Raw genomic sequence first — 144179 nt, 5'->3', positions numbered from 1 at the left:
GACGTATCCTGTACAGTATCTATAGACTTCTATGGAGCAGACGTCTCCTATACTGTATCTATAGACTTCTATGGAGCAGACGTATCCTGTACTGTATCTATAGACTTCTATGGAGCAGACGTCTCCTGTACTGTATCTATAGACTTCTATGGGGCAGACGTATCCTGTACTGTATCTATAGACTTCTATGGAGCAGACGTATCCTGTACTGTATCTATAGACTTCTATGGGGCAGACGTCTCCTGTACAGTATCTATAGACTTCTATGGAGCAGACGTCTCCTATACTGTATCTATAGACTTCTATGGAGCAGACGTATCCTGTACTGTATCTATAGACTTCTATGGAGCAGACGTCTCCTGTACTGTATCTATAGACTTCTATGGAGCAGACGTATCCTGTACTGTATCTATAGACTTCTATGGAGCAGACGTATCCTGTACAGTATCTATAGACTTCTATGGAGCAGACGTCTCCTGTACAGTATCTATAGACTTCTATGGAGCAGACGTCTCCTGTACAGTATCTATAGACTTCTATGGAGCAGACGTCTCCTGTACTGTATCTATAGACTTCTATGGAGCAGACGTCTCCTGTACAGTATCTATAGACTTCTATGGAGCAGACGTATCCTGTACTGTATCTATAGACTTCTATGGAGCAGACGTATCCTGTACTGTATCTATAGACTTCTATGGAGCAGACGTATCCTGTACTGTATCTATAGACTTCTATGGGGCAGACGTCTCCTGTACAGTATCTATAGACTTCTATGGAGCAGACGTATCCTGTACAGTATCTATAGACTTCTATGGAGCAGACGTCTCCTGTACTGTATCTATAGACTTCTATGGAGCAGACGTCTCCTGTACAGTATCTATAGACTTCTATGGAGCAGACGTATCCTGTACTGTATCTATAGACTTCTATGGAGCAGACGTCTCCTGTACTGTATCTATAGACTTCTATGGAGCAGACGTCTCCTGTACTGTATCTATAGACTTCTATGGAGCAGACGTATCCTGTACTGTATCTATAGACTTCTATGGAGCAGACGTCTCCTGTACAGTATCTATAGACTTCTATGGAGCAGACGTATCCTGTACAGTATCTATAGACTTCTATGGAGCAGACGTCTCCTGTACAGTATCTATAGACTTCTATGGAGCAGACGTATCCTGTACTGTATCTATAGACTTCTATGGAGCAGACGTATCCTGTACAGTATCTATAGACTTCTATGGAGCAGACGTATCCTGTACTGTATCTATAGACTTCTATGGAGCAGACGTATCCTGTACTGTATCTATAGACTTCTATGGAGCAGACGTATCCTGTACTGTATCTATAGACTTCTATGGAGCAGACGTCTCCTGTACTGTATCTATAGGCTTCTATGGAGCAGACGTCTCCTGTACAGTATCTATAGACTTCTATGGAGCAGACGTCTCCTGTACAGTATCTATAGACTTCTATGGAGCAGACGTCTCCTGTACTGTATCTATAGGCTTCTATGGAGCAGACGTATCCTGTACTGTATCTATAGACTTCTATGGAGCAGACGTATCCTGTACTGTATCTATAGACTTCTATGGAGCAGACGTATCCTGTACTGTATCTATAGACTTCTATGGAGCAGACGTATCCTGTACTGTATCTATAGACTTCTATGGAGCAGACGTCTCCTGTACTGTATCTATAGACTTCTATGGAGCAGACGTATCCTGTACAGTATCTATAGACTTCTATGGAGCAGACGTCTCCTATACTGTATCTATAGACTTCTATGGAGCAGACGTATCCTGTACTGTATCTATAGACTTCTATGGAGCAGACGTCTCCTGTACTGTATCTATAGACTTCTATGGGGCAGACGTATCCTGTACTGTATCTATAGACTTCTATGGAGCAGACGTATCCTGTACTGTATCTATAGACTTCTATGGGGCAGACGTCTCCTGTACAGTATCTATAGACTTCTATGGAGCAGACGTCTCCTATACTGTATCTATAGACTTCTATGGAGCAGACGTATCCTGTACTGTATCTATAGACTTCTATGGAGCAGACGTCTCCTGTACTGTATCTATAGACTTCTATGGAGCAGACGTATCCTGTACTGTATCTATAGACTTCTATGGAGCAGACGTATCCTGTACTGTATCTATAGACTTCTATGGAGCAGACGTATCCTGTACAGTATCTATAGACTTCTATGGAGCAGACGTCTCCTATACTGTATCTATAGACTTCTATGGAGCAGACGTATCCTGTACTGTATCTATAGACTTCTATGGAGCAGACGTCTCCTGTACTGTATCTATAGACTTCTATGGGGCAGACGTATTCTGTACAGTATCTATAGGCTTCTATGGAGCAGACGTATCCTGTACTGTATCTATAGACTTCTATGGAGCAGACGTATCCTGTACTGTATCTATAGACTTCTATGGGGCAGACGTCTCCTGTACAGTATCTATAGACTTCTATGGAGCAGACGTCTCCTATACTGTATCTATAGACTTCTATGGAGCAGACGTATCCTGTACTGTATCTATAGACTTCTATGGAGCAGACGTCTCCTGTACTGTATCTATAGACTTCTATGGAGCAGACGTCTCCTGTACTGTATCTATAGACTTCTATGGAGCAGACGTCTCCTGTACTGTATCTATAGACTTCTATGGAGCAGACGTATCCTGTACAGTATCTATAGACTTCTATGGAGCAGACGTATCCTGTACTGTATCTATAGTCTTCTATGGAGCAGACGTATCCTGTACAGTATCTATAGACTTCTATGGAGCAGACGTCTCCTGTACTGTATCTATAGACTTCTATGGAGCAGACGTATCCTGTACTGTATCTATAGACTTCTATGGAGCAGACGTATCCTGTACAGTATCTATAGACTTCTATGGAGCAGACGTATCCTGTACAGTATCTATAGACTTCTATGGAGCAGACGTCTCCTGTACAGTATCTATAGGCTTCTATGGAGCAGACGTCTCCTGTACTGTATCTATAGACTTCTATGGAGCAGACGTATCCTGTACTGTATCTATAGACTTCTATGGAGCAGACGTATCCTGTACTGTATCTATAGACTTCTATGGAGCAGACGTATCCTGTACAGTATCTATAGACTTCTATGGAGCAGACGTCTCCTGTACTGTATCTATAGACTTCTATGGAGCAGACGTATCCTGTACAGTATCTATAGACTTCTATGGAGCAGACGTATCCTGGACTGTATCTATAGACTTCTATGGAGCAGACGTATCCTGTACAGTATCTATAGACTTCTATGGAGCAGACGTCTCCTGTACTGTATCTATAGACTTCTATGGAGCAGACGTATCCTGTACGGTATCTATAGACTTCTATGGAGCAGACGTATCCTGTACAGTATCTATAGACTTCTATGGAGCAGACGTATCCTGTACAGTATCTATAGACTTCTATGGAGCAGACGTATCCTGTACTGTATCTATAGACTTCTATGGAGCAGACGTATCCTGTACTGTATCTATAGACTTCTATGGGGCAGACGTCTCCTGTACTGTATCTATAGACTTCAATGGAGCAGACGTATCCTGTACTGTATCTATAGACTTCTATGGAGCAGACGTCTCCTGTACTGTATCTATAGACTTCTATGGAGCAGACGTCTCCTGTACTGTATCTATAGGCTTCTATGGAGCAGACGTATCCTGTACTGTATCTATAGACTTCTATGGAGCAGACGTATCCTGTACAGTATCTATAAACTTCTATGGAGCAGACGTATCCTGTACTGTATCTATAGACTTCTATGGAGCAGACGTATCCTGTACAGTATCTATAGACTTCTATGGAGCAGACGTATCCTGTACTGTATCTATAGACTTCTATGGAGCAGACGTCTCCTGTACTGTATCTATAGACTTCTATGGAGCAGACGTATCCTGTACTGTATCTATAGACTTCTATGGAGCAGACGTATCCTGTACAGTATCTATAGACTTCTATGGAGCAGACGTATCCTGTACAGTATCTATAGACTTCTATGGAGCAGACGTATCCTGTACAGTATCTATAGGCTTCTATGGAGCAGACGTCTCCTGTACTGTATCTATAGGCTTCTATGGAGCAGACGTCTCCTGTACTGTATCTATAGACTTCTATGGGGCAGACGTATCCTGTACTGTATCTATAGACTTCTATAGAGCAGACGTATCCTGTACTGTATCTATAGGCTTCTATGGGGCAGACGTATCCTGTACTGTATCTATAGACTTCTATGGAGCAGACGTATCCTGTACTGTATCTATAGGCTTCTATGGAGCAGACGTCTCCTGTACAGTATCTATAGACATCTATGGAGCAGACGTATCCTGTACAGTATCTATAGACTTCTATGGAGCAGACGTATCCTGTACTGTATCTATAGACTTCTATGGAGCAGACGTATCCTGTACTGTATCTATAGACTTCTATGGAGCAGACGTATCCTGTACTGTATCTATAAACTTATATGGAGCAGACGTATCCTGTACTGTATCTATAGACTTCTATGGAGCAGACGTCTCCTGTACTGTATCTATAGACTTCTATGGAGCAGACGTATCCTGTACTGTATCTATAGACTTCTATGGAGCAGACGTATCCTGTACTGTATCTATAGGCTTCTATGGAGCAGACGTCTCCTGTACAGTATCTATAGACATCTATGGAGCAGACGTATCCTGTACTGTATCTATAGACTTCTATGGAGCAGACGTATCCTGTTCAGTATCTATAGACTTCTATGGAGCAGACGTATCCTGTACAGTATCTATAGACTTCTATGGAGCAGACGTATCCTGTACAGTATCTATAGACTTCTATGGAGCAGACGTATCCTGTACTGTATCTATAGGCTTCTATGGAGCAGACGTCTCCTGTACAGTATCTATAGTCTTCTATGGAGCAGACGTCTCCTGTACAGTATCTATAGACTTCTATGGAGCAGACGTATCCTGTACTGTATCTATAGACTTCTATGGAGCAGACGTATCCTGTACTGTATCTATAGACTTCTATGGAGCAGACGTCTCCTGTACTGTATCTATAGACTTCTATGGAGCAGACGTATCCTGTACTGTATCTATAGACTTCTATGGAGCAGACGTCTCCTGTACAGTATCTATAGACTTCTATGGAGCAGACGTCTCCTGTACAGTATCTATAGACTTCTATGGAGCAGACGTCTCCTGTACTGTATCTATAGACTTCTATGGAGCAGACGTATCCTGTACAGTATCTATAGACTTCTATGGAGCAGACGTATCCTGTACAGTATCTATAGGCTTCTATGGAGCAGACGTATCCTGTACTATATCTATAGACTTCTATGGAGCAGACGTATCGTGTACAGTATCTATAGACTTCTATGGAGCAGACGTATCGTGTACAGTATCTATAGACTTCTATGGAGCAGACGTATCCTGTACTGTATCTATAGACTTCTATGGAGCAGACGTATCCTGTACTGTATCTATAGACTTCTATGGAGCAGACGTATCGTGTACAGTATCTATAGACTTCTATGGAGCAGACGTATCGTGTACAGTATCTATAGACTTCTATGGAGCAGACGTATCCTGTACTGTATCTATAGACTTCTATGGAGCAGACGTATCCTGTACTGTATCTATAGACTTCTATGGAGCAGACGTATCCTGTACTGTATCTATAGGCTTCTATGGAGCAGACGTATCCTGTACAGTATCTATAGACTTCTATGGAGCAGACGTCTCCTGTACAGTATCTATAGACTTCTATGGAGCAGACGTATCCTGTACTGTATCTATAGACTTCTATGGAGCAGACGTATCCTGTACTGTATCTATAGACTTCTATGGAGCAGACGTCTCCTGTACAGTATCTATAGACTTCTATGGAGCAGACGTCTCCTGTACTGTATCTATAGACTTCTATGGGGCAGACGTATCCTGTACAGTAGAATGAAATTTTGGGATTACCTCCACACAAACCGAGCACCCCTCAACCAGTACGCTGTGCCGCCTGACTTCATTACACAGTATCCTGTACAGTATCTATAGACTTCTATGGAGCAGACGTATCCTGTACTGTATCTATAGACTTCTATGGAGCAGACGTCTCCTGTACAGTATCTATAGGCTTCTATGGAGCAGACGTATCCTGTACTGTATCTATAGACTTCTATGGAGCAGACATATCCTGTACTGTATCTATAGACTTCTATGGAGCAGACGTCTCCTGTACTGTATCTATAGACTTCTATGGAGCAGACGTATCCTGTACAGTATCTATAGACTTCTATGGAGCAGACGTCTCCTGTACAGTATCTATAGACTTCTATGGAGCAGACGTATCCTGTACTGTATCTATAGGCTTCTTTGGGGCAGACGTCTCCTGTACTGTATCTATAGACTTCTATGGAGCAGACGTATCCTGTACTGTATCTATAGACTTCTATGGAGCAGACGTATCCTGTACTGTATCTATAGGCTTCTATGGAGCAGACGTATCCTGTACAGTATCTATAGACTTCTATGGAGCAGACGTATCCTGTACTGTATCTATAGACTTCTATGGAGCAGACGTCTCCTGTACAGTATCTATAGACTTCTATGGAGCAGACGTCTCCTGTACAGTATCTATAGGCTTCTATGGAGCAGACGTATCCTGTACAGTATCTATAGACTTCTATGGAGCAGACGTATCCTGTACAGTATCTATAGACTTCTATGGAGCAGACGTCTCCTGTACTGTATCTATAGACTTCTATGGAGCAGACGTCTCCTGTACAGTATCTATAGACTTCTATGGAGCAGACGTATCCTGTACAGTATCTATAGACTTCTATGGAGCAGACGAATCCTGTACTGTATCTATAGACTTCTATGGAGCAGACGTATCCTGTACAGTATCTATAGACTTCTATGGAGCAGACGTCTCCTGTACAGTATCTATAGACTTCTATGGAGCAGACGTATCCTGTACTGTATCTATAGGCTTCTATGGGGCAGACGTCTCCTGTACTGTATCTATAGGCTTCTATGGAGCAGACGTATCCTGTACAGTATCTATAGACTTCTATGGAGCAGACGTCTCCTGTACTGTATCTATAGACTTCTATGGAGCAGACGTATCCTGTACTGTATCTATAGACTTCTATGGAGCAGACGTATCCTGTACTGTATCTATAGACTTCTATGGAGCAGACGTATCCTGTACTGTATCTATAGGCTTCTATGGAGCAGACGTCTCCTGTACTGTATCTATAGGCTTCTATGGAGCAGACGTATCCTGTACTGTATCTATAGACTTCTATGGAGCAGACGTATCCTGTACTGTATCTATAGACTTCTATGGAGCAGACGTAAACTGTACAGTATCTATAGAATTCTATGGAGCAGACGTCTCCTGTACTGTATCTATAGACTTCTATGGAGCAGACGTCTCCTGTACTGTATCTATAGGCTTCTATGGAGCAGACGTATCCTGTACTGTATCTATAGACTTCTATGGAGCAGACGTATCCTGTACTGTATCTATAGACTTCTATGGAGCAGACGTATCCTGTACTGTATCTATAGACTTCTATGGAGCAGACGTATCCTGTACTGTATCTATAGACTTCTATGGAGCAGACGTATCCTGTACTGTATCTATAGACTTCTAAGGAGCAGACGTATCCTGTACTGTATCTATAGACTTCTATGGAGCAGACGTATCCTGTACAGTATCTATAGACTTCTATGGAGCAGACGTATCCTGTACTGTATCTATAGACTTCTATGGAGCAGACGTATCCTGTACTGTATCTATAGACTTCTATGGAGCAGACGTATCCTGTACAGTATCTATAGACTTCTATGGAGCAGACGTATCCTGTACAGTATCTATAGACTTCTATGGAGCAGACGTATCCTGTACAGTATCTATAGACTTCTATGGAGCAGACGTATCCTGTACTGTATCTATAGACTTCTATGGAGCAGACGTATCCTGTACTGTATCTATAGACTTCTATGGAGCAGACGTCTCCTGTACTGTATCTATAGACTTCTATGGAGCAGACGTATCCTGTACTGTATCTATAGACTTCTATGGAGCAGACGTATCCTGTACTGTATCTATAGACTTCTATGGAGCAGACGTATCCTGTACTGTATCTATAGACTTCTATGGAGCAGACGTATCCTGTACAGTATCTATAGACTTCTATGGAGCAGACGTATCCTGTACTGTATCTATAGACTTCTATGGAGCAGACGTATCCTGTACTGTATCTATAGACTTCTATGGAGCAGACGTATCCTGTACTGTATCTATAGACTTCTATGGAGCAGACGTATCCTGTACTGTATCTATCGACTTCTATGGAGCAGACGTCTCCTGTACTGTATCTATAGACTTCTATGGAGCAGACGTATCCTGTACTGTATCTATAGACTTCTATGGAGCAGACGTATCCTGTACTGTATCTATAGACTTCTATGGAGCAGACGTATCCTGTACTGTATCTATAGACTTCTATGGAGCAGACGTATCCTGTACTGTATCTATAGACTTCTATGGAGCAGACGTCTCCTGTACAGTATCTATAGACTTCTATGGAGCAGACGTCTCCTGTACAGTATCTATAGACTTCTATGGAGCAGACGTATCCTGTACAGTATCTATAGACTTCTATGGAGCAGACGTCTCCTGTACAGTATCTATAGGCTTCTATGGAGCAGACGTATCCTGTACAGTATCTATAGACTTCTATGGAGCAGACGTATCCTGTACTGTATCTATAGGCTTCTATGGAGCAGACGTCTCCTGTACTGTATCTATAGACTTCTATGGAGCAGACGTATCCTGTACTGTATCTATAGACTTCTATGGAGCAGACGTATCCTATACTGTATCTATAGACTTCTATGGAGCAGACGTATCCTGTACAGTATCTATAGACTTCTATGGAGCAGACGTCTCCTGTACAGTATCTATAGGCTTCTATGGAGCAGACGTATCCTGTACAGTATCTATAGACTTCTATGGAGCAGACGTATCCTGTACTGTATCTATAGGCTTCTATGGAGCAGACGTCTCCTGTACTGTATCTATAGACTTCTATGGAGCAGACGTATCCTGTACTGTATCTATAGACTTCTATGGAGCAGACGTATCCTATACTGTATCTATAGACTTCTATGGAGCAGACGTCTCCTGTACAGTATCTATAGGCTTCTATGGAGCAGACGTATCCTGTACTGTATCTATAGACTTCTATGGAGCAGACGTCTCCTGTACAGTATCTATAGGCTTCTATGGAGCAGACGTCTCCTGTACTGTATCTATAGACTTCTATGGAGCAGACGTATCCTGTACAGTATCTATAGGCTTCTATGGAGCAGACGTATCCTGTACTGTATCTATAGACTTCTATGGAGCAGACGTATCCTGTACAGTATCTATAGACTTCTATGGAGCAGACGTATCCTGTACAGTATCTATAGACTTCTATGGAGCAGACGTATCCTGTACTGTATCTATAGGCTTCTATGGAGCAGACGTCTCCTGTACAGTATCTATAGACATCTATGGAGCAGACGTATCCTGTACTGTATCTATAGACTTCTATGGAGCAGACGTATCCTGTACTGTATCTATAGACTTCTATGGAGCAGACGTATCCTGTACTGTATCTATAGACTTATATGGAGCAGACGTATCCTGTACTGTATCTATAGACTTCTATGGAGCAGACGTCTCCTGTACTGTATCTATAGACTTCTATGGAGCAGACGTATCCTGTACTGTATCTATAGACTTCTATGGAGCAGACGTATCCTGTACTGTATCTATAGACTTCTATGGAGCAGACGTATCCTGTACTGTATCTATAGACTTCTATGGAGCAGACGTATCCTGTACTGTATCTATAGACTTCTATGGAGCAGACGTCTCCTGTACAGTATCTATAGACTTCTATGGAGCAGACGTCTCCTGTACAGTATCTATAGACTTCTATGGAGCAGACGTATCCTGTACAGTATCTATAGACTTCTATGGAGCAGACGTCTCCTGTACAGTATCTATAGGCTTCTATGGAGCAGACGTATCCTGTACAGTATCTATAGACTTCTATGGAGCAGACGTATCCTGTACTGTATCTATAGGCTTCTATGGAGCAGACGTCTCCTGTACTGTATCTATAGGCTTCTATGGAGCAGACGTCTCCTGTACTGTATCTATAGACTTCTATGGAGCAGACGTATCCTGTACTGTATCTATAGACTTCTATGGAGCAGACGTATCCTATACTGTATCTATAGACTTCTATGGAGCAGACGTATCCTGTACAGTATCTATAGACTTCTATGGAGCAGACGTCTCCTGTACAGTATCTATAGGCTTCTATGGAGCAGACGTATCCTGTACAGTATCTATAGACTTCTATGGAGCAGACGTATCCTGTACTGTATCTATAGGCTTCTATGGAGCAGACGTCTCCTGTACTGTATCTATAGACTTCTATGGAGCAGACGTATCCTGTACTGTATCTATAGACTTCTATGGAGCAGACGTATCCTATACTGTATCTATAGACTTCTATGGAGCAGACGTCTCCTGTACAGTATCTATAGGCTTCTATGGAGCAGACGTATCCTGTACTGTATCTATAGACTTCTATGGAGCAGACGTATCCTGTACAGTATCTATAGGCTTCTATGGAGCAGACGTCTCCTGTACTGTATCTATAGACTTCTATGGAGCAGACGTATCCTGTACAGTATCTATAGGCTTCTATGGAGCAGACGTATCCTGTACTGTATCTATAGACTTCTATGGAGCAGACGTATCCTGTACAGTATCTATAGACTTCTATGGAGCAGACGTATCCTGTACAGTATCTATAGACTTCTATGGAGCAGACGTATCCTGTACTGTATCTATAGGCTTCTATGGAGCAGACGTCTCCTGTACAGTATCTATAGACATCTATGGAGCAGACGTATCCTGTACTGTATCTATAGACTTCTATGGAGCAGACGTATCCTGTACTGTATCTATAGACTTCTATGGAGCAGACGTATCCTGTACTTTATCTATAGACTTATATGGAGCAGACGTATCCTGTACTGTATCTATAGACTTCTATGGAGCAGACGTCTCCTGTACTGTATCTATAGACTTCTATGGAGCAGACGTATCCTGTACTGTATCTATAGACTTCTATGGAGCAGACGTATCCTGTACTGTATCTATAGGCTTCTATGGAGCAGACGTCTCCTGTACAGTATCTATAGACATCTATGGAGCAGACGTATCCTGTACTGTATCTATAGACTTCTATGGAGCAGACGTATCCTGTACAGTATCTATAGACTTCCATGGAGCAGACGTATCCTGTACAGTATCTATAGACTTCTATGGAGCAGACGTATCCTGTACAGTATCTATAGACTTCTATGGAGCAGACGTATCCTGTACTGTATCTATAGACTTCTATGGAGCAGACGTATCCTGTACTGTATCTATAGACTTCTATGGAGCAGACGTCTCCTGTACTGTATCTATAGGCTTCTATGGAGCAGACGTATCCTGTACAGTATCTATAGACTTCTATGGAGCAGACGTCTCCTGTACAGTATCTATAGACTTCTATGGAGCAGACGTATCCTGTACTGTATCTATAGACTTCTATGGAGCAGACGTATCCTGTACTGTATCTATAGACTTCTATGGAGCAGACGTATCCTGTACAGTATCTATAGACTTCTATGGAGCAGACGTATCCTGTACAGTATCTATAGGCTTCTATGGAGCAGACGTATCCTGTACTATATCTATAGACTTCTATGGAGCAGACGTATCGTGTACAGTATCTATAGACTTCTATGGAGCAGACGTATCGTGTACAGTATCTATAGACTTCTATGGAGCAGACGTATCCTGTACTGTATCTATAGACTTCTATGGAGCAGACGTATCCTGTACTGTATCTATAGACTTCTATGGAGCAGACGTATCGTGTACAGTATCTATAGACTTCTATGGAGCAGACGTATCGTGTACAGTATCTATAGACTTCTATGGAGCAGACGTATCCTGTACTGTATCTATAGACTTCTATGGAGCAGACGTATCCTGTACTGTATCTATAGACTTCTATGGAGCAGACGTATCCTGTACTGTATCTATAGGCTTCTATGGAGCAGACGTATCCTGTACAGTATCTATAGACTTCTATGGAGCAGACGTCTCCTGTACAGTATCTATAGACTTCTATGGAGCAGACGTATCCTGTACTGTATCTATAGACTTCTATGGAGCAGACGTATCCTGTACTGTATCTATAGACTTCTATGGAGCAGACGTATCCTGTACTGTATCTATAGACTTCTATGGAGCAGACGTCTCCTGTACAGTATCTATAGACTTCTATGGAGCAGACGTCTCCTGTACTGTATCTATAGACTTCTATGGGGCAGACGTATCCTGTACAGTAGAATGAAATTTTGGGATTACCTCCACACAAACCGAGCACCCCTCAACCAGTACGCTGTGCCGCCTGACTTCATTACACAGTATCCTGTACAGTATCTATAGACTTCTATGGAGCAGACGTATCCTGTACTGTATCTATAGACTTCTATGGGGCAGACGTCTCCTGTACAGTATCTATAGGCTTCTATGGAGCAGACGTATCCTGTACTGTATCTATAGACTTCTATGGAGCAGACGTATCCTGTACTGTATCTATAGACTTCTATGGAGCAGACGTCTCCTGTACTGTATCTATAGACTTCTATGGAGCAGACGTATCCTGTACAGTATCTATAGACTTCTATGGAGCAGACGTCTCCTGTACAGTATCTATAGACTTCTATGGAGCAGACGTATCCTGTACTGTATCTATAGGCTTCTTTGGGGCAGACGTCTCCTGTACTGTATCTATAGACTTCTATGGAGCAGACGTATCCTGTACTGTATCTATAGACTTCTATGGAGCAGACGTATCCTGTACTGTATCTATAGGCTTCTATGGAGCAGATGTATCCTGTACAGTATCTATAGACTTCTATGGAGCAGACGTATCCTGTACTGTATCTATAGACTTCTATGGAGCAGACGTCTCCTGTACAGTATCTATAGACTTCTATGGAGCAGACGTCTCCTGTACAGTATCTATAGGCTTCTATGGAGCAGACGTATCCTGTACAGTATCTATAGACTTCTATGGAGCAGACGTATCCTGTACAGTATCTATAGACTTCTATGGAGCAGACGTCTCCTGTACTGTATCTATAGACTTCTATGGAGCAGACGTCTCCTGTACAGTATCTATAGACTTCTATGGAGCAGACGTATCCTGTACAGTATCTATAGACTTCTATGGAGCAGACTTATCCTGTACAGTATCTATAGACTTCTATGGAGCAGACGTCTCCTGTACTGTATCTATAGACTTCTATGGAGCAGACGTATCCTGTACTGTATCTATAGACTTCTATGGAGCAGACGTATCCTGTACTGTATCTATAGACTTCTATGGAGCAGACGTATCCTGTACTGTATCTATAGACTTCTATGGAGCAGACGTCTCCTGTACTGTATCTATAGACTTCTATGGAGCAGACGTCTCCTGTACTGTATCTATAGGCTTCTATGGAGCAGACGTCTCCTGTACTGTATCTATAGGCTTCTATGGAGCAGACGTATCCTGTACTGTATCTATAGACTTCTATGGAGCAGACGTATCCTGTACTGTATCTATAGACTTCTATGGAGCAGACGTAAACTGTACAGTATCTATAGAATTCTATGGAGCAGACGTCTCCTGTACTGTATCTATAGACTTCTATGGAGCAGACGTCTCCTGTACTGTATCTATAGGCTTCTATGGAGCAGACGTATCCTGTACTGTATCTATAGACTTCTATGGAGCAGACGTATCCTGTACTGTATCTATAGACTTCTATGGAGCAGACGTATCCTGTACTGTATCTATAGACTTCTATGGAGCAGACGTATCCTGTACTGTATCTATAGACTTCTATGGAGCAGACGTATCCTGTACTGTATCTATAGACTTCTATGGAGCAGACGTATCCTGTACTGTATCTATAGACTTCTATGGAGCAGACGTATCCTGTACAGTATCTATAGACTTCTATGGAGCAGACGTATCCTGTACTGTATCTATAGACTTCTATGGAGCAGACGTATCCTGTACTGTATCTATAGACTTCTATGGAGCAGACGTATCCTGTACAGTATCTATAGACTTCTATGGAGCAGACGTATCCTGTACAGTATCTATAGACTTCTATGGAGCAGACGTATCCTGTACAGTATCTATAGACTTCTATGGAGCAGACGTATCCTGTACTGTATCTATAGACTTCTATGGAGCAGACGTATCCTGTACTGTATCTATAGACTTCTATGGAGCAGACGTCTCCTGTACTGTATCTATAGACTTCTATGGAGCAGACGTCTCCTGTACTGTATCTATAGACTTCTATGGAGCAGACGTATCCTGTACTGTATCTATAGACTTCTATGGAGCAGACGTATCCTGTACAGTATCTATAGACTTCTATGGAGCAGACGTATCCTGTACAGTATCTATAGACTTCTATGGAGCAGACGTATCCTGTACTGTATCTATAGACTTCTATGGAGCAGACGTATCCTGTACAGTATCTATAGACTTCTATGGAGCAGACGTATCCTGTACTGTATCTATAGGCTTCTATGGAGCAGACGTATCCTGTACTGTATCTATAGACTTCTATGGAGCAGACGTATCCTGTACTGTATCTATAGACTTCTATGGAGCAGACGTATCCTGTACTGTATCTATAGACTTCTATGGAGCAGACGTATCCTGTACTGTATCTATAGACTTCTATGGAGCAGACGTCTCCTGTACTGTATCTATAGACTTCTATGGAGCAGACGTCTCCTGTACTGTATCTATAGACTTCTATGGAGCAGACGTATCCTGTACTGTATCTATAGACTTCTATGGAGCAGACGTATCCTGTACTGTATCTATAGACTTCTATGGAGCAGACGTATCCTGTACTGTATCTATAGACTTCTATGGAGCAGACGTATCCTGTACAGTATCTATAGACTTCTATGGAGCAGACGTATCCTGTACTGTATCTATAGACTTCTATGGAGCAGACGTATCCTGTACTGTATCTATAGACTTCTATGGAGCAGACGTATCCTGTACTGTATCTATAGACTTCTATGGAGCAGACGTATCCTGTACTGTATCTATCGACTTCTATGGAGCAGACGTCTCCTGTACTGTATCTATAGGCTTCTATGGAGCAGACGTATCCTGTACTGTATCTATAGACTTCTATGGAGCAGACGTCTCCTGTACTGTATCTATAGACTTCTATGGAGCAGACGTATCCTGTACTGTATCTATAGACTTCTATGGAGCAGACGTATCCTGTACTGCATCTATAGACTTCTATGGAGCAGACGTATCATGTACTGTATCTATAGACTTCTATGGAGCAGACGTATCCTGTACTGTATCTATAGACTTCTATGGAGCAGACGTCTCCTGTACAGTATCTATAGACTTCTATGGAGCAGACGTCTCCTGTACAGTATCTATAGACTTCTATGGAGCAGACGTATCCTGTACAGTATCTATAGACTTCTATGGAGCAGACGTCTCCTGTACAGTATCTATAGGCTTCTATGGAGCAGACGTATCCTGTACAGTATCTATAGACTTCTATGGAGCAGACGTATCCTGTACTGTATCTATAGGCTTCTATGGAGCAGACGTCTCCTGTACTGTATCTATAGACTTCTATGGAGCAGACGTATCCTGTACTGTATCTATAGACTTCTATGGAGCAGACGTATCATGTACTGTATCTATAGACTTCTATGGAGCAGACGTCTCCTGTACAGTATCTATAGGCTTCTATGGAGCAGACGTATCCTGTACTGTATCTATAGACTTCTATGGAGCAGACGTATCCTGTACAGTATCTATAGGCTTCTATGGAGCAGACGTCTCCTGTACTGTATCTATAGACTTCTATGGAGCAGACGTATCCTGTACAGTATCTATAGGCTTCTATGGAGCAGACGTATCCTGTACTGTATCTATAGACTTCTATGGAGCAGACGTATCCTGTACAGTATCTATAGACTTCTATGGAGCAGACGTATCCTGTACAGTATCTATAGACTTCTATGGAGCAGACGTATCCTGTACAGTATCTATAGACTTCTATGGAGCAGACGTCTCCTGTACTGTATCTATAGACTTCTATGGAGCAGACGTCTCCTGTACTGTATCTATAGACTTCTATGGAGCAGACGTATCCTGTACTGTATCTATAGACTTCTATGGAGCAGACGTCTCCTGTACTGTATCTATAGGCTTCTATGGAGCAGACGTATCCTGTACTGTATCTATAGACTTCTATGGAGCAGACGTATCCTGTACTGTATCTATAGACTTCTATGGAGCAGACGTATCCTGTACTGTATCTATAAACTTCTATGGAGCAGACGTCTCCTGTACTGTATCTATAGACTTCTATGGAGCAGACGTCTCCTGTACTGTATCTATAGACTTCTATGGAGCAGACGTCTCCTGTACTGTATCTATAGACTTCTATGGAGCAGACGTCTCCTGTACTATATCTATAGACTTCTATGGAGCAGACGTCTCCTATACAGTATCTATAGACTTCTATGGAGCAGACGTCTCCTGTACTGTATCTATAGGCTTCTATGGAGCAGACGTATCCTGTACTGTATCTATAGACTTCTATGGAGCAGACGTCTCCTGTACTGTATCTATAGACTTCTATGGAGCAGTCGTCTCCTGTACTGTATCTATAGACTTCTATGGAGCAGACGTATCCTGTACTGTATCTATAGACTTCTATGGAGCAGACGTCTCCTGTACTGTATCTATAGGCTTCTATGGAGCAGACGTATCCTGTACTGTATCTATAGACTTCTATGGAGCAGACGTATCCTGTACTGTATCTATAGACTTCTATGGAGCAGACGTATCCTGTACTGTATCTATAAACTTCTATGGAGCAGACGTCTCCTGTACTGTATCTATAGACTTCTATGGAGCAGACGTCTCCTGTACTGTATCTATAGACTTCTATGGAGCAGACGTCTCCTGTACTGTATCTATAGACTTCTATGGAGCAGACGTCTCCTGTACTGTATCTATAGACTTCTATGGAGCAGACGTCTCCTGTACAGTATCTATAGACTTCTATGGAGCAGACGTCTCCTGTACTGTATCTATAGGCTTCTATGGAGCAGACGTATCCTGTACTGTATCTATAGACTTCTATGGAGCAGACGTCTCCTGTACTGTATCTATAGACTTCTATGGAGCAGACGTCTCCTGTACTGTATCTATAGACTTCTATGGAGCAGACGTATCCTGGACAGTATCTATAGACTTCTATGGAGCAGACGTCTCCTGTACTGTATCTATAGACTTCTATGGAGCAGACGTATCCTGTACTGTATCTATAGACTTCTATGGAGCAGACGTATCCTGTACTGTATCTATAGACTTCTATGGAGCAGACGTATCCTGTACAGTATCTATAGACTTCTATGGAGCAGACGTCTCCTGTACAGTATCTATAGACTTCTATGGAGCAGACGTATCCTGTACTGTATCTATAGGCTTCTATGGGGCAGACGTCTCCTGTACTGTATCTATAGGCTTCTATGGAGCAGACGTATCCTGTACAGTATCTATAGACTTCTATGGAGCAGACGTCTCCTGTACTGTATCTATAGACTTCTATGGAGCAGACGTATCCTGTACTGTATCTATAGACTTCTATGGAGCAGACGTATCCTGTACTGTATCTATAGACTTCTATGGAGCAGACGTATCCTGTACTGTATCTATAGGCTTCTATGGAGCAGACGTCTCCTGTACTGTATCTATAGGCTTCTATGGAGCAGACGTATCCTGTACTGTATCTATAGACTTCTATGGAGCAGACGTATCCTGTACTGTATCTATAGACTTCTATGGAGCAGACGTAAACTGTACAGTATCTATAGACTTCTATGGAGCAGACGTCTCCTGTACTGTATCTATAGACTTCTATGGAGCAGACGTCTCCTGTACTGTATCTATAGGCTTCTATGGAGCAGACGTATCCTGTACTGTATCTATAGACTTCTATGGAGCAGACGTATCCTGTACTGTATCTATAGACTTCTATGGAGCTGACGTATCCTGTACTGTATCTATAGACTTCTATGGAGCAGACGTATCCTGTACTGTATCTATAGACTTCTATGGAGCAGACGTATCCTGTACTGTATCTATAGACTTCTATGGAGCAGACGTATCCTGTACTGTATCTATAGACTTCTATGGAGCAGACGTATCCTGTACAGTATCTATAGACTTCTATGGAGCAGACGTATCCTGTACTGTATCTATAGACTTCTATGGAGCAGACGTATCCTATACTGTATCTATAGACTTCTATGGAGCAGACGTATCCTGTACTGTATCTATAGACTTCTATGGAGCAGACGTATCCTGTACAGTATCTATAGACTTCTATGGAGCAGACGTATCCTGTACAGTATCTATAGACTTCTATGGAGCAGACGTATCCTGTACAGTATCTATAGACTTCTATGGAGCAGACGTATCCTGTACTGTATCTATAGACTTCTATGGAGCAGACGTATCCTGTACTGTATCTATAGACTTCTATGGAGCAGACGTCTCCTGTACTGTATCTATAGACTTCTATGGAGCAGACGTCTCCTGTACTGTATCTATAGACTTCTATGGAGCAGACGTATCCTGTACTGTATCTATAGACTTCTATGGAGCAGACGTATCCTGTACAGTATCTATAGACTTCTATGGAGCAGACGTATCCTGTACAGTATCTATAGACTTCTATGGAGCAGACGTATCCTGTACTGTATCTATAGACTTCTATGGAGCAGACGTATCCTGTACAGTATCTATAGACTTCTATGGAGCAGACGTATCCTGTACTGTATCTATAGGCTTCTATGGAGCAGACGTATCCTGTACTGTATCTATAGACTTCTATGGAGCAGACGTATCCTGTACTGTATCTATAGACTTCTATGGAGCAGACGTATCCTGTACTGTATCTATAGACTTCTATGGAGCAGACGTATCCTGTACAGTATCTATAGACTTCTATGGAGCAGACGTATCCTGTACTGTATCTATAGACTTCTATGGAGCAGACGTATCCTGTACAGTATCTTTAGACTTCTATGGAGCAGACGTCTCCTGTACAGTATCTATAGACTTCTATGGAGCAGACGTATCCTGTACAGTATCTATAGACTTCTATGGAGCAGACGTCTCCTGTACTGTATCTATAGACTTCTATGGAGCAGACGTATCCTGTACTGTATCTATAGACTTCTATGGAGCAGACGTATCCTGTACTGTATCTATAGACTTCTATGGAGCAGACGTATCCTGTACAGTATCTATAGACTTCTATGGAGCAGACGTATCCTGTACTGTATCTATAGACTTCTATGGAGCAGACGTATCCTGTACTGTATCTATAGACTTCTATGGAGCAGACGTATCCTGTACTGTATCTATAGACTTCTATGGAGCAGACGTATCCTGTACTGTATCTATAGACTTCTATGGAGCAGACGTCTCCTGTACTGTATCTATAGGCTTCTATGGAGCAGACGTATCCTGTACTGTATCTATAGACTTCTATGGAGCAGACGTCTCCTGTACTGTATCTATAGACTTCTATGGAGCAGACGTATCCTGTACTGTATCTATAGACTTCTATGGAGCAGACGTATCCTGTACTGTATCTATAGACTTCTATGGAGCAGACGTATCATGTACTGTATCTATAGACTTCTATGGAGCAGACGTATCCTGTACAGTATCTATAGACTTCTATGGAGCAGACGTATCCTGTACAGTATCTATAGACTTCTATGGAGCAGACGTCTCCTGTACAGTATCTATAGGCTTCTATGGAGCAGACGTATCCTGTACAGTATCTATAGACTTCTATGGAGCAGACGTATCCTGTACAGTATCTATAGACTTCTATGGAGCAGACGTATCCTGTACTGTATCTATAGGCTTCTATGGAGCAGACGTCTCCTGTACTGTATCTATAGACTTCTATGGAGCAGACGTATCCTGTACTGTATCTATAGACTTCTATGGAGCAGACGTATCCTATACTGTATCTATAGACTTCTATGGAGCAGACGTCTCCGGTACAGTATCTATAGGCTTCTATGGAGCAGACGTATCCTGTACTGTATCTATAGGCTTCTATGGAGCAGACGTCTCCTGTACTGTATCTATAGACTTCTATGGAGCAGACGTATCCTGTACAGTATCTATAGGCTTCTATGGAGCAGACGTATCCTGTACAGTATCTATAGACTTCTATGGAGCAGACGTATCCTGTACAGTATCTATAGACTTCTATGGAGCAGACGTATCCTGTACAGTATCTATAGACTTCTATGGAGCAGACGTATCCTGTACAGTATCTATAGACTTCTATGGAGCAGACGTCTCCTGTACTGTATCTATAGACTTCTATGGAGCAGACGTCTCCTGTACTGTATCTATAGACTTCTATGGAGCAGACGTATCCTGTACTGTATCTATAGACTTCTATGGAGCAGACGTCTCCTGTACTGTATCTATAGGCTTCTATGGAGCAGACGTATCCTGTACTGTATCTATAGACTTCTATGGAGCAGACGTATCCTGTACTGTATCTATAGACTTCTATGGAGCAGACGTATCCTGTACTGTATCTATAGACTTCTATGGAGCAGACGTCTCCTGTACTGTATCTATAGGCTTCTATGGAGCAGACGTATCCTGTACTGTATCTATAGACTTCTATGGAGCAGACGTATCCTGTACTGTATCTATAGGCTTCTATGGAGCAGACGTATCCTGTACTGTATCTATAGACTTCTATGGAGCAGACGTCTCCTGTACTGTATCTATAGACTTCTATGGAGCAGACGTCTCCTGTACTGTATCTATAGACTTCTATGGAGCAGACGTCTCCTGTACTGTATCTATAGACTTCTATGGAGCAGACGTCTCCTGTACAGTATCTATAGACTTCTATGGAGCAGACGTCTCCTGTACTGTATCTATAGGCTTCTATGGAGCAGACGTATCCTGTACTGTATCTATAGACTTCTATGGAGCAGACGTCTCCTGTACTGTATCTATAGACTTCTATGGAGCAGACGTCTCCTGTACTGTATCTATAGACTTCTATGGAGCAGACGTATCCTGTACTGTATCTATTGACTTCTATGGAACAGACGTCTCCTGTACAGTATCTATAGACTTCTATGGAGCAGACGTATCCTGTACTGTATCTATAGACTTCTATGGAGCAGACGTCTCCGGTACAGTATCTATAGACTTCTATGGAGCAGACGTATCCTGTACTGTATCTATAGGCTTCTATGGAGCAGACGTATCCTGTACAGTATCTATAGACTTCTATGGAGCAGACGTATCCTGTACTGTATCTATAGACTTCTATGGAGCAGACGTATCCTGTACTGTAACTATAGACTTCTATGGAGCAGACGTCTCCTGTACAGTATCTATAGACTTCTATGGAGCAGACGTATCCTGTACTGTATCTATAGACTTCTATGGAGCAGACGTCTCCGGTACAGTATCTATAGACTTCTATGGAGCAGACGTATCCTGTACTGTATCTATAGACTTCTATGGAGCAGACGTCTCCGGTACAGTATCTATAGACTTCTATGGAGCAGACGTATCCTGTACTGTATCTATAGACTTCTATGGAGCAGACGTATCCTGTACTGTATCTATAGACTTCTATGGAGCAGACGTATCCTGTACTGTATCTATAGGCTTCTATGGAGCAGACGTATCCTGTACAGTATCTATAGACTTCTATGGAGCAGACGTCTCCTGTACAGTATCTATAGACTTCTATGGAGCAGACGTATCCTGTACTGTATCTATAGACTTCTATGGAGCAGACGTATCCTGTACTGTGTCTATAGACTTCTATGGAGCAGACGTATCCTGTACTGTATCTATAGGCTTCTATGGAGCAGACGTCTCCTGTACTGTATCTATAGACTTCTATGGAGCAGACGTATCCTGTACTGTGTCTATAGACTTCTATGGAGCAGACGTCTCCTGTACAGTATCTATAGACTTCTATGGAGCAGACGTATCCTGTACAGTATCTATAGACTTCTATGGAGCAGACGTATCCCGTACTGTATCTATAGACTTCTATGGAGCAGACGTATCCCGTACAGTATCTATAGACTTCTATGGAGCAGACGTCTCCTGTACTGTATCTATAGACTTCTATGGAGCAGACGTATCCTGTACAGTATCTATAGACTTCTATGGAGCAGACGTATCCTGTACTGTATCTATAGACTTCTATGGAGCAGACGTCTCCTGTACAGTATCTATAGACTTCTATGGAGCAGACGTATCCTGTACTGTATCTATAGACTTCTATGGAGCAGACGTCTCCGGTACAGTATCTATAGACTTCTATGGAGCAGACGTATCCTGTACAGTATCTATAGACTTCTATGGAGCAGACGTCTCCGGTACAGTATCTATAGACTTCTATGGAGCAGACGTATCCTGTACTGTATCTATAGACTTCTATGGAGCAGACGTCTCCTGTACAGTATCTATAGACTTCTATGGAGCAGACGTATCCTGTACAGTATCTATAGACTTCTATGGAGCAGACGTATCCTGTACAGTATCTATAGACTTCTATGGAGCAGACGTATCCTGTACTGTATCTATAGACTTCTATGGAGCAGACGTATCCTGTACTGTATCTATAGACTTCTATGGAGCAGACGTATCCTGTACTGTATCTATAGACTTCTATGGAGCAGACGTATCCTGTACTGTATCTATAGACTTCTATGGAGCAGACGTCTCCTGTACAGTATCTATAGACTTCTATGGAGCAGACGTATCCTGTACAGTATCTATCGACTTCTATGGAGCAGACGTCTCCTGTACAGTATCTATAGACTTCTATGGAGCAGACGTATCCTGTACTGTATCTATAGACTTCTATGGAGCAGACGTCTCCTGTACTGTATCTATAGACTTCTATGGAGCAGACGTATCCTGTACTGTATCTATAGACTTCTATGGAGCAGACGTATCCTGTACTGTATCTATAGACTTCTATGGAGCAGACGTCTCCTGTACAGTATCTATAGACTTCTATGGAGCAGACGTCTCCTGTACTGTATCTATAGGCTTCTATGGAGCAGACGTATCCTGTACTGTATCTATAGACTTCTATGGAGCAGACGTATCCTGTACTGTATCTATAGACTTCTATGGAGCAGACGTATCCTGTACAGTATCTATAGACTTCTATGGAGCAGACGTATCCTGTACTGTATCTATAGACTTCTATGGAGCAGACGTATCCTGTACTGTATCTATAGACTTCTATGGAGCAGACGTCTCCTGTACAGTATCTATAGACTTCTATGGAGCAGACGTCTCCTGTACTGTATCTATAGACTTCTATGGAGCAGACGTATCCTGTACAGTATCTATAGGCTTCTATGGAGCAGACGTATCCTGTACAGTATCTATAGACTTCTATGGAGCAGACGTATCCTGTACTGTATCTATAGACTTCTATGGAGCAGACGTCTCCTGTACTGTATCTATAGACTTCTATGGAGCAGACGTATCCTGTACTGTATCTATAGACTTCTATGGAGCAGACGTCTCCTGTACTGTATCTATAGGCTTCTATGGGGCAGACGTCTCCGGTACAGTATCTATAGACTTCTATGGAGCAGACGTATCCTGTACTGTATCTATAGACTTCTATGGGGCAGACGTCTCCTGTACTGTATCTATAGACTTCTATGGAGCAGACGTCTCCTGTACAGTATCTATAGACTTCTATGGAGCAGACGTATCCTGTACTGTATCTATAGACTTCTATGGAGCAGACGTCTCCTGTACTGTATCTATAGACTTCTATGGAGCAGACGTATCCTGTACTGTATCTATAGACTTCTATGGAGCAGACGTATCCTGTACTGTATCTATAGACTTCTATGGAGCAGACGTATCCTGTACAGTATCTATAGACTTCTATGGGGCAGACGTATCCTGTACTGTATCTATAGACTTCTATGGAGCAGACGTATCCTGTACTGTATCTATAGACTTCTATGGAGCAGACGTATCCTGTACTGTATCTATAGACTTCTATGGAGCAGACGTCTCCTGTACAGTATCTATAGACTTCTATGGAGCAGACGTATCCTGTACTGTATCTATAGACTTCTATGGAGCAGACGTCTCCGGTACAGTATCTATAGACTTCTATGGAGCAGACGTATCCTGTACAGTATCTATAGACTTCTATGGAGCAGACGTCTCCGGTACAGTATCTATAGACTTCTATGGAGCAGACGTATCCTGTACTGTATCTATAGACTTCTATGGAGCAGACGTATCCTGTACTGTATCTATAGACTTCTATGGAGCAGACGTCTCCTGTACAGTATCTATAGACTTCTATGGAGCAGACGTATCCTGTACTGTATCTATAGGCTTCTATGGAGCAGACGTATCCTGTACAGTATCTATAGACTTCTATGGAGCAGACGTCTCCTGTACAGTATCTATAGACTTCTATGGAGCAGACGTCTCCTGTACAGTATCTATAGACTTCTATGGAGCAGACGTATCCTGTACAGTATCTATAGGCTTCTATGGAGCAGACGTATCCTGTACAGTATCTATAGACTTCTATGGAGCAGACGTATCCTGTACAGTATCTATAGACTTCTATGGAGCAGACGTATCCTGTACAGTATCTATAGACTTCTATGGAGCAGACGTCTCCTGTACTGTATCTATAGGCTTCTATGGAGCAGACGTATCCTGTACTGTATCTATAGGCTTCTATGGAGAAGACGTATCCTGTACAGTATCTATAGACTTCTATGGAGCAGACGTCTCCGGTACAGTATCTATAGACTTCTATGGAGCAGACGTATCCTGTACTGTATCTATAGACTTCTATGGAGCAGACGTATCCTGTACAGTATCTATAGACTTCTATGGAGCAGACGTCTCCGGTACAGTATCTATAGACTTCTATGGAGCAGACGTCTCCGGTACAGTATCTATAGACTTCTATGGAGCAGACGTATCCTGTACTGTATCTATAGGCTTCTATGGAGCAGACGTCTCCTGTACTGTATCTATAGACTTCTATGGAGCAGACGTATCCTGTACAGTATCTATAGACTTCTATGGAGCAGACGTATCCTGTACTGTATCTATAGACTTCTATGGAGCAGACGTATCCTGTACAGTATCTATAGACTTCTATGGAGCAGACGTCTCCTGTACTGTATCTATAGACTTCTATGGAGCAGACGTCTCCTGTACTGTATCTATAGACTTCTATGGAGCAGACGTATCCTGTACTGTATCTATAGACTTCTATGGAGCAGACGTCTCCTGTACAGTATCTATAGACTTCTATGGAGCAGACGTATCCTGTACAGTATCTATAGACTTCTATGGAGCAGACGTATCCTGTACAGTATCTATAGACTTCTATGGAGCAGACGTATCCTGTACTGTATCTATAGACTTCTATGGAGCAGACGTATCCTGTACTGTATCTATAGACTTCTATGGAGCAGACGTATCCTGTACTGTATCTATAGACTTCTATGGAGCAGACGTATCCTGTACAGTATCTATAGACTTCTATGGAGCAGACGTATCCTGTACTGTATCTATAGACTTCTATGGAGCAGACGTCTCCTGTACTGTATCTATAGGCTTCTATGGAGCAGACGTATCCTGTACTGTATCTATAGACTTCTATGGAGCAGACGTCTCCTGTACAGTATCTATAGACTTCTATGGAGCAGACGTCTCCTGTACAGTATCTATAGACTTCTATGGAGCAGACGTATCCTGTACTGTATCTATAGACTTCTATGGAGCAGACGTATCCTGTACTGTATCTATAGACTTCTATGGAGCAGACGTATCCTGTACTGTATCTATAGGCTTCTATGGAGCAGACGTATCCTGTACTGTATCTATAGACTTCTATGGAGCAGACGTATCCTGTACAGTATCTATAGACTTCTATGGAGCAGACGTCTCCTGTACTGTATCTATAGACTTCTATGGAGCAGACGTCTCCTGTACTGTATCTATAGGCTTCTATGGAGCAGACGTATCCTGTACTGTATCTATAGACTTCTATGGAGCAGACGTATCCTGTACTGTATCTATAGACTTCTATGGAGCAGACGTATCCTGTACAGTATCTATAGACTTCTATGGAGCAGACGTATCCTGTACAGTATCTATAGACTTCTATGGAGCAGACGTATCCTGTACAGTATCTATAGACTTCTATGGAGCAGACGTCTCCTGTACAGTATCTATAGGCTTCTATGGAGCAGACGTATTCTGTACAGTATCTATAGACTTCTATGGAGCAGACGTATCCTGTACTGTATCTATAGACTTCTATGGAGCAGACGTATCCTGTACAGTATCTATAGACTTCTATGGAGCAGACGTATCCTGTACTGTATCTATAGACTTCTATGGAGCAGACGTATCCTGTACTGTATCTATAGACTTCTATGGAGCAGACGTATCCTGTACAGTATCTATAGACTTCTATGGGGCAGACGTATCCTGTACTGTATCTATAGACTTCTATGGAGCAGACGTATCCTGTACTGTATCTATAGACTTCTATGGAGCAGACGTCTCCTGTACTGTATCTATAGACTTCTATGGAGCAGACGTATCCTGTACTGTATCTATAGGCTTCTATGGAGCAGACGTATCCTGTACAGTATCTATAGACTTCTATGGAGCAGACGTATCCTGTACTGTATCTATAGACTTCTATGGAGCAGACGTATCCTGTACTGTATCTATAGACTTCTATGGAGCAGACGTCTCCTGTACAGTATCTATAGACTTCTATGGAGCAGACGTATCCTGTACTGTATCTATAGACTTCTATGGAGCAGACGTCTCCGGTACAGTATCTATAGACTTCTATGGAGCAGACGTATCCTGTACTGTATCTATAGACTTCTATGGAGCAGACGTCTCCGGTACAGTATCTATAGACTTCTATGGAGCAGACGTATCCTGTACTGTATCTATAGACTTCTATGGAGCAGACGTATCCTGTACTGTATCTATAGACTTCTATGGAGCAGACGTATCCTGTACTGTATCTATAGACTTCTATGGAGCAGACGTATCCTGTACTGTATCTATAGACTTCTATGGAGCAGACGTATCCTGTAAAGTATCTATAGACTTCTATAGAGCAGACGTCTCCTGTACAGTATCTATAGACTTCTATGGAGCAGACGTATCCTGTACTGTATCTATAGACTTCTATGGAGCAGACGTATCCTGTACTGTGTCTATAGACTTCTATGGAGCAGACGTATCCTGTACTGTATCTATAGGCTTCTATGGAGCAGACGTCTCCTGTACTGTATCTATAGACTTCTATGGAGCAGACGTATCCTGTACTGTGTCTATAGACTTCTATGGAGCAGACGTCTCCTGTACAGTATCTATAGACTTCTATGGAGCAGACGTATCCTGTACTGTATCTATAGACTTCTATGGAGCAGACGTATCCTGTACTGTGTCTATAGACTTCTATGGAGCAGACGTATCCTGTACTGTATCTATAGGCTTCTATGGAGCAGACGTCTCCTGTACTGTATCTATAGACTTCTATGGAGCAGACGTATCCTGTACTGTATCTATAGACTTCTATGGAGCAGACGTATCCTGTACTGTATCTATAGACTTCTATGGAGCAGACGTATCCTGTACAGTATCTATAGGCTTCTATGGAGCAGACGTATCCCGTACTGTATCTATAGACTTCTATGGAGCAGACGTATCCCGTACAGTATCTATAGACTTCTATGGAGCAGACGTCTCCTGTACTGTATCTATAGACTTCTATGGAGCAGACGTATCCTGTACAGTATCTATAGACTTCTATGGAGCAGACGTATCCTGTACTGTATCTATAGACTTCTATGGAGCAGACGTCTCCTGTACAGTATCTATAGACTTCTATGGAGCAGACGTATCCTGTACTGTATCTATAGACTTCTATGGAGCAGACGTCTCCGGTACAGTATCTATAGACTTCTATGGAGCAGACGTATCCTGTACAGTATCTATAGACTTCTATGGAGCAGACGTCTCCGGTACAGTATCTATAGACTTCTATGGAGCAGACGTATCCTGTACTGTATCTATAGACTTCTATGGAGCAGACGTCTCCTGTACAGTATCTATAGACTTCTATGGAGCAGACGTATCCTGTACAGTATCTATAGACTTCTATGGAGCAGACGTATCCTGTACAGTATCTATAGACTTCTATGGAGCAGACGTATCCTGTACTGTATCTATAGACTTCTATGGAGCAGACGTATCCTGTACTGTATCTATAGACTTCTATGGAGCAGACGTATCCTGTACTGTATCTATAGACTTCTATGGAGCAGACGTATCCTGTACTGTATCTATAGACTTCTATGGAGCAGACGTCTCCTGTACAGTATCTATAGACTTCTATGGAGCAGACGTATCCTGTACAGTATCTATAGACTTCTATGGAGCAGACGTCTCCTGTACAGTATCTATAGACTTCTATGGAGCAGACGTATCCTGTACTGTATCTATAGACTTCTATGGAGCAGACGTCTCCTGTACTGTATCTATAGACTTCTATGGAGCAGACGTATCCTGTACTGTATCTATAGACTTCTATGGAGCAGACGTATCCTGTACTGTATCTATAGACTTCTATGGAGCAGACGTCTCCTGTACAGTATCTATAGACTTCTATGGAGCAGACGTCTCCTGTACTGTATCTATAGGCTTCTATGGAGCAGACGTATCCTGTACTGTATCTATAGACTTCTATGGAGCAGACGTATCCTGTACTGTATCTATAGACTTCTATGGAGCAGACGTATCCTGTACAGTATCTATAGACTTCTATGGAGCAGACGTATCCTGTACTGTATCTATAGACTTCTATGGAGCAGACGTCTCCTGTACAGTATCTATAGACTTCTATGGAGCAGACGTATCCTGTACAGTATCTATAGACTTCTATGGAGCAGACGTATCCTGTACAGTATCTATAGACTTCTATGGAGCAGACGTATCCTGTACAGTATCTATAGACTTCTATGGAGCAGACGTATCCTGTACAGTATCTATAGGCTTCTATGGAGCAGACGTATCCTGTACAGTATCTATAGACTTCTATGGAGCAGACGTATCCTGTACTGTATCTATAGACTTCTATGGAGCAGACGTATCCTGTACAGTATCTATAGACTTCTATGGAGCAGACGTATCCTGTACAGTATCTATAGACTTCTATGGAGCAGACGTATCCTGTACAGTATCTATAGACTTCTATGGAGCAGACGTATCCTGTACTGTATCTATAGACTTCTATGGAGCAGACGTATCCTGTACAGTATCTATAGACTTCTATGGAGCAGACGTATCCTGTACAATATCTATAGACTTCTATGGAGCAGACGTATCCTGTACTGTATCTATAGACTTCTATGGAGCAGACGTATCCTGTACAGTATCTATAGACTTCTATGGAGCAGACGTATCCTGTACTGTATCTATAGACTTCTATGGAGCAGACGTCTCCTGTACTGTATCTATAGGCTTCTATGGAGCAGACGTATCCTGTACTGTATCTATAGACTTCTATGGAGCAGACGTCTCCTGTACAGTATCTATAGACTTCTATGGAGCAGACGTCTCCTGTACAGTATCTATAGACTTCTATGGAGCAGACGTATCCTGTACTGTATCTATAGACTTCTATGGAGCAGACGTATCCTGTACTGTATCTATAGACTTCTATGGAGCAGACGTATCCTGTACTGTATCTATAGGCTTCTATGGAGCAGACGTATCCTGTACTGTATCTATAGACTTCTATGGAGCAGACGTATCCTGTACAGTATCTATAGACTTCTATGGAGCAGACGTCTCCTGTACTGTATCTATAGACTTCTATGGAGCAGACGTCTCCTGTACTGTATCTATAGGCTTCTATGGAGCAGACGTATCCTGTACTGTATCTATAGACTTCTATGGAGCAGACGTATCCTGTACTGTATCTATAGACTTCTATGGAGCAGACGTATCCTGTACAGTATCTATAGACTTCTATGGAGCAGACGTATCCTGTACAGTATCTATAGACTTCTATGGAGCAGACGTATCCTGTACAGTATCTATAGACTTCTATGGAGCAGACGTCTCCTGTACAGTATCTATAGGCTTCTATGGAGCAGACGTATTCTGTACAGTATCTATAGACTTCTATGGAGCAGACGTATCCTGTACTGTATCTATAGACTTCTATGGAGCAGACGTATCCTGTACAGTATCTATAGACTTCTATGGAGCAGACGTATCCTGTACTGTATCTATAGACTTCTATGGAGCAGACGTATCCTGTACTGTATCTATAGACTTCTATGGAGCAGACGTATCCTGTACAGTATCTATAGACTTCTATGGGGCAGACGTATCCTGTACTGTATCTATAGACTTCTATGGAGCAGACGTATCCTGTACTGTATCTATAGACTTCTATGGAGCAGACGTCTCCTGTACTGTATCTATAGACTTCTATGGAGCAGACGTATCCTGTACTGTATCTATAGGCTTCTATGGAGCAGACGTATCCTGTACAGTATCTATAGACTTCTATGGAGCAGACGTATCCTGTACTGTATCTATAGACTTCTATGGAGCAGACGTATCCTGTACTGTATCTATAGACTTCTATGGAGCAGACGTCTCCTGTACAGTATCTATAGACTTCTATGGAGCAGACGTATCCTGTACTGTATCTATAGACTTCTATGGAGCAGACGTCTCCGGTACAGTATCTATAGACTTCTATGGAGCAGACGTATCCTGTACTGTATCTATAGACTTCTATGGAGCAGACGTCTCCGGTACAGTATCTATAGACTTCTATGGAGCAGACGTATCCTGTACTGTATCTATAGACTTCTATGGAGCAGACGTATCCTGTACTGTATCTATAGACTTCTATGGAGCAGACGTATCCTGTACTGTATCTATAGACTTCTATGGAGCAGACGTATCCTGTACTGTATCTATAGACTTCTATGGAGCAGACGTATCCTGTAAAGTATCTATAGACTTCTATAGAGCAGACGTCTCCTGTACAGTATCTATAGACTTCTATGGAGCAGACGTATCCTGTACTGTATCTATAGACTTCTATGGAGCAGACGTATCCTGTACTGTGTCTATAGACTTCTATGGAGCAGACGTATCCTGTACTGTATCTATAGGCTTCTATGGAGCAGACGTCTCCTGTACTGTATCTATAGACTTCTATGGAGCAGACGTATCCTGTACTGTGTCTATAGACTTCTATGGAGCAGACGTCTCCTGTACAGTATCTATAGACTTCTATGGAGCAGACGTATCCTGTACTGTATCTATAGACTTCTATGGAGCAGACGTATCCTGTACTGTGTCTATAGACTTCTATGGAGCAGACATATCCTGTACTGTATCTATAGGCTTCTATGGAGCAGACGTCTCCTGTACTGTATCTATAGACTTCTATGGAGCAGACGTATCCTGTACTGTATCTATAGACTTCTATGGAGCAGACGTATCCTGTACTGTATCTATAGACTTCTATGGAGCAGACGTATCCTGTACAGTATCTATAGGCTTCTATGGAGCAGACGTATCCCGTACTGTATCTATAGACTTCTATGGAGCAGACGTATCCCGTACAGTATCTATAGACTTCTATGGAGCAGACGTCTCCTGTACTGTATCTATAGACTTCTATGGAGCAGACGTATCCTGTACAGTATCTATAGACTTCTATGGAGCAGACGTATCCTGTACTGTATCTATAGACTTCTATGGAGCAGACGTCTCCTGTACAGTATCTATAGACTTCTATGGAGCAGACGTATCCTGTACTGTATCTATAGACTTCTATGGAGCAGACGTCTCCGGTACAGTATCTATAGACTTCTATGGAGCAGACGTATCCTGTACAGTATCTATAGACTTCTATGGAGCAGACGTCTCCGGTACAGTATCTATAGACTTCTATGGAGCAGACGTATCCTGTACTGTATCTATAGACTTCTATGGAGCAGACGTCTCCTGTACAGTATCTATAGACTTCTATGGAGCAGACGTATCCTGTACAGTATCTATAGACTTCTATGGAGCAGACGTATCCTGTACAGTATCTATAGACTTCTATGGAGCAGACGTATCCTGTACTGTATCTATAGACTTCTATGGAGCAGACGTATCCTGTACTGTATCTATAGACTTCTATGGAGCAGACGTATCCTGTACTGTATCTATAGACTTCTATGGAGCAGACGTATCCTGTACTGTATCTATAGACTTCTATGGAGCAGACGTCTCCTGTACAGTATCTATAGACTTCTATGGAGCAGACGTATCCTGTACAGTATCTATAGACTTCTATGGAGCAGACGTCTCCTGTACAGTATCTATAGACTTCTATGGAGCAGACGTATCCTGTACTGTATCTATAGACTTCTATGGAGCAGACGTCTCCTGTACTGTATCTATAGACTTCTATGGAGCAGACGTATCCTGTACTGTATCTATAGACTTCTATGGAGCAGACGTATCCTGTACTGTATCTATAGACTTCTATGGAGCAGACGTCTCCTGTACAGTATCTATAGACTTCTATGGAGCAGACGTCTCCTGTACTGTATCTATAGGCTTCTATGGAGCAGACGTATCCTGTACTGTATCTATAGACTTCTATGGAGCAGACGTATCCTGTACTGTATCTATAGACTTCTATGGAGCAGACGTATCCTGTACAGTATCTATAGACTTCTATGGAGCAGACGTATCCTGTACTGTATCTATAGACTTCTATGGAGCAGACGTCTCCTGTACAGTATCTATAGACTTCTATGGAGCAGACGTATCCTGTACAGTATCTATAGACTTCTATGGAGCAGACGTATCCTGTACAGTATCTATAGACTTCTATGGAGCAGACGTATCCTGTACAGTATCTATAGACTTCTATGGAGCAGACGTATCCTGTACAGTATCTATAGGCTTCTATGGAGCAGACGTATCCTGTACAGTATCTATAGACTTCTATGGAGCAGACGTATCCTGTACTGTATCTATAGACTTCTATGGAGCAGACGTATCCTGTACAGTATCTATAGACTTCTATGGAGCAGACGTATCCTGTACAGTATCTATAGACTTCTATGGAGCAGACGTATCCTGTACAGTATCTATAGACTTCTATGGAGCAGACGTATCCTGTACTGTATCTATAGACTTCTATGGAGCAGACGTATCCTGTACAGTATCTATAGACTTCTATGGAGCAGACGTATCCTGTACAATATCTATAGACTTCTATGGAGCAGACGTATCCTGTACTGTATCTATAGGCTTCTATGGAGCAGACGTCTCCTGTACAGTATCTATAGACTTCTATGGAGCAGACGTATCCTGTACAGTATCTATAGACTTCTATGGAGCAGACGTATCCTGTACTGTATCTATAGGCTTCTATGGAGCAGACGTATCCTGTACTGTATCTATAGGCTTCTATGGAGCAGACGTATCCTGTACTGTATCTATAGACTTCTATGGAGCAGACGTCTCCTGTACTGTATCTATAGACTTCTATGGAGCAGACGTATCCTGTACTGTATCTATAGACTTCTATGGAGCAGACGTATCCTGTACAGTATCTATAGACTTCTATGGAGCAGACGTCTCCTGTACTGTATCTATAGACTTCTATGGAGCAGACGTCTCCTGTACTGTATCTATAGACTTCTATGGAGCAGACGTATCCTGTACTGTATCTATAGACTTCTATGGAGCAGACGTATCCTGTACTGTATCTATAGACTTCTATGGGGCAGACGTCTCCTGTACTGTATCTATAGACTTCTATGGAGCAGACGTATCCTGTACTGTATCTATAGACTTCTATGGAGCAGACGTCTCCGGTACAGTATCTATAGACTTCTATGGAGCAGACGTATCCTGTACAGTATCTATAGACTTCTATGGAGCAGACGTCTCCGGTACAGTATCTATAGACTTCTATGGAGCAGACGTATCCTGTACTGTATCTATAGACTTCTATGGAGCAGACGTATCCTGTACAGTATCTATAGACTTCTATGGAGCAGACGTCTCCTGTACTGTATCTATAGGCTTCTATGGAGCAGACGTCTCCTGTACTGTATCTATAGACTTCTATGGAGCAGACGTATTCTGTACTGTATCTATAGACTTCTATGGAGCAGACGTATCCTGTAATGTATCTATAGACTTCTATGGAGCAGACGTCTCCTGTACAGTATCTATAGACTTCTATGGAGCAGACGTATCCTGTACTGTATCTATAGACTTCTATGGAGCAGACGTCTCCTGTACAGTATCTATAGACTTCTATGGAGCAGACGTATCCTGTACAGTATCTATAGACTTCTATGGAGCAGACGTATCCTGTACAGTATCTATAGACTTCTATGGAGCAGACGTCTCCTGTACAGTATCTATAGACTTCTATGGAGCAGACGTATCCTGTACTGTATCTATAGACTTCTATGGAGCAGACGTATCCTGTACTGTATCTATAGACTTCTATGGAGCAGACGTCTCCTGTACTGTATCTATAGACTTCTATGGAGCAGACGTATCCTGTACAGTATCTATAGACTTCTATGGAGCAGACGTATCCTGTACAGTATCTATAGACTTCTATGGAGCAGACGTATCCTGTACTGTATCTATAGGCTTCTATGGAGCAGACGTATCCTGTACTGTATCTATAGACTTCTATGGAGCAGACGTATCCTGTACAGTATCTATAGACTTCTATGGAGCAGACGTATCCTGTACTGTATCTATAGGCTTCTATGGAGCAGACGTATCCTGTACAGTATCTATAGGCTTCTATGGAGCAGACGTATCCTGTACTGTATCTATAGACTTCTATGGAGCAGACGTATCCTGTACAGTATCTATAGACTTCTATGGAGCAGACGTATCCTGTACAGTATCTATAGACTTCTATGGAGCAGACGTATCCTGTACAGTATCTATAGACTTCTATGGAGCAGACGTCTCCGGTACAGTATCTATAGGCTTCTATGGAGCAGACGTATCCTGTACAGTATCTATAGACTTCTAAGGAGCAGACGTATCCTGTACTGTATCTATAGACTTCTATGGAGCAGACGTATCCTGTACACTATCTATAGACTTCTATGGGGCAGACGTATCCTGTACTGTATCTATAGACTTCTATGGAGCAGACGTATCCTGTACAGTATCTATAGACTTCTATGGAGCAGACGTATCCTGTACTGTATCTATAGACTTCTATGGAGCAGACGTATCCTGTACAGTATCTATAGACTTCTATGGAGCAGACGTATCCTGTACAGTATCTATAGACTTCTATGGAGCAGACGTCTCCTGTATAGTATCTATAGACTTCTATGGAGCAGACGTATCCTGTACTGTATCTATAGACTTCTATGGAGCAGACGTATCCTGTACTGTATCTATAGACTTCTATGGAGCAGACATATCCTGTACTGTATCTATAGACTTCTATGGAGCAGACGTATCCTGTACTGTATCTATAGACTTCTATGGAGCAGACGTCTCCTGTACTGTATCTATAGACTTCTATGGAGCAGACGTATCCTGTACAGTATCTATAGACTTCTATGGAGCAGACGTATCCTGTACAGTATCTATAGACTTCTATGGAGCAGACGTATCCTGTACAGTATCTATAGACTTCTATGGAGCAGACGTATCCTGTACTGTATCTATAGACTTCTATGGAGCAGACGTCTCCTGTACAGTATCTATAGACTTCTATGGAGCAGACGTATCCTGTACAGTATCTATAGACTTCTATGGAGCAGACGTATCCTGTACTGTATCTATAGACTTCTATGGAGCAGACGTATCCTGTACAGTATCTATAGGCTTCTATGGAGCAGACGTATCCTGTACTGTATCTATAGACTTCTATGGAGCAGACGTATCCTGTACTGTATCTATAGACTTCTATGGAGCAGACGTATCCTGTACTGTATCTATAGACTTCTATGGAGCAGACGTCTCCTGTACAGTATCTATAGACTTCTATGGAGCAGACGTATCCTGTACTGTATCTATAGACTTCTATGGAGCAGACGTATCCTGTACTGTATCTATAGACTTCTATGGAGCAGACGTATCCTGTACTGTATCTATAGACTTCTATGGAGCAGACGTCTCCTGTACAGTATCTATAGACTTCTATGGAGCAGACGTATCCTGTACTGTATCTATAGGCTTCTATGGAGCAGACGTATCCTGTACAGTATCTATAGGCTTCTATGGAGCAGACGTCTCCTGTACTGTATCTATAGGCTTCTATGGAGCAGACGTATCCTGTACTGTATCTATAGACTTCTATGGAGCAGACGTATCCCGTACAGTATCTATAGGCTTCTATGGAGCAGACGTATCCCGTACTGTATCTATAGACTTCTATGGAGCAGACGTATCCCGTACTGTATCTATAGACTTCTATGGAGCAGACGTCTCCTGTACTGTATCTATAGACTTCTATGGAGCAGACGTATCCTGTACTGTATCTATAGACTTCTATGGAGCAGACGTATTCTGTACTGTATCTATAGGTTTCTATGGAGCAGACGTATCCTGTACTGTATCTATAGGCTTCTATGGAGCAGACGTATCCTGTACTGTATCTATAGGCTTCTATGGAGCAGACGTCTCCTGTACTGTATCTATAGGCTTCTATGGAGCAGACGTATCCCGTACTGTATCTATAGACTTCTATGGAGCAGACGTATCCCGTACAGTATCTATAGGCTTCTATGGAGCAGACGTATCCCGTACTGTATCTATAGACTTCTATGGAGCAGACGTATCCTGTACAGTATCTATAGACTTCTATGGAGCAGACGTATCCTGTACTGTATCTATAGACTTCTATGGAGCAGACGTATCCTGTACTGTATCTATAGACTTCTATGGAGCAGACGTCTCCTGTACTGTATCTATAGACTTCTATGGAGCAGACGTATCCTGTACTGTATCTATAGACTTCTATGGAGCAGACGTATTCTGTACTGTATCTATAGGCTTCTATGGAGCAGACGTATCCTGTACTGTATCTATAGGCTTCTATGGAGCAGACGTATCCTGTACAGTATCTATAGGCTTCTATGGAGCAGACGTCTCCTGTACTGTATCTATAGGCTTCTATGGAGCAGACGTATCCCGTACTGTATCTATAGACTTCTATGGAGCAGACGTATCCCGTACAGTATCTATAGGCTTCTATGGAGCAGACGTATCCCGTACTGTATCTATAGACTTCTATGGAGCAGACGTATCCCGTACAGTATCTATAGGCTTCTATGGAGCAGACGTATCCTGTACTGTATCTATAGACTTCTATGGAGCAGACGTATCCTGTACTGTATCTATAGACTTCTATGGAGCAGACGTATCCTGTACAGTATCTATAGACTTCTATGGAGCAGACGTATCCTGTACTGTATCTATAGACTTCTATGGAGCAGACGTATCCTGTACTGTATCTATAGACTTCTATGGAGCAGACGTATCCTGTACTGTATCTATAGACTTCTATGGAGCAGACGTCTCCTGTACTGTATCTATAGACTTCTATGGAGCAGACGTATCCTGTACTGTATCTATAGACTTCTATGGAGCAGACGTCTCCTGTACTGTATCTATAGACTTCTATGGAGCAGACGTCTCCTGTACTGTATCTATAGACTTCTATGGAGCAGACGTATCCTGTACTGTATCTATAGACTTCTATGGAGCAGACGTCTCCTGTACTGTATCTATAGGCTTCTATGGAGCAGACGTATCCCGTACAGTATCTATAGGCTTCTATGGAGCAGACGTATCCTGTACTGTATCTATAGACTTCTATGGAGCAGACGTATCCTGTACTGTATCTATAGACTTCTATGGAGCAGACGTATCCCGTACAGTATCTATAGGCTTCTATGGAGCAGACGTATCCCGTACTGTATCTATAGACTTCTATGGAGCAGACGTATCCTGTACTGTATCTATAGACTTCTATGGAGCAGACGTATCCTGTACTGTATCTATAGACTTCTATGGAGCAGACGTATCCTGTACTGTATCTATAGACTTCTATGGAGCAGACGTATCCTGTACTGTATCTATAGACTTCTATGGAGCAGACGTATCCTGTACAGTATCTATAGGCTTCTATGGAGCAGACGTATCCTGTACTGTATCTATAGACTTCTATGGAGCAGACGTCTCCTGTACTGTATCTATAGACTTCTATGGAGCAGACGTATCCTGTACTGTATCTATAGGCTTCTATGGAGCAGACGTATCCTGTACTGTATCTATAGGCTTCTATGGAGCAGACGTATCCTGTACTGTATCTATAGACTTCTATGGAGCAGACGTATCCTGTACTGTATCTATAGACTTCTATGGAGCAGACGTATCCTGTACAGTATCTATAGACTTCTATGGAGCAGACGTATCCTGTACAGTATCTATAGGCTTCTATAGAGCAGACGTATCCTGTACAGTATCTATAGACTTCTATGGAGCAGACGTATCCTGTACTGTATCTATAGGCTTCTATGGAGCAGACGTATCCTGTACTGTATCTATAGGCTTCTATGGAGCAGACGTATCCTGTACTGTATCAGATCTGTTTTTGAGGAAACAATATGGCCGTCATTTGTGCTCTCAGACTCGGTTTCTTGGGCAGGGAACTAAGCTCCTGCCAATTCTGAGGAGTTATCTCCTCTGTTCTGGAAATCTTCCCAGCATATTCTTGGTTCTTCTATTTGTTTTCCAGAAGTTGCAGGAACAAATATGACCCAGAATCCTCCAGGATAAAGGAGGTCCCCGGCCAGCCAGACAAGGTGAAGAATGGCGGGACTCAGGACCTCGCCAGCAAGCGAAGATGGTTAGCTCTTGTGATCCCCGAACTTACTGTGTCCATTGTTAGTGGAAATTTCAGAACGGTCCATAAACTTTCAGGCTCCACTGTAGATAGATAGATATGAGATAGATGGTATTATATATAACAGTCAGGGCTCCCTCCTCACACATTCCAGTCACTGTCAGTAAGCAGTGGTATGTGTGACCTTGCTATGGGTGCATTTTCCGGCATCCTTTTACAGAGTGGACGATGGACGTCCCGTTGTCACCACTTGCTAATAACAGCAGATCAGAGCTATTTCTGCAGGTTTTCCTGTTCTGGATATAAATCGGCTGTCGGGGAAGAGTTGTCAGATTACACGACTGTGGACTAGAAATAAGACAAGGACAACCAAGACATGTGTGAGTGCAGCTCTGTATGTGAGCGGAGTAACATAACCCGGGATCGTAACACGATGAGGGTCCAAACCGGCTCCTCTCTCTACCGTCATCACTTACATATGGAGTTGTCCTGCAAGGACTGTGCTGTTCTATCTATGTTTCAGATCCGGACTGACTCCAGAACATTCATGTTGTGTCTCCTCACACATGTTCTGGATCAGACATCTGCATATCCTCACAGAATTTCATATTACAGCCACCACTAGAGGGAGCTCACTACATTAAGATTATACAGCCACCACTAGAGGGAGCTCACTACATACAGATTATACAGCCATCACTAGAGGGAGCTCACTACATACAGAATATACAGCCACCACTAGAGGGAGCTCACTACATACAGCCACCACTAGAGGGAGCTCACTACATACAGATTATACAGTCACCACTAGAGGGAGCTCACTACATACAGATTATACAGCCACCACTAGAGGGAGCTCACTACATACAGATTATACAGCCACCACCAGGGGGAGCTCACTACATACAGATTATACAGTCACCACTAGAGGGAGATCACTACATTAAGATTATACAGTCACCACTAGAGGGAGCTCACTACATACAGATTATACAGCCACCACTAGAGGGTGATCACTACATACAGGTTATATAGCCACCACTAGAGGGAGCTCACTACATACAGATTATACAGCCACCACTAGAGGGAGCTCACTACATACAGATTATACAGCCTCCACTAGAGGGAGCTCACTACATACAGATTATACAGTCACCACTAGAGGGAGCTCACTACATACAGATTATACAGCTACCACTTCAGGGAGCTCACTACATGCAGATTATACAGTCACCACTAGAGGGAGCTCACTACATAAATATTATACAGTCACCACTAGAGGGAGATCACTACATACAGATTATACAGCCACCACTAGAGGGAGCTCACTACATACAGATTATACAGCCACCACTAGAGGGAGCTCACTACATAAAGATTATACAGCCACCACTAGAGGGAGCTCTCTACATACAGATTATACAGTCACCACTAGAGGGAGCTCACTACATACAGATTATACAGCCACCACTAGAGGGAGCTCACTGCATACAGATTATACAGCCACCACCAGGGGGAGCTCACTACATACAGATTATACAGCCACCACTAGAGAAAGCTCACTACATACAGATTATACAGCCACCACTAGAGGGAGCTCTCTACATATAGATTATACAGCCACCACTAGAGGGAGCTCATTACATACAGATTATACAGCCACCACTAGAGGGACCGCACTACATACAGATTATACAGTCACCACTAGAGGGAGCTCACTACATACAGATTATACAGCCACCACTAGAGGGAGCTCACTGCATACAGATTATACAGCCACCACTAGAGGGAGCTCACTACATACAGATTATACAGCCACCACTAGAGGGAGCTCACTACATACAGATTATACAGCCACCACTAGAGGGAGCTCACTACATACAGATTATACAGCCACCACTAGGGGGAGCTCACTGCATACAGATTATACAGCTACCACTAGAGGGAGCTCACTACATACAGATTATACAGTCACCACTAGAGGGAACTCACTGCATACAGATTATACAGCTACCACTAGAGGGAGCTCACTACATACAGATTATACAGCCACCACTAGAGGGAGCCCTCTACATACAGATTATACAGCTACCACTAGAGGGAGCTCACTACATACAGATTATACAGTCACCACTAGAGGGAGCTCACTACATACAGATTATACAGCCACCACTAGAGGGAGCTCTCTACATACAGATTATACAGCCACCACTAGAGGGAGCTCACTACATACAGATTATACAGCCACCACTAGAGGGAGCTCACTACATACAGATTATACAGACACCACTAGAGGGAGCTCACTACATATAGATTATACAGCCACCACTAGGGGGAGCTCACTGCATACAGATTATACAGCTACCACTAGAGGGAGCTCACTACATACAGATTATACAGTCACCACTAGAGGGAGCTCACTGCATACAGATTATACAGCTACCACTAGAGGGAGCTCACTACATACAGATTATACAGCCACCACTAGAGGGAGCCCTCTACATACAGATTATACAGCTACCACTAGAGGGAGCTCACTACATACAGATTATACAGTCACCACTAGAGGGAGCTCACTACATACAGATTATACAGCCACCACTAGAGGGAGCTCTCTACATACAGATTATACAGCCACCACTAGAGGGAGCTCACTACATACAGATTATACAGCCACCACTAGAGGGAGCTCACTACATACAGATTATACAGACACCACTAGAGGGAGCTCACTACATACAGATTATACAGCCACCACTAGAGGGAGCTCACTACATACAGATTATACAGCCACCACTAGAGGGAGCTCACTACATACAGATTATACAGCCACCACTAGAGGGAGCTCACTACATACAGATTATACAGACACCACTAGAGGGAGCTCACTACATACAGATTATACAGCCACCACTAGAGGGAGCTCACTACATACAGATTATACAGTTACCACTAGAGGGAGCTCACTACATACAGATTATACAGTCACCACTAGAGGGAGCTCACTACATACAGATTATACAGCCACCACTAGAGGGAGCTCACTACATACAGATTATACAGCCACCACTAGAGGGAGCTCTCTACATACAGATTATACAGCATCCACTAGAGGGAGCTCACTACATACAGATTATACAGCCACCACTAGAGGGAGCTCACTACATACAGATTATACAGCCTCCACTAGAGGGAGCTCACTACATACAGATTATACAGCCACCACTAGAGGGAGCTCACTACATACAGATTTTATTCCAGACACGGAGGCTTCGTATTGCTTTCTCTTTCTTTACTAAAATTATAGCAGCAACAGACACAGGAAGAGAAAAAAACACCAGTGACCAAGGTAACCGGCCACTCCCCCGACCCAGCCAGTATAAGAACCAGCTCCACCTAACAGTCCTCCTCTTTCTTTTGCTGCTCACAGGAGGAGATGAGTATTTGTCTCTTGTGTATAGATGTATTAGGCGGTTAAATAATTGTGTTTTTCCCTTAGTATTATTTATCTATTGCTTGGTACACCTGCCGTTGACTTTGCCTTACCCTCTGTGCGTTTGTTCGCCAGATCGGGTTGCTCTGCGCCATTCTCCCCGCTTTTGCTACCTCTGCCTTCTCGCCATGGCTCCGGAAGTCTCGCGTGACTTCGGCATCCATCTTGTGAGTCACTCGCTGCCTCCCATGCCCTGCTGACCCAGCTCCCTGCGGCTTGCGATCATCCCTCTGTGGATTTTAGATATATTTTGGCAGGTCAGACCCCGATTTGCTCCATTTTAGTGGCGGTATCAGGTCTGATCCGTCCACTCCTCTTCCCCCTCCTGGGGACTGCGTTTCATCCCAAGCCCTTCATGCCCCTCTGTCTAGGGCGATCTTTGCACCATCCCCCCCCAGCTTAACCCCAGTCTCTGGGGACACATCGGATTTTCAGAAGGCAGTGGCTGACGCCATTGCTTCTGCTATGGGTTCGGTCTCTGCCACCATCTCCCATACGATATCACAAGCGCTTCTGGCACACTCCTCTGACGCTCAGTGTGCTGCGCAGGGGTCGCGCTCAGGTCATACCGTACGCCCTGCGATTACTGAATCCCTTCATGACGCTCAGGCCTCCAGAACCCTTATGACTGGTGACGTGTCTCACCCACAGTGCACGCAAAAGAGCCTTACCACGCCAGGCAGAACGGGCGCGGAAGTGGAAATGTGCCAGAGCACAATTTGAGAGTGTCTCCGACTCAGAAATCGGGTCTAGTGAGGAGGCTGAGGATGAGTACGCTCATGATTCAGAGGACGCCATGGAGATGGAGGACCCAGGTCCTTCTACCCCACAGCCACAAAATGCGCTACCCTCTAGCGCACCCGGTGAGCGCTCCGCTAATACGGAGGGTGGGCTCACGGATCCTTTTGGGGATCCTTTATTTCACCCGGATGCTTTGCACCATCTGTAACGGATCCAGTGCGGTGCTTGTGGTCCTCGGCGCAAGCTAGGAAGCGTCCATTAACGGAAGCGGATCCGTTACACCATCCTAGGTCTGCTGAATGGCTCCCTGCGGACCACGTGTCCAGCTATCTAGAAACCTGGGTCCGCCGCCCGCTTAGCAAGGCGGCACGTAATAAACTTAAAGCGGAATGCCCTAGACCAATTGTCCCCAATAAAGTGTGCGACACCCCTATGGTGGACCCAAAGATGACGCAATTTCTTGCCAAATTATCCTGGAATCCACGTAAGGGTCTGGATTCCGCGTTATAAGCTTGCCAGGACAAGCTGCTAGATATTTTCGGCCCGCTGGCAAAACTTTTCGACCTAGCGGAGTCCGCCACAGCTGACAATAAGCAAGTAGACCCGGAAGAACTCGGAGGTTGGGTGCAACGGGCGATTTGTATGGCGGGAAGCGTCAACACTTCTCTTTCAATCGAGATCCCAAACTGGCGAATCTCGCCCTCACCGAACCGGGTAAAGATGCCCAGGGCCTCTTTTTTGGGGACTCTTTTATTAAAGACCTTGGTCGCTATGTAGGTGCCTTCACGGCCCTGGACAAGGCACAATCCTCCATTAGAAGAGTTTTTCAGGGTCGGGTCTCTTCCAGGGCCGGCAGTGTCAGGGGCCGCCTGTCCAGCCGGTCATCCTACCAGGCCCGTACCGGGGGCCGAGGCTCCTTTTCTCAGTCATCTGGCTTCCAGGGATCCTCCTACCAGGAGTCGCGCCAGCAGAACCCGTTCTTCCCTTCCCGTGGAAGACCATGGCGTTCCCGAGGTTTCAGAGGCACTCCCGGATCTAGAAGTCTGTATGGTAAGATTGCCGCTTTCTCATGTTTCTTTCAATCCACCTGTAGGGGGCAGACTCCGGCATTTTTTCCCTGCCTGGCAGATCATCACCTCGGACAGTTGGGTCCTCTCCACGGTCAGGGGTTTTCAAATAGAACTGATAGATTCCCCAGACCGCATTCCACACCCCTACCCAATAGTTCTATTCTCTGCGGACCGCACTTTGGTCCAGGAGGAACTTTCCGCCCTGTGCCAAAAAGGGGCCATAGAGCGGGCTCCCTCCACTTCTCTGGGGGTACTAAGCAACATTTTTCTAGTAGAGAAAAAGGGAGGTCAGATGTGTCCGGTCATCAACCTCCGCGCTCTGAATACACTAGTGCGCTACCGGCACTTCAAAATGGAGGGCATTCATCTCCTGCGGGACCTGCTTCTTCCTGGGGATTGGATGGTAAAGTTAGACCTCCAGGATGCATATCTTACGGTCCCGGTTTCGGTTCCGTCCAGAGACCTTCTCAAGTTTCTCTGGAACGAGGAGACCTGGTGCTTTGCCTGTCTACCCTTTGGCCTCTCTTCGGCTCCTTGGTGTTTCACCAACCTCATGCGTCCAGTAGTGTCCTGGCTTCGGGGCAGGGGTGTCCGTCTTATCATCTACCTAGATGACATCCTTCTCATGGCCCAGAGCAGGGATAGGTTGCTGTCCCATCTTCAGTGGACTACGGACCTCCTCTCGCGGCTAGATTGCCCATCTTCGCGGGGGAGCCTCCTATGCAGACGTGGTCTCTTTGGATGTGGAGACGCGAGGCGAGCTGTCTTGGTGAATCCACAACCTGTCGGCCTGGAACGGCAGAGCCATCTTTGGCTCTCGCCCGGAATTCACGGTGGACTCCGCCAGCCTCCTCGGATGGGGAGCCCACTGCGACGGGGTATCCACTGGGGGCCTGTGGTCGCCGGAGGAATCCAACCTCCATATCAATGCCCTCGAGTTGCTGGCCGGATCATTCGCAATCAGGAGCTTTACGAGCGATACTGTGAATGCTTACATTCGCCTTCGCATGGACAATGTGTCCGCCGTGAGGTATGTCAACCACATGGGCGGCACTCGCTCCGCTGGCTCGGTTAGCGAAGGACTTTTGGAACTATTGTTTTTCCAAGAACCTATCTTCCAGCCTCCACAATACCGAGGCAGATTGGAACTCTCGCCACTGGTCGGACAGCAGCGATTGGAAGCTCAAGGTAGAAGTCTTCTCTGCTATCTGCTCTCTGTGGGGCCCGTTGTCTGTTGACCTTTTTGCTTCCCGGCTCATACCCCAACTTCCGCAGTTCTACAGCTGGCGGCCGGATCCGGCGGCGGAAGCAGTGGACGCGTTTCTCCAGGATTGGTCCAACTCGCTTCTCTACGCCTTCCCTCCGTTTGCCCTGATTCCCAGGGTGCTCCTTCAAGTCAGGCGCCAGTCGGCCGAGTTGGTTCTGTTAGCCCCGTTCTAATGGATATTCCCAGGCTGTTGCCAGCCCTGTTTCGGATCTTGTGTTGGGTCCCCACGGTCAGTCTCACCCCCTTCTGATGGAGGGCTCCTTGCCCCTCCTGGCGTGGAGGATTTCGGGGTCCCCTGGGACTTCCAGGGACTTCCGATCGCTACTAGACGCTTACTGGCCAACGCTTGGGCCCCCGGCACTCGACGCTCATATAGTTCCGCCTGGAAGGCTTGGGCTAGTTGGTGCGTGGGACGGGACCTGGATCCCGTATCTGCCCCTGTCTCAGCCATCCTTCGTTTCTTGACGTCTTTGTTTGAGGAGGGTCGAGCTTATCGTACCATTAACGTGTACAGGTCAGCCATTTCCTCAGCGCACCAGGGTTTTAATGGCTGCCCGGCTGGGATGTCTCCTGTGTTCTGTCACTTTTTTCTTCCTGGCCTGCCAACACGGACCTCTCCCTGCGCCAACTCTCGGCCAAGTTGGTTTCCCTCTTGTGTTTGGTATCCTGCAAACCGATTTCCGACGTTCATGCCTTGGACTTTGCCGCTAGGTCGTTCACTCCGGACCTTTCACGTCTCTAGACGCACTAAGACGTCGTCACGCTCGGTTTCTTATCCGGTCTTTCCGGCGAAGCCAGCCTGGTGTCCGGTCTCATGCCTTTGCGAATATGAATCCAGAACTCAGGTTCACCGCTCTCTCGCCTGTTCCAATCTTTTTCTCTTGTATCGCTCTCCCTTTGCTCCGGTGTCTAGTACCACGTTGGCACGTTGGGTCAAATGGATCCTTTCTCAGGCGGGCGTGGACACCTCCGTCTTTACGGCTCATTCCACTCGTAGCGCTTCCGTCCTCCCGGCGGCCGGGATTCTCGGGCGCCATCTTGGTACTCCCTTTTTCTGCGCCGGCTTCCTTGTTTGCCGCTATGGGGGCATGGTGACCGGGTTCCCGCGAGCGCCGGAGGCGGAGTCTCTACATCGACGGCCTACCCCTGCCCCTACAGGTACCATTTCCAGCCCCTCTCCTGCTCTGCCCCAATCTTCTGCCTTGAAACAATCCATCGCAGAGGCTATTAGTAATGCTATGGGCTCCATGTCTTCTATTATTTCTCAGTCGATTTCCCAAGCATTAAGGGTTCAGACCCCTGCCCCTATCCCTCCTGCCACTGATACCTCCAGAAATGCTAGATCCGATAGCTTAGTTCTATCACAGGATGGCGTGCTTAGCTCACGCAAAAGAGCCTGCCCGCGCCAGGTGGAAAAAGCGCGCCCCTGGAAATCCGCTCGGGCTCAGCCCGTCCCTAGTTCTGACTCAGAGTTGGAGTCCGAGGAGAAGGTTTTGAGTGACGGCCAGAGTGCCTCTGATGTTGACCTTGAGGGGGTCTTAGTAGAGGATGAGGATTTCGTATCCGAAACCCCTCTGTCACGCCCATCAACTAGTACGGCCCTGGAGGCCAATGGGTCAGCTCCTTCTTCCCTTACGGACCCTTTGGGCGAACCCTTATTCGACCCGGATAGTTTACATCACCCGAGGTCAGCGGAGTGGTTGCCCACCCCTCATGTGGCTCGTTATTTGGAAGACCGGGTTAGGAAGCCACTGTCTAAGGAGACACGCAACAAATTTAGGGCTGAGTGCCCACGCCCCCTTGTCCCAAACAGGGTTTGTGAAACCCCCAATGTGGACCCCAAGATGGTCCAATTTTTAGCCAAAACTGGCTTTAACCCCCGCAGGGGCCTGGATTCAGCGCTACGTGCCTGCCAGGAGAAGCTATTAGATAGCTAAGACAGCCAGATCGGAGGGCACTCCCATAGACCCAGATGAGCTTCGTGGCTGGACGCAGTGTGCCATCTGTATGGTAGGAAACGTGAATTCTTCACTTTCTATTGAACAGAGGAAGGCTATCCTCATTAAGATTGAGCCGAAATTATCCAACATGGCTCTTACAGAGTCTGGCAAGGAGGCACAGGGGCTCCTGTTTGGTGATACCTTTATCAAAGACTTGGGCAAATTTGTTGGTGCTTTTACAGCCTTGGATAAGGCGCAGAGTTCCATGCGGAAAGTATTTCATGGGAGAGTCTCTTCCAGGGCCGGCAGTTTCAGGGGCCGTCTGTCTGGCCGTGCCCACTTCCAGACCAGTAGCAAAGGTCGAGGCCCCTTCAATCAGCGCCCTGCATTCCAGGACCAAAGGCAACAGTCCTCGTTTTTCCCATCCAGAGGATCCGCCGGAAGATCCAGGTCCTTTAGAGGTTATTCAGGATCAAGACGCCCTCTCGGTAAGTCACCTGAATCCACCGTCTTTTTCAACCCATTGCATAGGAGGCAGACTCCATCATTTTTTTGAATGCTTGGTCCCGCATCATGTCCGATCCGTGGGTCCTCTCCACGGTCCGGGGTTTTCATATAGAGTTAATAGACACACCAGTGTCCCTCCCAAATCCACGCCCAAGGTTTCTTTCAATACAGGCCCAACTTTGTTTAGACACGGAGCTTCAATCTCTCCGAGTAAAGGGGGCTGTGGAACGTTCCCCAAACCCCGTTGGGGGAGTCATCAGCGACATTTTCTTGGTGGAGAAGAAAGGGGGTCAGTTTCGACCCGTGATAAATCTAAAAAACCTCAACCGTTTTGTTCGGTACCGCCATTTCAAAATGGAGGGCATCCACCTGCTCAGGGATCTTCTTATCCCAGACGACTGGATGGTGAAGTTAGACCTGAAGGATGCTTAACTGACGGTCCCTATTGCTCTGCCGTCCAGGGATCTACTGCAGTTCCTTTGGAACGGACAGATTTGGAGGTTCACTTGCCTCCCATTTGGCCTGTCCTCAGCTCCTTGGTGTTTTACCAAGCTGATGAAACCGGTGGTAGCGTGGCTCCGTCTCCAGGGTGTTCGTCTGGTAATTTACCTGGACGATATTCTTATATTGGCCCAGTGCCCCTCCATCCTCCTGTCTCAGCTGCAAATGTCAGTTTCCCTGCTTACGGACCTAGGTTTTATTATCAATACCGAGAAGTCATCTCTTCGACCCTCCAGATCCATGGAGTTCTTGGGCTTCGTGGTAGACTCCACCGCTCAGACGCTTTGTGTTCCAGGACTGAAGGTCAGGGCCATCCGTAAGGAGTTGCGGCATACGCTGAGGCTTCCCCGAATCTCCCTACGTCATTTGGCTCGGGTTATCGGCCTATTCTCTTCTTCCATCCAGGCGATTTTCCCGGCTCCGCTCCATTATCGGGCGTTACAGCGGCTCAAGATTGCCCACCTACAGGCAGGGGCATCGTATGCGGACGTGGTGGTCCTAGATCAGGAGACGAGGGACGAGCTGAAGTGGTGGATCTCCAACCTCGAGGCGTGGAACGGCAGGGCCATCGTAGGTCCTCAACCGGACCTCTTCATAGAGGCGGACGCCAGTCTGCACGGCTGGGGCGCCCATTGCAACGGGATTTCCACCGGAGGTCCTTGGTCGACGGATGAGTCCCGCCTCCACATAAATGCTCTGGAACTCTTAGCGGGATCCTTTGCCATCCGCAGTTTCACCAACGGCACGGTCCCGGCGTGCATCAGACTCAGGACAATGTGTCTGCTGTTCGGTACGTCAACGCCATGGGAGGCACTCACTCCGCGATGTTGACTCATCTGGCAAAGGAGTTCTGGTCGTTTTGTCTGGACAAGGGCTTCACGGTTGTCGCAGAGTACATCCTGGGCTTTCACAATACCTTCGCGGATTGGAGCTCACGGTACACTTCAGCGATTGGAGATTGGATCCGACGATATTCTCCTCCATCGAATCAATTTGGGGCCCTTTTACTGTAAACCTCTTCGCTTCACGATAGAATTCCCAACTTCCCAGGTTCTACAGCTGGAGACCGGACCCCCTTCTACAGGACTGGTCGGCAGTGGACGCCCTTCTACAGGACTGGTCGGGTCCACTCTCTTACGCTTTTCCCCCGTTCGCTCTGATTCCTTGCGTTCTATCACAGATTCGCCTCCAGTATGGGGAATTGGTCCTGGTGGTTCCCTTCTGGCAGACTCAGGTTTGGTTTCCTCAGCTCCTGGAACTCCTGATAGAAGATCCTCGACTCCTTCCTTTTTCCCTGGATCTCCTCCTGGGCCCGTTAGGCCAGCGTCATCCTCTACTAGTGGACGGGTCTCTCCGTCTCCTGGCGTGCAGAGTATCGGGGAACAGTGGGACGTCGCTGAAATATCGGGGACGACTAGATTCCTCTTGGAGAGCGCTTGGGCCCCAGGTACTAGAAGGGCATATGGATCAGCTTGGGGCATTTGGTCTCGCTGGTGCGTGGACCGGAGTCTGGATCCCCTTTCGGCCCCTGTGACTGATGTCCTACAGTTTTTGTCCTCTCTGTTTGAGGAAGGTAAGGCATATAGGACGATGAATGTCTTCAGGTCTGCAATCTTCTCTCGCCACCATGGTTTTGCTGGTTGCCCTGTCGGTCAGCATCCGTTGGTGTGCCGTCTCCTCAAGGGCTCTCGCCTTTCTCACCCTCCTAGACCTCGTTTCTCCACTTCTTGGGATGTTCGTTTGGTCCTGGACTTCTTTTCTCGATGGTCCCCCAATTTGGATCTTTCACTTCATCAATTGTCGGCTAAATTAGTGTCCTTGCTCTGCCTTATCTCTTGTAAAAGAGTTTCAGATGTTAGGGCTCTGGACTTTGATGCTCTTTCTTTTTCCCCGGAGGGGGTTTCCTTTAATATCTCCCGCCGCACCAATACCAGCATTAGATCTGTTTCTTATCCGGCGTTTCCCAACTCTCCGGCGCTTTGCCCGGTGGAGTGTCTGAGGGAGTACTTGTCTCGTACGACCGCTCTACGTTCTACTTCTTCACCTCAGTTATTCATTTCCTTTCGCAGGCCATTTCGTCCGGTCACTAGTGTCACCCTGTCCCGTTGGGTGAAATGGATCCTTTCCTTGGCGGGTGTTGACACTTCGGTGTTCATGGCCCATTCGATCAGAGGGGCCTCCACGACTTCCATGGCGGTCGCGGGTGCTCACCTGGAGGATATTCTGAGGTTGGCAGATTGGTCCAGTGCGTCTACATTCAAAGAGTTTTATTTTAGGCCTCCTCCGCATGCCTTCGCTTCCGTGATTTCTACGCTTTAAACTTGCAATATGAGCCTCCGGGTCGTGACATAAAATTGCATGATTTTCCTAGTTTATGACGTAAAGTCATGATTTTATGAACGACACTGAGGCGAGTACTGCCCCTCCCGTTTATTTATTTATTGTTTAATAAAGAATTTTATACCCTCCCTGGCTTTGTTGTTATTTTTTCTCTCTCTAGGACACTGTTATTACTGAGCTTCTTGCATTATTGCTATGTTTTTGTCATTTATTGCCATTAATCCGTCTGTTGTTATCCTTGAGATTTGGATCTGGTCGATTACCATGTACCTCTGTTTTCCCTTCCTTTTAGGCTGATGCACTGAGTTACTGATTCCAGGTGGTTTCGTGTTGCCATTCCGTCCTTCCGGCTGTTTTGGGTTCCGGTGGAGTTGCTGACGAGAATCTTCGTTCTGGTCTGTTCTTTAAAGTTTTTCCCATTGAGACGTTTCGGTGGGAGTCGTTCCAGCTTGGTTATGGCGTTTAAAAGGTTCTTCATCACAAAGAAAGAGGAAGAGTTTCCAGTGGGAGGTTCTATTTATGGACTGGACTGTAGGAGGGGTTACCCCTTTGGGAGGGTCTGTTGGTTTATTTCTGTGGGTTTTTTTCTTTGTTGCTGTGGATTTCAGTAAAGAATGAGAATGCAATACTCTCCTCCATATCGTTACGTCATAAACTAGGAAAATCATGCAATTATACAGTCACCACTAGAGGGAGCTCACTACATACAGATTATACAGCCACCACTAGGGGGAGCTCACTACATACAGATTATACAGCCACCACTAGAGGGAGCTCACTACATGCAGATTGTACAGCCACCACTAGAGGGAGCTCACTACATGCAGATTGTACAGCCACCACTAGAGGGAGCTCACTACATGCAGATTGTACAGTCACCACTAGAGGGAGCTCACTACATACAGATTATACAGCCACCACTAGAGGGAGCTCACTACATACAGATTATACAGCCACCACTAGAGGGAGCTCACTGCATACAGATTATACAGCCACCACTAGAGGGAGCTCATTACATACAGATTATACAGCCACCACTAGAGGGAGCTCACTACATGCAGATTGTACAGCCACCACTAGAGGGAGCGCACTACATGCAGATTGTACAGCCACCACTAGAGGGAGCTCACTACATGCAGATTTTATTACAAGACCCGGAGGCTTCGTATTGCTATTCTCCTTCTTTACTTCTGACCAATAGCAGCAAAGAAAATAGAAAAATATTGAAACATGTCATCAGCCCCTCCCCATAGTCTCTCTATAACAGGCCACACCGCCTGCAAAACTTCCTCTTTCTTTGCTGCTGACCGCAGAGATAAGTAGTGTGATTTGCTTTTTCGTGTCATTGTGATTCACATATATATATATACAGGGAGTGCAGAATTATTAGGCAAGTTGTATTTTTGAGGATTAATTTTTATTATTGAACAACAACCATGTTCTCAATGAACCCAAAAAACTCATTAATATCAAAGCTGAATATTTTTGGAAGTAGTTTTTAGTTTGTTTTTAGTTTTAGCTATTTTAGGGGGATATCTGTGTGTGCAGGTGACTATTACTGTGCATAATTATTAGGCAACTTAACAAAAAACAAATATATACCCATTTCAATTATTTATTTTTACCAGTGAAACCAATATAACATCTCAACATTCACAAATATACATTTCTGACATTCAAAGACAAAACAAAAACAAATCAGTGACCAATATAGCCACCTTTCTTTGCAAGGACACTCAAAAGCCTGCCATCCATGGATTCTGTCAGTGTTTTGATCTGTTCACCATCAACATTGCGTGCAGCAGCAACCACAGCCTCCCAGACACTGTTCAGAGAGGTGTACTGTTTTCCCTCCTTGTAAATCTCACATTTGATGATGGACCACAGGTTCTCAATGGGGTTCAGATCAGGTGAACAAGGAGGCCATGTCATTAGATTTTCTTCTTTTATACCCTTTCTTGCCAGCCACGCTGTGGAGTACTTGGACGCGTGTGATGGAGCATTGTCCTGCATGAAAATCATGTTTTTCTTGAAGGATGCAGACTTCTTCCTGTACCATTGCTTGAAGAAGGTGTCTTCCAGAAACTGGCAGTAGGACTGGGAGTTGAGTTTGACTCCATCCTCAACCCGAAAAGGCCCCACAAGCTCATCTTTGATGATACCAGCCCAAACCAGTACTCCACCTCCACCTTGCTGGCGTCTGAGTCGGACTGGAGCTCTCTGCCCTTTACCAATCCAGCCACGGGCCCATCCATCTGGCCCATCAAGACTCACTCTCATTTCATCAGTCCATAAAACCTTAGAAAAATCAGTCTTGAGATATTTCTTGGCCCAGTCTTGATGTTTCAGCTTGTGTGTTTTGTTCAGTGGTGGTCGTCTTTCAGCCTTTCTTACCTTGGCCATGTTTCTGAGTATTGCACACCTTGTGCTTTTGGGCACTCCAGTGATGTTGCAGCTCTGAAATATGGCCAAACTGGTGGCAAGTGGCATCTTGGCAGCTGCACGCTTGACTTTTCTCAGTTCATGGGCAGTTATTTTGCGCCTTGGTTTTTCCACACGCTTCTTGCGACCCTGTTGACTATTTTGAATGAAACGCTTGATTGTTCGATGATCACGCTTCAGAAGCTTTGCAATTTTAAGAGTGCTGCATCCCTCTGCAAGATATCTCACTATTTTTGACTTTTCTGAGCCTGTCAAGTCCTTCTTTTGACCCATTTTGCCAAAGGAAAGGAAGTTGCCTAATAATTATGCACACCTAATATAGGGTGTTGATGTCATTAGACCACACCCCTTCTCATTACAGAGATGCACATCACCTAATATGCTTAATTGGTAGTAGGCTTTCGAGCCTATACAGCTTGGAGTAAGACAACATGCATAAAGAGGATGATGTGGTCAAAATACTCATTTGCCTAATAATTCTGCATTCAGTGTACATAGATTTTGTTTGCTTTATCTGTGCCTTGGTTTTTTCCCCCCTTTTTGGGGCAAGTTGGGGGGGTTTATTGCTTTATTTATACTGTATTTGCTTGCCTGGGGCTATTTCATAGCTCCTCACCTGCTTGGCGTTCAGAAGGTTCTCTTTACACCCTTTTATGTATCCCGTCTCACCCCCCATTTGCGCTTAGCCCACCTTCCTGTGCCTTCCTTTTCTGCTCCCCCTCCCTTATCGGACGGCTCTTTTTCCCGCCGCTTACCTCAGTGCGGCTGCGGCAGCTCTCCTTGCCTTCCTTGCAAGTGCGGCCGAGATCTCGCGAGATCTCGGGCGCTTCCGCTTCCACCTGTGACGTCATCGCTTTTCGGAGCTCCGGCAGCATCGGCCCGTCCTCGGCTCTCTCTATCTCCCCTACAGGTTTTTCCACAGCGCTTTTTCTTCTTTTCTGGCCTGGGTCAAATCCCCTTGCCAGCTGATCAGCCCCACAATATATATATCTTAGTTTTTCCACATCAGCAGTGCGGCCAGCTATAATAAATACTTACAACATGCCCAAAAAAGTACTCAGTGCCCAGGGCCCTGCAGAGGAGGATTTTCCTCTTGTGGAATTAACCCCTTCGGGGGAAGATGATCATGCCCCGATCCCTGGTGATCAGGGATCGGATTTTCAGGCGTCCATATCTAACGCCATAGCTGCAGCCATGGGATCTATGACTTCGGTCATATCCCAAACTATCGCCCAGGCTCTTGCTGCTCATCCGGCTACCTCGAAAACCCCGCAGCCAGTCATGGTGTCCTCACCCACCGGGCCAGGGATTTCTGCCTCCAGAAAAAGAGCTAATAAAGGTGATGATGTTTCCACCAATGTTGGCGCGCTTGGTCCGCGCAAGAGAGCCTGTACGCGCCAGGCAGAACACACGTGAAATTGGAAAAGTGCTAGAGCACTGCAAGATTTGGATTCCGACTCTGAAGTCGGATCCGAGGAGGAGCCTATGGATGACGCCTTTGAGGAGGCAGAGGAGGACCCATTAGGGGTCATGGATGATAACCCCCTACCCGGGTGTAGCTCCCTAATGTCCGCTGCAGAAGGAATGCCTGCATCTTTAACGGACCCCTCTGGGGAACCCTTGTTCGACCCAGATTCGCTCCACCACCCCCGCTCGGCTGAGTGGTTACCGTTGGAGCACGTCTCCAAATATTTGGAGGCTAGAGTGCGCTGTCCTCTTTCCAAAGAGGCTCGCAATAAGCTTAGGGCGGAATGCCCCAGACCTGTCATCCCTAACAGGGTATGCGAGACTCCTACTGTCGATCCCAAGATGACGCAGTTCCTCGCAAAATCCGGCTGGAACCCGCGTAGGGGTCTGGAGTCGGCGTTAAGGTCCTGTCAGGATAAGCTCCTGGACATCTTTGGACCATTTGCAAAAATCTTTGACCTAGCGGAGGTAGCTAATGCAGACAATAAACAGGTTGACCCTCTTGAATTGCGTGAATGGGTACAACGTGCCATTTGCATAGCAGGTAACGTAAATACGTCCCTGGCTATAGAAAGGCGAAAAGCCATACTTTTCAAAATAGAGCCCAAGCTATCCAACTTAGCTCTTACGGAGGCCGGTAAGGAGGCCCAGGGCCTATTATTTGGAGAACCTTTTATTAAGGACCTTGGGAGATTTGTGGGGGCTTTCACTGCCCTAGACAAGGCCCAAAGCTCTATGAATAGAGTTTTTCACGGTAGGGTCTCTACCAGGGCCGGCAGCTTTAGGGGCCGCCTGTCCGGCCGTGCCCAGTTTCAGTCCCGTGGTTCGGGCCGAGGCTCCTTTTCTCAGAGAGCTACCTTCCAGGAGCATAGACGGGACTTGTCATCCTTCTTCCCTTCACGAGGAAGTTCCTGGCGTCCAAGAGGATATAGAGGAAATCCTAATTCCAGACGTCCCTACGGTGAGTCTACCAACTCATTCCAATTTTTTAAGTGTTTGTGTAGGGGGCAGATTACGCCTTTTTTCTCCAGCTTGGTCCCGTATCACCTCAGACCAATGGGTCCTATCCACGGTCAGGGGTTTCCACATCGAGCTGACGTCCTCCCCGCTGTCCATCCCACCTCCACATCCTGTGATGCTGTCAGCGGAAAGCCACATACTGGTCGACTCAGATCTGTCGGATCTTGTCCACAAAGGAGCCATAGAACCGGCTCCTGTATCCCCTTGCATGGTAATCAGCAATATATTTCTGGTGGCAAAGAAGGGGGGCCAACTTTGGCCTGTTATCAATTTATGCGCCCTCAACGCGTTTGTCAGATACCGCCATTTCAAAATGGAGGGCATCCATCTCCTGCGGGACCTTCTACAGATGGGCGATTGGATGGTCAAGTTGGACTTGAAGGACGCTTACCTTACTGTCCCGGTGGAGGACGCGTCCAGAAATCTTCTCTGTTTTTCTTGGCAGGACAGGATTTGGCGGTTCACGTGCCTCCCATTCGGCCTCTCTTCAGCTCCCTGGTGCTTCACCAAGCTGATGCGCCCGGCTATGGCATGGTTACGCAGTCGAGGAGTTCGTCTCATCGTATATCTGGACGACATTCTGATCATGGCCCAGGATCGATCGGTACTGCTGAATCATCTGCATTGGACCATGGATCTTCTGGCGGATCTGGGTTTCCTCATCAATCAGGAGAAATCTTGCCTCATCCCGTCTCGCGAGTTGGAGTTCTTGGGTTTTCTGGTGGATTCCACGGCGGGAACACTCAGCCTACCTCCGGCCAAGGTTCGATCAATACGGAAGGAATTGTACAAAGCCAGGTCATCTGCCCAGATCCCTTTACGCCAACTAGCCAGGATCATAGGTCTGCTGGCCTCTTCTATCCAGGCAGTTTTTCCGGCTCCACTTCATTATCGGGCCCTTCAGCGCCTGAATATTTCCCACCTACGGGCGGGAGTTTCCTACGCGGATTGGATCTCTCTGGACGAGGAAACCAAGGAGGAGCTTTCCTGGTGGATCCACAATCTGCAGGCTTGGAATGGCAAGGCTATCTTCGGCCATCGTCCGGATTTCGTGGTGGATTCGGATGCCAGCCTGTCAGGCTGGGGTGCTCATTGCGAAGGGATTACAACTGGAGGCGGTTGGTCAGAGGCCGAGGCAGGATTCCATATCAACGCGCTGGAACTGTTGGCCGGGATCTCCTCCTCCGGCCGGCCCTGTCAGTAATTCAAAAATCGCGCGGCTCTGGTCATTCGGCGCAGGCGCTCTGAGATGAGGAGGCTCACGGCTGGCCCTGTCAATCAACACGGCGAGGGGGCGGATTGCTGCTGCGGCTACCAGCAAGTAGACGCCCTACTTGCTGGTAGAGCCCTCATTTACATATTATAAAACTTCGTTTTATAAAGAATCGGCCGCATGAAAGTAAGTAAGACTATTATATTCTCCTATATCGCCCTATAAGGAATCTAACTGTCCCAAAAAAAAAAAATTAGTTTTGTGGGGTGACAGAAACCCTTTAATGTCAGTTTGGGGTCCTTTCTGCATCGACCTTTTTGCTTCCCGTCTGAACTCGCAACTAGACCGCTTTTACAGCTGGCGCCCGGACCCGGAAGCCGAAGCGGTGGACGCGTTCCTGCAGGATTGGTCCAGAGATCTGCTCTACGCATTTCCTCCATTCCAGCTGATTCCCAGGACCCTGATTCAAGTACGACGGTATTCGGCGGATCTGGTGCTAATGGTTCCGTTTTGGAACTCCCAGTCCTGGTTTCCCCACCTTCTGGAGATGTTGATAGAGATCCCGTACCTGCTCCCGACATCTCAGACTCTCCTCCGAGGTCCGAATCACCAACTACACCCTCTTCTCCTGGACGGATCCCTGCGCCTGTTGGCGTGTCGGATTTCAGGGGACCCTGGGAAGTCCCAGGTGTTTCGGGAACAGCTAGAGTCCTTTTGGAAAATGCATGGGCCCCGGGCACCAGAAGATCTTACAGATCAGCCTGGGGATCTTGGGCTCGCTGGTGCGTGGCTAGGGACTTGGATCCCGTATCGGCACCTGTAACGGAGATCTTACATTTCCTATCTTCTTTGTTTGACCAGGGCAAGGCTTACCGCACAATTGGCCTGTTCAGGTCGGCTATTTCTGCCTCCCATCAAGGTTTTGATGGTACTCCTGCGGGGCAACATCCTTTAGTATGTCGTCTCCTGCGCGGTTCTCGGATGTCTCGTCCTCCTAGGCCTAGATTTTCTGCCACTTGGGATGTGTCTTGTGTCCTTTCCTTTTTATCTTCTTGGCCTCAGAATGCGGACCTTTCCCTACGGCAACTGTCGGCGAAGCTGGTCACTCTTTTTTGTCTTATATCCTGCAAGCGGGTTTCAGACGTCCGGGCTTTGGACTATGATGCACGCTCGTTCACCCCGGAGGGGGTCTCCTTTGATATCTCTAGGAGGACTAAGACCCACATACGATTGGTCGCTTATCCTGCTTTCCCGGCCTCGCCTTCTCTTTGTCCCGTAGCGTGCCTCAAAGAATATGAAGCGCGTACTTCTCTTCATCGGTCACGAGAGTGTCCGCAGCTTTTCCTTTCTACCATTTGTCCTTTTGCCCCAGTGACCACTCCCACGCTGGCTAGGTGGATGAAGTGGATCATGGAGCTGGCGGGCGTGGACACTTCTATATTTTCGGCGCATTCCGCTAGGGGGGCATCTGCTACCTCTTTGGCGGTTTCTGGCGCCAGACTGGAAGACATTTTGAAATTGGCGGACTCGTCCAGAGTATCCACGTTTAGGGAATTTAATTTTTGGCCAGGTCCTCACGTTTTCTCAGCAATTATTGAGAATTTGTCTTAACTTTGAACTTGCAATACGAAGCCTCCGCGTCTTGTAATAAAATCAGATGATTTTCCTATTTCATGACGTAAAGTCATGATTTTATTAAAGACACGGAGGCGAGTATTGCCCACCCTATGTTTTTTCCCTCGCTATGTTGGGGTTTTTAAAATTGACATGATTTTGACTGTATATGATTTGCATATTGCTTTAACTCTATGAGTTTTTTCCTGAGTAGGTTTGTCGCAACCATTTGTTTTGTGAATACAATGTCACAATTTGCTTCTATCATGGTTCTGTTTTCACCTTTTTTCAGGTTGAGGTCGGCCTAATAGGCGGTATCCTGTGGTCTACGTCTTGGTTCGGAGGGTCGGCAGTTTGGTTCCAGCCGATCGTGTGATGTGGACAGCTTCAGGAGATTCTTCAGAGTTGTTCCTGTTGTTCCAGTTCGCTTCCGGATGGATGGCGCTTTTGTTTCCAGGCTGTTCCGGTTCCTGGTTGGCGGTTCTGTTGGACTTTTCGGTTTGGACTTACAAAGAAAGAGGAGGTTTTGCAGGCGGTGTGGCCTGTTATAGAGAGACTATGGGGAGGGGCTGATGACATGTTTCAATATTTTTCTATTTTCTTTGCTGCTATTGGTCAGAAGTAAAGAAGGAGAATAGCAATACTCGCCTCCGTGTCTTTAATAAAATCATGACTTTACGTCATGAAATAGGAAAATCATCTGATTGTACAGCCACCACTAGATGGAGCTCACTACATACAGATTATACAGCCACCACTAGAGGGAGCTCACTACATACAGATTATACAGTCACCACTAGGGGGACCTCACTACATACAGATTATACAGTCACCACTAGAGGGAGCTCACTACATACAGATTATACAGCCACCACTAGGGGGAGATCACTACATACAGATTATACAGCCACCACTAGAGGGAACTCACTACATACAGATTATACAGTCACCACTAGGGGGAGATCACTACACACAGATTATACAGCCACCACTAGAGGGAGCTCACTACATACAGATTATACAGCCACCACTAGAGGGAGCTCACTACATACAGATTATACAGCCACCACTAGGGGGAGCTCACTACATACAGATTATACAGTCACCACTAGAGGGAGCTCACTACATACAGATTATACAGCCACCACTAGAGGGAGCTCACTACATACAGATTATACTGCCACCACTAGAGGGAGCTCACTACATACAGATTATACAGTCACCACTAGAGGGAGCTCACTACATACAGATTATACAGCCACCACTAGAGGGAGCTCACTACATACAGATTATACAGCCACCACTAGAGGAAGCTCACTGCATACAGATTATACAGTCACCACTAGAGGGAGCTCACTACATACAGATTATACAACCACCACTAGAGGGAGCTCACTACATACAGATTATACAGCAACTACTAGAGGGAGCTCGCTACATACAGATTATACAGCAACTACTAGAGGGAGCTCGCTACATACAGATTATACGGCCACCACTAGAGGGAGCTCACTACATACAGATTATACGGCCACCACTAGAGGGAGCTCACTACATACAGATTATACAGCCACCACTAGAGGGAGCTCACTACATACAGATTATACAGCCACCATTAGAGGAAGCTCACTGCATACAGATTATACAGTCACCACTAGAGGGAGCTCACTACATACAGATTATACAGCCACCACTAGAGGGAGCTCACTGCATACAGATTATACAGCAACTACTAGAGGGAGCTCACTACATACAGATTATACAGCAACTACTAGAGGGAGCTCGCTACATACAGATTATACGGCCACCACTAGAGGGAGCTCACTACATACAGATTATACGGCCACCACTAGAGGGAGCTCACTACATACAGATTATACAGTCACCACTAGAGGGAGCTCACTACATACAGATTATACAGCCACCACTAGAGGAAGCTCACTACATACAGATTATACAGACACCATTAGAGGGAGCTCACTACATACAGATTATACAGCCACCACTAGAGGGAGCTCACTACATACAGATCATATGAGCTGTATAATCTGTATGTAGTGAGCTCCCTCTATTGGTGTCAGTATAATCTGTATGTAGTGAGCTCCCACTAATGGTGGCTGTATAATCTGTATGTAGTGAGCTTTCTCTAGTGGTGGCTGTATAATCTGTATGTAGTGAGCTCCCTCTAGTGGTGGCTGTATAATCTGTATGTAGTGAGCTTTCTCTATTGGTGGCTGTATAATCTGTATGTAGTTAGCTCCCACTAATGGTGGCAGTATAATCTGTATGTAGTGAGCTCCCTCTATTGGTGGCAGTATAATCTGTATGTAGTGAGCTCCCTCTATTGGTGGCAGTATAATCTGTATGTAGTGAGCTCCCTCTAGTGGTGGCTGTATAATCTGTATGTAGTGAGCTTCCTCTAGTGGTGGCTGTATAATCTGTATGTAGTGAGCTCCCTCTAGTGGTGGCTGTATAATCTGTATGTAGTGAGCTTCCTCTAGTGGTGGCTGTATAATCTGTATGTAGTGAGCTCCCTCTATTGGTGGCAGTATAATCTGTATGTAGTGAGCTCCCTCTAGTGGTGGCTGTATGTAGTGAGCTCCCTCTAGTGGAGGCTGTATAATCTGTAGGTAGTGACCTCCTTCTCGTGGAGGCTGTATAATGCAGCAGAATATTATCATATACATCTATGCCGGAGTTTGGAAACTCGATATCAGAAAAATGGATCCCATTGCCATAAAGGTAGATTACGGAACGAAGCAGCCCTGACCATGTCCAGGACATCACACTGAGCAGAGACTGCTTGTACCAGAGGGTCTGTGGTGTCTCAGGAGATGCAGTGTTTACAGGATGTCATTTCTCCTGCGAGACTTCTCTTCCCTCTGTGGCGTCTCGTCAGCCGCCAAACCAAACAGCACAGACAATTTCTGTACACGAAGGTTCACCGGTGTGGAATGAAAAGGTCAACACATGTCTTCATAAACCTCAGTCTTCAAGTCCTCACAATTTTCAAGAGCTCTGCTCTCGGTCAGTGAATGGGAAAATTATTCACATACTGAGTGCAGCTGACTTCATGCTCATACTGCTGAGTGTTGTTACAATGTATCATTGAGGAGCTAACAGCCTGGAGACACTCCTGCTATTGCTGGGTTTAGCTCACAGAGGATTGTCTCTACCGATACTCTGTAACAAGTCCTCAGCTGTGTGAGCAGGATGTTTGATAAAGGTTTTCCATGTGAGAGATCAGCACTACACACATCAGGATGGGTCTTGTGTCCTGCTCTTTGGATGGGAGGGTAAGGAGGAGGCACCAGATCAGCTCAGTCCTCGTCCCAGGATGGGACAATCCTTCCACTGTTTTGTCGTTATCTGTACTCAGGACTCGCTGCTGAACAACGAGCAGAAACTCATCAGTTGTTTTATTATCAGACAATGTCACATGATGTCATATCAATGCTGCCCTCGATGGGCGGTGGGATTCTGACTCACCACTTATGCCCCTCGCATTACGTTCCTCTACCAGTCTTATCCATTGTCCCTCTTGCCCCACCTTCCTCCACCCAGCTATACCCCTCACCCTATGTTCTTCTGCCAGTCTTAGGCTGAGTTCACATTTCCGTTATTTGATCAGTTATTGTGAGCCAAAGCCAGTAGTGAAGCCTATTCAGAGATAAAGGTGTAATGGAAAGATCTGCACCTGTTCTTTGTATTTGACCGCACCTGGTTTTGGTTCACAATAACTGATGGAAATAACTGATCAAATAACAGAAGTGTGAACTCAGCCTTACCCCTTGCCCTACTTTCCTCTGCCAACTTTACCCCTCATCCCTCTCACCCTATGTCCCTCTGCCAGCTTTACCCCTCACCCCTTAAATTTCGCTGCCAGGCTAACCCCTTGTCCAACGTTCTACCACCAGTCTTACCCCTCGCCCTAAGTTCCACCGCCAGTCTTACCCTATTCCCCTCACTCTACGTTCCACCTCCAGCCTTTCCCTTCGTCCCTCTCGCCTCCAGCCTTACCCTTCGTCCCTCTTGCCCTACCTTTCACCTCCAGCCTTTCCCTTCGTCCCTCTCGCCCTACCTTTCACCTCCAGCCTTACCCTTCGTCCCACCTTTCACCTCCAGCCTTACACTTCGTCCCTCTCGTCCTACCTTTTACCTCCAGCCTTACCCTTCGTCCCTCTCGCTCTACGTTCCACTTCCAGCCTCGCCCTACCTGTCACCTCCAGCCTTACCCTTCGTCCCTCTCACCCTACGTTCCACTTCCAGCCTCACCCTTCTTCCCTCTCGCCCTAAGTTCCACCACCAGTCTTACCCCATCCCCCTACAGCCTTTCCCTTCGTCCCTCTCGCCCTACCTTTCACCTCCAGCCTTTCCCTTCGTCCCACCTTTCACCTCCAGCCTTACCCTCGGTCCCTCTCGTCCTACCTTTCACCTCCAGCCTTACCCTTCGTCCCTCTCGTCCTACCGTTCACCTCCAGCTTACCCTTCGTCCCTCTCGTCCTACCTTTCACCTCCAGCCTTACCCTTTGTCCCTTTCGCCCTGTGTTTCACCGCCAACCTTACCCCTCACCCTACGTTCCACCGTCAACCTCACTCTTCGTCCCTCTCGCCCTACATTTCACTGCCAGCCTTACCCCTCATCCCCCTCGCCCTATGTTCCACCGCCAGCTTTACCCTTCTTTCCTCTCACCCTACATGTCACCTCCAGCCTTACCCCTGGATCCCATGTTCCACCACCAGACTTACCCTTCATCCCTCTCGACCTACCTTTCACCTCCAGCCTTACCCTTTGTCCTTCTCGCCCTACTTCCAGCCTCACCCTTCTTCCCTCTCGCCGTAAGTTCCACCGCCAGTCTTACCCTATCCCCCTCACTCTACGTTCCACCTCCAGCCTTTCCCTTCGTCCCTCTCGCCCACCGTTTCACCTCCAGCCTTACCCTTCATCCCTCTCGCCCTACCTTTCACCTCCAGCCTCACCCTTCGTCCTTTCACCTCCAGCCTTTCCCTTCGTCCCTCTCGTCCTACCTTTCACCTCCAGCCTTTCCCTTCGTCCCACCTTTCACCTCCAGCCTTTCCCTTCGTCCCTCTCGTCCTACCTTTCCCTTCGTCCCTCTCGTCCTACCTTTCACCTCCAGCCTTTCCCTTCGTCCCTCTCGTCCTACCTTTCACCTCCAGCCTTTCCCTTCGTCCCCCTCGTCCTTCCTTTCACCTCCAGCCTTACCCTTCGTCCCTCTCGTCCTACCTTTCACCTCCAGCCTTTCCCTTCGTCCCTCGCGTCCTACCTTTCACCTCCAGCCTTTCCCTTCGTCCCTCTCGTCCTTCCTTTCACCTCCAGCCTTACCCTTCGTCCCTCTCGTCCTTCCTTTCACCTCCAGCCTTACCCTTCGTCCCTCTCGTCCTACCTTTCACCTCCAGCCTCACCCTTCGTCCTTTCACCTCCAGCCTTTCCCTTCGTCCCACCTTTCACCTCCAGCCTTTCCCTTCGTCCTACCTTTCACCTCCAGCCTTTCCCTTCGTCCCTCTCGTCCTACCTTTCACCTCCAGCCTTTCCCTTCGTCCCTCTCGTCCTTCCTTTCACCTCCAGCCTTACCCTTCGTCCCTCTCGTCCTACCTTTCACCTCCAGCCTTACCCTTCGTCCCTCCTTTCACCTCCAGCCTTACCCTTCGTTCCTCTCGTCCTTCCTTTCACCTCCAGCCTTACCCTTCGTCCCTCTCGTCCTACCTTTCACCTCCAGCCTTACCCTTCGTCCCTCTCGTCCTACCTTTCACCTCCAGCCTTACCCTTCGTCCCTCTCGTCCTTCCTTTCACCTCCAGCCTTACCCTTCGTCCCTCTCGTCCTACCTTTCACCTCCAGCCTTACCCTTCGTCCCTCTGGTCCTACCTTTCACCTCCAGCCTTTCCCTTCACCCCTCTCGTCCTACCTTTCACCTCCAGCCTCACCCTTCGTCCCTCTCGCCCTACCTTTCACCTCCAGCCTTACCATTCGTCCCTCTCGTCCTACCTTTCACCTCCAGCCTTACCCTTCGTCCCTCTCGTCCTTCCTTTCACCTCCAGCCTTACCATTCGTCCCTCTCGTCCTACCTTTCACCTCCAGCCTTTCCCTTCGTCCCTCTCATCCTACCTTTCACCTCCAGCCTTACCCTTCGTCCCTCTCGTCCTTCCTTTCACCTCCAGCCTTACCCTTCGTCCCTCTCGTCCTACCTTTCACCTCCAGCCTCACCCTTCGTCCTTTCACCTCCAGCCTTTCCCTTCGTCCCTCTCGTCCTACCTTTCACCTCCAGCCTTTCCCTTCGTCCTACCTTTCACCTCCAGCCTTTCCCTTCGTCCCTCTCGTCCTACCTTTCACCTCCAGCCTTTCCCTTCGTCCCTCTCGTCCTTCCTTTCACCTCCAGCCTTACCCTTCGTCCCTCTCGTCCTACCTTTCACCTCCAGCCTTACCCTTCGTCCCTCTCGTCCTTCCTTTCACCTCCAGCCTTACCATTCGTCCCTCTCGTCCTACCTTTCACCTCCAGCCTTTCCCTTCGTCCCTCTCGTCCTTCCTTTCACCTCCAGCCTTACCCTTCGTCCCTCTCGTCCTACCTTTCACCTCCAGCCTTACCCTTCGTCCCTCTCGTCCTTCCTTTCACCTCCAGCCTTACCCTTCGTTCCTCTCGTCCTTCCTTTCACCTCCAGCCTTACCCTTCGTCCCTCTCGTCCTACCTTTCACCTCCAGCCTTACCCTTCGTCCTACCTTTCACCTCCAGCCTTACCCTTCGTCCCTCTCGTCCTTCCTTTCACCTCCAGCCTTACCCTTCGTCCCTCTCGTCCTACCTTTCACCTCCAGCCTTACCCTTCGTCCCTCTGGTCCTACCTTTCACCTCCAGCCTTTCCCTTCACCCCTCTCGTCCTACCTTTCACCTCCAGCCTCACCCTTCGTCCCTCTCGCCCTACCTTTCACCTCCAGCCTTACCATTCGTCCCTCTCGTCCTACCTTTCACCTCCAGCCTTACCCTTCGTCCCTCTCGTCCTTCCTTTCACCTCCAGCCTTACCATTCGTCCCTCTCGTCCTACCTTTCACCTCCAGCCTTTCCCTTCGTCCCTCTCATCCTACCTTTCACCTCCAGCCTTACCCTTCGTCCCTCTCGTCCTTCCTTTCACCTCCAGCCTTACCCTTCGTCCCTCTCGTCCTACCTTTCACCTCCAGCCTCACCCTTCGTCCTTTCACCTCCAGCCTTTCCCTTCGTCCTACCTTTCCCTTCGTCCCTCTCGTCCTACCTTTCACCTCCAGCCTTTCCCTTCGTCCTACCTTTCACCTCCAGCCTTTCCCTTCGTCCCTCTCGTCCTACCTTTCACCTCCAGCCTTTCCCTTCGTCCCTCTCGTCCTTCCTTTCACCTCCAGCCTTACCCTTCGTCCCTCTCGTCCTACCTTTCACCTCCAGCCTTACCCTTCGTCCCTCTCGTCCTTCCTTTCACCTCCAGCCTTACCATTCGTCCCTCTCGTCCTACCTTTCACCTCCAGCCTTTCCCTTCGTCCCTCTCATCCTACCTTTCACCTCCAGCCTCACCCTTCGTGCCTCTCATCCTACCTTTCACCTCCAGCCTTACCCTTCGTCCCACCTTTCACCTCCAGCCTTACCCTTCGTCCCTCTCATCCTACCTTTCACCTCCAGCCTCACCCTTCGTGCCTCTCATCCTACCTTTCACCTCCAGCCTTACCCTTCGTCCCTCTCGTCCCACCTTTCACCTCCAGCCTTACCCTTCGTCCCTCTCGTCCTACCTTTCACCTCCAGCCTTTCCCTTCGTCCCTCTCGTCCTTCCTTTCACCTCCAGCCTTACCCTTCGTCCCTCTCGTCCTACCTTTCACCTCCAGCCTTACCCTTCGTCCCTCTCGTCCTTCCTTTCACCTCCAGCCTTACCCTTCGTCCCTCTCGTCCTTCCTTTCACCTCCAGCCTTACCCTTCGTTCCTCTCGTCCTACCTTTCACCTCCAGCCTCACCCTTCGTCCCTCTCGCCCTACGTTTCAGCACTAGTCTTACACCATATTTTAGTGACACAATATAATAAATACACGGTGCTTGTACATCACATGGGTTCTCTTTTATAATCTGTGGCCCTTGTGCTGTTCAGTAAACATTGTGTCGCCTTTAAATCATCATGTGGGGAGGGGGAGGTTGGATGCTTTGGCAGTAATCACTACTGACACGTTTCTGTCATTCTGGGGACATAAGATTCCATTTCCGCCACCTCCAGGGACCCGAGAGCAGATGGGTCGAATTAATATCAGATCTAATATTATTCATGGCTTCCGCTATTATCTCCTCCTCAGGATGAGACGCGTTCGCAGCTGGTTAGTGTGGCCCATTGTTACAAGTAGCATAGACTGCACAATTAACTCCTTGATTGCCAAGAGATTAACGACACAATGCTGTTAAAAAGTGATGGACTGAGTTCAGATCTCGCGGTGGACTTCTCCTTTGGAGGCTTCAGTGCCAGAGCCAAAGCTCCTAGAGGGCTGGAAACAGAGTGGTCATTGCCCCTCCTCGTCTGCTGTAGCACCTGCCAACTCTATGGCCGTCCTGTTCACCATCTTTCCCAGGGTAGACATGGCCGTCAGTTCAGAGGGGGGCGGTACTTGTGCAGAGCGTCTTCCAGGAAGTTAGCCATTTTCTGACAGTCTTCCTAAACAAATCAAACAAAGAAAGGAAATGAATGTACAAAACTCCTGTGCAGAGCGAGGGCGGAGGACTGGCACAGCTTCACCCCTTGGATGTACACCGCTGGGGACTGGCAGCCATCTTGTCCACAGATGCAGGGCCAGACATGACCGGCTGCCTAGAGCATCATTGCTAAGCATCTGTCCACACTATGTTGGGATGCATCTTAGTAAACCTCCCTGTTATGGGGAGGTGGGTTCTTCGTACAGAAGATGACTACACAGATTCTGGGGCAGCTCCACATCTGCAGGGTCTTCTGTGCCACCAAACAATCCTGCTAGAGGAGGAGGGGGGAGATGCAGCTGCCATTTGTCTCTTCCAGACTCCTGCTGTGAGAGGGGAGGACGGTGCAACAAAAGGAGACATCTGATTGGCTCAGAGCACACAGCAAAGCTCTGACATCACACTAGGAAGGGCCGCCCAATCATTAAGGAGAGGGAAAGACCCGAAATGTGCAGGCTACACCCCACACTTATGGCTGCCCCCATTTAATCCACATCTACAGCTGCAGGGGGAGGAGGTTCTGGTTCTGCAGTGACTGGTGCACGCTTCCAGTATGAGATACACATCGCCCAATGAGACGGCGCCACTCTCCGCAGGACTCACCTCACTGATGAAGCCGTAGTGCACGAGCTCCGAGGCGAGAGTCTGAGAACTTTCATCTACAACAGAAGAGAAACAACCAAGATGAGAGGCACGCCACAGAGTCACCAGCTGCTACCTACTGGTGGGGACAGGGTGCCTAATGGTGGAAGGTTCCTTACTGGTGCAACGACAGAATGTACTGATCAAGATGGACTGAACAACCACTGGTTTTTATTTCCTTTACCCAACACCTCCAGTTTTTAACCTGGAAAATACACAGCAGCACAGAGAATTTCAGGAATGCTGCCCGTCAGAAAGCCCCTCTACTCTGCTCTATTACTTGGGAGGATGAGTAGCGCAGACATCACCAGGAAAGCGCCCCCTAGGGGTGTCATATCACTTACTGGGTAGCAGGTCGCAGCTCAGGTGCCGGTGCAACTTGTCTTCCAACTTTAGGTACAAGGTGAGCTGAGAAAGAGAACAAAGTGAGAGGGAGAGAGGAGGGGGAGGGGTGTGTAGGAAGGAAACTGCCGTGGGGGTGCGTGATCCCTATGCTCCCACTAGGATGTCTTGACAAAGTATTCACCCCCTTCATACTTTGAGGTCATAACCACGAGTCAGAATAGCATTTTTATTTTTCCTGTTTCCTTTGATCAGGATGGAAGACAAATTCCCTCCAGAGCCCGTTCTCTGTTCTGTTGGCTGCAGAGATTCGCTTTATAGCAGAAAACAAGCTGCTGAGTATGGAAGAGTGCAGTGAGCGCGCTCTGTGAGTTTTGGAGAGTGCAGTGAGCGCGCTCGGTGAGTTTTGGAGAGTGCAGTGAGCGCGCTCTGAGTTTTGGAGAGTGCAGTGAGCGCGCGCTGTGAGTTTTGGAGAGTGCAGTGAGCGCGCTCTGTGAGTTTTGGAGAGTGCAGTGAGCGCGCTCTGTGAGTTTTGGAGAGTGCAGTGAGCGCGCTCTGTGAGTTTCGCAGAGTGCAGTGAGCACGCTCTGAGTTTTGGAGAGTGCAGTGAGCGCGCTCTGTGAGTTTTGGAGAGTGCAGTGAGCACGCTCTGTGAGTTTTGGAGAGTGCAGTGAGCACGCTCTGTGAGTTTTGGAGAGTGCAGTGAGCATGCGATGTGAGTTTTGGAGAGTGCAGTGAGCACGCTCTGCGAGTTTCGCAGAGTGCAGTGAGCATGCTCTGAGTTTTGGAGAGTGCATTGAGCATGCGATGTGAGTTTCGCAGAGTGCAGTGAGCACGCTCTGAGTTTTGGAGAGTGCAGTGAGCATGCTCTGAGTTTTGGAGAGTGCAGTGAGCATGCTCTGTGAGTTTTGGAGAGTGCAGTGAGCATGCGATGTGAGTTTTGGAGAGTGCAGTGAGCACGCTCTGCGAGTTTCGCAGAGTGCAGTGAGCATGCTCTGAGTTTTGGAGAGTGCATTGAGCATGCGATGTGAGTTTCGCAGAGTGCAGTGAGCACGCTCTGAGTTTTGGAGAGTGCAGTGAGCATGCTCTGAGTTTTGGAGTGCAGTGAGCATGCTCTGTGAGTTTGAAAGTGTGTAGTGAGAATGCTCTGTGAGTTTAGGAAAGTGCAGTGAGCATGCTTTTTGAGTGTGAAAGAGTGTAGTAAACATGCTCTGTGAGAATGGGAAAATGCAGCGAGCATGCTCTATGAGTTTGGGAGAGTGTAGTGAGCATGCTATATGGCTGTGGGTGACTGTAGTGAGCATGCTCTATGAGTATAGATAGGAGGCTGTAGAGAGGATGCTTTATGGCTGTGACTCTAGGGAGCATGCTGTAGGACAGGGGTCAGCAACCTCCAGGACTCCAAATGTTGTGAAACTACATCTCCCATCATGCACACTTGCTTGGCTGCTCTCTAAACTCCCATACAAGTGGAAAGAGCATGCTGGGAGTTGTACTTCCACAACAGCTGGAGTGCCGAAGGTTGATGATCCCTGCTCTATGAGTATAGATAGGCTGTAGAGAGCATGCTTTATGGCGGTGGGTGACTGTAGTGAGCACGCTCTGAGTATAGATAGGAGGCTGTAGTGAGCATGCTTTATGGCGGTGGGTGACTGTAGTGAGCATGCTCTATGGGTATAGATAGGAGGCTGTAGAGAGCATGCTTTATGGCTGTGGGTGACTAGTGAGCATGCTTTATGGCTGTGGGTGACTAGTGAGCACGCTCTGAGTATAGATAGGAGGCTGTAGAGAGCACGCTTTATGGCTGTGGGTGACTAGTGAGCACGCTCTGAGTATAGATAGGTGACTAGTGAGCATGCTTTATGGCTGTGGGTGACTGTAGTGAGCATGCTCTATGAGTATAGATAGGAGGCTGTAGTGAGCATGCTCTATGAGTATAAATAGGAGGCTGTAGTGAGCATGCTTTATGGCGGTGGGTGACTAGTGAGCATGCTCTATGAGTATAGATAGGAGGCTGTAGTGAGCATGCTCTATGAGTATAGATAGGAGGCTGTAGTGAGCATGCTTTATGGCAGTGGGTGACTGTAGTGAGCACGCTCTCAGTATAGATAGGAGGCTGTAGAGAGCATGCTTTATGGCTGTGGGTGACTAGTGAGCATGCTTTATGGCTGTGGGTGACTAGTGAGCATGCTCTGAGTATAGATAGGTGACTAGTGAGCATGCTTTATGGCTGTGGGTGACTGTAGTGAGCACGCTCTGAGTATAGATGGGAGGCTGTAGTGAGCATGCTTTATGGCTGTGGGTGACTGTAGTGAGCATGCTTTATGGCTGTGGGTGACTGTAGTGAGCACGCTCTGAGTATAGATAGGAGGCTGTAGAGAGCATGCTTTATGGCTGTGGGTGACTGTAGTGAGCATGCTTTATGGCTGTGGGTGACTGTAGTGAGCACGCTCTGAGTATAGATAGGAGGCTGTAGTGAGCACGCTCTGAGTATAGATGGGAGGCTGTAGTGAGCATGCTTTATGGCTGTGGGTGACTGTAGTGAGCATGCTTTATGGCTGTGGGTGACTGTAGTGAGCACGCTCTGAGTATAGATAGGAGGCTGTAGAGAGCATGCTTTATGGCTGTGGGTGACTGTAGTGAGCATGCTTTATGGCTGTGGGTGACTGTAGTGAGCACGCTCTGAGTATAGATAGGAGGCTGTAGTGAGCACGCTCTGAGTATAGATGGGAGGCTGTAGTGAGCATGCTTTATGGCTGTGGGTGACTGTAGTGAGCATGCTTTATGGCTGTGGGTGACTGTAGTGAGCACGCTCTATGAGTATAGATAGGAGGCTGTAGTGAGCACGCTCTATGAGTATAGATAGGAGGCTGTAGTGAGCACGCTCTAGGAGTATAGATAGGAGGCTGTAGTGAGCACGCTCTATGAGTATAGATAGGAGGCTGTAGAGAGCATGCTTTATGGCTGTGGGTGACTAGTGAGCATGCTTTATGGCTGTGGGTGACTAGTGAGCACGCTTTATGGCTGTGGGTGACTAGTGAGCATGCTTTATGGCTGTGGGTGACTAGTGAGCATGCTTTATGGCTGTGGGTGACTAGTGAGCACGCTTTATGGCTGTGGGTGACTAGTGAGCACGCTCTACGAGTCCTCCTAGTCTACATCATTCCAGTACAGTTACAATGTCAGCGTCAGGATATGTGGGTGAACATATGGGCAGAAAGCCCCCATGTAAGGAGGAATGAGGAGCTCCGCAGAGGCCCCAAGCTGTACTGCTGTACATAATGCCCTGAGCGGTGTGAACACTTACGCATTCAATTATTTTGCAATGAATGCCGATCACATCTCAGAGATTTGCGTTCACGTTGACACTGCGAGGGGCGTGAGAACAATTTAAAGGTGCATTCAGACCTTGCAGCTGCAGTAATAAATGTGTTTCACCTGTAAAAACCCTGACATAAGGGTCTGTTCACACTTCTAGGGGGCGGTCATATATCCTGTAACTGGGGTGACTACAGAGAATGGCGGGTGGTATGGTGTCGAAGGACAGCTACATATAACATACGTGTATCCGAGCCTTATCTTCTCGCCGCTCCAGGTTGCAGTGCATCTGTACGACCTGCAGTGAGAAGAGATCATTAGGGGCTCAATATCCAGGGAGGGGGCACTGGGATGTCGCCTGAGGAGGACCAAGCCCGGCCTGAGCGACCACTCAGCAAGTCTGTGCTTGGAGGAGTTCGAAGATGACCCGACACACACAATGGTCTCCCAGTCACCGTCACATCATTCCCATCATCCTACAATGCGTTAGGAAAGTCCTCACACCCCTCACTGTCCTCACATTCTGCCCTCTCGCTCCTTGTGCTATCAGTTCCCCCATCATATACAGTGCATTGAGAAAGTCCTCACACCCTCAGTGTCCTCACATTCTGTCCTCTCCCTCCTTGTGCTATCAGTTCCCCCATCGTTCTGCCTTCAGTCCCCAGAATAAGAAAGTGAGAAGAAGGTGAGAAATATTCACTGATTTACTGAGAAAAACCTCACAATGACATAAGTCTGCAGCCCCTTTACTCAGGACATAAGTCTTCAGCCCCTTTACTACCCGGGACATAAGTCTTCAGCCCCTTTACTACCCGGGACATAAGTCTTCAGCCCCTTTACTACCCGGGACATAAGTCTGCAGCCCCTTTACCCAGGACATAAGTCTTCAGCCCCTTCACTACCCAGGACATAAGTCTTCAGCCCTTTTACCCGGGACATAAGTCTTCAGCCCCTTTACTACCCGGGACATAAGTCTTCAGCCCCTTTACTACCCGGGACATAAGTCTTCAGCCCCTTTACTACCCAGGACATAAGTCTTCAGCCCCTTTACTACCCAGGACATAAGTCTTCAGCCCCTTCACTACTCAGGACATAAGTCTTCAGCCCCTTTACTACCCAGGACATAAGTCTTCAGCCCTTTTACCCGGGACATAAGTCTGCAGCCCCTTTACCCAGGACATAAGTCTTCAGCCCCTTCACTACCCAGGACATAAGTCTTCAGCCCTTTTACCCGGGACATAAGTCTTCAGCCCCTTTACTACCCGGGACATAAGTCTTCAGCCCCTTTACTACCCGGGACATAAGTCTTCAGCCCCTTCACTACCCAGGACATAAGTCTGCAGCCCCTTCACTACCCAGGACATAAGTCTGCAGCCCCTTTACTACCCAGGACATAAGTCTTCAGCCCCTTTACTACCCAGGACATAAGTCTTCAGCCCCTTTACTACCCGGGACATAAGTCTTCAGCCCCTTCACTACCCAGGACATAAGTCTTCAGCCCTTTTACCCGGGACATAAGTCTTCAGCCCCTTTACTACCCGGGACATAAGTCTTCAGCCCCTTTACTACCCGGGACATAAGTCTTCAGCCCCTTCACTACCCAGGACATAAGTCTTCAGCCCCTTTACTACCCGGGACATAAGTCTTCAGCCCCTTTACTACCCGGGACATAAGTCTGCAGCCCCTTCACTACCCGGGACATAAGTCTTCAGCCCCTTCACTACCCGGAACATAAGTCTTCAGCCCCTTTACTACCCAGGACATAAGTCTTCAGCCCTTTTACCCGGGACATAAGTCTTCAGCCCCTTCACTACCCGGGACATAAGTCTTCAGCCCCTTTACCCGGGACATACAGTATCTCACAAAACTCAGTGCACCCCTCACATTTTTGTAAATATTTTATTACACTGAACAAAAATATAAATGCAACACTTTGTTTTGCTCCCATTTAGAAAATGTTTCAGATCTTCAGACACAAAAGACCCGTTACTCTCAAATATTGTTCACCATGTGCTGCCCGTTGCCGTATTGCGGATCCGCAATACACAGGCACCGTTCCGTGGCCATTCCGCATCACTGATGCAGACCCATTCATTTCAATGGGTCTGCAAATCCGGAGATGCAGAATGGAAGCACTACGGAGTGCTTTCTGGGGGTTCCGTTCGGTGCTTCCGCACCGCATAAAGATAGAGCAAGTTCTATCTTTTTGCGGAACGGAAGGATCGCCATCCCCATGCGCCTGCCCCACGGATAGTGCCCATGCATTGCGGACCGCAATTTGCGGTCCACAGCACGGGCATCGGCTTCACGTTTATGTGAACGAGCCCAAAATCTGTGTTAGTGAGCACTTCTCCTTTGCCGATATAATCCATCCCACCTCACAGGTGTGCCTTAGACTGGCCACAATAAAAGGCCACTCTGAAATGTGCACCGTTTTGCCTTACTGGGGGGGCAGAAAACCAAACAGTATCTGGTATGACCATTTTACTCACGCAGAGCAACACATCTCCATTGCATAGAGTTGATCAGGTTGTTGATTGTGGCCTGTGGGATGTTGGTCCGCTCCTCTTCTGTGCGAAGTTGCAGAATATTGGCAGGAACTGGGCGACATGTCCGGTGAGTATGCTGCCATGCAAGAACTGGGATGTTTTCAGCTTCCAGGCATTGTTTACAGATCCCTGCAATATGGGGCCGTGCATTATCATGCTGCACCATGAGGTGATGGTCGTGGATGAACGGCACAACAATGGGCCCCAGGATCTCCTCACGGGATCTCTGTGCATTCAAAATGCCATCAATAAAATGCCCCTGTGTTCGTTGTCTATAACATACTTTGGTTATGCAAACTGATTGTTGCTGCAGCCGTCCGGGTGGCTGGTCTCAGACGATCATGGAGGTGGACATGCTGGATGTGGAGGTCCTGGTGTGGGGTGGTTACACGTGGTCTGAAGTTGTGAGGCCGGTTGGATGTACTGCCAAATTCTCTGAAACGCCTTTGGAGACGGCTCATGGTAGAGAAATGAACATTCTTTGCACGGGCAACAGCTCTGGGAGACATTCCTGCAGTCAGCATGCCAATTGCACGCTCCCTCAAACGTTGCGACATCTGTGGCATTGTGCTGTGTGATCAAACTGCACATTTCAGAGTGGCCTTTTATTGTGGGCAATATTCATGCTGTCTAATCAGCACCTTGATATGCCACACCTGTGAGGTGGAATGGATTATCTCGGCAAAGGAGAAGCGCTCACTACACAGATCTAGACAGATTTGTGGACAATATCTGAGAGTAACGGGTCTTCTGTGTCTGTAGAACATGCTTCAGATCTTTGAGTTCAGCTCATGCAAAATGGGAGCAAAACCAAAAGTGTTGTGTTTATATTTTTGCTCAGTGTAGATCTTTTAATGGGACAAAACTGAAGACCTGACACTTTGATACAATGTAATGTAGTCATTGTTCAGCTGTGTACATTTGCTATGTCCTCACAGCCATTAATGTCTAAACTGCTGGCAACAAAAGTGAGGACACCCCTAAGTGAAAAATGTCCAAATTGTGCCCCAAGTGTCAATATTTTGTGTGGCCGCCATTATTTTCCAGCAGTGCCTTAAATCTCTTTGGCATGGAGTTCACTAGAGCTTCACAGGTTCCACTGGAATCCTCTTCTCCTCCTCCTCCACGATGACATCACGAGCTGGTGGATGTTGGAGACCTTCCTCTCCTCCACCTTCCCTTTGAGGAGGCCCCACAGATGCTCAATACCCTAGGTCTGGAGACATGTTTGGCAGGTCCAGCACATTCTCCCTTAGTTTCTTTAGTAAGGCAGTGGTCATCTTGAATGGTCGTTATCATGTTGGATATTGCCCTGCGGCCCAGTTTTCGAAGGGAGGGGATCACGCTCTGCTTCAGTACGTCACAGAACATGTTGGCATCCATGGTTCCCTCAATGAACTCTAGCTCCCCACTACCATGCTTGACTGTAGGCAGGACACACTTTTCTTTGTGCTCCTCACCTGGTTGCCGCCACACACGTCTGACACCATCTCAACCAATTAAGTTTATCTTGGTCTCATCAGACCACAGGACGTGGTCCAATAATCCATGTCCTTAGTCTGCTTGTATGGTTTGCAGGCTTCTTGTGCATCATCTTTAGACGAGGCTCCTTCTGGGACGACCAATGTGATGCAGTGTGCGGTGTATAGTCAGAGAACTGACAGGCTGACCTGCACCCCTGTAACCCTGGCAGCACTCATACAACCTCTGTATATGACGCTGAGCACTGACAGGCTGACCCCCCACCCCTGTAACCTCTGCAGCAATGCTGGCAGCACTCATACATCCTCTGGATATGACGCTGAGCACTGACAGGCTGACCCCCCACCCCTGTAACCTCTGCAGCAATGCTGGCAGCACTCATACAACCTCTAGATATGACGCTGAGCACTGACAGGCTGACCCCCCACCCCTGTAACCTCTGCAGCAATGCTGGCAGCACTCATACAACCTCTGGATATGACGCTGAGCACTGACAGGCTGACCCCCCACCCCTGTAACCTCTGCAGCAATGCTGGCAGCACTCATACACCCTTTGGATATGACGCTGAGCACTGACAGGCTGACCCCCCACCCCTGTAACCTCTGCAGCAATGCTGGCAGCACTCATACAACCTCTGAATATGACGCTGAGCACTGACAGGCTGACCCCGCACCCCTGTAACCTCTGCAGCAATGCTGGCAGCACTCATACAGCCTCTGGATATGACGCTGAGCACTGACAGGCTGACCCCCCACCCCTGTAACCTCTGCAGCAATGCTGGCAGCACTCATACAACCTCTGGATATGATGCTGAGCACTGACAGGCTGACCCCCCACCCCTGTAACCTCTGCAGCAATGCTGGCAGCACTCATACAACCTCTGGATATGACGCTGAGCACTGACAGGCTGACCCCCCACCCCTGTAACCTCTGCAGCAATGCTGGCAGCACTCATACAACCTCTGGATATGACGCTGAGCACTGACAGGCTGACCCCCCACCCCTGTAACCTCTGCAGTAATGCTGGCAGCACTCATACAACCTCTGGATATGACGCTGAGCACTGACAGGCTGACCCCCCCACCCCTGTAACCTCTGCAGCAATGCTGGCAGCACTCATACAACCTCTGGATATAACACTGAGCACTGACAGGCTGACCCCCCACCCCTGTAACCTCTGCAGCAATGCTGGCAGCACTCATACAACCTCTGGATATGACGCTGAGCACTGACAGGCTGACCCCCCACCCCTGTAACCTCTGCAGCAATGCTGGCAGCACTCATACAACCTCTGGATATGACGCTGAGCACTGACAGGCTGACCCCCCACCCCTGTAATCTCTGCAGCAATGCTGGCAGCACTCATACAACCTCTGGATATGACGCTGAGCACTGACAGGCTGACCTCCCAGCCCTGTAACCTCTGCAGCAATGCTGGCAGCACTCATACAACCTCTGGATATGACGCTGAGCACTGACAGGCTGACCCCTACCCCTGTAACCTCTACAGCAATGCTGGCAGCACTCATACAACCTCTGGATATGATGCTGAGCACTGACAGGCTGACCCCTACCCCTGTAACCTCTGCAGCAATGCTGGCAGCACTCATACAACCTCTGGATATGACGCTGAGCACTGACAGGCTGACCCCCCACCCCTGTAACCTCTGCAGCAATGCTGGCAGCACTCATACAACCTCTGGATAGGACGCTGAGCACTGACAGGCTGACCCCCCACCCCTGTAACCTCTGCAGCAATGCTGGCAGCACTCATACAACCTCTGGATATGATGCTGAGCACTGACAGGCTGACCCCTACCCCTGTAACCTCTGCAGCAATGCTGGCAGCACTCATACAACCTCTGGATATGACGCTGAGCACTGACAGGCTGACCCCTACCCCTGTAACCTCTGCAGCAATGCTGGCAGCACTCATACAACCTCTGGATATGACGCTGAGCACTGACAGGCTGACCCCTACCCCTGTAACCTCTACAGCAATGCTGGCAGCACTCATACAACCTCTGGATATGATGCTGAGCACTGACAGGCTGACCCCTACCCCTGTAACCTCTGCAGCAATGCTGGCAGCACTCATACAACCTCTGGATATGACGCTGAGCACTGACAGGCTGACCCCCCACCCCTGTAACCTCTGCAGCAATGCTGGCAGCACTCATACAACCTCTGGATAGGACGCTGAGCACTGACAGGCTGACCCCCCTCCCTGTAACCTCTGCAGTAATGCTGGCAGCACTCATACAACCTCTGGATATGACGCTGAGCACTGACAGGCTGACCCCCCACCCCTGTAACCTCTGCAGCAATGCTGGCAGCACTCATACATCCTCTGGATATAACGCTGAGCACTGACAGGCTAACCCCCCACCCCTGTAACCTCTGCAGCAATGCTGGCAGCACTCATACAACCTCTGGATATGACGCTGAGCCCTGACAGGCTGACCCCCCACCCCTGTAACCTCTGCAGCAATGCTGGCAGCACTCATACAACCTCTGGATATGACGCTGAGCACTGACAGGCTGACCCCCCACCCCTGTAACCTCTGCAGCAATGCTGGCAGCACTCATACAACCTCTGGATATGACGCTGAGCACTGACAGGCTGACCCCCCACCCCTGTAACCTCTGCAGCAATGCTGGCAGCACTCATACAACCTCTGGATATGACGCTGAGCACTGACAGGCTGACCCCCACCCCTGTAACCTCTGCAGCAATGCTGGCAGCACTCATACAACCTCTGGATATGACGCTGAGCACTGACAGGCTGACCCCCCACCCCTGTAACCTCTGCAGCAATGCGGTCAGCACTCATACAGCCTCTGGATATGACGCTGAGCACTGACAGGCTGACCCCCCCCCCTGTAACCTCTGCAGCAATGCTGGCAGCACTCATACAACCTCTGGATATGGCTCTGAGCACTGACAGGCTGACCCCCCACCCCTGTAACCTCTGCAGCAATGCTGGCAGCACTCATACAACCTCTGGATATGACGCTGAGCACTGACAGGCTGACCCCCCACCACTGTAACCTCTGCAGCAATGCTGGCAGCACTCATACAACCTCTGGATATGATGTGGAGCTCGTGCACTCAGCTTCTCTGGTCGACCATAGTGAGGCCTCTTCTGAGTGGAACCTGTCTTGTTAAACCGCTGTATGGCCACCACGCTGCAGCTCAGTGTCAGGGTGTCGGCCATCTTCTTATAGCCTTGGTCATCTTTATGCAGAGCAACAATTCTTTTTTTCAGATCCTCAGAGTTCTTTGCCATGAGGAGCTGAACGTCCAGTGACCAGTGTGAGAGCGATAACACCAAATGTAACCAACCTGCCCCCCATTCACATCTGAGACCTTATAACACTAACGAGTCACGTGACACCGGGAGGGAAAATGACTAATTGGGCACAATTTGACAATTCTCACTTAGGGGTGCACTCACTTTTGTCGCCAGCGGTTTAGACATTAATGGCGGTGTGTTGAGTTATTGTGAGGGCACGCCCAATGTACACTGATATACAAGCTGCAGACTGACTACGTTACATTGTATCAGAGGGTCAGAGCTTCAGTGCAGTCCCGGGAAGAGATAGAAGAAGATATTTACTAAAATGTGAGGGGTGCACTGACTTCTCTGAGATACTGTAAGTCCTCCGGCCCTTTACTACCCAGGACATAAGTCTGCAGCCCCTTCACTACCCAGGACATAAGTCTGCAGCCCCTTTACTAGACAGGACATAAGTCTTCAGCCCCTTCACTACCCGGGACATAAGTCTTCAGCCCCTTCACTACCCAGGACATAAGTCTGCAGCCCCTTCACTACCCAGGACATAAGTCTGCAGCCCCTTCACTACCCGGGACATAAGTCTTCAGCCCCTTCACTACCCGGGACATAAGTCTGCAGCCCCTTCACTACCCGGGACATAAGTCTGCAGCCCCTTCACTACCCAGGACATAAGTCTGCAGCCCCTTCACTACCCAGGACATAAGTCTTCAGCCCCTTTACTAGACAGGACATAAGTCTTCAGCCCCTTCACTACCCAGGACATAAGTCTGCAGCCCCTTCACTACCCGGGACATAAGTCTTCAGCCCCTTCACTACCCGGGACATAAGTCTGCAGCCCCTTCACTACCCGGGACATAAGTCTGCAGCCCCTTCACTACCCGGGACATAAGTCTGCAGCCCCTTCACTACCCAGGACATAAGTCTTCAGCCCCTTCACTACCCGGGACATAAGTCTGCAGCCCCTTCACTACCCGGGACATAAGTCTGCAGCCCCTTCACTACCCAGGACATAAGTCTGCAGCCCCTTCACTACCCAGGACATAAGTCTTCAGCCCCTTTACTAGACAGGACATAAGTCTTCAGCCCCTTCACTACCCGGGACATAAGTCTGCAGCCCCTTCACTACCCAGGACATACAGTGGCGGAAATAATTATTTGACCCCTCACTGATTTTGTAAGTTTGTCCAATGACAAAGAAATGAAAAGTCTCAGAACAGTATCATTTCAATGGTAGGTTTATTGTAACAGTGGCAGATAGCACATCAAAAGGAAAATCGAAAAAATAACTTGAAATAAAAGATAGCAACTGATTTGCATTTCATTGAGTGAAATAAGTATTTGAACCCCTACCAACCATTAAGAGTTCTGGCTCCCACAGAGTGGTTAGACACTTCTACTCAATTAGTCACCCTCATTAAGGACACCTGTCTTAACTAGTCACCTGTATAAAAGACACCTGTCCACAGAATCAATCAATCAAGCAGACTCCAAACTCTCCAACATGGGAAAGACCAAAGAGCTGTCCAAGGATGTCAGAGACAAAATTGTAGACCTGCACAAGGCTGGAATGGGCTACAAAACCATTAGCAAGAAGCTGGGAGAGAAGGTGACAACTGTTGGTGCGATTGTTCGAAAATGGAAGGAGCACAAAATGACCATCAATCGACCTCGCTCTGGGGCTCCACGCAAGATCTCACCTCGTGGGGTGTCAATGGTTCTGAGAAAGGTGAAAAAGCATCCTAGAACTACACGGGAGGAGTTAGTTAATGACCTCAAATTAGCAGGGACCACAGTCACCAAGAAAACCATTGGAAACACATTACACCGCAATGGATTAAAATCCTGCAGGGCTCGCAAGGTCCCCCTGCTCAGGAAGGCACATGTGCAGGCCCGTCTGAAGTTTGCCAATGAACACCTGAATGATTCAGAGAGTGACTGGGAGAAGGTGCTGTGGTCTGATGAGACCAAAATAGAGCTCTTTGGCATTAACTCAACTCGCTGTGTTTGGAGGAAGAAAAATGCTGCCTATGACCCCCAAAACACCGTCCCCACCGTCAAGCATGGGGGTGGAAACATTTTGCTTTGGGGGTGTTTTTCTGCTAAGGGCACAGGACAACTTATTCGCATAAACGGGAAAATGGACGGAGCCATGTATCGTGAAATCCTGAGCGACAACCTCCTTCCCTCTGCCAGGAAACTGAAAATGGGTCGTGGATGGGTGTTCCAGCACGACAATGACCCAAAACATACAGCAAAGGCAACAAAGGAGTGGCTCAAGAAGAAGCACATTAAGGTCATGGAGTGGCCTAGTCAGTCTCCGGACCTTAATCCAATCGAAAACCTATGGAGGGAGCTCAAGCTCAGAGTTGCACAGAGACAGCCTCGAAACCTTAGGGATTTAGAGATGATCTGCAAAGAGGAGTGGACCAACATTCCTCCTAAAATGTGCGCAAACTTGGTCATCAATTACAAGAAACGTTTGACCTCTGTGCTTGCAAACAAGGGTTTTTCCACCAAGTATTAAGTCTTTTTTTGTTAGAGGGTTCAAATACTTATTTCACTCAATGAAATGCAAATCAGTTGCTATCTTTTATTTAAAGTTATTTTTTCGATTTTCCTTTTGATGTGCTATCTGCCACTGTTACAATAAACCTACCATTGAAATGATACTGTTCTGAGACTTTTCATTTCTTTGTCATTGGACAAACTTACAAAATCAGTGAGGGGTCAAATAATTATTTCCGCCACTGTAAGTCTTCAGCCCCTTCACTACCCAGGACATAAGTCTTCAGCCCCTTCACTACCCAGGACATAAGTCTGCAGCCCCTTCACTACTCAGGACATAAGTCTTCAGCCCCTCTGGCAGTGATTCCAGCCTCCAGTCTTCTTGATGCCACAAGGTTTACACCTGGATTTGTTGTTTTTCGGCCGTTCTTCTCTGCAGATCCTCTCCAGCTCTGTCAGGTTGGATGGAGGCCGTCGGTGGACAGCCATCTTCGGGTCTCTCTAGAGATGTTCCATGTTCTGGCCCCTCAAGGACATTCCTAGAGTTGTCCCTCAGCCGCTCCTGTGGTGTCCTGGCCGTGGGCTTAGGACCATTGTCTTGTTGGAAGGAGAACCTTCTGCCCAGTCTGAGGACCAGAGCTCTGGATCAGGTTCTCATTCAGAAGATCTCTGGACTTTGCTCCATTCAGCTTTCCCTCCACCATGATCGGTCTCCCTGTCCCCCAGCATAATACTGCCACCACCATGCTTCACTGTAGGGATGGTATTGGGCAGGTGATGAGCGGCGCCTGGTCTCCTCCAGACATGATGCTGCCCCCACCATGCTTCACTGTAGGGATGGTATTGGGCAGGAGATGAGCGGCGCCTAGTCTCCCCCAGACATGACACTGCCACCACCATGCTTCACTGTAGGGATGGTATTGGGCAGGTGATGAGCGGCGCCTGGTCTCCTCCAGACATGATGCTGCCACCACCATGCTTCACTGTAGAGATGGTATTGGGCAGGAGATGAGTGGCGCCTGGTGTCCTCCAGACATGATGCTGCCCCCACCATGCTTCACTGTAGGGATGGTATTGGGCAGGAGATGAGCGGCACCTGGTCTCCTCCAGACATGATGCTGGCCCCACCATGCTTCACTGTAGGGATGGTATTGGGCAGGAGATAAGCAGCGCCTGGTCTCCTCCAGACACAATGCTGCCACCACCATACTTCACTGTAGGGATGGTATTGGGCAGGTGATGAGCGGCGCCTGGTCTCCTCCAGACACAATGCTGCCACCACCATACTTCACTGTAGGGATGGTATTGGGCAGGAGATAAGCAGCGCCTGGTCTCCTCCAGACACAATGCTGCCACCACCATACTTCACTGTAGGGATGGTATTGGGCAGGTGATGAGCGGCGCCTGGTCTCCTCCAGACACAATGCTGCCACCACCATGCTTCACTGTAGGGATGGTATTGGGCAGGTGATGAGCGGCGCCTGGTCTCCTCCAGACACAATGCTGCCACCACCATGCTTTACTGTAGGGATGGTACTGGGCAGGGGCTGAAGACTTATGTCCTGAGTAAAGGGGATGAAGACTTATGTTCCGGGTAGTAAAGGGGCTGTAGACTTATGTCCATGTGAGGTTTTTCTCAGTAAATCAGTGAATATTTCTCACCTTCTTCTCGCTTTCTGATTCTGGGGACTGAGGGCAGAACGATGGGGGAACTGATAGCACAAGGAGCGAGAGGACAGAATGTGAGGACACTGAGGGGTGTGAGGACTTTCTCAATGCACTGTATATGATGGGGGAACTGATAGCACAAGGAGGGAGAGGGCAGAATGTGAGGACTTTCTCAATGCACTGTATGTCAGGCCATCTGGTGCACTCACCTTCCTGGTCTCCACCTCCACGGGCTCAGGTGTGGGGGTCTCTGAGGTCTGTAAGTCTTCCTGCGACTGTGAGAGAGCGCGCGGCAACACGTGAGGGCGAGAGACAGCAAAGTTCATGAGGGGGTAGATCCCATTCCTACAAAACCAGAAGGACATGTGAGGGGAGAGGAGAGGAGACACCCCACAAGAGACAGGCCGAGAGTGCATAAGAGACAAACCGATGGACAGACGCTCAGTGAGAGACATAAGAAGGGGGAGGAGAGACACCCCACAAGAGACAGGCTGAGAGGGGGCTGCAGGAGAGACAGACATAGTTAGGAGGAGGAGGAGGGACAGTAGAGAGACATCCTCGAGACCTCACTTCACATCTTCCAAGAACTTGTCCAGCTCCATAGCAGACACCTGAGAATACCTAGGAGACAGTAGGAGAGGCGTGAGGTTCCTGCCTCCCACCCCCCAGCAGGGGGCGCCGCTCTTCATCCCCTGCCGGCTGCACTCACCTCCACGGGATGGGTGTCTGGCCTTTCCGATGTATGGAGGCCATGATAGCCTGCGGGTCGATGAGCTTCGTCTTCTCCTCCAGGAGGTTGTCCTGCATCACGTCTGCAGGGAAGATCGAAACTCAGTAATGTCCTGCCCGGATACCCCGGAACCCTCTGCACACATCCAGAGCTGCAGCCACACTTCTACTGCTACATCATGTCCAGTACTCCAGTCACATCCAGAGCTGCAGCCACACTTCTACTGCTACATCATGTCCTATACTCCAGTCACATCCAGAGCTGCAGCCACAGTTCTACGGCTACATCATGTCCAGTACTCCAGTCACATCCAGAGCTGCAGACATAGTTCTACTGCTACATCATGTCCTATACTCCAGTCATACCCAGAGCTGCAGCCACAGTTCTACTGCTACATCATGTCCTATACTCCAGTCATACCCAGAGCTGCAGGCACAATTCTATTACATCATCCAGAGCTTTATTCACATCTCTCACATCCATAGCTGCAGTCACATATTTTTTTAATTCATTCACATCTAAAGCTACAGTCACAATTCTGCTGTTACATCACGTCCTATACTCCAGTCACATCCAGAGCTGCGTGCACAGTGTTGATATCAGCTGATCAGGTGTCCAGCGATGCACTGCTGATGCCGTTCTTCCACATCTCATCTCTTGCAATTCAGCACAGCGTGATCGTTATTGAAAGAGGCAGTGAGATGTGCAGCTCTAGATGTGACTGGAGTACAGGGTCTCTATCATACGTGACCCTCACATGGGACGCTGAGGAAGCAGTGGGCGGACAGCAGCTTCAGTGAGTGAACCTCAAACAGGACCCGATGGAAGAGCAGACTGTGCGCGGACGGGCGCTGCTCTGGAGACCCCGAAAGACACTGCGCGACGAACTCCTGCGGGAAACGCAGAATTACAGCAGCGGATCAAATATACAGCGGTGTGCCTCCGCTCTGCACATCCCCCATGTACTGGGGCCCCCCGTCCTGTACACCACCCCCTATATACTGGGGCCCCCCGTCCTGTACACCACCCCCTATATACTGGGGGCCCTCCGTCCTGTACACCACCCCCTATATACTGGGGCCCCCCGTCCTGTACACCACCCCCTATATACTGGGGGCCCTCCGTCCTGTACACCACCCCCTATATACTGGGGCCCCCCGTCCTGTACACCACCCCCTATATACTGGGGCCCCCCGTCCTGTACACCACTCCCTATATACTGGGGGCCCTCCGTCCTGTACACCACCCCCTATATACTGGGGGCCCTCCGTCCTCTACACCACCCCCATGTACGGGGGCCCTCCGTCCTCTACACCACCCCCTATATACTGGGGGCCCTCCGTCCTCTACACCACCCCCTATATACTGGGGGCCCTCCGTCCTGTACACCCCCCCATGTACTGACCCCTCCGTCCTGTATACCCCCCCCATGTACTGACCCCTCCGTCCTGTATACCCCCCCCCCCATGTACTGACCCCTCCGTCCTGTACACCCCCCCCCCATGTACTGACCCCTCCGTCCCGTACACCCCCCCCATGTACTGACCCCTCCGTCCCGTACACCCCCCCCATGTACTGACCCCTGCGTCCTGTACACCTCCCCCATGTACTGACCCCTGCGTCCTGTACACCCCCCCCCATGTACTGACCCCTCCGTCCTGTACACCCCCCCCCCATGTACTGACCCCTCCGTCCTGTATACCACCCCCCATGTACTGACCCCTCCGTCCTGTATACCACCCCATGTACTGACCCCTCCGTCCCATACACCCCCCCCATGTACTGACCCCTCCGTCCTGTACACCCCCCCCCCATGTACTGACCCCTCCGTCCTGTACACCCCCCCCCATGTACTGACCCCTCCGTCCTGTACACCCCCCCCCATGTACTGACCCCTCCGTCCCGTACACCCCCCCATGTACTGACCCCTCCGTCCCGTACACCCCCCCATGTACTGACCCCTCCGTCCTGTATATCCCCCCCCATGTACTGACCCCTCCGTCCTGTATATATCCCCCCCCCATGTACTGACCCCTCCGTCCTGTACACCCCCCCCCCATGTACTGACCCCTCCGTCCTGTATACCCCCCCCATGTACTGACCCCTCCGTCCTGTATACCCCCCCCCCCCCATGTACTGACCCCTCCGTCCTGTATACCCCCCCCCCCATGTACTGACCCCTCCGTCCCGTACACCCCCCCATGTACTGACCCCTCCGTCCTGTATACCCCCCCATGTACTGACCCCTCCGTCCTGTACACCCCCCCCCATGTACTGACCCCTCCGTCCTGTATACCCCCCCCCATGTACTGACCCCTCCGTCCTGTATACCCCCCCCCATGTACTGACCCCTCCGTCCTGTACACCGCCCCCATGTACTGACCCCTCCGTCCCGTACACCCCCCCCATGTACTGACCCCTCCGTCCTGTACACCCCCCCCATGTACTGACCCCTCCGTCCTGTATACCCCCCCCCCATGTACTGACCCCTCCGTCCTGTACACCCCCCCCCCCATGTACTGACCCCTCCGTCCTGTATACCCCCCCCCCCCCATGTACTGACCCCTCCGTCCTGTATACCCCCCCCCATGTACTGACCCCTCCGTCCTGTACACCCCCCCCATGTACTGACCCCTCCGTCCTGTATACCCCCCCCCATGTACTGACCCCTCCGTCCTGTACACCCCCCCCCCCCCCCATGTACTGACCCCTCCATCCTGTACACCGCCCCCATGTGCAGGTGCCCCCCCCCTTCTCTGCACCTTCATGTTTGTGTCCTCCAGGGAGCTTATGGCCTTGCTGATGTTCTCCTCGGAGACCTTCTCTCCGTTGGTCTGGATCTCCAGGACGGCCATCTGCAGAGAGAGGCAATCAATCTGATCAATCACAGACAGCAATGCTTTAGAAGGAATGCCACATATTCTAAGCCTGCAGGGGGCGTTGTGCACCCACCATCAGAATGATCTCCCATATGTATCCACATAATAAACAGGCTGTGCGACAGCGAGGCCTGCATACAGGGAACGAGCAAAACCGAAAAACCCACAAACCACAGGCATCACTGATGTAAGTGCCTGCGGGGGATGGGATACATGATACACACACAAGCTGCCCTGGTACTTCATGGGTTACTAGAGTTGCAGCGTCACGTGGTGTCTGAGGAGAACTGGGAATTATAAACCATCTACAGATTATAATATCTAGTGTCTACTAAGACGTCACACCAGGAGCATCAGTATGTTCTGCAGACAAGTTCTCTATACGGAACTAACGATCTGAGGACATCCGTGTATTATACAACAGATGAGTGTTCCTGCCAAGGGGAACGACGAGAGGCACATGCCAAAATCTCACCTCATACTAGAAGTGTCTGCTCCACCTCACCGACCTGGAGATCTCACCTCATACCTACACATTACTACAGGTGAGGACTAGAAGCATCTGCTCCACCTCACCGATCTCCTGGAGACCTCACCTCATACCTACACATTACTACAGGTGAGGACTAGAAGGTCTGCTCCACCTCACCGTCCTGGAGACCTCACCTCATACTATACACATCACTACAGGTGAGGGCTAGAAGGTCTGCTCCACCTCACCGTCCTGGAGACCTCACCTCATACCATACACATTACTACAGGTGAGGACTAGAAGGTCTGCTCCACCTCACCGTCCTCCTGGAGACCTCATCTCATACCATACACATTACTACAGGTGAGGACTAGAAGGTCTGCTCCACCTCACCGTCCTGGAGACCTCATCTCAAACCATACACATTACTACAGGTGAGGACTAGAAGGTCTGCCTCACCGTCCTCCTGGAGATCTCACCTCATACTATACACATTACTACAGGTGAGGACTAGGTCTGCTCCACCTCACCGTCCTGGAGGAGATCTCACCTCATACCATACACATTATTACAGGTGAGGACTAGATGTGTCTGCTCCACCTCACCGTCCTGGAGACCTCACCTCATACCATACACATTACTACAGGTGAGGACTAGAAGGTCTGCCTCACCGTCCTCCTGGAGAGCTCACCTCATACCATACACATTACTACAGGTGAGGACTAGATGTGTCTGCTCCACCTCACCGTCCTGGAGACCTCACCTCATACCATACGAATTACTACAGGTGAGGACTAGAAGGTCTGCTCCGCCTCACCGTCCTCCTGGAGATCTCACCTCATACTATACACATTACTACAGGTGAGAACTAGAAGTGTCTGCTCCCCCTCACCGATCTCCTGGAGACCTCACCTGATACCATACACATTACTACAGGTGATGACTAGATGTGTCTGCTCCACCTCATACCATACACATTACTACAGGTGATGACTAGATGTGTCTGCTCCACCTCACCGTCCTCCTGGAGACCTCACTTTATACTATACACAGGTGAGGGCTAGAAGGTCTGCTCCACCTCACCGTCCTCCTGGACATCTCACCTCATACTATACACATTACTACAGGTGAGAACTAGAAGTGTCTGCTCCACCTCAACGTCCTCCTGGAAATCTCACCTCAGACCATACACATTACTACAGGTGAGGACTAGAAGGTCTGCTCCACCTTGCCGTCCTCCTGGAGACCTCACCTCAGACCATACACATTACTACAGGTGAGGACTAGAAGCATCTGCTCCACCTCACCGTCCTCTTGGAGATCTCACCTCATTCTAGACATATTACTACAGGTGAGGACTAGAAGGTCTGCTCCACCTCACCGTCTTCCTGGAGATCTCACCTCATACCATACACATTACTACAGGTGAGGACCAGAAGGTCTGCTCCACCTCACCGTCCACTACATATCTTACCTCCAGTGCACACATGCCAAAGGAGAAGATGTCCATCGCAGTACTATCTTCAACAGCTGCAGAGAGGGACAGTGAATATAACAAACAGCGGTTATAATGGACATGTCTGTATTATAAAGGTTATTAATGCGACCTCCCTGTCCAACGATTTGCATAGACAAGGCTGTTTACTGATCTGAGGTTCTGTTCCCAAGTTATGATATGTTTCTGTTAGGAAAGATTAAAAGAATAAAATGTATTAATACTTTTTAATATGCAAATTGGGCCTTTGATGCAATGAGGGTGTCACCATTGCTCTAGTTGCACCCAAGCTCTGCTCCTTTCTGTGGTCGGCCCCTCCCTTGCTGCCTGCCACTGCTTGGCCCGTGGAGCGGCTGGACACAAAAAAGGGCGGAGCTTGCATGCAATAAGAGCAATGGTGACGCCTTCATTGCACCAAAGGCCTAACTTGCATATTAAGAAAAAGTATCAATACATTTCATTCTTTTACGCTCCTTCCCCTTCATCGGTTTAGTTTTTCTCCTTTGCACTGTTTCAAGGATGTCCTGGAGCTGGAAAGAGTACAAAGGAGAGCGACTAATCTGATAGGAGGGAGGAGGCTCTGAGTTATGGGGGAAGAATACAAGAATTAAATGTATTTAGAAGTGACGTCTAAGAGGGGAGCCGATTAATCTACACAAATACACTGTCTGGCCAAAAAAGGTCACACTAATATTTCGCTGGACCGCCTTTAGCTTCGATTACGGCACACGTTCGCCGTGACATTGTTTCCACAAGCTTCTGAATGTCACCACATTTCCTTCTGTCCAGCGATGCATTCATTTTTCCCTAAGATCTTGTATTGATGACGGGAGATTTGGAGCAAAGTCTTCTCCAGCCCAGATTCTCAATGGGGTTCAGGTCAGGACCCAAGCGAGGCACGGGGAGAAGCAGCGGTGGCCGTGCGGGAACCGGAAGCGGCGCGGTGAGCCAGGTAAGTAGAATCAGTGTAAGGGGCCTCGGATAACCCCTTTAAGGCTACATAGCTGTTTAGTCCCAGTCCCTTGAGTTCCCTTCGCATTATTTCACGATTAGACATATCCCTGATTTCTATGATTTGATTTCGCCAACCACATTCCTTCCTCGAACACGATGGGTCCCCACTGCCCTTCCACTTTGTGATAATGTGTTGGACCGCTCCTAACCCGACTGTAGTAGTGTCACCAATCTGCTCGATGCATCCAATGATTTCACCCTTCGGAAACAGACGAACATATTTCCCCGACCACTTGGTTGTTTAACAAATGAAAAGCTCCTCATTGTATCAGTTGGGGTCAATACCTTGTATCTCCCATGCAGTAATTATCCAATGGGGGCTCTTACCTATTTGATTCAGGTGGTGACCTTTTCTTGCCAGGCAGTTTATATACATGGGCCGTACACACAATATGGGGAAAAGCTGCTCCATGTAATAGGTTTTAATATAATTTATGTTTCTTACCTTAACATAAAGTCTGTTGAATCTTACTTATCCCTTGTGGGGGCACTATGGGGGTATATATACTGTGTGGGGGCACTATGGGGGGTATAGATACTGTGTGAGGGCACTATGGGGGTATAGATACTGTATGGGGGCACTATGGGGGTATAGATACTGTATGGGGGCACTATGGGGGTATAGATACTGTATGGGGGCACTATGGGGAATAGATACTGTATGGGGGCACTATGGGGTATAGATACTGTATGGGGGCACTATGGGGTATAGATACTGTATGGGGGCACTATGGGGGGTATAGATACTGTGTGAGGGCACTATGGGGGTATATATACTGTGTGGGGGCACTATGGGGGGTATAGATACTGTGTGAGGGCACTATGGGGGTATATATACTGTGTGGGGGCACTATGGGGGGTATAGATACTGTGTGAGGGCACTATGGGGGGTATAGATACTGTGTGAGGGCACTATGGGGGTATAATTACTGTGTGGGGGCACTAGGAGGGTATAAATACAGTGTGGGGGCACTATGGGGGTATAATTACTGTGTGGGGGCACTATGGGGGTATAGATACTGTATGGGGGCACTATGGGGGTATAGATACAGTGTGGGGGTATGATTACTGTGTGGGGGCACTATGGGGGTATAATAACTGTATGGGGGCACTATGGGGGTATAATTACTGTGTGGGGGCACTATGGGGGGTATAAATACAGTGTGGGGGCACTATGGGGGGTATAAATACAGTGTGGGGGCACTATGGGGGGTATAAATACAGTGTGGGGGCACTATGGGGGTATAATTACTGTATGGGGGCACTATGGGGGTATAATTACTGTATGGGGGCACTATGGGGTATAGATACTGTATGCGGGCACTATGGGGGTATAATTACTGTGTGGGGGCACTATGGGGTATAGATACTGTATGGGGGCACTATGGGGGTATAATAACTGTATGGGGGCACTATGGGTGTATAATTACTGTGTGGGGGCACTAGGAGGGTATAAATACAGTGTGGGGGCACTATGGGGGTATAGATACAGTGTGGGGGCACTATGGGGGTATAAATACAGTGTGAGGGCACTATGGGGGTATAAATACAGTGTGAGGGCACTATGGGGGTATAATTACTGTGTGGGGGCACTATGGGGGGTATAAATACAGTGTGGGGGCACTATGGGGGTATAATTACTGTGTGGGGGCACTATGGGGGTATAATTACTGTGTGAGGGCACTATGGGGGTATAATTACTGTATGAGGGCACTATGGGGGTATAATTACTGTGTGAGGGCACTATGGGGGTATAATTACTGTGTGAGGGCACTATGGGGGTATAATTACTGTATGAGGGCACTATGGGGGTATAATTACTGTGTGGGGGGGCACTATGGGGGTATAATAACTGTATGGGGGCACTATGTGGGTATAGATACTGTATGGGGGCACTATGGGGCATAATTACTGTATGGGGGCACTATGGGGGTATAATTACTGTATGGGGGCACTATGGGGGTATAATAACTGTATGGGGGCACTATGGGGGTACTATGGGGGTATAATAACTGTATGGGGGCACTATGGGGGTATAGATACTGTATGGGGGCACTATGGGGGTATAGATACTGTATGGGGGCACTATGGGGGTATAGATACTGTATGGGGGCACTATGGGGTATAGATACTGTATGGGGGCACTATGGGGGTATAGATACTGTATGGGGGCACTATGGGGGTATAATTACTGTGTGAGGGCACTATGGGGGTATAGATACTGTATGGGGGCACTATGGGGCTATAGATACTGTATGGGGGCACTATGGGGGTATAGATACTGTATGGGGGCACTATGGGGGTATAGATACTGTATGGCGGCACTATGGGGGTATAGATACTGTATGGGGGCACTATGGGGGTATAGATACTGTATGGCGGCACTATGGGGGTATAGATACTGTATGGGGGCACTATGGGGGTATAGATACTGTATGGGGGCACTATGGGGTATAGATACTGTATGGGGGCACTATGGGGGTATAATAACTGTATGGGGGCACTATGGGGGTATAGATACTGTATGGGGGCACTATGGGGGTATAGATACTGTATGGGGGCACTATGGGGGTATAATAACTGTATGGGGGCACTATGGGGGTATAGATACTGTATGGGGGCACTATGGGGGTATAATAAGTGTGTGGGGGCACTATGGGGGTATACTAACTGTATGGGGGCACTATGGGGGTATAGATACTGTATGGGGGCACTATGGGGGTATAGACACTGTATGGGGGCACTATGGGGGTATAGATACTGTGTGAGGGCACTATGGGGGTATAATAACTGTATGGGGGCACTATAGGGGTATAGATACTGTATGGGGGCACTATGGGGGTATAGATACTGTATGGGGGCACTATGGGGGTATAATAAGTGTGTGGGGGCACTATGGGGGTATAATTACTGTGTGGGGGCACTATGGGGGTATAGATACTGTATGGGGGCACTATGGGGGTATAGATACTGTATGGGGGCACTATGGGGGTATAGATACTGTGTGAGGGCACTATGGGGGTATAATAACTGTATGGGGGCACTATAGGGGTATAGATACTGTATGGGGGCACTATGGGGTATAGATACTGTATGAGGGCACTATGGGGGTATAGATACTGTATGGGGGCACTATGGGGGTATAGATACTGTATGGGGGCACTATGGGGGTATAGATACTGTATGGGGGCACTATGGGGGTATAGATACTGTATGGGGGCACTATGGGGGTATAGATACTGTATGGGGGCACTATGGGGGTATAGATACTGTATGGGGGCACTATGGGGTATAGATACTGTATGAGGGCACTATGGGGGTATAGATACTGTATGGGGGCACTATGGGGGTATAGATACTGTATGGGGGCACTATGGGGGTATAGATACTGTATGGGGGCACTATGGGGGTATAGATACTGTATGGGGGCACTATGGGGGTATAGATACTGTATGGGGGCACTATGGGGGTATAGATACTGTATGGGGGCACTATGGGGGTATAGATACTGTATGGGGGCACTATGGGGGTATAGATACTGTATGGGGGCACTATGGGGGTATAGATACTGTATGGGGGCACTATGGGGTATAGATACTGTATGGGGGCACTATGGGGTATAGATACTGTATGGCGGCACTATGGGGGTATAGATACTGTATGGGGGCACTATGGGGGTATAATTACTGTGTGAGGGCACTATGGGGTATAGATACTGTATGGGGGCACTATGGGGGTATAGATACTGTATGGGGGCACTATGGGGGTATAGATACTGTATGGGGGCACTATGGGGGTATAGATACTGTATGGGGGCACTATGGGGTATAGATACTGTATGAGGGCACTATGGGGGTATAGATACTGTATGGGGGCACTATGGGGGTATAGATACTGTATGGGGGCACTATGGGGGTATAGATACTGTATGGGGGCACTATGGGGGTATAGATACTGTATGGGGGCACTATGGGGTATAGATACTGTATGGGGGCACTATGGGGGTATAGATACTGTATGGCGGCACTATGGGGGTATAGATACTGTATGGGGGCACTATGGGGTATAGATACTGTATGGGGGCACTATGGGGTATAGATACTGTATGGCGGCACTATGGGGGTAAAGATACTGTATGGGGGCATAGATACTGTATGGGGGCACTATGGGGTATAGATACTGTATGGGGGCACTATGGGGTATAGATACTGTATGGGGGCACTATGGGGGTAAAGATACTGTATGGGGGCACTATGGGGTATAGATACTGTATGGGGGCACTATGGGGTATAGATACTGTATGGGGGCACTATGGGGGTATAGATACTGTATGGGGGCACTATGGGGGTAAAGATACTGTATGGGGGCACTATGGGGGTATAGATACTGTATGGGGGCACTATGGGGTATAGATACTGTATGGGGGCACTATGGGGTATAGATACTGTATGGGGGCACTATGGGGGTAAAGATACTGTATGGGGGCACTATGGGGTATAGATACTGTATGGGGGCACTATGGGGTATAGATACTGTATGGGGGCACTATGGGGGTATAGATACTGTATGGGGGCACTATGGGGGTAAAGATACTGTATGGGGGCACTATGGGGGTAAAGATACTGTATGGGGGCACTATGGGGGTATAGATACTGTATGGGGGCACTATGGGGGTATAGATACTGTATGGGGGCACTATGGGGTATAGATACTGTATGGGGGCACTATGGGGTATAGATACTGTATGGGGGCACTATGGGGTATAGATACTGTATGGGGGCACTATGGGGGTATAGATACTGTATGGCGGCACTATGGGGGTATAGATACTGTATGGGGGCACTATGGGGTATAGATACTGTATGGGGGCACTATGGGGGTATAGATACTGTATGGGGGCACTATGGGGGTATAGATACTGTATGGGGGCACTATGGGGGTATAGATACTGTATGGGGGCACTATGGGGGTATAGATACTGTATGGGGGCACTATGGGGGTATAGATACTGTATGGCGGCACTATGGGGGTATAGATACTGTATGGGGGCACTATGGGGGTATAGATACTGTATGGGGGCACTATGGGGGTATAGATACTGTATGGGGGCACTATGGGGGTATAGATACTGTATGGGGGCACTATGGGGTATAGATACTGTATGGCGGCACTATGGGGGTATAGATACTGTATGGGGGCACTATGGGGGTATAGATACTGTATGGGGGCACTATGGGGTATAGATACTGTATGGGGGCACTATGGGGTATAGATACTGTATGGGGCACTATGGGGGTATAGATACTGTATGGGGGCACTATGGGGGTATAGATACTGTATGGGGGCACTATGGGGTATAGATACTGTATGGGGGCACTATGGGGGTAAAGATACTGTATGGGGGCACTATGGGGTATAGATACTGTATGGGGGCACTATGGGGGTATAGATACTGTATGGCGGCACTATGGGGGTATAGATACTGTATGGGGGCACTATGGGGTATAGATACTGTATGGGGGCACTATGGGGGTATAGATACTGTATGGGGGCACTATGGGGGTATAGATACTGTATGGGGGCACTATGGGGGTATAGATACTGTATGGGGGCACTATGGGGGTATAGATACTGTATGGGGGCACTATGGGGGTATAGATACTGTATGGCGGCACTATGGGGGTATAGATACTGTATGGGGGCACTATGGGGGTATAGATACTGTATGGGGGCACTATGGGGGTATAGATACTGTATGGGGGCACTATGGGGGTATAGATACTGTATGGGGGCACTATGGGGTATAGATACTGTATGGCGGCACTATGGGGGTATAGATACTGTATGGGGGCACTATGGGGGTATAGATACTGTATGGGGGCACTATGGGGTATAGATACTGTATGGGGGCACTATGGGGTATAGATACTGTATGGGGCACTATGGGGGTATAGATACTGTATGGGGGCACTATGGGGGTATAGATACTGTATGGGGGCACTATGGGGTATAGATACTGTATGGGGCACTATGGGGGTATAGATACTGTATGGGGGCACTATGGGGGTATAGATACTGTATGGGGGCACTATGGGGTATAGATACTGTATGGGGGCACTATGGGGGTAAAGATACTGTATGGGGGCACTATGGGGGTATAATTGTGCTGGTATTATCCCTATTGTTGGGAGGTATGGTACGGGGCTTCTTCCAACACTGTAGATCTATGGTTACCAGTCTGTGACTGATCGCTAACGAGCCGTCATACGAACAGTCGTTAGCGATCATCCGTCAGTGTAATAGCGGCTGTGGAGACCTGCCACAGGCTAAACTCCGGTCTACAGCAAGAGCTGTCGCTGGGACTGGACGCTACGGGGTGAGAGGCAGCGTGAGCAAGAGCCTCCCAGAACCCGCCAGCCGGCCAGCATAGGAGGCCATGAAGAGTGCGAGTACCTAGAAGAACATACAAACAAACCAGCAATAATGTAAGTGTGCAGACGTCGGGGTCTCCCCTTAAACCGCCCCCGCAAAACCTAAAGGACTTGTGTGTTTTTTCAGCCGCACTAGGTAACCGGGGAACCTGGAACCATCAGACGGAGCTGCGGCCTGGGACAGGGAGGTGGCGGCTCTATACGGTACGTGTGCGTCTCTTACAGCCGTACTCTGGAGGAAAGAAGTGCTTGGTGCGCTGTTCCTCCCGCAAACGTTTCAATGGAGCGCGGACGTCATCAGGAACCGGCAGCTCTAGAACAGAGGAATTCGCAGAGTCACTGCGCAGAATACAACAGCCCGGGGGCCATCTACACCTTTGGAGTCCATTTTTTTAATGATTGCATTTAACTTATTTTTGGCTAAAAATCATATTTTCTATTGGCCTTTATTAAAAATATTGAGCTGTTCAGTCAAAAAGGGTTAACTGTGACTGGTCCTTTCACTTTGTGCCTCATCCAAAAACTACTAAGAGTCATAAACACTTACTTTATCAGTAAGATAAGAGCCCATAATGAGGGTTTATGATGGGAGAGCAGAGATAAGGAGTCCTTCTGCCCCTCAGATGACAAGTCTAGTGCAATAATAAAGAAGTGCCTCCAAAAGGTCTACATAGGCTTGAGGCTGGGTTCACACTTGAGCGTTTTACAGCGCGTTCAAACGCGCTGTAAAACGCTCAACACATGAAAACCAATGCTTCCCTATGGCCCTGGTTCTCACTTGAGCTTTTTACAGCGCGTTTGAACGCGCTGAAAAACGCCCTACGCTGAAACAAGTTCTTGAGCTTCTTCGGGGCGTTTTGACGCGCGTTTGTGGCCATAGGACACTGCGGTCAATCACACAAACGTGCGTCAAACGCGCGTTTACTATTGCAAAAAACGTGCATAAAAACGCGCTGAACCCAGCCTAAAGGGGGAAGGGCTCCTGCGGGGCCAATTTTTATAACTACATTTAAAAAAAATCATATTAAAAGGTTTAAAATCGCTCAGTTTGCATGCTGTCACTTTCCTATTCCTTTGAATCCAGTCATCTGACGGCTCATGTGTAGCTCTTATCTCTGACCTCATCAACACTTATTTAAACTGTATTCATAATTATATCCATATACAATATTCACTAGACGGTATTATCTCCTCTATAGACAGTACAGTCACTATACGGTATTATCTCCTCTATAGATGGAGTACAGTCACTATACGGTATTATCTCCTCTATAGACAGTACAGTCACTATACGGTATTATCTCCTCTATAGACGGTACAGACACTATACGGTATTATCTCCTCTATAGATGGAGTACAGTCACTATACGGTATTATCTCCTCTATAGACAGTACAGTCACTATACGGTATTATCTCCTCTATAGACGGTACAGACACTATACGGTATTATCTCCTCTATAGACAGTACAGTCACTATACAGTATTATCTCCTCTATAGGCAGAGTACAGTCACTATGCAGTATTATCTCCTCTATAGGCAGAGTACAGTCACTATGCAGTATTATCTCCTCTATAGACAGTACAGACACTATACGGTATTATCTCCTCTATAGACGGTACAGACACTATACGGTATTATCTCCTCTATAGACGGTACAGACACTATACGGTATTATCTCCTCTATAGACGGTACAGACACTATACGGTATTATCTCCTCTATAGACGGTACAGACACTATACGGTATTATCTCCTCTATAGACGGTACAGACACTATACGGTATTATCTCCCCTATAGACAGTACAGACACTATACGGTATTATCTCCCCTATAGACAGTACAGACACTATACGGTATTATCTCCCCTATAGACAGTACAGACACTATACGGTATTATCTCCTCTATAGACGGGGTAAAGTCACTATACGGTATTATCTCCTCTATAGACGGAGTACAGTCACTATACGGTAATATCTCCTCTATAGACGGTGTACAGTCACTATACGGTATTATCTCCTCCATAGACGGTGTACAGTCACTATACAGTATTATCTCCTCTATAGACGGTGTACAGTCACTATACGGTATTATCTCCTCTATAGACGGGGTACAGTCACTATACGGTATTATCTCCTCTATAGACGGGGTACAGTCACTATACGGTATTATCTCCTCTATAGACGGGGTACAGTCACTATACGGTATTATCTCCTCTATAGACGGAGTACTGTCACTATACGGTATTATCTCCTCTATAGACGGTACAGACACTATACGGTATTATCTCCTCTATAGACGGTACAGACACTATACGGTATTATCTCCTCTATAGACGGAGTACAGTCACAATACGGTATTATCTCCTCTATAGACAGTACAGTCACTATACAGTATTATCTCCTCTATAGACGGAGTACAGTCACAATACGGTATTATCTCCTCCATAGACGGTGTACAGTCACTATACGGTATTATCTCCTCCATAGACGGTGTACAGTCACTATACGGTATTATCTCCTCTATAGACGGGGTACAGTCACTATACGGTATTATCTCCTCTATAGACGGGGTAAAGTCACTATACGGTATTATCTCCTCTATAGACGGAGTACAGTCACAATACGGTATTATCTCCTCTATAGACGGTGTACAGTCACTATACGGTATTATCTCCTCTATAGACGGGGTACAGTCACTATACGGTATTATCTCCTCTATAGACGGGGTACAGTCACTATACGGTATTATCTCCTCTATAGACGGGGTAAAGTCACTATACGGTATTATCTCCTCTATAGACGGAGTACTGTCACTATACGGTATTATCTCCTCTATAGACGGTACAGACACTATACGGTATTATCTCCTCTATAGACGGTACAGACACTATACGGTATTATCTCCTCTATAGACGGGGTACAGTCACTATACGGTATTATCTCCTCTATAGACAGTACAGTCACTATACGGTATTATCTCCTCTATAGACGGGGTAAAGTCACTATACGGTATTATCTCCTCTATAGACTGGGTACAGTCACTATACGGTATTATCTCCTCTATAGATGGGGTACAGTCACTATACGGTATTATCTCCTCTATAGACGGGGTAAAGTCACTATACGGTATTATCTCCTCTATAGACGGAGTACAGTCACTATACGGTATTATCTCCTCTATAGACGGAGTACTGTCACTATACGGTATTATCTCCTCTATAGACAGTACAGTCACTATACGGCATTATCTCCTCTATAGACGGAGTACAGTCGCTATACAGTAATATCTCCTCTATAGACGGAGTACTGTCACTATACGGTATTATCTCCTCTCCTCTGGCGGTGCGGGGGTGGATCAGTCGCTGTGTCGGGATTACTGTTACATTCCCCATGTAAGAGTCAGGGGGGTGCATTCTGACACCCGAACTGCTAGGACTGCGCCTGTCAGGGCGCTGCTGTGGGGCAGTTAAGTTGTGAACGCAGCTCTGGTTGCTAATTGAGTAAAAGATGTGATGGAAAGATTCCTCCATGTTACACACAGAGTTCACGGCACATTCCTGGACTCACCGTTGGCGAACACCCGGTGCCAGACTGAGGACGATGGAGGTCAGCGATCAGAGAGGGGGCACGGAAGAAAAGACAACGGATCAGTGACAGTCAGGATGGTTCACATACAGAACATTATCCACAAGAGGAGAATGAGAGCAGAACGCCCCCAACAGGTTCTCATTATGTATCATCTGCTCAGCTCCTCCTGCTCTATAACACGCGGCCTGCAGATTACATGGTGACAGGTTCTCTTTATATATAATCTGCTCAGCTCCTCCTGCTCTATAACACACTGCCTGCAGATTACACGGTGACAGGTTCTCTTTATATATAATCTGCTCAGCTCCTCCTGCTCTATAACACGCTGCCTGCAGATTACATGGTGACAGGTTCTCTGTATATAATCTGCTCAGCTCCTCCTGCTCTATAACACGCTGCCTGCAGATTACATGGTGACAGGTTCTCTATATATATATAATCTGCTCAGCTCCTCCTGCTCTATAACACGCTGCCTGCAGATTACATGGTGACAGGTTCTCTGTATATATAATCTGCTCATCTCCTCCTGCTCTATAACACACTGCCTGCAGATTACACGGTGACAGGTTCTGTATATATAATCTGCTCAGCTCCTCCTGCTCTATAACACGCTGCCTGCAGATTACACGGTGACAGGTTCTCTGTATATATAATCTGCTCAGCTCCTCCTGCTCTATAACACGCTGCCTGCAGATTACACGGTGACAGGTTCTCTGTATATATAATCTGCTCAGCTCCTCCTGCTCTATAACATGCTGCCTGCAGATTACACAGTGACAGGTTCTCTTTATATATAATCTGCTCAGCTCCTCCTGCTCTATAACACGCTGCCTGCAGAATACATGGTGACAGGTTCTCTTTATATATAATCTGCTCAGCTCCTCCTGCTCTATAACACGCTGTCTGAGGAATACATGGTGACAGGTCCTCTTTATATATAATCTGCTCAGCTCCTCCTGCTCTATAACACGCTGCCTGCAGATTACATGTGACAGGTTCTCTTTATATATAATCTGCTCAGCTCCTCCTGCTCTATAACACGCTGCCTGCAGATTACATGGTGACAGGTTCTCTTTATATATAATCTGCTCAGCTCCTCCTGTTCTATAACACGCTGCCTGCAGATTACATGGTGACAGGTTCTCTTTATATATAATCTGCTCAGCTCCTCCTGCTCTATAACACGCTGCCTGCAGATTACACGGTGACAGGTTCTCTTTATATATAATCTGCTCAGATCCTCCTGCTCTATAACACGCTGCCTGCAGATTACATGGTGACAGGTTCTCTTTATATATAATCTGCTCAGCTCCTCCTGTTCTATAACACGCTGCCTGCAGATTACATGGTGACAGGTTCTCTTTATATATAATCTGCTCAGCTCCTCCTGCTCTATAACACACTGCCTGCAGATTACATGGTGACAGGTTCTCTTTATATATAATCTGCTCAGCTCCTCCTGCTCTATAACACGCTGCCTGCAGGTTACATGGTGACAGGTTCTCTTTATATATAATCTGCTCAGATCCTCCTGCTCTATAACACGCTGCCTGCAGATTACATGGTGACAGGTTCTCTGTATATATAATCTGCTCAGCTCCTCCTGCTCTATAACACGCTGCCTGCAGATTACATGGTGACAGGTTCTGTATATATAATCTGCTCAGCTCCTCCTGCTCTATAACACGCTGCCTGCAGAATACATGGTGACAGGTTCTCTTTATATATAATCTGCTCAGCTCCTCCTGCTCTATAACACGCTGCCTGCAGGTTACATGGTGACAGGTTCTCTTTATATATAATCTGCTCAGATCCTCCTGCTCTATAACACGCTGCCTGCAGATTACATGGTGACAGGTTCTCTGTATATATAATCTGCTCAGCTCCTCCTGCTCTATAACACGCTGCCTGCAGATTACATGGTGACAGGTTCTGTATATATAATCTGCTCAGCTCCTCCTGCTCTATAACACGCTGCCTGCAGAATACATGGAGACAGGTTCTCTTTATATATAATCTGCTCAGCTCCTCCTGCTCTATAACACGCTGCCTGCAGATTATATGGTGACAGGTTCTCTGTATATATAATCTGCTCAGCTCCTCCTGCTCTATAACACGCTGCCTGCAGATTACATGGTGACAGGTTCTCTGTATATATAATCTGCTCAGCTCCTCCTGCTCTATAACACGCTGCCTGCAGATTACACGGTGACAGGTTCTCTGTATATATAATCTGCTCAGCTCCTCCTGCTCTATAACATGCTGCCTGCAGATTACACAGTGACAGGTTCTCTTTATATATAATCTGCTCAGCTCCTCCTGCTCTATAACACGCTGCCTGCAGATTACACGGTGACAGGTTCTCTGTATATATAATCTGCTCAGCTCCTCCTGCTCTATAACACGCTGCCTGCAGATTACATGGTGACAGGTTCTCTGTATATATAATCTGCTCAGCTCCTCCTGCTCTATAACACGCTGCCTGCAGATTACACGGTGACAGGTTCTCTTTATATATAATCTGCTCAGCTCCTCCTGCTCTATAACACGCTGCCTGCAGATTACATGGTGACAGGTTCTCTGTATATATAATCTGCTCAGCTCCTCCTGCTCTATAACACGCTGCCTGCAGATTACATGGTGACAGGTTCTCTTTATATATAATCTGCTCAGCTCCTCCTGCTCTATAACACGCTGCCTGCAGAATACATGGTGACAGGTTCTCTTTATATATAATCTGCTCAGCTCCTCCTGCTCTATAACACGCTGCCTGCAGAATACATGGTGACAGGTTCTCTTTATATATAATCTGCTCAGCTCCTCCTGCTCTATAACACACTGCCTGCAGATTACATGGTGACAGGTTCTCTTTATATATAATCTGCTCAGCTCCTCCTGCTCTATAACACGCTGCCTGCAGAATACATGGTGACAGGTTCTCTTTATATATAATCTGCTCAGCTCCTCCTGCTCTATAACACGCTGCCTGCAGATTACATGGTGACAGGTTCTCTTTACTGGTCTGGATTCTGGGTTGAGACATTTTACCTTCACTGATACATTGTAACAAGCAGGAGAGAGTTCTGCTGCGCACAGAGGATGGCCCAGAGTGTATACAGCTGGAGCGCACAGTTCAGTATATGGGGCGGACTAGATGGTTCTTATCTGCCGACACATTCTAGGTTTCTAACCCCTCGGCTGCCGCGGTTCCCCCTCTGCGCAGCTTGTGAACAGTTGGATCTCTGGTTCTGGTGCCGCGGAGGTTCTCTTGACTTGAGCCTGCTATTAACCCCTCCCTTGCTGCTGCCTTTACCTGATCCGATCTTGATGAGTCCATTGTGCTGGATGAAGATGGTGTCATTAGTCAGGTTCCCGTGTATGAAGACTGGGTCACAAGAGTGGAGGTAACTGGGGAAAGACGGAGGACGTCAGGGCACCGCCCCATCCCCGGACCCCGCCCTCAGGGCACCGCCCCATCCCCGGACCCCGCCCTCAGGGCACCGTCCCATCCCCGGACCCCGCCCTCAGGGCACCGCCCCATCCCCGGACCCCGCCCTCAGGGCACCGTCCCATCCCCGGACCCCGCCCTCAGGGCACCGCCCCATCCCCGGACCCCGCCCTCAGGGCACCGCCCCATCCCCGGACCCCGCCCTCAGGGCACCGCCCCATCCCCGGACCCCGCCCTCAGGGCACCGCCCCATCCCCGGACCCCGCCCTCAGGGCACCGCCCCATCCCCGGACCCCGCCCTCAGGGCACCGTCCCATCCCCGGACCCCGCCCTCAGGGCACCGCCCCATCCCCGGACCCCGCCCTCAGGGCACCGTCCCATCCCCGGACCCCGCCGTCAGGGCACCGTCCCATCCCCGGACCCCGCCGTCAGGGCACCGTCCCATCCCCGGACCCCGCCGTCAGGGCACCGTCCCATCCGCGGACCCCGCCCTCAGGGCACCCTCCCATCCCCAGACCCCGCCGTCAGGGCACCCTCCCATCCGCGGACCCCGCCGTCAGGGCACCCTCCCATCCGCGGACCCCGCCCTCCGTACCGTCCCATCCCCGGACCCCGCCCTCAGGGCACCGTCCCATCGCCGGACCTCGCCGTCAGGGCACCCTCCCATCCGCGGACCCCGCCGTCAGGGCACCCTCCCATCCGCGGACCCCGCCCTCCGTACCGTCCCATCCCCGGACCCCGCCCTCCGTACCGTCCCATCCCCGGACCCCGCCCTCCGTACCGTCCCATCCTCGGATCCCGCCCTCCGTACCGTCCCATCCTCGGATCCCGCCCTCCGTACCGTCCCATCCCCGGACCCCAACCCCCGTACCGTCCCATCCCCGGACCCAGCCCTCCGTACCGTCCCATCCCCGGACCCCGCCCTCCGCACCGTCCCATCCCCGGACCCCGCCCTCCGCACCGTCCCATCCCCGGACCCCGCCCTCCGCACCGTCCCATCCCCGGACCCCGCCCTTCGCACCGTCCCATCCCCGGACCCCGCCCTTCGCACCATCCCATCCCCGGACCCCGCCGTCCGTACGCTCCCACCTCACCTCAGGGCACCCTCCCATCCCCGGACCCCGCCCTTCGCACTGTCCCATCCCCGGACACCGCCGTCCGTACGCTCCCACCTCACCTCAGGGCACCCTCCCATCCCCGGACCCCGCCCTTCGCACCGTCCCATCCCCGGACACCGCCGTCCGTACGCTCCCACCTCACCTCAGGGCACCCTCCCATCCCCGGACCCCGCCCTTCGCACCGTCCCATCCCTGGACCCCGCCGTCCGTACGCTCCCACCTCACCTCAGGGCACCCTCCCATCCCCGGACCCCGCCCTTCGCACCGTCCCATCCCCGGACCCCGCCGTCCGTACGCTCCCACCTCACCTCAGGGCACCCTCCCATCCCCGGACCCCGCCCTCCGTACTGTCCCATCCCCGGACCCCGCCCTCAGGGCACCCTCCCATCCCCGGACCCCGCCCTCAGGGCACCCTCCCATCCCCGGACCCCGGACCCCCCTACCGTCCCATCCCCGGACCCCGCCCTCAGGGCACCCTCCCATCCCCGGACCCCGCCCTCGGTCCCACCTCACCTCAGGGCTGACAGGATCTGTGTGCACCATCTCTTCCACGCCTGTGACACAATGCAGAGTTGCAGTCACTGTGAGGTCAGGACTCCGCGTACATTACACCCACATGACCCCGCCGCCTCCTTACCCTGGCGTTCATGGTTTTCCGATTCTTTTTCGTCTTCTTCAGGAACTGTCTGAGGCTTCCCGAGGAGACGTACTCCGTGATGAAGACCACCTGCCCCAACAGAAGAAGGCGATGAGCAGAGGACCCCGGACACTCATCACACGGGACCCCGGACACTCATCACACGGGACCCCGGACACTCATCACACGGGACCCCGCACCAGTCCCAGCGACCACGGTCTAATCACACGGGACCCCGCACTAGTGCAGCCCACCCGCAATGCACAGGTCATTAAATAGAACTCCCGACTGTCAGGGTCAATATACAAAGGCAAAGAAGTGGGGGCCCCCAGTATACAAAACAGGGGTTCTCCTGCACAAGAAGGAGGGGGCCCAATATTTAGAGACATACACAAGGAAGGGGGTCTCCCAGTCCATCATAGATAAAGCAGGAGGTCCCCCATTAGTTACTATTGCACACACAGGGAAGCGGGGTCCCCCACTTATTGAGTGTCACCCCGCTCATCCGCTGCCCCTCACCCGTGCCGAGGTCTCCTTCACGTCCAGCCAGTACTTGTGGAACTTCACCACGTTGGGGTGATCGACGACCATGAGCTTCTGGAACATGTTGCGGATCTTATCCTGGGGAGAGAGAGACAGGAGTCACCCCAAATCCCAGCGCCTGCGGGGTGCAGCGGCCGCCGCCTCCTGCAGCGTCTGCGGGGTGCAGTGATGTCTCTCACCTCATGAGACTTGAAGACCCTCTTGTCTGTGAACTGCAGCTCGTTCCACACGACCTCCACTCCCTCCTCCGTGTCCATGGCCAGGAACGTGCTCTCGATGCCGGGCATGTTACCCTGATTCACCTGCACAGAATGAAAAAAGAGGTCACTGGGGGAGGACACAAAGGACCAAAACCTCAGCAGAAACTGACCACAAGACATTAGCTCCTGCATATAAAATTGAATATTCACTGACAGCAAGCAGAGAGGAAGTGCCCCACAAAGTCTACGGGAAAGCTGCAGCACCCTCCTCCGCCCCGCTGTCCAGACCTCTCCGCAGCAGCTCCGCTTCTCTGGACAATCAGGTCAGTTCCCCAATCTGACTCTCCAGAACCGGAGCCATCATCCAGCACGGACCCCCACCCTCCACTGCACGGACCCCCCTCTTCTGTGTCCCCCGGGCCCTCCCCCTGTGATGGGCGTCCTCAGCGCTGGGGGATATGGAGGCGCTATATATGAAGAGGATTATTTCCTACTACAGTTCCTCATTTCCAGGACACCGCGCACGCGCTCCCCACTTCCGCCAGCGCCGACTCCAGGTTTTGCACACCTTTCTCCAGATGGATGGCGCCACTTATCTGACAAGCCACTTCCTGTCCAGGGCGTCCCTGGTGGAGGCCCTCGCCCACCTGCGGCAGCCCCAGGGATGAATATTGGGGTTGCTCCAGCATGTCTTCTCTCGCCTCTACCACCACCCTGTGCCCAATGTCCCCCACATCTCCAGGACTGGTAGAACTGGATGATGGTAACGATTGTCAGGCACTGGCCACGTCTGCACCACAGACCACCAGGGACTGCACGTGACCCTCCATAGTGAGCAGAAAGATGCACTCCACCTTTATCCACATCATAAGATGCACCTAAGCAGACGGCATCCCTCCAGCCAGCAGAGCCTCCCGCCACGAGAGCGTCCACGTCTCAGGGGACCAGAGGCGCGGCACAGGACACACCGGAGAGGACAGCCGCAGGAGGCTCCGCAACGTGATCGGGGTCAGACTAATAATAGAAACCGGGGCCTGGGAGCGACACTAAATGGAGCAGAAGAAACTCACAGCGCCGGCCTCGCCCATCAGGGTGTGGGGGGTGTCAGACTGGAACCAGTATCTGCACCAGAGGCCGAACCCAAAACCAGAGCAAGCTCCGTGCAGACCCTGAACCAGCAGGGAGCGCTGGGAGATTATCAATGTATACTGACTGCACCAGCAGAATAGTGAGTGCAGCTCTGGAGTATAATACAGGATGTAACTCAGGATCAGTATAGGATAAGTAATGTATGTACACAGTGACTGCACCAGCAGAATAGTGAGTGCAGCTCTGGAGTATAATACAGGATGTAACTCAGGATCAGTATAGGATAAGTAATGTATGTACACAGTGACTGCACCAGCAGAATAGTGAGTGCAGCTCTGGAGTATAATACAGGATGTAACTCAGGATCAGTACAGGATAAGTAATGTATGTACACAGTGACTGTACCAGCAGAATAGTGAGTGCAGCTCTGGAGTATAATACAGGATGTAACTCAGGATCAGTACAGGATAAGTAATGTATGTACACAGTGACTGCACCAGCAGAATAGTGAGTGCAGCTCTGGAGTATAATACAGGATGTAACTCAGGATCGGTACGAGATAAGTAATGTATGTACACAGTGACTGCACCAGCAGAATAGTGAGTGCAGCTCTGGAGTATAATACAGGATGTAACTCAGGATCAGTACAGGATAAGTAATGTATGTACACAGTGACTGCACCAGCAGAATAGTGAGTGCAGCTCTGGAGTATAATACAGGATGTAACTCAGGATCAGTGCAGGTTAAGTAATGTATGTACACAGTGACTGCACCAGCAGAATAGTGAGTGCAGCTCTGGGGTATAATACAGGATGTAACTCAGGATCAGTACAGGATAAGTAATGTATGTACACAGTGTCTGAACCAGCAGAATAGTGAGTGCAGCTCTGGAGTATAATACAGGATGTAACTCAGGATCAGTACAGGATAAGTAATGTATGTACACAGTGACTGCACCAGCAGAATAGTGAGTGCAGCTCTGGAGTATAATACAGGATGTAACTCAGGACCAGTACAGGATAAGTAATGTATGTACACAGTGACTGCACCAGCAGAATAGTGAGTGCAGCTCTGGAGTATAATACAGGACGTAACTCAGGATCAGTACAGGATAAGTAATGTATGTACACAGTGACTGCACCAGCAGAATAGTGAGTGCAGCTCTGGAGTATAATACAGGATGTAACTCAGGATCAGTACAGGATAAGTAATGTATGTACACAGTGTCTGAACCAGCAGAATAGTGAGTGGAGCTCTGGAGTATAATACAGGATGTGACTCAGGATCAGTACAGGATAAGTAATGTATGTACACAGTGACTGCACCAGCAGAATAGTGAGTGCAGCTCTGGAGTATAATACAGGATGTAACTCAGGATCAGTACAGGATAAGTAATGTATGTACACAGTGACTGCACCAGCAGAATAGTGAGTGCAGCTCTGGAGTATAATACAGGATGTAACTCAGGATCAGTACAGGATAAGTAATGTATGTACACAGTGACTGCACCAGCAGAATAGTGAGTGCAGCTCTGGAGTATAATACAGGATGTAACTCAGGATCAGTACAGGATAAGTAATGTATGTACACAGTGACTGCACCAGCAGAATAGTGAGTGCAGCTCTGAGGTATAATACAGGATGTAACTCAGGATCAGTACAGGATAAGTAATGTATGTACACAGTGACTGCACCAGCAGAATAGTGAGTGCAGCTCTGGAGTATAATACAGGATGTAACTCAGGATCAGTACAGGATAAGTAATGTATGTACACAGTGACTGCACCAGCAGAATAGTGAGTGCAGCTCTGGAGTATAATACAGGATGTAACTTAGGATTAGTACAGGATAAGTAATGTATGTACACAGTGACTGCACCAGTAGAATAGTGAGTGCAGCTCTGGGGTATAATACAGGATGTAACTCAGGATCAGTACAGGATAAGTAATGTATGTACACAGCGACTGCACCAGCAGAATAGTGAGTGCAGCTCTGGAGTATAATACAGGATGTAACTCAGGACCAGTACAGGATAAGTAATGTCTGTACACAGTGACTGCACCAGCAGAATAGTGAGTGCAGCTCTGGAGTATAATACAGGATGTAACTCAGGATCAGTACAGGATAAGTAATGTATGTACACAGTGACTGCACCAGCAGAATAGTGAGTGCAGCTCTGGAGTATAATACAGGATGTAACTCAGGATCAGTACAGGATAAGTAATGTATGTACACAGTGACTGCACCAGCAGAATAGTGAGTGCAGCTCTGGAGTATATTACAGGATGTAACTCAGGATCAGTACAGGAGAAGTAATGTATGTACACAGTGACTGCACCAGCAGAATAGTGAGTGCAGCTCTGGAGTATAATACAGGATGTAACTCAGGATCAGTACAGGATAAGTAATGTATGTACACAGTGACTCCACCAGCAGAATAGTGAGTGCAGCTCTGGAGTATAATACAGGATGTAACTCAGGATCAGTACAGGATAAGTAATGTATGTACACAGTGACTGCACCAGCAGAATAGTGAGTGCAGCTCTGGAGTATATTACAGGATGTAACTCAGGATCAGTACAGGAGAAGTAATGTATGTACACAGTGACTGCACCAGCAGAATAGTGAGCGCAGCTCTGGAGTATAATACAGGATGTAACTCAGGATCAGTACAGGATAAGTAATGTATGTACACAGTGACTGCACCAGCAGAATAGTGAGTATAATGGAGTATAATACAGGATAAGTCGCCTGTACGGAGCGGCTCCGTGTCCGGTCGCCTGTACGGAATGGCCGGCGCCTGATCTGCATGAAATCAGCTTATAAATAAAAGTGATGAGAGTCTCTCTGTATAATCCCCGTTGCAGGAGGTCAGCGGCGCTCGGTGCCACCCGGTCCAGGACAATGTCCTATTGTTTGCAGGACGTCAGGGAGGTGCAGGGTCCATCACGACCGCGGACACTCCCCGTACACAGCGCCATTACTACATGTAGGACAGTGTGATGACAACCTCACTCCATGGTTCCGGTTTTGAACCCAGACCTCACATCTCAGCCCGCACGCGGTTCTACGTAACGCCTGTGGTTCGCCCCTCGCTCCTGTCCGTGCATCTTTTCCGCACAGGCCGGTGTCCATCATTGTATAAGGAAACATTCTGCAACTTTCTATCAGATGTTGATTCAATTCTTCACCAAAGTCAATATCTCTGCTTGCTGTCAGTGAATGGGAACTGCTTAAATTCATAAACACACCTGCACCACAATGTACCAGCGCAGGTAACAGGTATAACAATGGATTGGTCCCGCTGATGACGAGAATGGACAGCCCTTCCCCCGCCTCCGGCAGATACAATGAGGCCGGTGGGGATTTATCTGTTTGACGTGGATCATGTGGATCCCAGAATTCACCAGAGACTTTGACAAACATGAGTGCAGCCCGGAGGCTGCAGGTGCATAACCCCAAGAGCTTGCACTTACTGAGAGAGGAATGGGGTCTCTAGTAACACATGAGCTCTCCCCAGCCTCCAGGGGCCATGGCGTGACTATGCTGCGTACACGGAGGTCTGGAGGCCGGTGCGTGTGAGTCCAGGCATGCGGCATGTGATACCCGGCTGCTTATAGATCCTATAACCTTCAGACAACCGGACTCTGTGTCACCCCCCCCCTCTGTCACCCTATTATAGTGTGTGCGCGCTGTGAGGATATACTGTAATATACTGATATAATACACTGCACTATTATACTCTGTGCGCGCTGTGAGGATATACTGTAATATACTGATATAATACACTGCACTATTATACTCTGTGCGCGCTGTGAGGATATACTGTAATATACTGGTATAATACACACTGCACTATTATACTCTGCGCGCGCTGTGAGGATATACTGTAATATACTGGTATAATACACTGCACTATTATACTCTGTGCGCGCTGTGAGGATATACTGTAATATACTGGTATAATACACACTGCACTATTATACTCTGCGCGCGCTGTGAGGATATACTGTAATATACTGGTATAATACACTGCACTATTATACTCTGTGCGCGCTGTGAGGATATACTGTAATATACTGGTATAATACACACTGCACTATTATAGTGTGTACGCGCTGTGAGGATATACTGTAATATACTGATATAATACACTGCACTATTATAGTGTGTGCGCGCTGTGAGGATATACTGTAATATACTGGTATAATACACACTGCACGATTATACTCTGTGCGCGCTGTGAGGATATACTGTAATATACTGATATAATACACTGCACTATTATAGTGTGTACGCGCTGTGAGGATATACTGTAATATACTGGTATAATACACACTGCACGATTATACTCTGTGCGCGCTGTGAGGATATACTGTAATATACTGGTATAATACACTGCACTATTATACTCTGTGCGCGCTGTGAGGATATACTGTAATATACTGGTATAATACACACTGCACTATTATACTCTGTGCGCGCTGTGAGGATATACTGTAATATACTGGTATAATACACACTGCACTATTATACTCTGCGCGCACTGTGAGGATATACTGTAATATACTGGTATAATACACACCACTATTATACTCTGTGCGCGCTGTGAGGATATACTGTAATATACTGGTATAATACACACTGCACTATTATACTCTGTGCGCGCTGTGAGGATATACTGTAATATACTGGTATAATACACTGCACTATTATACTCTGTGCGCGCTGTGAGGATATACTGTAATATACTGGTATAATACACACTGCACTATTATACTCTGCGCGCGCTGTGAGGATATACTGTAATATACTGGTATAATACACACTGCACTATTATACTCTGTGCGCGCTGTGAGGATATACTGTAATATACTGGTATAATACACACTGCACTATTATACTCTGTGCGCGCTGTGAGGATATACTGTAATATACTGGTATAATACACTGCACTATTATACTCTGTGCGCGCTGTGAGGATATACTGTAATATACTGGTATAATACACACTGCACTATTATACTCTGCGCGCGCTGTGAGGATATACTGTAATATACTGGTATAATACACACTGCACTATTATACTCTGCGCGCGCTGTGAGGATATACTGTAATATACTGGTATAATACACACTGCACTATTATACTCTGTGCGCGCTGTGAGGATATACTGTAATATACTGGTATAATACACACTGCACTATTATACTCTGTGCGCGCTGTGAGGATATACTGTAATATACTGGTATAATACACACCACTATTATACTCTGTACCCGCTGTGAGGATATACTGTAATATACTGGTATAATACACACTGCACTATTATACTCTGTGCGCGCTGTGAGGATATACTGTAATATACTGGTATAATACACACTGCACTATTATAGTGTGTGCGCGCTGTGAGGATATACTGTAATATACTGGTATAATACACACTGCACTATTATAGTGTGTGCGCGCTGTGAGGATATACTGTAATATACTGGTATAATACACACTGCACTATTATACTCTGTGCGCGCTGTGAGGATATACTGTAATATACTGGTATAATACACACTGCACTATTATACTCTGTGCGCGCTGTGAGGATATACTGTAATATACTGGTATAATACACACTGCACTATTATACTCTGTGCACGCTGTGAGGATATACTGTAATATACTGGTATAATACACACTGCACGATTATAGTGAGTGCGCGCTGTGAGGATATACTGTAATATACTGGTATAATACACACCACTATTATACTCTGTGCGCGCTGTGAGGATATACTGTAATATACTGGTATAATACACACTGCACGATTATACTATATTATACTCTCTATTACCCGACAATGTTTTTTTAAACTGTTTTGAGGTTCTACATCTACATAAAGTCAACAAAACCAGAACGCGCTCCGTCTCCTCATGTGATCAGCGATAAGCACATCGTTAGGCAAGAACATAAAGAGCAGAAAAAAACATCGCGGTAATAAACGGCACCGTAACAGGGCGGTAATAAACGGCACCGTAACAGGGCGGTAATAAATGGCACTGTAACATCGCGGTAATAAACGGCACCGTAACAGGGCGGTAATAAACGGCACCGTAACAGGGCGGTAATAAACGGCACCGTAACATCGCGGTAATAAACGGCACCGTAACAGGGCGGTAATAAACGGCACCGTAACAGGGCGGTAATAAACGGCACCGTAACATCGCGGTAATAAACGGCACCGTAACAGGGCGGTAATAAACGGCACCGTAACTACATGGTAATTTAAACGACACGGTAAAACATGCCATGTTATATACTGTGCTGGAAGATTTTGGGGCGCTGTTAACCCCTCCCCTGCTGTATGGAGGCTCATTCAGCGCTCTCTTATCATCCATCTGCAGTCAGGCGATTAGTGCATCGTCAGTCCACAGACTCTGTACTACAGTATATAGCGCTATAGGGGGTATACACTGACGTGGCGGTCATATCAATGCTGCGAGCCCTGCCTCATTATATACACACACACACACACACACAGTGTGCACAATTATTAGGCACGCTGTAATTTATGAGGGATCATTTGATTATTGAATCCAAATCGAAAAAATTCTAAATTCGGGGGAGCAGGGAGAAGGCCGCGGCTGATCGGGGGAGCAGGGAGAAGGCCGCGGCTGATCGGGGGAGCAGGGAGAAGGCCGCGGCTGATCGGGGGAGCAGGGAGAAGGCCGCGGCTGATCGGGGGAGCAGGGAGAAGGCCGCGGCTGATCGGGGGAGCAGGGAGAAGGCCGCGGCTGATCGGGGGAGCAGGGAGAAGGCCGCGGCTGATCGGGGGAGCAGGGAGAAGGCCGCGGCTGATCGGGGGAGCAGGGAGAAGGCCTACCCCCCCCCCCCACACACTTTTTTTTAGTTCCCCGAGCAATCATCAGACTGCTCTTCTCGTAGACTCCAGTGCATTACATTGAAGTCTACTGGGATTACACAGTGTTCCCGTCACCTCCAGCGCGCTTCCGGTTTTTTGTGCCTCCAAGTGCAGAGGTCACATTTAAAGGGTTAAAAGTACATGAGCCCTGGTGGCGATGGTGTCTGCTGCAAGCAAGCCAAACGGATCCTGTAAAAATAGGAACCTGAGCATCCGTTTTAGCCATTTCCATCTGAGATCTGTTATAAAGGTCCATTCACACGTCCGCAACTGTTTTGCAGTCCGCAAATTGCAGATCCGCCAAACACGGACACCGGCCAAGTGCATTACGCATTTTGCGGACCGCACACGGCCGGCACTATGATAGAAATGGCTATTCGTGTCCGTGGCTGCGGACAGGAATAGGACATGTTCTGTTTTTTTTGCAGGGCCGCAAAAAAAATAAAAAATAAAATAAAAAAGAACATGTTGTTGAAAATGAATGCGTCCGCACCCATTCCACCCAAAAAACGGATCTCAAATGGAAATGGCTAAAATGGATGCAAAATGTGCAGAACTGATGCTTAAAATACAGAATCCGTTTTTTTTTTCCTGACGCATCAGAAGAATGGAAAATGAACGCGGCCGGAGGCCTTTGCTTTGCGGTGGACGAAAGATTCTGACTTTTTCCTGCACCACTGCTTGGCGCACATTTACTAAAGTGTCCGAGCCTGATTGTAGTCTAAAAAATGCTGTTTACTACTGAAAATGCGCCTGTTTTGAAAGCTTTTGCACAGACTGCCGGAGAAGGAGTCTCGTCATAAATCAGGCGCATCCTCTGGCAGAGGAGGGGATATCAAGACTGCAGAAAGTATAACGTATATATATATATATACACTGCACAGTACCACTTCTCTCCTGTATATATATACACTGCACAGTACCACTTCTCTCCTGTATATATATATACACTGCACAGTACCACTTCTCTCCTGTATATATATACACTGCACAGTACCACTTCTCTCCTGTATACATATACACTGCACAGTACCACTTCTCTCCTGTATACATATACACTGCACAGTACCACTTCTCTCCTGTATATATATACACTGCACAGTACCACTTCTCTCCTGTATACATATACACTGCACAGTACCACTTCTCTCCTGTATATATATACACTGCACAGTACCACTTCTCTCCTGTATACATATACACTGCACAGTACCACTTCTCTCCTGTATATATATACACTGCACAGTACCACTTCTCTCCTGTATACATATACACTGCACAGTACCACTTCTCTCCTGTATACATATACACTGCACAGTACCACTTCTCTCCTGTATATATATACTGCACAGTACCACTTCTCTCCTGTATATATATACACTGCACAGTACCACTTCTCTCCTGTATATATATACACTGCACAGTACCACTTCTCTCCTGTATACATATACACTGCACAGTACCACTTCTCTCCTGTATATATATACACTGCACAGTACCACTTCTCTCCTGTATATACAGTACAGACCAAAAGTTTGGACTCACCTTCTCATTCAAAGAGTTTTCTTTATTTTCATGACTATGAAGGCATCAAAACTATGAATTAACACATGTGGAATTATATACATAACAAACAAGTGTGAAACAACAGAAAATATGTCATATTCTAGGTTCTTCAAAGTAGCCACCTTTTGCTTTGATTACTGCTTTGCACACTCTTGGCATTCTCTCGATGAGCTCCAAGAGGTAGTCCCCTGAAATGGTCTTCCAACAGTCTTGAAGGAGTTCCCAGAGATGCTTAGCACTTGTTGGCCCTTTTGCCTTCACTCTGCGGTCCAGCTCTCCCCAAACCATCTCCATTGGGTTCAGGTCCGGTGACTGTGGAGGCCAGGTCATCTGGCGCAGCACCCCATCACTCTCCTTCATGGTCAAATAGCCCTTACTTTCAAAGTTTTCCCAATTTTTCGGCTGACTGACTGACCTTCATTTCTTAAAGTAATGATGGCCACTCGTTTTTCTTTACTTCGCTGCTTTTTTCTTGCCATAATACAAATTCTAACAGTCTATTCAGTAGGACTATCAGCTGTGTATCCACCTGACTTCTCCTCAACGCCACTGATGGTCCCAACCCCATTTATAAGGCAAGAAATCCCACTTATTAAACCTGACAGGGCACACCTGTGAAGTGAAGACCATTTCAGGGGACTACCTCTTGGAGCTCATCAAGAGAATGCCAAGAGTGTGCAAAGCAGTAATCAAAGCAAAAGGTGGCTACTTTGAAGAACCTAGAATATGACATATTGTCAGTTGTTTCACACTTGTTTGTTATGTATATAATTCCACTTGTGTTAATTCATAGTTTTGATGCCTTCATAGTCATGAAAATAAAGAAAACTCTTTGAATGAGAAGGTGTGTCCAAACTTTTGGTCTGTACTGTATATCTGCGAGAAGGGGGGACCCGTCAGATTCCTCCTGTGTACACCTTCTCCACCGCCATACAAATGGAGAGTAATCTTTGTATCAGCTTCCTCACCATTTTTTAAGAACTCTGTTTGCAGTCAGTGAATTTGTATAGTTTCCATTCAGAGGCAGTATCACCAGCAGATACAATGTATCAGTCAATGACAATGCTCTGGACACCAGACTGATACATTGTAAGGCCTCCGTATTTTGCGGAACGGAACATCTGGCCCCTAATAGAACAGTCCTATCCCTGTCCGTAATGCGGACAATAATAGGACATGTTCTATTTTTTTTGCGGAACGGAAACGGAATGCAAACGGAGTAACTTCCATTTTTTTTGTGGACCCATTGAAATAAATGGTTCCGTATAAAGTCCGCAAAAAAAAAGGAACGGACACGGAAAGAAAATACGTTTGTGTGCATGAGCCCTAAATCTGCTGAGCTGCTGGAGGCCACGCCCCTCTCACTAAACACACCCACTTTCTAAACGGGAAGGAGAAAGCAAAACGACAGAAAGATGCAAATTTTTTGAACAAAATGCGCCTCCCAGCGCCATGTGCGGCAGGAACCCGGAGCTCAGCCAGCGACACATTCCTCCATGCCCCTCGCTACTTGCTGTCAGTGAATGGGAACACTTGAGGTTTATATTCAGAGGGTGCTGACCTCATTTCCCACAGCTGAGGGCTCGCTACAATGTGTCAGTGCAGACAGACAGTCTCTCTGTGGCTGATGGGTAATCTGCTCAGGAATATTCCCAATACCCGGAGAACGCAAAAAACTATGATAATCCCAAGTAAATCCTGGAGTCGAGAATTCTCATCACCCCTCAACTGTCACATCTGTGTCTGGGAAAGCTGGGTGGCAGGAGAGGACGGCCATCAGGCGGGTCACGGGACGGACTGACGGCAGGACACGGGGAGAAGCTGATCTGCACATGAAATCTGTCCGTGTGCTGTGTGAAGGGAGGCTGGGGGGATGGGGATGGGGGGGAGGGGGCTGCTATCTTCGCTATATTCAGGACCATGTGATGTCACCAAGAGGCTCGGGGACTTTAAACCTGCAGCGGTGGAGTCCTCCCCGTGTAGCTGGACCCGACTGCCAGGAACCAAACACTATGGGTCACCCCTGGCTGGCGGCACGGGGGCACAGCGGTCACCCCCCCTGGCTGGCAGCACGGGGGCACAGCGGTCTCCCCCCCTGGCTGGCACCACGGGGGCACAGCGGTCTCCCCCCCTGGCTGGCACCACGGGGGCACAGCGGTCTCCCCCCCTGGCTGGCACCACGGGGGCACAGCGGTCACCCCCCTGGCTGGCAGCACGGGGGCACAGCGGTCTCCCCCCCTGGCTGGCAGCACAGCGGTCACCCCCCTGGCTAGGGGCACAGCGGTCACCCCCCTGGCTGGCAGCACGGGGGCACAGCGGTCACCCCCCTGGCTGGCAGCACGGGGGCACAGCGGTCTCCCCCCCTGGCTGGCAGCACAGCGGTCACACCCCTGGCTAGGGGCACAGCGGTCACCCCCCTGGCTGGCAGCACGGGGGCACAGCGGTCACCCCCCTGGCTGGCACCACGGGGGCACAGCGGTCACCCCCCTGGCTGGCAGCACGGGGGCACAGCGGTCTCCCCCCCTGGCTGGCAGCACAGCGGTCACCCCCCTGGCTAGGGGCACAGCGGTCACCCCCCTGGCTGGCAGCACGGGGGCACAGCGGTCTCCCCCCCTGGCTGGCAGCACAGCGGTCACCCCCCTGGCTGGGGGCACAGCGGTCACAGCCTGCAGTCAGCCTCTGTTCACACTGCTCAGGTTTTGGGGCAGTTTCTACTGCATTTGTTATTTCATCAAGAAACAGAAAGAAGAAAAAAAAAAAAAGTGACTTCAAACGGAGAACAGATCGCCGGCCGCGTCCACACAGAATGTCCACGGATTCCTGTGGGGGAGGGGCAGATCGGGCTCCATATATACATACACTGTGGATATAGGGGCACACTTATTAAGAGCGGCATCAGTTATAATAAGACCCCGCGCTGGAGTTACGTACAGACGCCGGCCGCCTCCCCATAATTCCGGAGCATCCAGCGCCAGTTCTAAATGTAAGAGGCTTCCGGCCCGTCTTATGTTTAGACCTTTCTCGAAGCCTGAAGATGGCAAATGAGACGAGTCCGTCCGCTCCCCAAACCGCGGCCACAGATTTAGACCTGGTGTGAACGCCTAATAGTGTACATATACACACAGAGGATACACTGTACCTATATACACAGAGGATACACTGTACCTATATACACAGAGGATACACTGTACCTATATACACACACAGAGGATACACTGTACCTATATACACACACACAGAGGATACACTGTACCTATATACACACAGAGGATACACTGTACCTATATACACAGAGGATACACTGTACCTATATACACACACAGAGGATACACTGTACCTATATACACAGAGGATACACTGTACCTATATACACACAGAGGATACACTGTACCTATATACACACAGAGGATACACTGTACCTATATACACAGAGGATACACTGTACCTATATACACAGAGGATACACTGTACCTATATACACACACAGAGGATACACTGTACCTATATACACACACACACAGAGGATACACTGTACCTATACACACACACACAGGGTACACTGTACCTATATACACACACAGAGGATACACTGTACCTATATACACACAGAGGATACACTGTACCTATACACACACAGAGGATACACTGTACCTATATACACACAGAGGATACACTGTACCTATATACACACACAGAGGATACACTGTACCTATATACACACACAGAGGATACACTGTACCTATATACACACAGAGGATACACTGTACCTATATACACACAGAGGATACACTGTACCTATATACACACAGAGGATACACTGTACCTATATACACACAGAGGATACACTGTACCTATATACACACAGAGGATACACTGTACCTATATACACACAGAGGATACACTGTACCTATATACACACAGAGGATACACTGTACCTATATACACACAGAGGATACACTGTACCTATACACACACACACACACACACACACACAGAGGATACACTGTACCTATATACACACAGAGGATACACTGTACCTATATATACACACACACAGAGGATACACTGTACCTATATACACAGAGGATACACTGTACCTATATACACACACAGAGGATACACTGTACCTATATATACACAGAGGATACACTGTACCTATATACACAGAGGATACACTGTACCTATATACACACAGAGGATACACTGTACCTATACACACACACACGATACACTGTACCTATACACACACACGATACACTGTACCTATATACACAGAGGATACACTGTACCTATACACACACAGAGAATACACTGTACCTATACACACACAGAGAATACACTGTACCTATACACACACAGAGAATACACTGTACCTATACACACACACACAGAGGATACACTGTACCTATATACACACACAGAGGATACACTGTACCTATATACACACACAGAGGATACACTGTACCTATATACACAGAGGATACACTGTACCTATATACACACAGAGGATACACTGTACCTATATACACACACAGAGGATACACTGTACCTATATACACACAGAGAATACACTGTACCTATATACACAGAGGATACACTGTACCTATATACACACACAGAGGATACACTGTACCTATATACACAGAGGATACACTGTACCTATATACACACAGAGGATACACTGTACCTATATACACAGAGGATACACTGTACCTATATACACACACAGAGGATACACTGTACCTATATACACAGAGGATACACTGTACCTATATACACACAGAGGATACACTGTACCTATATACACACAGAGGATACACTGTACCTATATACACAGAGGATACACTGTACCTATATACACAGAGGATACACTGTACCTATATACACACACAGAGGATACACTGTACCTATATACACACACACACAGAGGATACACTGTACCTATACACACACACACAGGGTACACTGTACCTATATACACACAGAGGATACACTGTACCTATACACACACAGAGGATACACTGTACCTATATACACACAGAGGATACACTGTACCTATACACACACAGAGGATACACTGTACCTATATACACACAGAGGATACACTGTACCTATATACACACACAGAGGATACACTGTACCTATATACACACACAGAGGATACACTGTACCTATATACACACAGAGGATACACTGTACCTATATACACACAGAGGATACACTGTACCTATATACACACAGAGGATACACTGTACCTATATACACACAGAGGATACACTGTACCTATATACACACAGAGGATACACTGTACCTATATACACACAGAGGATACACTGTACCTATACACACACACACACACACACACACACACACAGAGGATACACTGTACCTATATACACACAGAGGATACACTGTACCTATATATACACACACACAGAGGATACACTGTACCTATATACACAGAGGATACACTGTACCTATATACACACACAGAGGATACACTGTACCTATATATACACAGAGGATACACTGTACCTATATACACACAGAGGATACACTGTACCTATACACACACACGATACACTGTACCTATACACACACACGATACACTGTACCTATATACACAGAGGATACACTGTACCTATATACACACAGAGGATACACTGTACCTATATACACACAGAGGATACACTGTACCTATATACACACAGAGGATACACTGTACCTATATACACACAGAGGATACACTGTACCTATACACACACACACACACACACACACACACACAGAGGATACACTGTACCTATATACACACACAGAGGATACACTGTACCTATATACACAGAGGATACACTGTACCTATATACACACACAGAGGATACACTGTACCTATATACACAGAGGATACACTGTACCTATATACACACAGAGGATACACTGTACCTATATACACACAGAGGATACACTGTACCTATATACACAGAGGATACACTGTACCTATATACACAGAGGATACACTGTACCTATATACACACACAGAGGATACACTGTACCTATATACACACACACACAGAGGATACACTGTACCTATACACACACACACAGGGTACACTGTACCTATATACACACAGAGGATACACTGTACCTATACACACACAGAGGATACACTGTACCTATATACACACAGAGGATACACTGTACCTATACACACACAGAGGATACACTGTACCTATATACACACAGAGGATACACTGTACCTATATACACACACAGAGGATACACTGTACCTATATACACACACAGAGGATACACTGTACCTATATACACACAGAGGATACACTGTACCTATATACACACAGAGGATACACTGTACCTATATACACACAGAGGATACACTGTACCTATATACACACAGAGGATACACTGTACCTATATACACACAGAGGATACACTGTACCTATATACACACAGAGGATACACTGTACCTATACACACACACACACACACACACACACACAGAGGATACACTGTACCTATATACACACAGAGGATACACTGTACCTATATATACACACACACAGAGGATACACTGTACCTATATACACAGAGGATACACTGTACCTATATACACACACAGAGGATACACTGTACCTATATATACACAGAGGATACACTGTACCTATATACACACAGAGGATACACTGTACCTATACACACACACGATACACTGTACCTATACACACACACGATACACTGTACCTATATACACAGAGGATACACTGTACCTATATACACACAGAGGATACACTGTACCTATATACACACAGAGGATACACTGTACCAATATACACACAGAGGATACACTGTACCTATATACACACAGAGGATACACTGTACCTATACACACACACACACACACACACACACACAGAGGATACACTGTACCTATATACACACAGAGGATACACTGTACCTATATATACACACACACAGAGGATACACTGTACCTATATACACAGAGGATACACTGTACCTATATACACACACAGAGGATACACTGTACCTATATACACAGAGGATACACTGTACCTATATACACACAGAGGATACACTGTACCTATACACACACACGATACACTGTACCTATACACACACACGATACACTGTACCTATATACACAGAGGATACACTGTACCTATACACACACAGAGAATACACTGTACCTATACACACACAGAGAATACACTGTACCTATACACACACAGAGAATACACTGTACCTATACACACACACACAGAGGATACACTGTACCTATATACACACACAGAGGATACACTGTACCTATATACACACACAGAGGATACACTGTACCTATATACACAGAGGATACACTGTACCTATATACACACAGAGGATACACTGTACCTATATACACACACACAGAGGATACACTGTACCTATATACACACACAGAGGATACACTGTACCTATATACACACAGAGGATACACTGTACCTATACACACACACACACAGAGGATACACTGTACCTATATACACACACACACACAGGATACACTGTACCTATATACACACAGAGGATACACTGTACCTATATACACACAGAGGATACACTGTACCTATATACACACACACAGAGGATACACTGTACCTATATACACACAGAGGATACACTGTACCTATATACACACACAGGATACACTGTACCTATATACACACAGAGGATACACTGTACCTATATACACACAGAGGATACACTGTACCTATATACACACAGAGGATACACTGTACCTATATACACACACAGAGGATACACTGTACCTATATACACACACAGAGGATACACTGTACCTATATACACACACAGAGGATACACTGTACCTATACACACACACAGAGGATACACTGTACCTATACACACACACAGAGGATACACTGTACCTATATACACACAGAGGATACACTGTACCTATATACACACACAGAGGATACACTGTACCTATATACACACACAGAGGATACACTGTACCTATATACACACACAGAGGATACACTGTACCTATATACACACACACAGAGGATACACTGTACCTATATACACACACAGAGGATACACTGTACCTATATACACACAGAGGATACACTGTACCTATATACACACAGAGGATACACTGTACCTATATACACACAGAGGATACACTGTACCTATATACACACACACAGAGGATACACTGTACCTATATACACACACAGAGGATACACTGTACCTATATACACACACAGAGGATACACTGTACCTATATACACACACAGAGGATACACTGTACCTATATACACACACAGAGGATACACTGTACCTATATACACACACACAGAGGATACACTGTACCTATATACACACAGAGGATACACTGTACCTATATACACACACACACACACACACAGAGGATACACTGTACCTATATACACACACACACAGAGGATACACTGTACCTATATACACACACACACACACACACACAGGATACACTGTACCTATATATACACACACACACACAGAGGATACACTGTACCTATATACACACACAGAGGATACACTGTACCTATATATACACACACAGAGGATACACTGTACCTATATATACACACACACAGAGGATACACTGTACCTATATATACACACACAGAGGATACACTGTACCTATATACACAGAGGATACACTGTACATATATACACAGAGGATACACTATCTATATACACACAGAGGATACACTGTACCTATATACACACAGAGGATACACTGTACCTATATACACACAGAGGATACACTGTACCTATATACACACAGAGGATACACTGTACCTATATACACACAGAGGATACACTGTACCTATATACACACACACAGAGGATACACTGTACCTATACACACACAGGATACACTGTACCTATATAAACACAGAGGATACACTGTACCTATATACACACAGAGGATACACTGTACCTATATACACACACAGAGGATACACTGTACCTATATACACACAGAGGATACACTGTACCTATATACACACAGAGGATACACTGTACCTATACACACACACAGGATACACTGTACCTATACACACACACACACACACACAGAGGATACACTGTACCTATATACACACAGAGGATACACTGTACCTATATACACACACACAGAGGATACACTGTACCTATATACACACAGAGGATACACTGTACCTATATACACACACACAGAGGATACACTGTACCTATATACACACAGAGGATACACTGTACCTATATAAACACAGAGGATACACTGTACCTATATACACACAGAGGATACACTGTACCTATATACACACACACAGAGGATACACTGTACCTATATACACACACACAGAGGATACACTGTACCTATATACACACACAGAGGATACACTGTACCTATATACACAGAGGATACACTGTACCTATATATATATATATATATATACACACATGGACATTGCTCTTGTGGGGGATTTTCAGTCTTATGGACAGGCACAGCTGGGACTGCGGTACAATTATATCTCGTCTCCATTATCCTGTGTGTGATATAAACAGCCAGGACCGCCGGCTGACACACTGTAACAAACTGTCAGAGCAGGGAAGATGAATGCGCTGTGGACTGGCTGAGACCGGATACAACGGTAACAAGACCCTCACTGCTGCCAGCAGATTCACTGCAGGACAGGTTTTCAGCCTCAATGTTTCCTTTCACTGACTGTAAGCAGAGTTCATGGAAATAGTGAGGAACTAGCAGCCCAGGCCAGAGAGCCGCAGCAGTGCAGCCTCATTATCACCCTCTAATGGACAGGTATTACACCCGGCAGCCGCAGCAGTGCAGCCTCATTATCACCCTCTAATGGACAGGTATGACAGGTATTACACCCGGCAGTAGTGCAGCCTCATTATCACCCTCTAATGGACAGGTATGACAGGTATTACACCCGGCAGCCGCAGTAGTACAGCCTCAATATCACCTTCTAATGGACAGGTATGACAGGTATTACACCCGGCAGCCTCATTATCACCCTCTAATGGACAGGTATGACAGGTATTACACCCGGCAGCCGCCTCTCCTACCTGTTCCTTCCTCTTGTGCCAGCGTCCGCAGGGACTCTCCTCCAGGACTTCACTCTCATCTTCGCTCTCCTCGTCCTTCTGCTTTTCTGGATTCATCTGTGAAGGGGAAAGGAGCGTCAGAGCCATGTTATATAACACACGGCAGACGGGAGCATGTAGCTGCACTAGGCGGGTTATAGCCGCACTGAGTGTGTGTGCTGCAGAAAGAGCAGAGGGTTAAATGGCTAAACATTGCTGACATGTCAACACAGCTCCGTATCTGTCAGCCCCACCTGGTGCCACCCCCAGTAACACCCACCAACCTGAGATACCACCCTCCGCACACATAGGGAGGGTCACATGAGGCCGAGGTCATCACAGGCGCGTCCCCAACAGATTTCACAGCAAATACAGCTCCACATGTGCAACAGTGCCAGCCACACAGCCCCAGTACTGACCACTGTGCACCCAGAACAGTGCCAGCCACACAGCCCCAGTACTGACCACAGTGCACCCAGAACAGTGCCAGCCACACAGCCCCAGTACTGACCACTGTGCACCCAGAACAGTGCCAGCCACACAGCCCCAGTACTGACCACAGTGCACCCAGAACAGTGCCATCCACACAGCCCCCAGTACTGACCACAGTGCACCCAGAACCGTGCCAGCCACACAGCCCCCAGTGCACCCAGAACCGTGCCAGCCACACAGCCCCAGTACTGACCACAGTGCACCCAGAACAGTGCCATCCACACAGCCCCCAGTACTGACCACAGTGCACCCAGAACAGTGCCATCCACACAGCCCCCAGTACTGACCACAGTGCACCCAGAACCGTGCCAGCCACACAGCCCCCAGTGCACCCAGAACCGTGCCAGCCACACAGCCCCAGTACTGACCACTGTGCACCCAGAACAGTGCCACCCACACAGCCCCCAGTACTGACCACTGTGCACCCAGAACAGTGCCAGCCACACAGCCCCAGTACTGACCACTGTGCACCCAGAACAGTGCCACCCACACAGCCCCAGTACTGACCACAGTGCACCCAGAACAGTGCCAGCCACACAGCCCCAGTACTGACCACAGTGCACCCAGAACAGTGCCAGCCACACAGCCCCCAGTGCACCCAGAACCGTGCCAGCCACACAGCCCCAGTACTGACCACAGTGCACCCAGAACAGTGCCATCCACACAGCCCCCAGTACTGACCACAGTGCACCCAGAACAGTGCCATCCACACAGCCCCCAGTACTGACCACAGTGCACCCAGAACCGTGCCAGCCACACAGCCCCCAGTGCACCCAGAACCGTGCCAGCCACACAGCCCCAGTACTGACCACTGTGCACCCAGAACAGTGCCACCCACACAGCCCCCAGTACTGACCACTGTGCACCCAGAACAGTGCCACCCACACAGCCCCCAGTACTGACCACTGTGCACCCAGAACAGTGCCACCCACACAGCCCCCAGTACTGACCACTGTGCACCCAGAACAGTGCCACCCACACAGCCCCCAGTACTGACCACTGTGCACCCAGAACAGTGCCAGCCACACAGCCCCAGTACTGACCACTGTGCACCCAGAACAGTGCCACCCACACAGCCCCAGTACTGACCACTGTGCACCCAGAACAGTGCCAGCCACACAGCCCCAGTACTGACCACTGTGCACCCAGAACAGTGCCAGCCACACAGCCCCAGTACTGACCACTGTGCACCCAGAACAGTGCCACCCACACAGCCCCAGTACTGACCACTGTGCACCCAGAACAGTGCCACCCACACAGCCCCAGTACTGACCACAGTGCACCCAGAACAGTGCCACCCACACAGCCCCAGTACTGACCACTGTGCACCCAGAACAGTGCCAGCCACACAGCCCCAGTACTGACCACAGTGCACCCAGAACAGTGCCAGCCACACAGCCCCAGTACTGACCACAGTGCACCCAGAACAGTGCCACCCACACAGCCCCAGTACTGACCACAGTGCACCCAGAACAGTGCCATCCACACAGCCCCAGTACTGACCACAGTGCACCCAGAACAGTGCCATCCACACAGCCCCAGTACTGACCACAGTGCACCCAGAACAGTGCCAGCCACACAGCCCCCAGTGCTGACCACAGTGCACCCAGAACAGTGCCAGCCACACAGCCCCAGTACTGACCACAGTGCACCCAACACAGTGCCAGCCACACAGCCCCAGTACTGACCACTGTGCACCCAGAACAGTGCCAGCCACACAGCCCCAGTACTGACCACTGTGCACCCAGAACAGTGCCAGCCACACAGCCCCAGTACTGACCACAGTGCACCCAGAACAGTGCCAGCCACACAGCCTCCAGTACTGACCACAGTGCACCCAGAACAGTGCCAGCCACACAGCCCCAGTACTGACCACTGTGCACCCAGAACAGTGCCACCCACACAGCCCCAGTACTGACCACAGTGCACCCAGAACAGTGCCACCCACACAGCCCCAGTACTGACCACAGTGCACCCAGAACAGTGCCAGCCACACAGCCCCAGTACTGACCGCAGTGCACCCAGAACAGTGCCAGCCACACAGCCCCGGTACTGACCGCAGTGCACCCAGAACAGTGCCACCCACACAGCCCCAGTACTGACCACTGTGCACCCAGAACAGTGCCAGCCACACAGCCCCAGTACTGACCGCAGTGCACCCAGAACAGTGCCACCCACACAGCCCCAGTACTGACCACTGTGCACCCAGAACAGTGCCAGCCACACAGCCCCAGTACTGACCACTGTGCACCCAGAACAGTGCCACCCACACAGCCCCAGTACTGACCGCAGTGCACCCAGAACAGTGCCACCCACACAGCCCCGGTACTGACCGCAGTGCACCCAGAACAGTGCCAGCCACACAGCCCCAGTACTGACCACAGTGCACCCAGAACAGTGCCAGCCACACAGCCCCAGTACTGACCACTGTGCACCCAGAACAGTGCCACCCACACAGCCCCAGTACTGACCACAGTGCACCCAGAACAGTGCCACCCACACAGCCCCGGTACTGACCGCAGTGCACCCAGAACAGTGCCACCCACACAGCCCCAGTACTGACCACTGTGCACCCAGAACAGTGCCAGCCACACAGCCCCGGTACTGACCCCAGTGCACCCAGAACAGTGCCAGCCACACAGCCCCGGTACTGACCACTGTGCACCCAGAACAGTGCCAGCCACACAGCCCCGGTACTGACCACAGTGCACCCAGAACAGTGCCAGCCACACAGCCCCGGTACTGACCACTGTGCACCCAGAACAGTGCCACCCACACAGCCCCAGTACTGACCACTGTGCACCCAGAGCAGTGCCAAGTATCTCGCCCTCTTGTGTGGCAGACGGGCTCGCCCTTGCACCACCAGCTGCTCTCACCCTCACCCCATCCTGGTTCAGTCAGGATAAGGGCTCGTTCACACGACCGTGTGCTGCCCATTGCTGTATTCTGGACCGCATTTGCGGATCCGCAATACACGGGCACCGATCCGTGGCCATTCTGCATCACGGATGCGGACCCATTCATTTCAATAGGTCCGCAAATCCGGAGATGCGGAACGGAAGAACGAAAGACTAAGGAGCGCTTTCTGGGGTTCCGTTCCGTGTTTCCGCAACGCAAAAAGATAGAACTTGCTCTATCTTTTTGCGGAACGGAGGGATCGCGGACCCATTCAATGGGTCTGCGATCCCCATGCGCCTGCCCCGCGGACGGTGCCTATGGATTATGGAGCGCACATGTCCGTGTGAACGAGCCCTAAGGCCTCATGCCCATGCCCGCTTGTTTTCACGTCCGTTCCGCCGATTTTAGCATTTCTGATGCGGACCCGTTCATTTCTACGGAGCTGTTGAAAATTTAGATAGTCCACCGTTTGCCACCCGCGTCCGTTTTTGTAGAATCAGTTGCCTGGTGACCAGCGTCTATACCACGATCCGGGGTGGGGATATTAAAATTACACTTTTTCACCTTCCTATTTTTTGGCGGTCCGCCCAAAAACAAAACAAAACGGAAGACACGGAAACAGAACCGGCAACGGACCGCAGAACAACGGACCGCAGGACAACGGACCGCAGAACAACGGACCGCAGGACAACGGACCGCAGGACAACCGACCGCAGAACAACCGACCGCAGAACAACCGACCGCAGAACAACCGACCGCAGAACAACCGACCGCAGAACAACCGACCGCAGGACAACCGACCGCAGGACAACGGACCGCAGAACAACGGATCGCCAATTTGCAGACCGCGCGAACGAGCCCCAACTCTGCGGCTTCATCACTAACTTTCGTCCTTCAGTTCCCATCATTTTCAATATCTCTGCTTGCTGACTGAATCCTCTACAGGCCTAATACCTTTCACAGCTGAGGGGTTGTTACAGTGCAGCTCGTCCTGACAGTCTGTTACAATGTATCGGTGTAGATAGCAGTCCTGTCTAGGATGGATACAATGTAACAGACCGCGGTACACGGAGCATATACGTGTCCTACAGCGGCCAGTGAGAAGTCCGTGTCGCCCTCATGATGACTCCCAGGACGGTGTTCACACTGCTCCGCTTCTCCCGGCCTCGGGATCATACACCGCGGTCACTGGCCACGTGATCTGGTGCCGTACAGAGTGTAGGCTGCTGATTGGCTGCAGCGGCGGGGGGCGGAGCGAGAACAATGCATCGCTTTAACTCATTCACGGCTCTCCAGGCTCCTCCCACATTCTTTACGAGGCTCCTCCCACATTCTTTACGAGGCTCCTCCGCGCAGTTTATCATAATCTCTACAAGGACTGCTGAACAAGCAGAGCTGCAGTGCAAAGTATGGGGTCGGACATACCGGGGAAGCTATCCACTGTGCGTTTGGTGAGAACGGATGGAGCCGTGTGAATAAGCCCTTAGGTGAGGACGCGTCTCCAGAATCTGCAGTACCACTTGTCACCACCACGCTAGCTGCTGGCACTTCCCATAGACACCAATGCAATAGCGCCCCCAGCGTGATACTAAATCAAAACAATCCCCCCCCATGGATACTTCATAACCTGCTGATTGCGTCTCTTTAGCTGAAGGTTTCTATTCACTGCAGGCGGCTGATGTACAGGTCCAGCGGGGGATGAAATGAACGATCGCTATTGACTGCGAATCGCTCCTCAGGACGCCGTTCACACGCCACCTGCGGTACCTGAACGGAGGGATTTTCTTCCATTTTGTAGCACAGAGCCGCAGGTGGAGGGTTAATCGCCGCGTATGACCGAGCCCCCCATGTTAACCCTTTATACCCCGGACAGCGAGCGGCACAGGCTATTAACTCCTACCCGCCCAGAGGCAGCAGCTGTGACAGTACATGGCACCCTGCCAGGCAGGGCAGTGGAGGGGTTAATGTCGGCCAGGTTAACGCTTTCCTTACCTCAGACGGCGCGGACGTCATATGTAGCGCCATCCTGCGGGGAGGCTTGCAGATGCGGAGCTATAACCGCACAGCCCCCGGCAGACGCCTCCTGCCCGTGTACGAGGGGGGCTCCGCGGGCCCCCGAGCAGAGAGCAGCCGCCTCCTCCAGGGCTCCAGCCCCATCTGCGCCATGACAGACAGGGAGCCGAGCAATGGCCGGGGCTGCAGCGCCCCCTGGTGGAGGAGAGAGGGGACGACACCCGGAGGCTGAGGAGTGAGCGGGAACCGCGGCCCTGGTGATGAGGGGAATACAAACAATAACCGCCACTACAATACCGGCCCCGGTGATGAGGGGAATACAAACAATAACCGCCACTACAATACCGGCCCCCGGTGATGAGGGGAGCTAGGGACAGTCTGTACAGGGAAATACTGCCACTACAATACCGGCCCCCGGTGATGAGGGGAGCTAGGGACAGTCTGTACAGGGAAATACCGCCACTACAATACCGGCCTCCGGTGATGAGAGGAGCTAGGAACAGTCTGTACAGGGAAATACCGCCACTACAATACCGGCCCCCGGTGATGAGGGGAGCTAGGAACAGTCTGTACAGGGAAATACCGCCACTACAATACCGGCCCCGGTGATGAGGGGAGCTAGGGACAGTCTGTACAGGGAAATACTGCCACTACAATACCGGCCTCCGGTGATGAGGGGAGCTAGGAACAGTCTGTACAGGGAAATACCGCCACTACAATACCGGCCCCCGGTGATGAGGGGAACTAGGAACAGTCTGTACAGGGAAATACCGCCACTACAATATCGGCCCCCGGTGATGAGGGGAGTTAGGAACAGTCTGTACAGGGAAATACCGCCATTACAATACCGGCCTCCGGTGATGAGGGGAACTAGGGACAGTCTGTACAGGGAAATACCGCCACTACAATACCGGCCCCCGGTGATGAGGGGAGCTAGGAACAGTCTGTACAGGGAAATACCGCCACTACAATACCGGCCCCCGGTGATGAGGGGAGCTAGGGACAGTCTGTACAGGGAAATACCGCCACTACAATACCGGCCCCGGTGATGAGGGGAGCTAGGAACAGTCTGTACAGGGAAATACCGCCACTACAATACCGGCCCCCGGTGATGAGGGGAGCTAGGAACAGTCTGTACAGGGAAATACCGCCACTACAATACCGGCCTCCGGTGATGAGGGGAACTAGGAACAGTCTGTACAGGGAAATACCGCCACTACAATACCGGCCCCCGGTGATGAGGGGAGCTAGGAACAGTCTGTACAGGGAAATACCGCCATTACAATACCGGCCTCCGGTGATGAGGGGAACTAGGAACAGTCTGTACAGGGAAATACCGCCACTACAATACAGGCCCCCGGTGATGAGGGGAGCTAGGAACAGAATGTACAGGGAAATACCGCCACTACAATACCGGCCCCCGGTGATGAGGGGAGCTAGGAACAGTCTGTACAGGGAAATACCGCCATTACAATACCGGCCTCCGGTGATGAGGGGAGCTAGGAACAGTCTGTACAGGGAAATACCGCCACTACAATACCGGCCTCCGGTGATGAGGGGAATACAAACAATAACCGCCACTACAATACCGGCCCCCGGTGATGAGGGGAGCTAGGGACAGTCTGTACAGGGAGATACCGCCACTACAATACCGGCCCCCGGTGATGAGGGGAGCTAGGAACAGTCTGTACAGGGAAATACCGCCATTACAATACCGGCCTCCGGTGATGAGGGGAGCTAGGAACAGTCTGTACAGGGAAATACCGCCACTACAATACCGGCCTCCGGTGATGAAGGGAGCTAGGAACAGTCTGTACAGGAAATACCGCCACTACAATACCGGCCCCCGGTGATGAGGGGAGCTAGGGACAGTCTGTACAGGGAAATACCGCCACTACAATACCGGCCCCCGGTGATGAGGGGAGCTAGGAACAGTCTGTACAGGGAAATACCGCCACTACAATACCGGCCTCCGGTGATGAGGGGAGCTAGGAACAGTCTGTACAGGAAATACCGCCATTACAATACCGGCCTCCGGTGATGAGGGGAGCTAGGAACAGTCTGTACAGGGAAATACCGCCACTACAATACCGGCCCCCGGTGATGAGGGGAGCTAGGGACAGTCTGTACAGGGAAATACCGCCACTACAATACCAGCCTCCGGTGATGAGGGGAGCTAGGAACAGTCTGTACAGGAAATACCGCCATTACAATACCGGCCTCCGGTGATGAGGGGAGCTAGGAACAGTCTGTACAGGGAAATACCGCCACTACAATACCGGCCCCCGGTGATGAGGGGAGTTAGGGACAGTCTGTACAGGGAAATACCGCCACTACAATACCGGCCTCCGGTGATGAGGGGAGCTAGGAACAGTCTGTACAGGAAATACCGCCACTACAATACCGGCCTCCGGTGATGAGGGGAGCTAGGAACAGTCTGTACAGGGAAATACCGCCACTACAATACCGGCCCCCGGTGATGAGAGGAGCTAGGAACAGTCTGTACAGGGAAATACCGCCATTACAATACCGGCCCCCGGTGATGAGGGGAACTAGGAACAGTCTGTACAGGGAAATACCGCCACTACAATACCGGCCTCCGGTGATGAGGGGAGCTAGGAACAGTCTGTACAGGGAAATACCGCCACTACAATACCGGCCTCCGGTGATGAGGGGAGCTAGGAACAGTCTGTACAGGGAAATACCGCCACTACAATACCGGCCTCCGGTGATGAAGGGAGCTAGGAACAGTCTGTACAGGAAATACCGCCACTACAATACCGGCCCCCGGTGATGAGGGGAGCTAGGGACAGTCTGTACAGGGAAATACCGCCACTACAATACCGGCCTCCGGTGATGAGGGGAGCTAGGAACAGTCTGTACAGGAAATACCGCCATTACAATACCGGCCTCCGGTGATGAGGGGAGCTAGGAACAGTCTGTACAGGAAATACCGCCACTACAATACCGGCCCCCGGTGATGAGGGGAGCTAGGGACAGTCTGTACAGGGAAATACCGCCACTACAATACCGGCCCCCGGTGATGAGGGGAGCTAGGAACAGTCTGTACAGGGAAATACCGCCACTACAATACCGGCCTCCGGTGATGAGGGGAGCTAGGAACAGTCTGTACAGGAAATACCGCCATTACAATACCGGCCTCCGGTGATGAGGGGAGCTAGGAACAGTCTGTACAGGGAAATACCGCCACTACAATACCGGCCCCCGGTGATGAGGGGAGCTAGGGACAGTCTGTACAGGGAAATACCGCCACTACAATACCAGCCTCCGGTGATGAGGGGAGCTAGGAACAGTCTGTACAGGAAATACCGCCATTACAATACCGGCCTCCGGTGATGAGGGGAGCTAGGAACAGTCTGTACAGGGAAATACCGCCACTACAATACCGGCCCCCGGTGATGAGGGGAGTTAGGGACAGTCTGTACAGGGAAATACCGCCACTACAATACCGGCCTCCGGTGATGAGGGGAGCTAGGAACAGTCTGTACAGGAAATACCGCCACTACAATACCGGCCCCCGGTGATGAGGGGAGCTAGGGACAGTCTGTACAGGGAAATACCGCCACTACAATACCGGCCCCCGGTGATGAGGGGAGCTAGGAACAGTCTGTACAGGAAATACCGCCACTACAATACCGGCCCCCGGTGATGAGGGGAACTAGGAACAGTCTGTACAGGGAAATACCGCCACTACAATACCGGCCTCCGGTGATGAGGGGAGCTAGGAACAGTCTGTACAGGGAAATACCGCCACTACAATACCGGCCCCCGGTGATGAGGGGAGCTAGGAACAGTCTGTACAGGGAAATACCGCCACTACAATACCGGCCCCCGGTGATGAGGGGAGCTAGGGACAGTCTGTACAGGGAAATACCGCCACTACAATACCGGCCCCCGGTGATGAGGGGAGCTAGGAACAGTCTGTACAGGAAATACCGCCACTACAATACCGGCCCCCGGTGATGAGGGGAACTAGGGACAGTCTGTACAGGGAAATACCGCCACTACAATACCGGCCTCCGGTGATGAGGGGAGCTAGGAACAGTCTGTACAGGGAAATACCGCCACTACAATACCGGCCCCCGGTGATGAGGGGAGCTAGGAACAGTCTGTACAGGGAAATACCGCCACTACAATACCGGCCCCCGGTGATGAGGGGAGCTAGGAACAGTCTGTACAGGAAATACCGCCACTACAATACCGGCCCCCGGTGATGAGGGGAGCTAGGAACAGTCTGTACAGGAAATACCGCCACTACAATACCGGCCCCCGGTGATAAGGGGAACTAGGAACAGTCTGTACAGGGAAATACCGCCACTACAATACCGGCCTCCAGTGATGAGGGGAGCTAGGAACAGTCTGTACAGGGAAATACCGCCACTACAATACCGGCCTCCGGTGATGAGGGGAACTAGGAACAGTCTGTACAGGGAGATACCGCCACTACAATACCGGCCTCCGGTGATGAGGGGAGCTAGGAACAGTCTGTACAGGGAAATACCGCCACTACAATACCGGCCTCCGGTGATGAGGGGAGCTAGGAACAGTCTGTACAGGGAAATACCGCCACTACAATACCGGCCCCCGGTGATGAGGGGAGCTAGGGACAGTCTGTACAGGGAAATACCGCCACTACAATACCGGCCTCCGGTGATGAGGGGAGCTAGGAACAGTCTGTACAGGGAAATACCGCCACTACAATACCGGCCTCCGGTGATGAGGGGAGCTAGGAACAGTCTGTACAGGGAAATACCGCCACTACAATACCGGCCTCCGGTGATGAAGGGAGCTAGGAACAGTCTGTACAGGAAATACCGCCACTACAATACCGGCCCCCGGTGATGAGGGGAGCTAGGGACAGTCTGTACAGGGAAATACCGCCACTACAATACCGGCCCCCGGTGATGAGGGGAGCTAGGAACAGTCTGTACAGGGAAATACCGCCACTACAATACCGGCCTCCGGTGATGAGGGGAGCTAGGAACAGTCTGTACAGGAAATACCGCCATTACAATACCGGCCTCCGGTGATGAGGGGAGCTAGGAACAGTCTGTACAGGAAATACCGCCACTACAATACCGGCCCCCGGTGATGAGGGGAGCTAGGGACAGTCTGTACAGGGAAATACCGCCACTACAATACCGGCCCCCGGTGATGAGGGGAGCTAGGAACAGTCTGTACAGGGAAATACCGCCACTACAATACCGGCCTCCGGTGATGAGGGGAGCTAGGAACAGTCTGTACAGGAAATACCGCCATTACAATACCGGCCTCCGGTGATGAGGGGAGCTAGGAACAGTCTGTACAGGGAAATACCGCCACTACAATACCGGCCCCCGGTGATGAGGGGAGCTAGGGACAGTCTGTACAGGGAAATACCGCCACTACAATACCAGCCTCCGGTGATGAGGGGAGCTAGGAACAGTCTGTACAGGAAATACCGCCATTACAATACCGGCCTCCGGTGATGAGGGGAGCTAGGAACAGTCTGTACAGGGAAATACCGCCACTACAATACCGGCCCCCGGTGATGAGGGGAGCTAGGGACAGTCTGTACAGGGAAATACCGCCACTACAATACCGGCCTCCGGTGATGAGGGGAGCTAGGAACAGTCTGTACAGGAAATACCGCCACTACAATACCGGCCCCCGGTGATGAGGGGAGCTAGGGACAGTCTGTACAGGGAAATACCGCCACTACAATACCGGCCCCCGGTGATGAGGGGAGCTAGGAACAGTCTGTACAGGAAATACCGCCACTACAATACCGGCCCCCGGTGATGAGGGGAACTAGGAACAGTCTGTACAGGGAAATACCGCCACTACAATACCGGCCTCCGGTGATGAGGGGAGCTAGGAACAGTCTGTACAGGGAAATACCGCCACTACAATACCGGCCTCCGGTGATGAGGGGAGCTAGGAACAGTCTGTACAGGGAAATACCGCCACTACAATACCGGCCTCCGGTGATGAAGGGAGCTAGGAACAGTCTGTACAGGAAATACCGCCACTACAATACCGGCCCCCGGTGATGAGGGGAGCTAGGGACAGTCTGTACAGGGAAATACCGCCACTACAATACCGGCCTCCGGTGATGAGGGGAGCTAGGAACAGTCTGTACAGGAAATACCGCCATTACAATACCGGCCTCCGGTGATGAGGGGAGCTAGGAACAGTCTGTACAGGAAATACCGCCACTACAATACCGGCCCCCGGTGATGAGGGGAGCTAGGGACAGTCTGTACAGGGAAATACCGCCACTACAATACCGGCCCCCGGTGATGAGGGGAGCTAGGAACAGTCTGTACAGGGAAATACCGCCACTACAATACCGGCCTCCGGTGATGAGGGGAGCTAGGAACAGTCTGTACAGGAAATACCGCCACTACAATACCGGCCTCCGGTGATGAGGGGAGCTAGGAACAGTCTGTACAGGGAAATACCGCCACTACAATACCGGCCCCCGGTGATGAGGGGAGCTAGGGACAGTCTGTACAGGGAAATACCGCCACTACAATACCAGCCTCCGGTGATGAGGGGAGCTAGGAACAGTCTGTACAGGAAATACCGCCATTACAATACCGGCCTCCGGTGATGAGGGGAGCTAGGAACAGTCTGTACAGGGAAATACCGCCACTACAATACCGGCCCCCGGTGATGAGGGGAGTTAGGGACAGTCTGTACAGGGAAATACCGCCACTACAATACCGGCCTCCGGTGATGAGGGGAGCTAGGAACAGTCTGTACAGGAAATACCGCCACTACAATACCGGCCCCCGGTGATGAGGGGAGCTAGGGACAGTCTGTACAGGGAAATACCGCCACTACAATACCGGCCCCCGGTGATGAGGGGAGCTAGGAACAGTCTGTACAGGAAATACCGCCACTACAATACCGGCCCCCGGTGATGAGGGGAACTAGGAACAGTCTGTACAGGGAAATACCGCCACTACAATACCGGCCTCCGGTGATGAGGGGAGCTAGGAACAGTCTGTACAGGGAAATACCGCCACTACAATACCGGCCTCCGGTGATGAGGGGAGCTAGGAACAGTCTGTACAGGGAAATACCGCCACTATAATACCGGCCCCCGGTGATGAGGGGAGCTAGGAACAGTCTGTACAGGGAAATATCGCCACTACAATACCGGCCTCCGGTGATGAGGGGAGCTAGGAACAGTCTGTACAGGGAAATACCGCCACTACAATACCGGCCTCCGGTGATGAGGGGAGCTAGGAACAGTCTGTACAGGGAAATACCGCCACTATAATACCGGCCCCCGGTGATGAGGGGAGCTAGGAACAGTCTGTACAGGGAAATACCGCCACTACAATACCGGCCTCCGGTGATGAGGGGAGCTAGGGACAGTCTGTACAGGGAAATACCACCACTACAATACCGGCCCCCGGTGATAAAGGGGAGCTAGGGACAGTCTGTACAGGGAAATACCGCCACTACAATACCGGCCTCCGGTGATGAGGGGAGCTAGGAACAGTCTGTACAGGGAAATACCGCCACTACAATACCGACCCCCGGTGATGAGGGGAGCTAGGAACAGTCTGTACAGGGAAATACCGCCACTACAATACCGGCCCCCGGTGATGAGGGGAGCTAGGAACAGTCTGTACAGGAAATACCGCCACTACAATACCGGCCCCCGGTGATGAGGGGAGCTAGGAACAGTCTGTACAGGAAATACCGCCACTACAATACCGGCCCCCGGTGATGAGGGGAACTAGGAACAGTCTGTACAGGGAAATACCGCCACTACAATACCGGCCTCCAGTGATGAGGGGAGCTAGGAACAGTCTGTACAGGGAAATACCGCCACTACAATACCGGCCTCCGGTGATGAGGGGAACTAGGAACAGTCTGTACAGGGAGATACCGCCACTACAATACCGGCCTCCGGTGATGAGGGGAGCTAGGAACAGTCTGTACAGGGAAATACCGCCACTACAATACCGGCCCCCGGTGATGAGGGGAGCTAGGGACAGTCTGTACAGGGAAATACCGCCACTACAATACCGGCCTCCGGTGATGAGGGGAGCTAGGAACAGTCTGTACAGGGAAATACCGCCACTACAATACCGGCCTCCGGTGATGAGGGGAGCTAGGAACAGTCTGTACAGGGAAATACCGCCACTACAATACCGGCCTCCGGTGATGAGGGGAGCTAGGGACAGTCTGTACAGGGAAATACCGCCACTACAATACCGGCCTCCGGTGATGAGGGGAGCTAGGAACAGTCTGTACAGGGAAATACCGCCACTACAATACCGGCCTCCGGTGATGAGGGGAGCTAGGAACAGTCTGTACAGGGAAATACCGCCACTACAATACCGGCCTCCGGTGATGAGGGGAGCTAGGAACAGTCTGTACAGGGAAATACCGCCACTACAATACCGGCCTCCGGTGATGAGGGGAGCTAGGAACAGTCTGTACAGGGAAATACCGCCACTACAATACCGGCCCCCGGTGATGAGGGGAGCTAGGAACAGTCTGTACAGGGAAATACCGCCACTATAATACCGGCCCCCGGTGATAAAGGGGAGCTAGGGACAGTCTGTACAGGGAAATACCACCACTACAATACCGGCCCCCGGTGATAAAGGGGAGCTAGGGACAGTCTGTACAGGGAAATACCGCCACTACAATACCGGCCCCCGGTGATGAGGGGAGCTAGGAACAGTCTGTACAGGGAAATACCGCCACTATAATACCGGCCCCCGGTGATGAGGGGAGCTAGGAACAGTCTGTGCAGGGAAATACCGCCACTACAATACCGGCCCCCGGTGATGAGGGGAGCTAGGAACAGTCTGTACAGGGAAATACCGCCACTACAATACCGGCCCCGGTGATGAGGGGAGCTAGGAACAGTCTGTACAGGGAAATACCGCCACTACAATACCGGCCTCCGGTGATGAGGGGAGCTAGGAACAGTCTGTACAGGGAAATACCGCCACTACAATACCGGCCCCCGGAGATGAGGGGAGCTAGGGACAGTCTGTGCAGGGAAATACCGCCACTATAATACCGGACCCCGGTGATGAGGGGAGCTAGGAACAGTCTGTACAGGGAAATACCGCCACTACAATACCGGCCCCCGGTGATGAGGGGAGCTAGGAACAGTCTGTACAGGGAAATACCGCCACTACAATACCGGCCCCCGGTGATGAGAGGAGCTAGGGACAGTCTGTACAGGGAAATACCGCCACTACAATACCGGCCCCCGGTGATGAGGGGAGCTAGGAACAGTCTGTACAGGGAAATACCGCCACTACAATACCGGCCCCCGGTGATGAGAGGAGCTAGGGACAGTCTGTACAGGGAAATACCGCCACTACAATACCGGCCCCCGGTGATGAGGGGAGCTAGGAACAGTCTGTACAGGGAAATACCGCCACTACAATACCGGCCCCCGGTGATGAGGGGAGCTAGGAACAGTCTGTACAGGGAAATACCGCCACTACAATACCGGCCCCCGGTGATGAGGGGAGCTAGGAACAGTCTGTACAGGGAAATACCGCCACTACAATACCGGCCTCCGGTGATGAGGGGAGCTAGGAACAGTCTGTACAGGGAAATACCGCCACTACAATACCGGCCCCCGGTGATGAGGGGAGCTAGGAACAGTCTGTACAGGGAAATACCGCCACTACAATACCGGCCTCCGGTGATGAGGGGAGCTAGGAACAGTCTGTACAGGGAAATACCGCCACTACAATACCGGCCCCCGGTGATGAGGGGAGCTAGGAACAGTCTGTACAGGGAAATACCGCCACTACAATACCGGCCCCCGGTGATGAGGGGAGCTAGGAACAGTCTGTACAGGGAAATACCGCCACTACAATACCGGCCTCCGGTGATGAGGGGAGCTAGGGACAGTCTGTACAGGGAAATACCGCCACTACAATACCGGCCTCCGGTGATGAGGGGAGCTAGGAACAGTCTGTACAGGGAAATACCGCCACTACAATACCGGCCCCCGGTGATGAGGGGAGCTAGGGACAGTCTGTACAGGGAAATACCGCCACTACAATACCGGCCTCCGGTGATGAGGGGAGCTAGGAACAGTCTGTACAGGGAAATACCGCCACTACAATACCGGCCTCCGGTGATGAGGGGAGCTAGGAACAGTCTGTACAGGGAAATACCGCCACTACAATACCGGCCCCCGGTGATGAGGGGAGCTAGGAACAGTCTGTACAGGGAAATACCGCCACTACAATACCGGCCTCCGGTGATGAAGGGAGCTAGGAACAGTCTGTACAGGGAAATACCGCCACTACAATACCGGCCCCCGGTGATGAGGGGAGCTAGGAACAGTCTGTACAGGGAAATACCGCCACTACAATACCGGCCCCCGGTGATGAGGGGAGCTAGGGACAGTCTGTACAGGGAAATACCGCCACTACAATACCGGCCCCCGGTGATGAGGGGAGCTAGGGACAGTCTGTACAGGGAAATACCGCCACTACAATACCGGCCCCCGGTGATGAGGGGAGCTAGGGACAGTCTGTACAGGGAAATACCGCCACTACAATACCGGCCCCCGGTGATGAGGGGAGCAAGGAACAGTCTGTACAGGGAAATACCGCCACTACAATACCGGCCCCCGGTGATGAGGGGAGCTAGGAACAGTCTGTACAGGGAAATACCGCCACTACAATACCGGCCGCCGGTGATGAGGGGAGCTAGGAACAGTCTGTACAGGGAAATACCGCCACTACAATACCGGCCCCCGGTGATGAGGGGAGCTAGGAACAGTCTGTACAGGGAAATACCGCCACTATAATACCGGCCCCCGGTGATGAGGGGAGCTAGGAACAGTCTGTACAGGGAAATACCGCCACTACAATACCGGCCTCCGGTGATAAGGGGAGCTAGGAACAGTCTGTACAGGGAAATACCGCCACTACAATACCGGCCCCCGGTGATGAGGGGAGCTAGGAACAGTCTGTACAGGGAAATACCGCCACTACAATACCGGCCCCCGGTGATGAGGGGAGCTAGGAACAGTCTGTACAGGGAAATACCGCCACTACAATACCGGCCTCCGGTGATGAGGGGAGCTAGGAACAGTCTGTACAGGGAAATACCGCCACTACAATACCGGCCCCCGGTGATGAGGGGAGCTAGGAACAGGGAAATACCGCCACTACAATACCGGCCCCGGTGATGAGAGAGCTAGGAACAGTCTGTACAGGGAAATACCGCCACTACAATACCGGCCCCCGGTGATGAGGGGAGCTAGGAACAGGGAAATACCGCCACTACAATACCGGCCCCCGGTGATGAGAGAGCTAGGAACAGTCTGTACAGGGAAATACCGCCACTACAATACCGGCCTCCGGTGATGAGGGGAGCTAGGAACAGTCTGTACAGGGAAATACTGCCACTACAATACCGGCCCCCGGTGATGAGGGGAGCTAGGAACAGTCTGTACAGGGAAATACCGCCATTACAATACCGGCCTCCGGTGAAGAGGGGAGCTAGGAACAGTCTGTACAGGGAAATACCGCCACTACAATACCGGCCCCCGGTGATGAGGGGAGCTAGGGACAGTCTGTACAGGGAAATACCGCCACTACAATACCGGCCTCCGGTGATGAGAGGAGCTAGGAACAGTCTGTACAGGAAAATACCGCCACTATAATACCGGACCCCGGTGATGAGGGGAGCTAGGAACAGTCTGTACAGGAAAATACCGCCACTACAATACCGGCCCCCGGTGATGAGGGGAGCTAGGAACAGTCTGTACAGGAAATACCGCCACTACAATACCGGCCCCCCGTGATGAGGGGAGCTAGGAACAGTCTGTACAGGGAAATACCGCCACTACAATACAGGCCCCGGTGATGAGGGGAGCTAGGAACAGTCTGTACAGGGAGATACCGCCACTACAATACCGGCCCCCGGTGATGAGGGGAGCTAGGAACAGTCTGTACAGGGAAATACCGCCACTACAATACCGGCCTCCGGTGATGAGGGGAGCTAGGAACAGTCTGTACAGGGAAATACCGCCACTATAATACCGGCCCCGGTGATGAGGGGAATACAAACAATAACCGCCACTACAATACCAGCCTCCGGTGATGAGGGGAGCTAGGGACAGTCTGTACAGGGAAATACCGCCACTACAATACCGGCCCCCGGTGATGAGGGGAGCTAGGAACAGTCTGTACAGGGAAATACCGCCACTACAATACCGGCCTCCGGTGATGAGGGGAATACAAACAATAACCGCCACTACAATACCAGCCTCCGGTGATGAGGGGAGCTAGGAACAGTCTGTAAAGGGAAATACCGCCACTACAATACCGGCCCCCGGTGATGAGGGGAGCTAGGAACAGTCTGTACAGGGAAATACCGCCACTACAATACCGGCCTCCGGTGATGAGGGGAGCTAGGAACAGTCTGTACAGGGAAATACCGCCACTACAATACCGGCCTCCGGTGATGAGGGGAGCTAGGAACAGTCTATACAGGGAAATACCGCCACTACAATACCGGCCCCCGTTGATGAGGGGAGCTAGGAACAGGGAAATACCGCCACTACAATACCGGCCCCCGGTGATGAGAGAGCTAGGAACAGTCTGTACAGGGAAATACCGCCACTACAATACCGGCCCCCGGTGATGAGGGGAGCTAGGAACAGGGAAATACCGCCACTACAATTCCGGCCCCGGTGATGAGAGAGCTAGGAACAGTCTGTACAGGGAAATACCGCCACTACAATACCGGCCTCCGGTGATGAGGGGAGCTAGGGACAGTCTGTACAGGGAAATACCGCCACTACAATACCCGCCTCCGGTGATAAGGGGAGCTAGGAACAGTCTGTACAGGGAAATATCGCCACTACAGTACCGGCCCCCGGTGATGAGGGGAGCTAGGAACAGTCTGTACAGGGAAATACCGCCATTACAATACCGGCCTCCGGTGATGAGGGGAGCTAGGAACAGTCTGTACAGGGAAATACCGCCACTACAATACCGGCCCCCGGTGATGAGGGGA

General features: G+C 48.6%; 1 protein-coding gene and 1 long non-coding RNA gene across 3 annotated transcripts; both read right to left on the bottom strand.

The window, feature by feature from the left end:
- Window positions 1-65601: 65601 nt before the first annotated feature.
- On the bottom strand, window positions 65602-65858 carry LOC121002622. Its single transcript, XR_005779301.1, has 3 exons — window positions 65831-65858; window positions 65671-65750; window positions 65602-65639 (listed from the first exon to the last, which is right to left on the bottom strand). It is a non-coding gene; the product is annotated as an uncharacterized LOC121002622 (long non-coding RNA).
- Window positions 65859-66994: 1136 nt separating this feature from the next.
- Window positions 66995-131330, bottom strand: NRBP2 (nuclear receptor binding protein 2). 2 transcript variants are annotated; one of them, XM_040433208.1, is made up of 19 exons: window positions 131121-131330; window positions 125721-125816; window positions 105972-106094; window positions 105769-105870; window positions 105250-105339; window positions 105126-105166; window positions 103360-103454; window positions 100026-100049; window positions 96680-96769; window positions 88991-89046; window positions 86928-87020; window positions 84923-85055; window positions 84145-84247; window positions 84006-84056; window positions 83645-83780; window positions 72176-72229; window positions 68616-68679; window positions 68233-68288; window positions 66995-67591 (listed from the first exon to the last, which is right to left on the bottom strand). In XM_040433208.1, exons 1-19 carry the CDS (start codon window positions 131151-131153, stop codon window positions 67523-67525), a joined length of 1509 nt encoding a protein of 502 aa, XP_040289142.1. In that variant the 5' UTR covers window positions 131154-131330; the 3' UTR covers window positions 66995-67522. The 2 variants fall into 2 exon arrangements, with proteins under 2 accessions (XP_040289142.1, XP_040289144.1); XM_040433210.1 differs by lacking the exon at window positions 131121-131330 and adding an exon at window positions 130083-130311.
- Window positions 131331-144179: the final 12849 nt, after the last annotated feature.

The sequence above is a fragment of the Bufo bufo genome, chromosome 5, assembly GCF_905171765.1.
Source record: "Bufo bufo chromosome 5, aBufBuf1.1, whole genome shotgun sequence".
Lineage (NCBI taxonomy): Eukaryota > Metazoa > Chordata > Amphibia > Anura > Bufonidae > Bufo > Bufo bufo.
This window is presented reverse-complemented; position numbering and strand designations above follow the sequence as displayed.

What these genes read in the sequence shown, in the direction of transcription:
- NRBP2 (XM_040433208.1), bottom strand. Translation starts at nt 131,153, where the DNA reads ATGGCGCTACATATGACGTCCGCGCCGTCTGAG. An exon ending in TGAAGGAGACCTCGGCACGG is followed by an intron (nt 105,340 to 105,768) that starts GTGAGGGGCAGC and finishes CTGTTGGGGCAG; the next exon opens with GTGGTCTTCATCACGGAGTA. An exon ending in AAGTTCTTGGAAGATGTGAA is followed by an intron (nt 83,781 to 84,005) that starts GTGAGGTCTCGA and finishes CTGGTTTTGTAG; the next exon opens with GAATGGGATCTACCCCCTCA.